We start from the raw sequence: 144,179 nt of genomic DNA on the forward strand, positions 1-144,179 counted from the left end.
CCTAACCTCCTTAAAAATTATATTCTTTAGGGGCACCTGGGTGGCTCAGTCAGTTAAGTGTCTGACTCTTGATTTTTTTGCTCTGGTCATGATCTCAGGATCCTGGGATCAAGTCCCACATTGAGCTCTGTGCTCAGTGGGGAGTCTGCTTGAGATTCTCTGTCTCCCTCTCCCTCTGCCCCTCCCCCCATGCTTTCTCTCTCAAATAAATAAATCTTTAAAAAAATATTTTCTTTATATGAATAATGGCAAAAACATTGGTGCCTACCCAAGTTGTGATGATCATTAATTTAGATTAGATGATGGTGGAAATTATTGTGACACAGTGTCTGGCACGTAGAAAATGCTCTGAAAATGGTAGCTATTATTATCATTCCCAATTTTGTAGCATTTAGGGGCACTGCACATAAAGGAAGTGCGGTGTCCTTGGTTTAAGGGAACAAGATGTCCCAGTTTAAGAATGTTATAAAACTATAGCAGAAATTCTATACTTAAATGTCTTTGAAGAAGCTTGTGATACATGTAATGACTAAATTTGTATTAAAATGAAATAAATGAAAAAGCTGATAACATATCACATAAAATGTATACAAAGTATGGCTCAAAATTTAATTTCTGAGTTTATAATGAATACATTCGTAACAGCTAATGGATCAACCTCATTTGCAATCACATTTAAAGAAGAGGATTCTTCTCGATTTCTCTTTTGTCTCTGAACTTGGGATAGTGTCATTTTGGTATCAGAGTCGAAAAAAACTTTGAGTTATCCTCTCTCCTCTCTTCATTCTTCCCCATCTCCTGCCACTGTCCAGGTCATACAAAATTGCTCTTAATAATCTAAGAGCAATTTCCTGTCTTTGTCCAAACTTGTTTTATGGGAACTCAAGTGATGTGGCTGCTTCCTATCCTTTGGAAGCCAGCTCCATGGCCCAGTAGCTTGCTCAGTCAGCAAAGATTATCCGACACTGTGCCTTCATTTTCTCTTTCGTAATACCATCCTATTACTCTTAGCTAACATCCTTTGCATTATCCAAAGTAATTCGCTTCTTTCCTTGATGTTTGCACCCTTCAGGTATTAGGGGACTGTTATCATGACCCCCCCTTTAATTGTCACTTAGTCAGGTTTTACATATTCATTTCTTTTCATCTTTCCCCATAAGTCCATCCCCCCAGGTTATAATCATTTTGTTACTCTTCTTTGAACCCTTTCCAGTTTGTCTGCCTCTCTCTGGAAATGAGGCTCCCAGAAATGACTGCATCATAACACATACATTCCGCACAGAGCTTTGTGGAGTCACAGAGCTGCTTGGTTGGAGAAATGATACCACGTTGAGCCAACCTCAAAATGACATGGTGTTGCATTCCACTTTACATTTGCTTGTGTACATGACTGATCTACTTGTCTAGAGAGAAGGAACTATGCACAGTGTACTTTTTTTATAGTGGGTAAGGACTGTCCACCTTAGCGGCACGTTGGAATCACTTGATGATCTATAAAAAAGGCTAATACCTGGCTCCCATCCCCAGGCATTCTGAGTTAATTAGTATGGGATGTGAGCTATCCATCAGAAGCTTTTAAAACTCCCCAGGTGATTCTAATGTGCAGCAAAGTTTGAGAACCACTGCCTTAAACAACAGGTGCTTAGTAAACATTTGACAGGTGAATGAATAAATCAACACTGTATTACTTATCTTTTCTTCAACTGATTTCTCAAAGTATCTCCAGGGGTAATTATCTTCCAGCTTTCTGCCACTACTGTTTGTGTTTTATATAGATACTTCAAACTTTTCCACTCGTTGATTTTTTTTTTTTTGGCCAGAATTTCCAGAGGCTTTAGAGGAATTGTATTACATGCTTGGCCTGTCAGTTTTCTTTTTCTTTTTTTTTTAAATTTAATTTTATTTAAATTCAATTAATTAACGTAGAGTAGACCTGTCAGTTTTTTGACAGGCTTCTTAGTTTAATGATGCCCTCATGTTTAAGTATCTCATTCCACATCCTTCCATGTGCTTAGGAATGAAATAAATCAGAATTTCCCTTCCCCTTTTGTTTCCATTCATGCATTTTTACAGCACTTGTCAACCCAATGAAGACCAACTTTATTTAAATGACGACAAGCTTTTACAATGATTTTTCCTGGCAAATTTTGAGTTCAAGAGCAGCATTTCTATTCAGATGAAATTACATAATTCATAGTAGAGAAAATTTCAAGATATAGTTTAGCATATTCATATATAACATGTCAGTTCAGTAGTAGATTTTTAAAGATGTTTTTTAGTAGATTTTAAGAGTAGTTTTAAGTTTATGAAAAAATGAATAGAGTACAGAATTCCTGTAGGTGTGTGTGTGTGTGTGTGTGTGTGTGTGTGTGTGTGTGTGTGTTTCATCTGGGATTGAGGCTCAAGTATCACATACAGGGAAATGTCTTTTGAATCTTTGTTTTGAATCTAATGTTTTAAAGAGTAAATGTTACATAGGGAATTATTAAACTTTACAATGATATGGAACTGCATTGTGCTGGGCTTTTAATTATAATGATAAAAAGTGGAGTTTATCTTGCATGGTTTGGAGTTTATTCTTATTTACATGGACCTTCAAATATTTTCACGTTTAGCACAATCTAAAGAGACACAGTCAAAATACAGCTCTCACAACAAGACCACATCAAACCCACATTCCCATCTTGAGAGGCCATGGACAAGTGTCTAGAATGTGAGGCAGAGAAAGTATCACCTAAGGGGCAGTTTGTTGGAGCAAACTCTTGACCTTCAGAGAGGATACATTGTCTTCAACCTGTAGAAATTCTTTACTTGAGGCTTGCATAAGATTGAAAAGCCCACAGGTAGTTCTAATTCATGATTTCTTTGTCTTCCTCATCCTGCTTTTACCAAACACTGACAGTCCGAAAATCGAAGAAAACAGTATACTTATCAATTGTCTCAGCCAGTTATGTTTGAGGTTGGAGGAAGGTCCAGGCTTTAATTAACCCCAGTAATGAAGAGAAAAGAGAGAATCAAGTCCAAAGAGATTCTTCTCAGTTGCCCATGGTATCAGATAAATTATTTTCAGAGGTTAAGTCTCCAAGTCAATTGTCCAATGACCTTCACTTTATTAAAGGGAAATAATATAGTATCTGGGAACGACATCTTTATTAAAACCTGTGAAGCCATATTCAGTAATGTCCTTGTGACTAAAATTCAATTTTTCTTACATTTCTTTTAGTCTCTCAGCTGCATTTTTAACATGATCCCTAGATGATTCTTACACACACTGGAATAAAGTTTATTTGCAGAGTACAGAGTAGGATGAGTCAGACAGTGTTTTTTTTTTTTTTTTCAAGATTTTATTTATTTATTTGAGAGAGAGAATGAGAGAGAGAGAGAGCATGAGAGGGAAGAGGGTCAGAGGGAGAAGCAGACTCCCTGCTGAGCAAGGAGCCCGATGCGGAACTCGATCCCGGGACTCCAGGATCATGACCTGAGCTGAAGGCAGTCGCTTAACCAACTGAGCCACCCAGGCGCCCGAGTCAGACAGTGTTGAGCACTGTATGCTTTCCTTATTTTGCTTTGCTAATCATATACTGAAACAGAAAGCATAGGCTAGAACTATAGAAATTCGGGTGGTGAGTTCGCCTATGCTATTAACTCACCTTTAAATAATTGCACACAGAAACATCCCAGATTCTTAGTTTAATATTTTATCTCTTGAACTAGCATGGATCCCAGACAATGAAAAGGCAGTACGAATTAAAGGAAAGTAATCTGAATATAATCAATTCCCTAATGGGAAACTGGAGTGAGATTATGGTCAGGTGGACATTGTAGTAAAAGTTGCTTTAATAATTGTAGTTTACTGTATATACTTAAGCTAACAGTCCAGTTCTGTCATTTTAGTTCAGTTCTTCTTATTTTATCTTGTCCACTTTCTTTTTTTAAAGGTCTGGTTAAAAAGTGTTTCAAGTATTGTTAAGAAGAGATATTGCCGTCAATTGGACTTAACTGATTTTTTTTTTTTTTCTCCAAAGTTTTAATTCCTAGAGTGGTCAGAACAAGAAAGTTGCAGTCCTATAGAACTTGTCTGAACAAGATCTATTCCTGCCTGACTGTGTCATACATTACACTAAAAATACAAAGAAAGTAGACAAAATTATAGAGGGTTATTTATTCTCATTGAAGAGACAAAAAAGTTCTAAAGCAACTCAAATGTATCAATTATAAGAGGGAATGTACTCATTTCAAACATCCTGCATTGATTAAAATAGTTCTGAAATTTCAAGTTTTGATTTTTTTCTTTTTCCTTTTTTTTTTTTTTTTGCTAAGACCAAGTTATATTCTTTGGAACAACCTCTGGATTGAAAATTTTCATAATTTGAGAGTGGCTTTGATTTTAGGGAATAACCTGATGATACAGTCATCTGTTTGGGCACTTTTTTTTTTTTTTTTAACTGATCAAAAGCTAAGTAGCAACTATAATATAATGAAATTGATTTTCCTCTGTGATTCATAAATAGGCTCCAGAGGTGATTCCAAAAGCAAAATTACAGTAATATTTTGAGCAAAGATACTATTACTACAATTGACAAGGTATTTGTTGTGGTCTAGATGAAATCATTTTGGGCTTGGGGTTGTTAAAAAACAAAATTTCAACTGAGTAAATTTAAAGATCAAATTGGCTTTGTCCAATGACTCATGAACTGGGCTGCATCCCATCTAGCAAATAGAAAGGAGTTCCAAGGAGTTGTGAAAAATGGAAGGCTTCTATGGGCAGAAGGGGGAAGAGATAAGGAAGGAGCAGATTACCTTATCTTCCTTGGGGGGGGGGAATGTGTGGCAGATTACCTCATTGGTGCTGATCAGAAAATTCCAAAATGCCTGGTTAAGATTATATTCCTGGAGAAGATTGAAACTGCAATTAGGTTAGGGATTAAGCCTTGGTTTGATGATGTGGATTTAGCCAAGTGACTCCATTTTGTATTTGTTGTTTCTTTTTAACTGAATGTAAGAACCTGTTTCAAGTCATAGCTCTGCAACTATTGTTTGTGAAACCTTAAGCAACTTGCTTGCTTGAAGTTTCATTTTTTTTATCTTTAAAATGAAGATTACATCAATCTATCACACAGGATTATAGTAAGAAATTAAGTAGTATGTGAAAAAATGCTTTGTAAATATGTTGTTATGGGTAAGCATTTCTATTTCTGTGCTGCTTTCAAGAATTCCTTTTGTATGAACAAGTTCAGTTTTTCTTTTTAAAAAAAATCATATTTTGGTGGTCTTATTAGTAATTCTATTTATTTAAATACTTTCTTTAAAACATATTTCCAAAAATTTGCATTTGTCAGGACATTGGTCTCTCCTAGAAGATGTTGAAAAACAATGAAATTATATTTTAAAATATAGAATCCTCACTCTTCCACTTTTTTTATACAAGTAAATTCAAATCATTGACAATTTCAATACTCTAGACTTTGAGGAGCCACTGCTTATAATATAGGAATTGAAAAGTTATTTAAATGAAAAATATGAATATGTTTGATGAAAATACTGGCCATATTTATCCCTTTATTCTAAATTTCAAAAAAATTTAATAAGAAATTTTAATGACCTTAACTTTTATTGATTATCATTTATTTTTGGAAAATGCCTTCCATGTGTGATAATAGAAAAGTGACATTATTAGTGATTGTAATCCATAGAAAGTCTTTAAAACTTTTCAATTTTCTTTTCCAATACATTTTTTTAATAAGTGGGGTAAAGTGGAATTGACTGATTAATATGGCTTTTTGCTTCTTTCTTTCTCCATCACATTAAAGTTTTCAAGTCCAATAAATGGGAAGAGGGAAGCCAAAAAAGAGATTTGTTTTCTCCCCAAGTAAAAGGCTTAGCCCTGAATCATTTCAGCTGCCTCTTTATGATATCAAAAAGATTTTGACCAAAAAAAAAAAAAAGATTTTGACAGTGTTAAATATAATTTTGAAAGCCTTAGTTTATTCTCTTAATTTTTCCATATTTCATTTTGACATAAAATGGTCAAACTTTGGGGTGAGAGGTCAAGTGATGGGGTTAATCTCTTAACCCCCATTAATAAGGGCTTTTCTAGAAAGATCCTTTTGCAAAATGGCAACAAGCTGTATACACTTGATTAAGGTAATGACAAAAAAATAGAGTGGGGGCAGAGAATCAGGCCATACGTAAGGATAATTAGTCATATAGATAACAATGTATTTCAAATTCTCACGAACACTCACCTTCTGACGATTAATTCTTTATTAAAATTTTTTTCAGCCTTGGCCATAAGGCCTCTCATTTTCCAGAATTTGTTTTCCTGGTAATACACTCTCCTATACTTATTTCACAAGAACCAAAGTAGTGGAATCTGTGCTTGTATTCCAAGTCAGCATAAAGTGTATCCAAAATATTATTATCTTTAAAGGAAGGAAATAAACATTTTGTACCAAACATTTAAAGAGATATATATTTTTTCTATACAATCAAAAACCAGGAATTAGAAAATAAAATTTTCTTGTTTAAGAAATCACTTCAAAAATAAGAAAATTGGCCAAAAAAGGCCTGCTATAAAAACATTAAGGCTTAAATTCTAAAATACATTTTTAGTTTTTCTCCAGATAGAAATTTGCTATATATTTTATATTCCCATTAATTTGTTTTCTTTTTAAGTTTTTTTTTTTAAAGAGAAGTCATCATATTATCTTTTTTTTCCTTGATGCCTAGCACAGTTCCTTGATCCAAACAGACATACAATAAATGCTTGTTCTTTATTTGAACACGCCTACATGGTATGCTTTGAGAAGGCACCGGGGAAATTTCCTGCCCCCCAGACTCAACCAAACATTTTATCAAACAGCATTTTCTCTCAACTCTGGGGTAGAAATTATTCCTTAGGGCTTTGTCAGACTACATTTTAGCTATCAGTTAAGAATTGTCTTGATAATAGCAGCAGATGAATATTCATTGAGTACTTAGTGTATGCCACTTCTATGCTAAGCTCCTCACACATATCATCTTCTTAATCCTCATTAACCCTTTGAAATATAAAGCACAATTGATACTCCCATTATTCAGAAGATAAAGGGAAGATCTGAATATCCTGTCCGAAGTTACTCAGTTAGGTAGTTGCAGAGCCTGGTGTTGTCTCTACAAACTTTGTTCCAACTGAGCTCTAACAGACATAGGATGTAAGTGAGAGCCCAGCTTGCTGATAGAGATAACAAGTGCCAAAGATATTAATCTTCACAGATTTGTTTAAGCTACCCCAAACCTTCCCCCACCGTATCCCATCCACATGATGAGAATTATTGGTGGAGATAATGACATCCTTCTCTCGAATTTCCTGTCCTCCCTCTGGAAGCCTCACCCTGCAGCTTCTCTCCTTCAGTGCTTTGCCCTGGACTTCTGCTCCAGGATCTTTGCTCAGCTGGTTTCATGAAGGCAGCTCCACGCCATAGCAAAGAGCCCTGCAATTGATGCTCTCCTGTGTAGTTACAGAACTCTAGAGCACTTGTATATATCAGACTGGGGCGACTTTGATCTTTGTGTAGGTCTAGTGAGTGGACTCTCCCACTCACTTCCTTCTCTTTTGCGGGTCTCCCTGCCGTTTTAAAACTCCTTTTACCTTAGCTCTCTCCCCTTTTCTCTGTAGACATTTCTCCCTGTTTTTATTCACATTTAAGAATGCCGCTAGCTACTTCTCTGAATGTGTTCCCCTATCATGGACATGTAGCTTCTCTTTCTCCCCATATTCTGATGGGCGATTTAATCCAGTAGCAATGTTCAGGCATGGAAGAGTTTAGATGATACCCAACGGGGGGGGGGGTGGTAGTACACAGCGTGCGGTGTTCACCTGCATCCTAAGGCTAAATTACCTGCAGTACAGTAACTGCTTTGTTTATGGAACAGTAGATACGATCTCTGCTTTCCTAGCAGTCTCTATCTGCCAGTGCTTTCCCCGGTATCTCAGAAGTACAAATTCCCACTAGACTGAACCCTTGGAAGGGAACCCAGATTTTCAAACCTGATTTTAAATGATTCTGTTTGACTGCTTGCACGGCACAGTTAAAACACAGACCTTTCAGGAAAATAAACTTCATGAATATTTACTTCCCTTTTGCTGATTAAATGCCTCATTGAGCTGCTATGCACTTCACTTTTAGAAAAACAAATGGAAATTGGTTGATACATTTTATCAAGTTAGACAAGTTCTTTTTCTTTTTCTTTTACTTCTTCTTCTTCTTCTTCTTCTTTTTTTTTTTTTTTTGGTTTAACTTCTTATCCTATGTTTCTAGCTCTCTTTATTTCTTTTTCACTCTGGCATTCTTCCTGGAATCAGAGGCAAATTTGAAATGGTTCTAAATTTAGGTTTTCATACTCAGCAATGCCAGATACTGTATTTTTGCATATATGAGGTAGAACAAGAGTCTCTAAAAGTCACCTGGGGAGTTAGCGCTATCCCATATAAAATCTGAGCGTCAGGTCCACATCAATAACATCTGTTACTGTCACATTGCCATGGAAGTTCCTCATGCCCCTAATTCCTCCAACATTTTTACCTGGAAGGAATAGGTTAAAAAGAATACCACATGTTATGCTTAGTGAAATAAGTCAATCAGAGAAAGACATGTATCATATGACCTCACTGATATGAGGAATTCTTAATCTCAGGAACAAACTGAGGGTTGCTGGAGTGGTCGGGGGTGTGAGGGATGGGGTGGCTGGGTGATAGACATTGGGGAGGGTATGTGCTATGGTGAGCGCTGTGAATTGTGCAAGACTGTTGAATCACAGATCTGTACTTCTGAAACAAATAACGCAACCTATTTTAAGAAAAAAGAAAAAGAAGAAGATAGCAGGAGAGGAAGAATGAAGGGGAGTAAGTCAGAGGGGGAGACGAACCAGGAGAGATGATGGACTCTGAAAAACAAACTGAGGGTTCTAGAGGGGAGGGGGGTGGGGGGATGGGTTAGCCTGGTGATGGGTATTAAAGAGGGCACATTCTGCATGGAGCACTGGGTGTTATGAACAAACAATGAATCATGGAACACTACACCAAAACAAATGATATAATATATGGTGATTAACATAACAATAAAAAATTTAAAAAAAAAAGAATACCACAAACAGGTCTGAAGAAATCAAGACATGGTTGGAAAGTGGGCACGTTGAAAATTCTCTTTTTACGTTGATAGCAGGAGGGCAGGTTGGGGGACTTAAGAGTTTACTGTGTGGTTGGAAGCCTCAGGATCTTTCTAGTACAGGTTTCCCTGAGTTACTGCCTGGTAGGAACGCTTTTGCTTACTGCACAGGGTGACAACCCTGTGTCCTTCACTTTGCCTTACAACTGCTCTTGCCATTCAGTGCCCCCCTGGGGCAGATACCCAAGTGCTAAGGGATTGATCTTGGCAAAGATTCCCAAATCAGGTTCTAGGGAACGCCTGTGACCTATAAGATGGGACTAGCAATGCCTCTAACACTGGGGTCTTGCAGTTTTTACTCTTGTCCCTCTACGGTCAATCTTCCCATAGGCCTGGGTGGTTCCACTTATAACTTCAATCAAATCATGTCACTGCCCAGATTTGAATATAATGTTGTTTCCCATATCCACAAAAGACCTTCATGCTCTGGTTCCTGGCTTTCTCTGTGACCCATTTCCCCCACTCTTCTGTTTGTTCCCTCAATTGCAGCCTCTTGGGCCCTCTTGCTAACTCTCAAGACTGCCAGCATGCTTTCAGCACAGTGCCTTTGAAACTGCCATCAGCTTGGCCTGGAAACACAACTTTCTCTCATTTCACTGAGGTCTTTACTCAAATGGCATCTCTTCAGAAAGGTTTCCCCTGGCCACTGTGTCTAAAATAAGACTTAACCTGTCACTCTTTGTTCTCTTACCCCAGTGGCTTTCAAACTCATCTGCCTATTACCCACGGTAAGAAATACGTTTTGCACCATGACCCCAGATGATGTATACAGATGACTGCAACAAAAATTCATAAAACAATACCTATATTTACTGTGGGAGATGCACTCCAATATAACTGAACCCATTCCATTCTACTCCTTTTCATCTCATTCCATTCTAATTATTTCATTAAACATCATTCTGACTATATCCCCTCAAGTTAATTTTACCACCAAGTGGTTACAACCTATTTCTGTGTTATAAAATACTGCCTTACTCTGCTTTAGCTTTTCATAGCAGTTATATTTTATATACTGTTTGTTATCTATCTTTTTTTCCTAGAGTGTAAGCTCTGTGAGGGACACAAAAAAAATGCAGACTTTGGTAGGTTTTATCACTGTTGTATCCACAGTGCTGAGGCACATATAATAGGCACTCAGTAACTATTTGTTGAATGTCTGAATGTGTTGCATTACAGAAAAAGGTTTCGTTTTCAAATAATTTGGGGAAAATTTTGTATATTCTGTATCCCTCTTGAAGATTCATAATATCCATTAGAATATTCAAAATTTTAAGATGTTCTCTAGTAAAGAAACTGTGGTTTTGCTAACCCCAGGATTCAGAAATTTAATGGATTTCCTCAGAGCTCTTCTTTATTATATACCTTTAACGCATCATGGGATATCAGTGATACTCAACTCACAGTTCAGAAAAAAAATCTAAGCAAAGACACCAGTAACGGGTTTGAGCACAGGCAATAGATAGTGGGTCCTGGAGTCATCACTTTCTCCCCCAAATGGAGGCATTAATAGTTCAATTAGTGGATGGTGGGTCGGCTCAAGGATCCTGAGGGAAGGGCTAAGTGGTTTGAGCTGTAGGGACGAGGCCCTTGGGTGAATTGGAATAGCGGTGGCAGTATTCTGGTCTGGAGGAAATGTTCAGATAATTTTACAACTGGGATGGTTGTTCTTGTCACTATCCCTGAATATGAAACCTGAGCAAAGAATTACTCTGCTTTATTTCTCTAACCTTTTAGTTATAGATCCATAGTTGGGGGTAATGATCCTCAGCGAGATGGCCAACGGATCAGGGGAGGGAGGAGACCAACGTCACTTCTTTCTTCTCTTGGTCTAGAGGATACCAGCGGAAAGAATTTCCTTGTGAAGCAGAAGGAGGAGTCAGGGAGTCATGAAAGGCTGCTTTGGCTGCTGTTTTTCGTAGCATTTGTCTTATAAGGGGCTATTTAGGGGCGCCTGGGTGGCTCAGTTAGTTGGGTGTCTGCCTTCGGCTCAAGTCAAGATCCTAGGGACCTGGGATTGAGCCCCACGTTGGGCTCTCTGCTCAGCAGGAGTCTGCTTCTCCCTCTGCTTGTACTCTCGCTCTGTGTCAAATCAATAAATAAAATCTTAAAAAAAGGGGGGGATATTTACGTGAGCCGAATCTTTTGGTGATAATAAATTAGGCCCTAAATCATTGTTAAATGCTATTATTATTATTTCTTTTCTTTTCTTTTTTTTTCATTTTAAAACCTGGGAGGCTCTCTCACTTATGTAAGAGGCACCTACATTTGGTACTTTAATTCTGGAAACAGCATCTCAACTTTTGTGATTGTGAATTCTTATGCTTTCTTAATCAATCCTTGATTCTACTTCCTTCCATTCCCTCCTCAAAGTTGTAAATCAATTAGCAGAGTTGTTTGTCCACCGTGACTCTTTGCCCAGTTCTGTGGGCCATGAGGTAGTGCTGCACTTCTTTTTGTCACTTGAGCCTGATGGGACACCTATTTTATTTGCTGTGTTACTATAAAAGCATGATCTCCCAGCTTATGCCCCTATCTGAGAGGGAGATTTGGGCAGCACCATAACACTGTAGATACCATTTTTAAGTCAGAAAAATGTTTCAACGCCACTGCTCCACAGTTCATCAGTTATTAAGAAAGATGATTACTGTGAATGTTCTAAAGTAATGACTTAATGTCTATTCACTTCATCTAATGTGAGATGAAAGGCACAGAGAGTGACAACTATAGGCAGAACTTTCCTTCAAAGATGACACAATCTTAAAAATGTGGGGTGCACATTGTCTTTATGGATGGGAATATTGGCCCTATGGTGACCCTAGTGAAGGGAAGTGGCTGAGGATGTCTAAAGAAATGCTGGAAGATTAATGCCTCAAACAAACCTAAGGAAAAAGGAACAATACTCAAAAGAGCAGTTGCAAACACTTGGATCCTTTCTCCGTGGAAAAATGTTGCGTGAGTCTCTAATGGAAAGTGCCTCAAAGGCATCCAGGAACCAGCAGGAATTCCTGCTATCATGAAGCCCAAAGATTAACACTGTGCATGGCATCAGTAAGACGAAGAACCAGAGTGAAAATGCAATTCTGACACTGTGCTGCCTCCTCTGGTGACTATCTCTGCGGTTTTCTCTTTGCTGAGAGAGCTCATTAGTTCAAAGGCACAGAGTTCTGTGGACAAAGACCCTTGCTTTTCCGGTACCTCTTGAAACTAGTCTTTGATAAGGGACAAATCTGAGCTCACTCTCATTTTGCCACTTGTTGGCTGTGCAGCTTTGAAAGAGTTACTTAACCTCTCTGTGCTATTGTTCCTACATTCATAAAATTAAAATAATGATTTCTATGTATCAAGGTTGCTGTGGTCACTAAATCACAAAACAGCAAGTCCTCAAGCTTAACATTCTGTGTTCAAATCCCAGTTGAGCTGCTTGTCAATGTGTTATGATGTTGGCTGTCAGTCTCCAACACTCTGCCCATATCTACATCATGGGGTTTTTGTGAGGATAAAATGTAAAAACTTCATGGATAGTTCTTAGCCCTGTAACTTTTCCAGAATTACAGGTCCACCATAAATATCAACCATTGTTAACAAAATTATTTATTTAGTTATTGCCTGCTAATGAAAACTATTCTGGCTAGGGATGTTCTTATGGATGTTAATTTTGCAATTTTCCCCTTGAAATTTTGTGAACCTTACTCTGTGGGAGACTCAGAGGTCAGAGTCATTTTGGGATAAGGGACCCTTTGTCTCAGATATTCTTGCACGAAAGAGAGGATGGGCCATGACTGATTTTGCCAGCAGTTAAAGATAATTGTCACAAACATTTGGGAGGTGTGACAGGAAGGAGCACAGACTGTGGGATCAGATGAGAGGGGTTGAATCCCAGTCCAAACACCCCTTTCCAGCTGTATCGGCCTTAGGCTAGTTTTTTTTTTTTTTTTAAACTATCCGGGGCTTCCTGGAGAATATAATGAAGATAATGCCTCTATGAAAGGCTGATTAAATGAGATCACTGATGTGAAAAGTGCCTGTGTTTTGCAAACTATAAAGCCCCATACAAAGAGATTTGAAGACATAAAAATCAAGGAATTATTTCTATTACTTTAAGTTCCCAGAATAGAATGATTTGGGAAATAAAAGAGGAAATTGACGGCATTGTTTTAATGCGTTGTGGTAGCACAGCAAATGTTTTGCTTGTTTAAAAGTTTTCCCCAGAAAATAAGGGCAAGGATCAGAAGAAATTAGAATTCAAATTGGTTATGTCTAAAACTGCTTCTTTATTTAAAATGTATATTATAATATATTGCATTTTAAAGACAGATCATGGGCAGGTATCTGGAATTTAGTGCAATTCCAACATTCCAATTAGGTCATAATATAAAACTTGAGGTACACAGAACCAGACGGTGAAGAATGACATTTGGCATGGATTATTCCCTGTTCTATGATTATATAATGATTATGGAAAAACATAGCTAGATACACCTCTGTGCTTAACATTTCATTTCTTAGGTTGAAGGTATATAGAATTTGTTAATACATGGGTTTCAGGAGTGAGGTAAACATTTTGACACTTGCCAAATATTTTCAGGATTCCATCTCCTGTGTACACTCTAAGATTGCCATTCCTGTTTCCTTTGCGTTTGCCCATGTGACTCCTTCTGGCCAATGAGATGTGACCGGAAGAGACATCTGTTCCTTCTGGGCTACAGCATTTGAATTGCTGCTTTGAGACCCTCAGACCTCCATTTTCTTTCATATAAAGTGACTGGGGATGTTAGAGATTTTTGGTTGCTCTGTAAATTGGGACCCTGAATGATCACGAAAAGCAGAGCCCCCCTGCTGAGGTGCGATGCACATCTAGCATAAGGGGAAAGACAGCTCTGTAATTTTAAGCTACTGGGAATTGGGAAGTCATAACCTTGCCTAGCCTGACACAGAGACAGACAAATCCATATTTTGGGTTTGATCTTGCCTCTGACACATACTGGGTGACTTTGGACACATTACTTAACCTTTCTAAGCCTCCATTTCCTTATCTGTATTATCATCTCATTGGGAGATTATACTAACGCTAAATTCATAGGGTTGTTTCGATAATTAAATAAAGCAACATAGATAAAGTACTTGGCATATGGCAGGCATTGAGGTATGTATTTATTATTATTACTGTTTTATTAGAATCCTAGGATCTTAGTGTTTGAATGCAGTTTAGATACCATCTACTCAAACACACTATTTTTCATCACTGACAGAGGATGACAGGGTCGTTGACTTCTAAAGCAAGGTTCTTAATATGTGTTACATGACTGCCACTGAAATTGCATGATAAACTTGTGCAAATAGGGTTCCTGGCTTCCATCAGATTCTCAGTGGAGTTCACCTCCACTGAGATGAACTGTTGAATATTGCTTCTAGACGGTCTCAGCTGATTCTAAAGTTTTGTAATTCTGAATGCCTTGCTTAAGTCAAGATTTGTCCATGTGATCCTTCTGGTATCCCTAATTAGAAAAGGAAAAAAAAAGTGAATTTGGCCTGACCTATTGCACATTGCCCATTCCCTTTCTTAATGGCCCTGAGTGTAATTTTTCTGGGTAAGGAGGCATCTCTCCCCTAGAGAGCAACTGTATGACTACTGCTGGGCATTGCCTCATAGGCATCTTCCAGCATGGACTTTCGTGAGGCAGTCAAGATTACAGCATGCTGGGAGAACTGGTATCTGGTCATAAACAGGAAGTGGAAACTGACCCTTCTAAAAAAGGGAGATCATTATGAGGCATGTTCTAGTGGGGGCTGCATAATTGTGGGTCAGTTCTGGACTGGTGTATAAGCCAAGATGGGAAAACTAGGAAGACTAACTAATGGTCCACCCACTTCAGGGAGTTGGGGCTGGAAGGAAAGAAGGTGCAGTAACTAGATAAGGTTTGTGATAGGTGCCCCCCCCCCCCCCGTGGCATGACAAGAGGCAAACAGACTGAAAACTTAGCCCTGTTGGTTTTAGAGGGCAATAGAATGGTCTTCAAGTCGTTGGATGAAGATTATGTATATTTAGAGATAGCTAGTGCTGGAGCATGTTTGGAGACCATCTCGTGTAAGCGTTCTCTTAATTAGGCTTGTCACCTTCTTATTCCAAAAATATTTACAAAACATGAATTAGATGCCAAGCACTATGCTAGTTGCTCTGGATCCAAAGGAGTGAACAAAGATTACCCTATGTTATCAAGGAACTCAGATTCTAGTTGGGGAATAGAAACAAATTTACAGGGCAGATGATGGGATTGAACAATTCTGTTTTCTGACTGGCATCAGATAACATTACCTGATTTGCTCCCAGAGAGCAGTGTTCCCTATTCCCTTACTCTCCATGCTCCGTGATAGCTGGTATCATACTTTCTGAAGCGTGTTTTCATGGGACTTCCTTTATTCTTCCCAGTCTGAGCCACTCTTTCGGGCCTGTGCTTGTTTATAGGCTCCTGCTCCCGTGACTCCCGTCTTTAAAAAAAAAATCATAAACTTATTAAATAAAACTAGAAAAAACACTGTTTTCTTTAGATGTCTCCACCTTCATTCACTTCTACTTGAAAACATAAGGGATTATGTTGACAGGATTTTCTCTCTTTTTTTTTTAAGAGCCTCTCATTTATCCCCCTTGGGCCTTCTTTCCTTTGAGAAAGTGAACCCAGGAAATTATACTCAAGTTTTCTCTGGACATTTTAAAAATCAACTCTCCTTAAAGCTAAGGCCCACACTGTTTGCCATTCGCATTTAAACACTCAATCAGAGTACTCTCATTCCTCCTTGTTCTTACAGGGTGCCTTATTGTTTTCCTGAGTTTTATCATTTTTTATGGCATCTTAGGTAGGCCATTCTACACAGGAAGAACTTGAGATCTAAGGTACTGTCTTGCTTTATTTCACTGGCAACAGTGTCATGTATTACAAGGAGATCAAAATATGTAGCTCCAGTGACCTGCCCCAATTTCTGGTTATCTGTGTTTATAAATATCTACTTCTCTTTGACACTATGGAGCATAATGTTTTTGAGAATGCATTCATAGGAGTCCAGCAGTGGCTATGCAAAAGGAAAAATGAAGGACCTATTCAATATGCGTTAGTGGCACCAACTTTGGTGATAGAAGTAAGGCGGGCAAGCTGGCGCCCATAGCAAGAACTTTTATTGCTCAAGTAAACAGTCACATCTAAATAATTAGTAACACATTTTCAATAACACTTCCCAAAAGGCCAAGGTATTTGGTTTTCTAATACAGGATTCTGAAGGCTTGGTTATATGTGCTCCGTGGCATATATTTGCGTATATTTCCTCTCTTCCTACCTTATCTTTGAACTTCTGTACACAGAAAATGGATCCATTTACTCTTTTTGTCTCTGTTTTTGCTGTTTGACTTATAGCCTCCTCTCATCTTTTCACCAACTTTGACATGACTCCTCTCTCATTCTGGGATTTTAATTATCTTTGTCTTGCAGTTTTTGCTTGTTAGACCTCCATCTTTGTGCAACCATGTGTCTCTTCAACAGAAGCCCTCAGATTTCTACAAAGAAGGAAGTCACATCAGGTTCAGTGAAGGACCACTGGAACCTTGTGGAGCTTGAAGTTTGAAGGGACCTCAAACCTTTTGGGGATTGTGTGTGTGTGTGTGTGTGTGTGTGTGTGTGTGTGTGACTTGCTGAAAGGTTTCTATTTCTAAGGGGAGAAAGCATTTCACAAAAGCTCAAAAGCCTGGGACATCAAATAACTCTTACAAAACATTTTGATGAGTTAAGTGTAAATGAATCAGAAACATATGGATTGAATTTCCCTTAAAATACACATGGGTTTAAAAATTAAGGGGAAAAGTGCTTGGCAAAATTCTCTTTGGGTTTGGCCAAGTCTGATTCCTTTGAAAACTAGTTCAAGACATGATGCCAATCTTGAAATGCTTCTGGGTCCACACATCTCTGGTTCAAAGTGCTCTCTTCTTCAGAATCCTCTATTTCCAGCTTTGTTTGCTGTTGTCAGGACTGTGTCACCTCAGTAGCCCTAATCAGAATGACATCTAAGAATAGCAAGTTCATATAAAAGTCTTCTCCCATGTAGGAACTGCTAATGAACAGATCTTTGCAGAGTGCATTGAATGGGCACATTATGATGCATTTATTTCCAATTTATTGAATATCTATTACATACTAGACACCTAGATAACAAAGATGAATCAAGTGTGATCTCCCTAGTCAGAAGACCCATAATCTGCAAGTAAACCACACATTCATTATGATGAGGCGATGAGATGAATGTTGTATGGGCTGGAGTCCTGCTGGGCCACAGAATTCATTCCAGATGGTTCATCTAGCTCTCTTTCCTTCTTATTGGCATTTTGATGGTTGCTTTCTAGTTCACATGCTTCTGAATTTAGTGAAGAGTCTGTTTACAGAGACACAGATAGGGTTAAGGAAAAATGAAAGGAAAACATTATCGGAACAGAGGGTAGCCATCGTCCCTGCAGGGCTGAAAGGACAAAGGGAAACTGGAGTCAGCAGAACCCAGGGGGGAGTTGGAATCATGAAGAGTGGCCACCATTTGGGAACTGTGACCATGGCTGGTTGCAGCTACTGCCAGAGACACAGCTTTAGAGCTGAAAGGGACAGGGAAAAACTATAAGAGACCCTGGGGGATACAGTCGGTGGTACAGTGACTGGGATACAGTCAGTGGGCAGAGAAAGGCAGAGAATCAGCCAGAAGGGATGATGGGGTGCAAACAGAAACTAAACTGTTGTTCATCTAAGGAGAAATAATTTATGCCTCTGTGACTGAAGATGACAGTGTAGATAGAGCTTGCGGCATCTTTGAAGACTAGGGTAGGATTTCAATAAGGGAACTTGGAGATGTGGGAGTAGAAGCATTTGTATGTACAGGGTATGACATGAAGAGAGTGCAAAGCACAAAGCATGTTAGCAAATGGTAACTGGTTCATATTTATAAAAGGACTGGTTTATATAGTACATTTGAATAATATGTTAAGGAGGTTGTATTAGTTTTCTCCAGATTTATGGGAATGAGTTGGCTCATATGATTATGGAAGTTGAGAAGACCCATGATCTGCTATCTGTAAGCTGGAGCTCCCAGCAAGCTGATGGTGTAGTTCCAGTCTGAGCCCGAAGGGCTGAGACCCAAAGGGTCTAAGTTACAGTCTAAGGGTGGGAGAAGACTGTTGTCCCAGCTGAATAGTTAGGCAGATAGAAAGAGAAAGAATGCTCTTTTCCTTTGCTTTTTGGTCTATTCATGCCTTCAGTGGATTGGGTAATGCCCAGCCACACTGGGGAGAGCAATTTGCTTTACTCAGTCTATAGTTTAAAATGTTAATCTTTTCTGGAAACATTCTGACAGATATACCTAGAAGTAACGTTTAGCCGTATATATGGGCAACCTGTGGCCTAGTCAAGTTGACACATAAAATAAACCATCACAGAGGTTGAGCTTTATTCACTAGACAAAATAAAGCCACTGAAGATGTTTGAGCAGGGGTGTAATAAAATCAAAGTAGTGTGTTAGGAAAGTTAGTCAAGTGATTTTGTATAAAATGGATCAGAAATGGGAATTTGGGGATCAGGTAACCAGGAGACACTTAGAAGGCTTGATTTCTATAGCTTGATGTCTTATTTATCTTGCACAATAGTTATTGATTTCCTGATGATAGATGACATTTTAGTTGTGTACCCCCCAATGCAGTTATATCTCTGTTTTTAGTTAAATCACAATTAGTGATTGTGTCATCATGATTTGTAAATATTGTTGACTGCTGAGCCAAATAGTGTATCAGGATTTCATCTTTTTCTTATAAAGCATTTGTTTTTCTTGGAGTTTCTAACTGGGTCAATTTTTTTTTAGTTGAATAATTTGCTAGCCACAAATTTTAATTATTTTCAAATGTTCATCATATCAATTTTCTATCAAATTTCCTTTTTAACTAGGGTCTTCTCTTCTAGACTCCCTCGTTGTCCTTCTCCAGTCTGGACTACTTCTGTTCTATGGCTTTATCCTGAGAATTTGGTTCTGATTCTTCTGCAATAGATTCTTGCTCTTTCTTGGAGTCATACTTCCCTCTTCCGCTTTATTTCATTGCTAGAGTACATTCCTTAATAGGCTTACTGAAAAAGAGAACATGTTTGAATAATTTTCTGTTTACTTGCATTTATTCATTCTAATCTACAACTGGCTGTTGGCTTGGTTGGCTTAGAATGCTTGGTTCATAATTTCCATTTCTCTAACCTGTGGAGTTGGGGTTTGAGATAGTTTTCTTTTTGATATTTAAGATCCATGAGATGCATAAAAAGAGGCACTGGCAGTATCTAAGGAAACACTTGCCTATGTCACAGTACCACCCCAGCGCGCGCGCACACACACACACACACACACACACACACACACACACACACACTCGGGGCTATTACTTCTGTACAATATTTGTAAAAACTGGAAAATATTTCAGAAATATAAAAAAGTACAATATGTAATACAGGAGACACCTATGCGCCCTTTACCCAATTTTAAATGATATTACCATTTTACCATTTTCTCTTCAGAATTTTCATAAGAGATAAAAATATTTTAGATATTCATAAACTTCTCCCTGCCTCATTAATGTCCCCCATTTCCTTTCCAGAAACAACTGTCCTCCAATGCTGGTGTCACATTTCCTGACATGTTTTAGTACTTTGCAATAAATGATTAAAGACATAAATAATATATCTATCTTTTTTTGAGTTCATATAAAATTTTTTATATAAAAATTTATATGAATACCATCATATTGTGAAATCTTCTGTCACTTGATTTTTTCACTTAACTTTGTTTTTGAATTTTATCCATAATAATATATAGAAATAGTTCATTCATCTTAATAGTTGTAAAACATTCTATAGAAACAATAAATCAGAGGTTATCCATTTCCCTCAGAGGACCATTGGGTAGGTTATACATTTTTGTGATTACATGCAATACTTTAATGAATCTTCTTGCATGTGTCTTCAGGAGCACAGATGTGGGGATTTCTCTAGTACAAATGATTCTCACACAGTAGTGTGCATTAGAACTAGCAAAGGTGGCTGTGGCAACAGAGATGTTTGGGCTCTACCCCCAGAGTTCCTGATTCAACAAGTACAGATGAGCCCAAGAATTTGGATTTGTAACAAACTTTCAGAACCACTGCTCTAGAGTTGATCTACAGGTGAAATTTTTGGCCATTGGGTATCTATATATTTTCCACTTTGCTAGAGATTTCCAAACTGCTGGGGATTTCTAAACATGCAGTGTTTGCATCAATATATACCTCCACTATCAATGTATGCATCCTTATTTCTCACTGTCTTGACAAAACTTGGTGTTTTAAGTCTTTAAAATTATTGTCAATACAAATGATATTTGTTCCATTTTATGTTTTTCTGATTAATAGGTTGAACCTAATTTCCTATGTTTAATGTCCATTGCTTTTTCTTTTCTATGAATTCTATATCCTTTGCCCCCCCCCGCCCCCCCCATTAGGTCAACTGATTTGTTTGTTTATTTCTTTATTTTATTGCTTTGTAGAAGTTCTTCATATATTCTGGCTCCTAATCCTTTATCTGATAACAGGCTGCAAATCTCTAACCTTCGTCTCCTACTCTGTGATATCTCTCATTTCATTTATAGTATTTTTGATGGAGAAAGGTTTGAAACGTCAATGGAGTCAATGTCAGTATTTCCTTTTGTGATTTGTACTTTTATAACATTTTGGTTAAGAAATCTTTCCTGGGGCGCCTGGGTTGCTCAGTTGGTTAAGCATCTGCCTTTGGCTCAGGTCATGTTCCCAGAGGCCTGGGATTGAGCCCCGCATCGGGCTCCCTGCTCAGCGGAGAGCCTGCTTCTCCCTCTCCCTTTGCCTGCTGCTCTGCCAACTTGTGTTCTCTCTATCTCTCTGTCAAATAAAGAAATAAAATCTTAAAAAAAAAAGAAATCTTTCCCTACCCTGGTGTTATAAAGATATATATATATATATATTTATAAGCTTAAAACTTATACTTTCATTTTTCACATTTAGTTTTTAATTTATTTGGAATTAATTATATGTATTGAATAAGGTAGGAAGCTAATTTTTTTCCCACAAGGGGAATCAGTCACTTTCTCTGTCATAACCAAATTTCTATTCATTTTTGCCTCTGTTTCCAAACTCTTTTGTCCATTCTATTAATCTTTTGTCTATTCCAGAGCCAATACTGTACTTTTTAATTACTTGAAATTTGAAATGTCTAGAAAATATAGGGAGTTTTTTCTCACCATACTCCTCATCTTTAAAATAAACTTCTCTCTTCTTAGTTCTTCTGACAAGGTTCAATTTGTCAAGTTGGGTGAAAAATTGGGTTTACATTCACCAGTTGGCTCTATCTGTTTATTTGGCATTGAACTATTTCTCTGTAATAACATGTGCTTATTTGAGCTTGATTTCTTTTTTACAAAAATTTGAGGTAGATTTTTTAAAAAAAGACCACAATACAATAGAAATAATTGTGTGTGTATGTATGTGTATGTGTACATGCTTGAAGGTAGAAACAAGAAGAGTGTGCCAACCATGAAGGTCATAAAATTATTGGATTCAACATAAAACCCTATTCAAACCTTTCTAGTGAGGATGAAGAAGGATGTGTGATAAATATTTGACTCCTCTGATAGAAGGAAACACACAAGTTTATGGTGGAAAAAAATTGTATCCTAATACCAAACACTGTCAGAAAGTTTTGCATAGAGCATTTCATAGGGAATAGTGAAAAACAATGTCCTTGATAATAATATATTAACAGGTACAGAAATACATTTCTTATGGTGGCAGTGAATAAAATTTTAATTTTATAAAAATTGATAGCAAACAGCTAATGTGACAACCACCCCTTCCCATGGTCCAACTTGATTCAGGAGTAGAAATGAAAATAAAGAGATCTTTAAAGATTTTTTTTATGTATCTTTTTTAATTAACATATAATGTATTATTTGTTTCAGAGGTACAGGTCTGTGAAATATTTTTATTTATTTATTTATTTGACAGAGAGAGAGACTCAGGGAGAGAGGGAACATAAGCAGGGGGAGTGGGAGAGGGCGAAGCAGGCTCCCAGCTGAGCAGGGAGCCCAACGTGGGGCTCAATCCCATGGGATCACGACCTGAGCCGAAGGCAGATGCTTAAGGTCTGAGCCACTCAGGCGCCCCTAAAGAGATCTTTAGGTAGACACAATTTTTCTCTAACTTTGTAGTTGGCAAACTTAGGGCTCTTGGGTCCAATCCACCCTGCCACCTGTTTTTGCAAATAAAGTTTTATTGGAACACAGCCAGACTCATTTGTCTGCATGTTATCTATGGCTGCTTTCCTGCTACCAGTGGCAGAGTTGAGTAGTTGTGATAAAGACCATATGGCCCGCAAAGCTGAAAGTATTTACTGTGTGGCCCTTTCTAGAAAATATTTGCCAACCCCTTCTCCAAATTATCATTCCTTAAATTACTAACTTTATATTTACTCTAGGCATATTTTTAAATCCCACCCCTTCCTTTTTTTATAGCACCTGCGAGTATAAGCCAAAGTTGTAATGGGCACAATGGTCAAGGTGAGGCATTTGGCCAAGATGATTCATTAATGTCCTTATTCAGGAAGAGAATGTAATCTCAGTCTGTACACTCTTCCTACCCAGGAATTTCATCACCCAAAGAAAAAACAACCTAAGAACACAAAGATACCCTGCATTCTGAATTAGGGAGATTTTCTGTTTGTCTCAGCAACATACTTCTTCCTTTTTGCTCTGCTCAGAAGGTGGTGCAACCTCTTGCCATCCACCCCCTCTTAGTCATTCAGTCTTGGCAGTGCTTCCTGGACTCTAAGTGAGCAGGCCTTAGGAATCCTGAGATGGCATCTTTCTCCTCATCTGGACCCAAGTCCTGGTCAGCTCTATAAGTTTTGCCACTTTGTTTCCGTGTAGACCCAGTACTGAATTCCTCTCAGCTCCCTGATGTGAAGTCATCTTTGTTAAAATTTTTTTCTTAAGGACTGGTTAACTGAACTGTCACAATTCCCAACTGGTAATATGTTCCAGTGGAAAAAGCACAGAATTTAGAACCAGAAGTCCTGTTTTTGAATTCCTAACCTTGATACTTACCAGATGAATGACCTTGGGCAGGTTGCTTAAACTCTGAGACTCAGTTTTCTCATCTGCAAGACAAAGATGCTAATAATAGTCCTCTCTACCTATTAGGATCAACGTTAGAAACAAATGAGCTATGTGAAAATAGTTTATAAATTACGAAGTAATACACACATGCTCATCATTATCACCAGTTCTCAAAGGTTCCCTCAATGGTTTTTCCTAATTATTAAAGGCTTTTCACTTGTGTTCAGGAACCAGTCCGTTAATGCTCCATTGTAGCCTCCTTGCCAAAGGGTCTCATTATTGCATTAGCATCTGTCTTCTCTGGGAATGTGCTGCCCCTCCAGGCACAGCCACCCTCTACAAATCACTGTTCTAGAACCTGAATGTCTCAAAGTGGAGCTGTGTATTTTGACAGTTTGAGGGTGGGCTCAGGGAGAGGATGTTCCTTTTGCTTTTCCGTAATTCCATGTTATCTCATGGCCCTGGCCCCTAAAGCAATCCTGATTATGCTCAGAGTCTCACATACTCTTCAATGAACACTTTCTTTAATTTCTTGCCCAGTTCTTTTCTCTGAGCTCAAAGCCAGAGTGTAGAGCAAAAGTGGGAAAGGGGATGCAAGTGCTCCTAAATAAATACTGCCCATTATCTTTGTCTCTCCCATCTCTCCTCTTAGGATCCAAATCTGTGCCCTGAATTCCTTCTTTCATGAGGCTTTCTTTCTCCACCCCTTTACTTTACCTTATTCCTCCCACCATCTAGGAGGAGGACTTGGCCATTGTATTCATCCCGTTTTAGGACACCGATAGGGTCACTCTTTATTAAAAAAAATATCGTTTGTGAGGTCCTTTATTCTTGTTTTTTCCTTCCTTAAGATACTCTTTCAAGCATGTGTTATTATTTTTTCTTCCATCTCCAGTATCATGGAGACGGCCTAAGAATGGTCAGATTGCAAGATTTGGATTGAGTTGGGGTGGTAGAGACCCTCATTAGCTGTTAGGGCAAGCTATCCATCTCATCCCAGCCATACTAGAACTCTGCACTGGACATTGGACTAAACTCAAAATTAGATTAAAAAGAAAAAAATGAAACTTTTTTGGTCTTTGCTATTGCTTCCTCTGTGGATATTTCCTCCAGAGCTCTCAAAGAGGAGGTGTAACTCAGATGTCTTTAGGCCATTAATAATTCACACAGTTTACATCTATGAACTCACAAATAAATTCCCAACATTGGTCCCTGGTTGGTCCACAGTTTTCTGAAAATGGCTAATCTCCGCGTCCTGGGTTAAGCTCAATTGGGACACAGTGTTATAAACTGTAATCTAAATTTTCTTCAATTTTGAACTAACTGCTTTTTACAGAAAGGAAAAATGAGGATTACAAAAAAAATGACCATGATATGTTTGCCAGATAAAACATAATTTGCTTTATTTTTCCCCTTTGCACCATTAAGAGATTTATTGTCTCCTATTTATTTTCAGCACTTTTCTTCATTTCTGGGAAGTCTGACCTGCCTAAATCATTATTGCATCTGAACAGAGTTTTGCAGACAGATTTCCAGTAATGGGCTCAAATAATGGGCTCTATTTGGCATTTCAATGGCCCTTTAATGGCACAGAGAAGGGCAGTGCTTCTTACATGTTTCCTGAGAAGCAAACATGAGTGGTCCCAGGGGCCTAGTGGCATAATCTGAAGCAGACCAGCACAAATTTAAAAATTCTTTATAGTTGTATATTATAGAAAATTTGCATTTCCCATCACAATATATTTGTGTTTCCTTATATATAAAAATGTCTAAATGCTTTAATTGATATTTCGGGCACATGTACCGTTTTTATCCTGCCACACTTCTGCTGATTATTGTTTGCTGTTAGTGAGTAGATGTACCCCCAGTCTGAGATCCGGAGGCAGGGAAACTGGATTTGAATCTTGATCCTGCCACTTCTAGACATCTAAACCTGGGCAAGGCACTTATCCTTTTGGAATATAGATCCTTATCTGTAAAACAGGCTGTTGTGATGTTTGAATCTGCAACTGGGGATTCCTTTCTGTTGAGTAATTGTCCAATGTTGAGAGGGAAGGGCTGATTAGAACCAATGGGGAGGTATGAATCCTAGACCATTTTGATGATGATTAAGTGCAGGCATTTTCATGAAATTTAACAGCTCTCATTTTGTAAAAGTTTCACTTAATCATATTAGTTCCTTGGGGATGTTTATAGTGTTTCTCCTCATAGGCATGCTGATGTTAGAAACAATTCTCATGGGAAATTTTACACAGCTGCCAGCTTCAGGCTCCCAGACTCACCCCTAGTGGACCTAAATTCAACAAATACTTCAAGGAACTTTTCTGTGCTCATCACTTGCCAGGTACTCTGGGTCAGATCGACAAATTGTGAGCTACAGTCTACACTCTCAAGGATTGGAAGTCTTTCTTATTAGAGGAAACCCGCAAAGCAGCTATAAGAATTTATCAGTAATAATATAAAAATATGTACAAGTATAATATATAAGACTAGTACACATTTGTCAAGGCCCCACTTAGCATGTTTCTTCTAATTTTCAAAACAACCTTGAAAGGTAGAAATCATTATTTCTGTTTTACTGATCTGGAAATCAAGCTTCTAGTTCAAGACCATATAACATGTGCCAAAAAGAAGTAGATCTAACAGTGTCATATGTCAGCCACCTGAGTTACTCTGTGTAAATGGACTTTTCCCACACTGATTCTTGACTTGGAATATTTTGGGTCAAGTGGAGGTTAAAAGTGATAACCTCTCAGTTTCCAGAAGCAAAGCTGATATAAGATTTATTCAGTACTTACTGCATTGATCAAAGAGGCTCCCTGCTTTAAAGAAAAAACCTTAAATTTCAACACCAGGCTTATATTCTTCATGGCACCCCCTCCCCATTTATAGCACAGTGCCTGATACACAGTCAGCTAGACCGAAGCATGAGTGCTCACTAGTATGTAGTGCTACTTTGCTTTCTTCATTTTCCTTTGCAATTAGATCAATCATGTGACTATTCAAGCCAATGGAAAGGCTCAGATGGTTTAGAATCTGAAGTGTCTTTTCCATTCTTTCAGTGTGTCAGCCTGATGATGCCAGAATGACCCTGGCACCACAAGATGGCGGAGCCACAAGATGGAAGACACCTGGGTCTCTGAGTCACTGCTTTGAGGAAAGCTTCCAGGAAAGCCCTCCCAGTATGGACATCCACATTGGATTTTGTAGAAGCAAAAAATATCCTTTTATTGTGTTTAGCCAGTAAGATTTTGAATTGTTTGTTATAGTAGCAAAACTGTATCACCAATACAGAAGGTACTGAATGACTGAATACTTGGTATGTGAGACATTCATGTTTTTCACATTAAAATCACTTGGGAATTTTTTTTTTTTTTTTTAAATCCTGAGTGCCCAGGTTACAGACCAATTTAATCAAAGTATCTATGGGGTAGTATTCAGGCATTGATTTTTTTTAACTTTTTTGGTGATTCCATTGTACAGCCAAATTTGAAAATCAATGTGTTGTATTAGTGCTACTCTAAAAAGAGTGGTCTGTGGATCTTGTTCGAAAGGCAAATTCTTATATCTCCAGATTTGTGGAATCTGATTTCCTTGGAGTTTGTGTTTTAGCAAGCTCTCTGGGGGGATTCCTGGGAATATTAAAGCTTGAGAAACACTGTGTTAGAACACCCTGCTCTAGTGATTCTCAAAGTATGGTTCTCTGACTATAATCAGAGTTATTTGGAAATGTTTTCTAAAGGTAAATTTCAGACACCAGTCCCAGGCCTACTAAATCCGAATCTTATGATGGAAGTGCCTGGATATCTACATCCTTACAGAATTTTCTAGATAATTCTTGGCTCACCAGAATTCATACTTATCAGTTACTGACACCACTGCCCTTCCTTAGAACCACCTGCTTTCTTTCCCACAGTTCCTCTTCATTGACCACCCAGTCTTTCAGAGTTCTGCCCATAAGATCTAGGATGGGAAGGATGATAATTTTCTATTTTTAACCTTATACGTAGTTTCCGCTTGTAGTTGCTTTAAATAGAGAACTCCTCCAGAGCTTTCAACTATTTGTTTACAGATCATTAATTATTAAACGTGGATGCTCTGGAGCAGAGAGCTTTTCAACTTAAATGATAAGAAGTGATGCTGGCTGAAGAAAGCCAAACCTGAAAATGAGGATTCCCTAAAATAAGTCAACATATGGTTCAGTTGATGGAGCTCTGATTTCTACTGATCTTTTCAGGAATCATATCTACTGTGTGAGGAAAGCTGCCTGGGGTACTGATCTAGATGATAAATGGAGAGACGTCGAAAGGGACAAGGGAAGGACTGTGCAGAAGCAAGAGGATGCCTGAAAAAGGACTGTAAGTCATGGAAGTATATTGGGCAAAGCCTGGGTGGGGAGTAGTCTTTAGTTCTGGCTGACGTCGTCACAAGTTTATGAAGAGAGAGATTGCATTATAGACTTCTTGATTAAAGAGAATCAATATCTCATTGTTTCCCAATTTCCTTTCTCTTTCTCTGGCTCTCTCAATACTTGGAGTTAAGTCTTCCGCTGGGTTTTGGAAGGGCATGATTTACATGGCTGCTAGCAGAAGCTGACTGTAAAAGCTACAGACAGCACAGCCTTTGTACCTGCTGGTTTTTGCCCCTATTTCATATTGCCCTTATTCCCTGAGCTGGAGAGCTAGAAGTGCAAGATGTGAATGGGAAGGTCTCTGGCCTGGCCCTAAGGAAGGTTGCTTTAAGTTTAAAGGAAATACAGTTGGCCTTTGAACAACATGGGCTTGAACTGTATAGGACCACTTCCATGTGGGTTTTTTTTTTGCGATAAATACAATACCATACCATCAATGTAGTTTTTATTCTGTATGATTTTCTTAACATTCTTTTCTCTACTATATAATACCTGTAACATACAAAATATGTGCTGATTGACTATTCATGTTATGGATAAGATTTCAGATCAACAGTAGGCTATTAGTAGTTAAGTTTTTGGTGAGTCAAAAGTTATATGTGGACTTTCAACTATGGGAAAGGGGGTTGGTGCCCCTAATCCCCATGTTGTTCAAGGGTCAACAGTTTATGTGCAGGTGCTCCAGGAGGAAGGGCTCTGTGCTTTGCAGGTAGGCAGCGGAGAGCCTGGGCTAAGGAGAGAGATGGGTGGATCCATTCCTCATTTCCCTGTAAACTGCAGGGCACAGAGGCAGCTCACTAATTCCATTAGAACTCTCCTTCTAAGTGGGAATGAGAGGTATGAGGAGTGAGAAATCCTGTATATTAGGAACAATCTGGGTATATCCAGACAAAACTGCATGGAGTAGAAGACCATAGTTTACCCTAAACCGTAGTTTACATGTTTGGTGGGACAGAGCCCTGGGCCTCAGTCCTACCTGCAGATACCCTAGTCTGCCATACAGAAGCACACTGCACCATGAGTAGGGTAACGGTGAGCTAAAATCCTGACACACACTTGGCCACGGGGCTCTACGTCGTAGGAGGTGGCCACAAATCTCAGAAGGTGACTGAAACACAACAGTTTATAATACTCAGGTGGTTAGGTAAAGTCACCATGTTAGAATTTAGAATTTCTAGTCCCTAGGAGGAGAAGTGTGAAGAAGGTAGCATGGTCACTGGAAGCTTGGAATTTGGAGGCAGGTGGACCTAAATTCATACCCTCACTCTATCTATGGGCAAATTATTTGATTTGTTTGAGCCTCTATTTCCTGCTTCCTGAAATGGTTATAATGCACACATGTGTACGTAATTTGTAAGGTGATTGTGAAACGTTAAATGAGATAATATCTTTAAAAGACCTTAGTAGAGTCCCTGCTGCAAGTTGAATAGACAGTAATCTATATTCTTCTTCATGGTAGTTGTAGTTCTTGGATAGGTAAAAATGGTAGGCAGTGGTATTGAGAAAATATGTCTGGGATACTCTGGTGGTTATAGGAAAAACGACAAAGGCAGAGGCCCAATTTCCCATAACTGATAGACCTACAACACACAAAAGAGACGGAAATTCAGTTACCCTACATAGGCACCCAACCAGGGAAAGGTGGCAGCTAGGGTAATTTGTTGGTGGTCTGTGGCAGTGTGTTTGGGGACACTGTCACATCCTTCTTCAGCGAAGTATTGAGTGCCAGTAGAGCCATCATGAAAAGTGCATAGGGTTTGGACTTAGGTTTAAAGCCAATCTCTATACTCTCCCAGCTGTGTGGTAGGTTCAAGTTGCTTAACTTGTAGAAAAAAAAGGGGGGGGTGCGTGGTGGGAGATGAAGAGCCTTATCTTTCAGAGCTAGAACAAAGATTAGAGACAGGAGCCTAGCAAGTGCCTGGTAAATGGTTGAAACTCAGAAAGTGGCAGTTGTCATTGAGCGCAGGTGGCACTGAGCCTACACAGAGCACTCAGTTGTTCAAACCTTAGGAAGAGAAGAGATACAGAAGCCTGAGAGGCAAGGAAGGCTGGCTTTGCTACTTAGGAGTAACTACAAATTAGGCATTGTTTTTGCACTTTCCAATGCTTTCCAGGGTTCTCAGTACATGTGGTAAAAATTGTCAATTACTATATAACTCTTCCTTGAATATGCAAACAGCTTGGATTCCACAGGATGGTAAAGGCTACTTGTACTTCTGATCATGCTTCCCTGTGCTTTCCACTGTGTACGTAGCTTCAAGGCCATTCTTCATCTGCACTGCCTCCCAAGTTCAGTTCCCAGTATATCCTATTAAGGGCACTCTACTAAAGAGCACTTTTCTTTTCTTTCTTTTTTTTTTTTCCCCCCAGCTGACACAGGGACTTAACAGATTAATTCATTAGTCCTTAATATCTTCTCCTTCTAAGGCCTGGTTCAAGTCAGTGCTCTTTGATTAGCACTATCTTTTCCAGTACTGTGCTGAGCTGTTTTGCATCTCAGTTCTGCTCACATCTGTTCCAGGGAGGGAGGTGAAAAGATTAAAGGAAAAAAAAGAAAAGACTTGTAAAGTTTGCAAGATCACATCATCTAGTGATAAACCTCTTCAAACGTGCCATGTTTTCTGACTGGGCAAATAGAAATGATCAATTTCCCACACAAGCAATTTATTTAAGAAGGGAAATATATATATATGTATGCATATAAATGCCACTGCTGGTGGGTGCTAAAGAATATGGTTGGGGCGCCTGGGTGGCTCAGTTGGTTAAGCGACTGCCTTCGGCTCAGGTCATGATCCTGGAGTCCCGGGATCGAGTCCCACATCGGGCTTCCTGCTCAGCAGGGAGTCTGCTTCTCCCTCTGACCCTCTTCCCTCTCGTGCTTTCTATCTCTCATTCTCTCTCTCTCTGTGAAATAAATAAATAAAATCCTAAAAAAAAGAATATGGTTTATTTCAGCAATAGGTTCTTAAAACTTAGTAGTTTTAAAGAATTATTGGTGCGGTAAACCCCATGGGTTTGTTACAGCATTAACTGCCCACTGTTTACTTCAAGCTGTTAATCAATACACCAGCCATTAGTTGCTGGCAATTTACAGTATTTTGAGGATTATTACTAATGTTTTTAGTTACAATTTCTTTCTTGCTTTTTTTTCCTTATTTTTTGGCTGTATTTAGCAGAGAGGTGGGAGTCTGTAGCTGATCAGATGTGCTCTCGCATGCAGAGTGCCACTGGGATTTAATAGGCGAGAGAAGATTTACCTAGAGAAAATATTTCTTTAAATCAACCAGCCAGAAAAATAATATCCTTAATATTGAAGAAGGAAAAATGAAATGTGAGTGTCTCATATGGTAGCTCTGCTTCATACATATGTTTTCTTCCTGGGTGCCTAGTTTGTAAATGCCACTGAGAATGGCAAATGGATGATAAAACCGGCCTTCCACGAATCTCTGATTCTCCATAGTTCAATTTGAAGGCATGCCATTTCTAGGAAGTATTCCCCAAAGATGTGATCCTCTGAACCATGGAAGTTTTTCTTGTTTTAATGGTTGCGTTTTTTTTTTTTTTTTTATATGTGAATATTTGGCTCTGTTTCTTTCCATGCACTTTGGCATGGTCTCCATTAGAATAACATGTAGTTGATGCTTAGCTTGGGGTCATGATGACTATCAAACTGCAAATCAACAGGGCAAGAAAAAAGGCTTTGCATCTGCTGCTTGCCAGAGAAGAGCGCCCGATCCTGGAATTCACAGCTGAGGGCAGCGAGTGTGAGGGCTGTTTCTAGTTGTGGGGAAATTTCTCCTTGAAGAAACCTTTGGTTTGTACACATGTGCTAGATCCGTGCAGTGGTGTTCTCTCTCTAGATCTAGTGGGTGATTAAGTACAGTTCTAGTTGCAGTGTATTCCTTGCCTCCTCTGCCTCTTTCTTTCAAAGCTAAAGTCACGATCGCTTAAGTGGAGGAAGTGCCACAGGACAATTCATTTCTTGCCATACTGGAGACTTAAGTGCTCCCTCTTTGACTAATAATAACATTAAGCAGTTGGTTTGGAAATGGCCCACTTGATATTTCTTGATATTGATGGCCTCCAGTTCAAGTGTGATTTAGGGAGCTACTGTAGTTAAAAAAAACCACACAACTCTATCATGCATTTGTGGACCCCAAAATTGAAACTAAAGATGGCCAAAATGATTGTTTTTATTGTTTCCTAAGTTGCCCTGTCTTTCTTCTTCATTTTTAGGTTCAGTGGCCCCAGAATAGCTATACTTAAGTTCTTTTAGAATACAAATTTTCATTTGTCTTAGTTGACCATTTAACTAAAAATATTAAATAAATATTAATAATAAAGTAATGATGAATAAGTCTTAAAAGGCAAAGCTAAATTGCTGCTAGAACATCCCCCCCCCCCCGGCTTTCCAATTTAGAGTTAATTTTGCCAATGGGAGATAAGATTAATAATAAAGGATGGATGCCAGGCACTTGAGGAACCTACAAAAACATGAAAAATAATGCTTATGAAAGTACAGGATATCCACAGCTGGGAGGGCAAAAGAATGGTAGAGGGAAGTGAAAATCAGTGTCTAATATCTTCAGTTTAGAGACTTAATACATTCTGAAGCCAGTGCTTCAGTGTTCTTCCCAAGGGAGGTGGACCCAATGTCAGAGGCCTAAAGGAAATGGCAGATTGTCAAGGAGGGGGTCAAGAGTTCTCAGAGCCGAGTTTCTCTGTGTTGCCAAAGTTTGTTTCTTCAAGAGATCACCGACCCACTACACTTTTTGCAACCTTTGGCGTGCTATGTCTCAGTTTCTCCATCTGTAAAAAGGATATATTTGACCTCACATGGACTCTTTGGGGGTGCTGAGTATGTTAACTAGATAGCTACAATCTATTATATGATCTTAGTTTCATGAATTAATTAGGAGCTGCCTAGTATTCACGTCATTCAATCCTAAAGACCAAGGCTAAGTTTCAGCCTTTCCAACCGTCACCTTACCCTATTATCATCCTTGAGTTCTTCTTTCCTTTCTCCTTTCCTTTCTGCATGTGTTTCCTTACAATGGTGGCATAATCCTTAACTGTCTCTTGGGAGTCCCGTAGATGGTATGTCCATGTAGCATCTCCTTTATCTTTTTCTGTTTTTGTTAACTGGTTAATCTAGACTCTATATTTAATTACACTTATATTTTGGACTCTGATGATCTGAGATAAACTTAGGTACATCCTCTTTAAATCAACCAGAGATATGATTAAAGTTGGCTGAGATCTTCAGCCTTTCAAAAGAGTTCTAAATGCATTCGAATAACTCTGCCAAAAAATGTGTTGTTAATTATCTATTCTGAGTATGTGAGGTTTACTTTCTCATGCAAATTTAAACAATAAGCAGACGTACAAAGTAGGTGTGTACACTGGAAGAGTATTTTCATTTAAAAGTCTATTTTGATCATTACCCATAATAGTTAATAGTAAGGACAACTTAAGGGAAGGTTTGGAAAAAATTTTTTATTCTTTCCTTAACCACACATACCACTGACTGATACGTTTGGTTGTGCTGCAGCCTGCTTTATTGTTTAGATTCTATTTTCACCTTTATTTATTTTTAATATCTAATCCTCTCTTCCTACTTGTTCAGTTTCAATCAAGGATTTTCTTTTTCTTGAAATAGTCTTCCAAACAGGAAAAGTCCTTTGACTTGATGAGCAAGAAATTAAAACAGTGCACTGAAATTAAATGTCTACTCTCAAATTTGAGTTTAATTAAATTTTCTTACTTACTCTTGGTTGACTCTGTTTTGGGTCTCCCACATGGAATTCTTATCAGTAAGATTATTTTTCCTTTTCTCCAGGGCCTGTGTTTTCACCTGTCTTGTGTGTGTGGAAGTGCTGTTGTTTCCTCTGCATCCATAGTATTTTATTTTCTTTGCTTGTGTTTCCCTCCGGCACCCTTCACTTTATCCCTCATAGTACATAAATCAACTTTTTACTCTATTTTCTATCAAGACCCTGCCAATGTTTTTTATTTCTACTCCTACCTGTGGCATGTATAATTTGACTGCTTGACATTTTTCCTTCTATCTCAAGTGGATTATACATATAAATGAAAGTCTGGATTTGAGTTTTCTTTTTTCATTAAAATACACATAAGCTTTATAAAAATTCTAGTATGTTTTAAATGTGCTTTCCAGCACTGTTAGAAATGAGCTTCTTTCAGCCTGTTCAGATTAATTAATTTTTCACTGACTGCTTGTTTCAGACTGACTTTGCTTTTAATAAAAGCATCAAATGAAACTAGAAATACAAACCAACTATACTCTGTAAGGGAAACAACAGAATCATTAAAGAAACAGTCATCAAGATGTCAGTTAGATATGTTTGGGGAGATTGGGAGCAAGTAGTAATAGTTTCCCTTATCCTGTAAAAAAGCTCAACCCCCCAAAAAAATCTTCTAACATGAAAAAATATTTTGAAAATGAATTTTAACAGGAAGTTACTGGAAATTGAGCATTCAAAACTAATTGAAAGGACATGGGTGGCTCAGTTGGTTAAGCATTTGCCTCTTGATTTTGACTCAGGTCATGATCTCAAGGTTGTGAGATCAAGCCCTGTGTCAGGCTCTGTGCTCAGTGTGGAGCCTGCTGATGATTCTCTCCTCTTTCTCTCCCTCTGCCCCTCACCCGGCTCTCTCTCTCTCTTTCTCAAAAAACAAACAAAACAAAACAAAACTAATTGAAAAGCTCAACAGTAGATTAGTTAGGTCTTTCCTTCCAAATATATAAATTCTGCTTTGGAATAATTTGTTTGCTACTCTTGGATTTTGAATCTGTTGAGTATGGACAAAGCGAATCCCTACTGTAGAGATTCAGTTGTCCATGTTTTTAATGCCAATAACATGAAACCGTAAGACTATCCGTAGAATCAGGGAAACATAAAGAACAGATGACCAAGTTATAAATGGTACACTATAAATATAGTCATATTCCTCCGAATGCTTTGAGGAATATTCTTTCAATTTTATAAACTGGCCCATTATAACTTGTTTTAGGATCCTCATAAGATTGAGAACAATGGTGAACTAAAATCAACATTTAATCAGAGCAAGCAGATACTCATCTCAATTAGGCTGCTTATCCAAATGGGACTCATTCCAAGTCTTTCAAAACAATTCATGATAGAAGTTACGAGTATCTCAAGATAAACTAATCTCCAGACCGACTCCTTTGTAGTCTTCTACATTTCAGAAAATGCCACCTCGGCTCCTTAGTTGTTCCTGCCAAAATTCTTGATGTTAATCCGGGACTCCACTCTTCCTTTTGCACCCCATATTCAATCTATTACCAAATCCTTTTTTTCTCTATCACAAACTATATTTGGCATCTTTATGTTTCACAACTTTCCTCACTACTTGGGAATTTTAGGCCACACCATCATCATTGTTTCCTTGGATATTTGCGACAGCTTCTTTACTGCTATGCCAACTTCTACACTTGCCCCCTTATTCTCAAACCAGAAATCAGAACACTGTGGCTAAAAATAATTCAGGTTATGTCTTTCTTCAGCTCAAATCATTAAAAGTGTTTCCCATCTTACTTAGAGTAAAAGTCAAAGTGGCCCTCACTGCCTCCTCTACCACTGCCTCTTTGATCTGTTTCCTGTGACTCTCTTTCCTCATTCCCTCCATTCCATTCACTCTGGCCTTCTTGTTATTCCTTTAAAATGCCCAGCGTGCTCTGCTTCAGGACCCATGCCATTGCTGTTCTGTTGGTAATACACTGCCATGGTTGAAAAAAATTAAAAACCCTGTTCTTTAGATTTCAAATTGAGAAATGGCTACCAGTTCTGTCAGTTAGCTGTAACAGTGTAACAAACTACCCCAAAACTCATTGGCTGAAGATATCAAGCATTTATTACTATGGTTCACAGCTCTGTGGGTCAGCTGGGTATCAACTAATTCAGGCTAATCTAGGCTGGGCGTGCAATTTATCTGCAGGTTGGGTGTAGTCTCTGCTTTAGACTGGGCTTATCTGGGTCAATTCTAGCCCTGGCTAGTCCTTCTCACACTGATGGCAAACATGTAAGAAGGCAAGTAGGGGTATTTTGTAAGACTATGTAAGTATTTGCTGTCAGCTCTTGGTATCCTCTTAGAGTAATGTTCTTTGGATTATTAGTAGATCTCATTTGGAAGAATGGCTCATTGAGAAAAATTAGCAAAATGGCAGCAAGCTGGGGCCTAAGTGAATGGTGGCCACTGATGCTTTTTCTTGTTGAATGACCAAAGCACTTTAAGAGGTTCTTTTCTCATCTGTGCTGCACTGAACTACCACTGGATATTTTTAAACCTTGAGCAAAAATTTTTATACAGAACAGCTTAGTGCTGTGATAATGCAGAAGTTTTAAGGAATGAAAGAAAAGTTGGTCTACAAAATGTGTGATATGGTACAGCAAAGAGGATGGCAAAGAAAGGACTCAAAACAGAAAGGGGAGATTAGTTAGATAGGGAGCGAAGTTTGGAATGAAACCGTAGAGAAATGTAAGCTGTCAGCTTTGTTTTTATACCTCCCTGGAATTCTCATAAATTTTAGAGATTACATTGGCCCTCTTGTCATATGAGTGGTGGGAGCCCTAGTCATGTTTTTGGGTGTCAAAGGAAGAGCTAATCCCAGAAGCTGTAGGGATTGGGGACTTCATATACAGCTTTAAAACATTGCCTCTTTTCAGAGATGAGATCGGAAAATTCCATGACTCTCCTAGGATCATATTTTTTCCTGATAACTTACTGTTCTTGTCTAACTTGGGGGAGGGTTTCTATTCAAATAAAACCTTTTTCTTAATATAACTATCCATATCTTTTCCTTGTTTGGTCTCTGGTTTTATTACTTGTATGATATTCATTTTTTGGCCTACATATCTTGAATTTAATGATGCATTTAATGAAGGGCCCAGTAATTCCTAGTGCTAGCAGTTTATTTATATTCATTTATAGTTGCTGCAGTTGTCCATTTAAGGTTGCTATTGACCCTGGATAAGGACACGCCACTGAGTTCTCTGGGTTCGGAACATACTCCTTCCTGTCCCAAATGGAGAGCAGCAACTTTAGCTCCTCATGGTAACTAGGGCCAATCACCTTGCCTGCGTGGTAGCTCTTTATTTATCAGCTTGTCTACCTACATGATGAGCCCAAAATGACCAGAGGGTACTCATAGCATCAGGTTAAGTGAAACCCCTGCTTTGTTCTCTGTTGAAAGGATTTCCCCCTGGGAATTTGGACTTCTAATGAATAGAACCTATAGAACCAGTAGAGCCCACAGAATCCAATATAACTATTCTGCAAATGAAGCCCTGGCAGTGATGGTGAGCAGAAACAATCCCACTTCCATTCTTTGGTTCTCATGCCCATGCTTTATTGCTCCTAGAATGCAGCACCATGTGTGGCCTGATTGGTTCCTATACCGCATCCTGCAGGATAGTTTCCCAAACTCACAGGTTGTGTGGCTCTTGAGCTGAACTTTTTATAGGTTGTTTATCTTACTATTAAGTTGCCTTCTTGCTGGATATTGTGCTAAACTGTAAGCATGACCTGGGCCCCTTGCTCTTATAAGAAAACCTGAGTTGGCAAACCAAGTATTCCATAAGCCCTCAAGTGGTCATGTTGCGAGAGGCACTTTGCAGTGTAGGTAAACTTACAAACAGAATACATATAAATTCTAATAAGTATGATTGCCGTCCCTTCTAGAGTGGAATGAGTCTGATATAATCAACATTCTACCAACTGTCTAGCTAATCTCCTTAAGGGATGCTGCCATAACGAATGTGCAGCTGTTGATCTCTTGAACATTTATCAACAGCAGTACCTAAGTTTGTTTTGGTACAGATTGTTGGGTCCAGATATAGTCTCCATTCTTGCCACCAGGAATATTCTGTTCATGGACTGGTCGCGTTAATATTTGAGTAGAAGCAGAGAGAGGTCCTCTGACTTCCACAGGTGTTCTGGTTATTGAGTGTTCCTTTATAGTGGGCATTCTATAGTGGTCATTGTCAGAAGACAAAAATATCCTCATTCTTTGTGCCTTTTAATATAGGTTCATCCACATGCTTTTCCCCCAAATTTCCTTTCCTCACAAATGATCAAATCTTATTCTTTCCAGGTGCCTTACAAATTAGCTAAGTGATTTGTCATCGCCCCAAATTCATACATACCTGAACATGTTAAGCCACTATTACTGTCATAGAAGGGGACTACTTGCAACTCTGCTAACTGAAAGGATTTCTCATCATTACTTTCTTCCAGGGCCACCCTAAAGGTTGTTGTAGTGCACTGACAGTCTGATTTAGTTCAGCATAAATACATTGTGATCCAGGCCTGAGTTTTTGTTCTTCCTGGGTTAGCTAGTTTTAGGGAATCACCCATGAAGCTATGGGTTTAAGTTAAGGGATGGGTTTCAGTGGAATGCCTGTAGGTGTTGTGGGAGTCTAGGCTATCTGGTTATGCTTGCTTAATTATACAACTTACTTATGCTTTCTGGATCTGCTCATGTCCTATTCCATTATACAATGGACTGCTGCTGTGCCCACCTGAACTTAAGACTCATTAGATTTGATGATACCCAGTTCGTGATAGCAACTCCAGTTAACACTGTCACATAGTAGTTAAAGGTCAGGTACTCAGTCCCCACTAGGGCCTAGAAAGATTCCAGGAGCTGCTTTTAAAATGGCAAGCAGCTCCCTACTGCTGATGGCATGGCCTTGTGGCAGAACCCTTGGTGTCTGTATGACACTTGCTTTGGGGCTTGTCAGAGATTCTGTACAGCATCCCACTCTACTATATATACCTCTAGCCCATCAGTTTTCTGGGTCAAATGTCTTCAGTGGCAAGATAGTTTCCATGATAGCTTGGACCTGTTGTACAGACCTCTCTTGCACTTGGTCATGTTCAGCCCTGAAAGCTTTTTGAGTTACCTGATAAATCACATTTTTCTTGGTTTTTCATATCATTATAGCTCCACTCCAGAGGTCAGGGAACCATCCTGAGGATTCTGCCAGGTGTTAAGGATATTCATTCCAATTTTGTACCCGGGGACCAGGCAGATAAATTTAGTTTCAATGACTCATTGCATTCTGATGCTAATGCTACCATGTAAGCCAGTGTTTTACCTTCTACACCTCTTCATTGGTGAACATCTTATAGTATTGATCCTACAGCATGCTGCAGTTTACTATCAAAGAGGCTCTATTGCTATGTGACCAGGGAGTGAAGCCTCATTTCTTCCTTTGATGCCCAATTTCTGAATTCTATTCTGATGTCTAATTTTCCTCATAACAATGATTTTAGCCTAAATTATCCAAAAAGCATAGCCAGAGAAAAGGTTTGTATGCAACTGTTTTTTTGGGGGGAAGGGATCCCTCAGAATGGAGTTGGTGAATGGGTTGATTGATGTGGGGAAGGAAGGAAAGGAGGGAGGGAGGGAGGAAGAGAGGAAAGAAGGAAGGAAGGAAGGAAGGAAGGAAGGAAGGAAGGAAGGAAAGAAAGAAAACCAATCTAACACTGTCCTACCAAGCTGATCACCCCTGTGTGTACTTGGGTATTGGTCTCATGAGCAATCTTCTGAGAAGCAGTGGAACACACTGAAGCATCATTTATCAGAAAGGCTGATAGGTTTTGGAAGTGATTCCTGTTTTGGAGAGAAAATTTTGTGGGCAATATGGAGAGATATGGATTGAATAGCAGTACCTGGGTGGACTTTATCTGAAAGACAGATTGATGTCAGTCCTGAAGAAGCCAATCAGTGTTTTAGGTTTTAACATTCTGTAGTCTCAAAAATTAAATTATATAGTTGAAAATATAATATGTATATTTATCCAAATTGGTTGATAAATTGGATAAATAACTGAATCCAGAATTGGGATCAAGAAAGTCCCACTTCACCAAATTTCTTGTTGTTTATATCTCTCTGCATATTCTTACATTTTAGAGCAATACTGTCCAATAGAAATATAATGCAACCTATGTAAGTAGTTTCACATTTTCTAGTAGTTATGTTAAAAAAAAGATTAGAAACTTAATTAAAAATTAATTATAATAATATGCTTTAATCCAAATATATCCAAAATGTGATAGCAACATAGAACCAATATAAAAATTATGAATGAGACATTTAACATTCTTTTGTTACTAAATCTTCAAAATTTATACTTAGAACACATTTCAACTTGTACAGGATAAATTTCAAGTGCTCAGTCGTCACATGGTTAGTGGATAATGTGTTGAACAGTATAATCTAGAATATTCTTTATCCGTTCTTAGCCTGGTTAATTTCTACTCAAGGCACACATTAAATATCACCTCTTTTGGGGAGTCTTCATAGTCTTGTCTTTTTATTTTTCTCCTTTACAGATTTCCATAATAACAGCAACAACAATGGCAAAAGTTTGTGCATCCCTTAAGTATGTTATCAGTGTACTATGCATTTATACCAACCACAGCACTTATCCTGTTTTATAATTTTTTATTAAATTATTCATCATTATCACCTGACTCTGAGTTCCTGAAGGGCAAAAACATTGTCTATCATCTCTGTAGCCCAGAATGTCACTAATTTTTAAAAATTAAACAATTAACTGGAGTTAATATAGCAAGGTGAAGTTAATATATTTAAATACAATGAGATTAGGTTCCTAAAACCAACCCCATAAATACAGGATGGGAGGATTGTGATATAGAAGCAGTCCACTTGAATAAGATTTAAAGGGCCTTAGATTTAGTGATTAGTTTAATAGGGGCAAATGTTAGTATTTTACTGCCTAAAACATGGATGCGCATTAAGTTTGTATTAGCAAATATAATGGATAAAGGGAAAGACAGGAGCTAGGCTTTCTTTTAACCGCTCAGATCACATTTAGAGCAATAATTTTGGTGATGCCGTTCTGGGAGGAGTATAAACAAACTAGAGTGGAGAAGCAGAAGACATAAAATCATGTCATATGAGTGGTGGATTCAGGAATTGGAGATGTTTAGGGCAGAAGTAAGACTGCCCAAGTAAGATGGCATTCCCTGAAAATACTCGAAGGGTGATATAGAGAGGATGGATTAGACTCATGAGCTTTGAGGAAGTATCAGTTTTCAACCTTACATAAGCAAATAACTTAGAGTCTAAACCTATTCTAACATCGAAGGTATACTTTAAAATGTTTGAATAACTGAACAAATGAAGTGAAGTGAGTGAGAATTGACCCCCTTGGCAGGTAGGAGATTTCTCTTTCGGCAAGGTTTTCAAGTACAAGCTGGATGGCAGCTAGGAAATGTTGTAATGGGGGTAGATGGTGAGAATAGATGTACTCTATGCTTCCTTCCAAGCCATGAATTCTTCTTTTCAATAATCCTATTCACTTTAAAGAAAAACAGCGTTGCTTTTACTCAAGTCAGTGTTGACAGTGTACATAGCTAGTTATATATCAGTCATAAGAAATTATCCAATCAAAACAATAATGTCATTTTCCCTTGAGTAATTCTCACCAGGTTTCTGCTTTTGGAAGACTCAGTTGGTTAAAGAAAGTTCATAATCAGTATTTTCATAATACATTTCAGGACATGAAGCAAACCTCACACCAACAATGCATTATTACTCATTTATTTTTAGCAATTAGTCATGGAACAACACAGGTGCCCAGAATTTCCTGGGCACATAAACATGAAACCTCTGCCTCTGAGAGCTTCCAGTCTAGATTGAGACAAATGCAAAACAGGAAACCTGAGCTTTACCACAAGAAGATGAATGAGCATCATTGATACCTTCATGTGTGACTTCTTCCAGACAGTAATGCTTTATTTATTCTGAAAGCTTTAACTAAAAAACAGCTCAGGGCATATTTTAGTCCTCTGGAAAATAGAATAATCAGTATCACTACAGTTGCATTCAATACATGGAATTTGCTTTGAGAATTATGAATGGTCCTTTTGCTTTCATCTTCATTATAATTTATCAAGAACTTTGTTCTGAGTGCTTTCTGTGTTCCAAGCACAGGGGATATGCAGATGATTAAGACGTGGTTCTTTCCCTAAATAGAGCTCATATCTAGGAAAAGCAAGCCATGCTTATACAAAAAGCTGATTAGACACCAGCCACCATGCTAGTGGAAAGAATATGAGCTTTGGTTTCAGACAGAGCTCAGCTTGAAACCTAGCTCCCACCAAGGCTATTTGACCTTGGTCTGTTTTCCTAAATTTTGAGCCTTTGTTCCGTTGGTGATGTAATACTACCTAACCAGCATGTTTGTTGTGAGAATTGAGTGCTTTCTGGTAGAGAAAACAAAATACAGAAATTCAACTATTGTTTTAGGTGCTAAATGTACCCATTTAGATCGGGGGTTGGCAAACTTTTTCTATATAGGGCCAGATAGTAAATATTTTAAGCATTGCAGGCTATATGGCCTATCAGAATTATTCAAGTTTGCTGTTATAGCATGAAAAAAAATCTATAGACAATATGTAAAGTTAAGACCATGACTACGTTCTAATAAAATTTTATTTGTGAAAACAGGAGTGTAGGTCTATAAATTTACTGACCCTAGATTAGATAGTAAGTGCTGTAAGAGAAGAGATCATGATTATCAAAGAACTGGGAGAGTGTCTTCTAATAGGAGAGGGAATGTTTAATTTTGTTTGTTTTGATTTTACTTTTTATCCAAGTTAAACCTGCACAAACTATAAAAAGTCAACTTATTCTGCAAGATTTACTATGAAAAAACTTCAGCTCCTCTATTCCCCTGTCTGAAAGCCAATCATTTTCATCTCCTTCAGTTGATTCTCTTAGTATTAACTTCAAAATCTCTAAATAACATGGATATATATTGCTCCTAATTGATTTTTAAATTCAGGTGCTACCAAAGGACGTCCTGTTGCAGATGATAGAGGTTCCATGTTTTCCTCCCACCCAACTGCCACACATAACAACCTGCCATGCCTCCCAGCATAGTTACATTGTAATTTTGTTTACATCAATATTTACCGTTTACATGATTATGGCTATGTGTGTGATTCACATCTGAATTATACAGTAAACCATGGTTACTTAACCATTGATGTATAACATTTTGTTTTCCCTGGATTGAAGGATTTCCTTTTGTTATCCTTTTCTTAATTTCCTTTACATTGTACTTATCTCTAATTCATCCTCAACGTCTTTAGCAATTGTCTGATTATCTCCATAAGTTGTTCACATGCATCAGATGTTCCATCGATTTTATCTCCCTAAGGAAGTATCACCCAGAGCAGTAGTTCTCAAGCTTGCACAGTCATCAGAATTACTTGGAGGACTCATTACAATACAGATTCCTTGGCCCCAACCTCAAAGATTCATGTATTCTGAGGTAGCACTGGAGAACTTTCATTTGGAACTAGTTCTCAGGTGGTGCTGATGTCCATCCCCATACCACGCTTTGATTAGCACTGGCAAGTACTAGCCAAGAGCCTTCTGCTTTGCTACAGTCAGGCCTGGATGCCTTCTACATCATGTGTGGCCACCAATCCTGACACTGCCATTCACCATCACCTTGGGGATTTTAATCACTTCTCTCCTGTGTTGCTATGGAAAAATCCAGAGCCAATCTGAATCCCAATCTCATGTATGTCATTTTCAGGTAACAGTGCCTAACATTGTCAGATCAACTTATCATATGTTGGTGTATTATTTTGCCTTCCCTCCTTGTGACCTAATTTTAGGAAACAGCAATGTCTTAATCATCTTCATATCTCACATGCCTAGAACATAGGGAGCACTCAAAACAAAGTGCTTGGCTGATGATTTTCTCCCCAGATTTTTATAAGAATTTCTCTTTGTTCTCAGTATTCTGAGGAAGCGGGTTGTTAACAAGTAGCTCCACCTACAGAAAACAGATTTACTTAATTTTTGCATCTTCCTTATGACTCATAAAGGCTTCCTTATTTACCCATGTGCATTTTTCTCTTTGAAACTTCCTTCTCTGTGTGTTAATTGTTGAGGATATAGGGAGTCGATATGTATTTATTGACTGCTTTGATTGATCTGCATTCTTTTGAGAGACCCTGGCACCATCCTTCTATAGGAGATTCCTATTAGACGATTGTTTTCTCCAAAGAGATGGGTTCAAGTTTGTTTGAAATTGATACAGGAAATCAAATCTCAGCCTTATTAATTATAGCACTCTAAATGCCACAGTTTCCCATGATAAAACATGGTTGTCTTCTGGGAACCATACAGTGAAGCGATTTGCATGTAGGGCAAAAATAAAATAAAAATGTTATTAAATAATTCTTTTTTTACTATAATGTAGTTAATGGCAAGATCCACAGGTACTACATGGATTACTATGAGTCTCATAAAGGAGTTCTGTCTTATATCCATTCACGTCAATCTCAAAATTCTTTGTCACATCCAAATCCATAATAATAATAAAAAAACACCAGCAGATTAATTGTATACAACATCAACGTTAAGATTCCATCCAGGTTACTATATTTGCTTTCCTTTTCATGTGCAGCTTATGGAGCATGTCAAACCCACTTTGCATATAGGATGATAACATCATACATACCTGGGAGTGAGGGAGTAGACCTGTGCATGGGAGGTAACTAGGGCAAGGCAAATGCTAAACATGGTGATAGAACTGATTACCTTCCTCAAATGGTAGATAAATCTATGGGTGCAAATGTCATATATTGAATAGATGAGCAATCATTCCATCATCCATCACTGCCAATTCCCTCCATTTTGTCTGGATTGTATCACAGTGCAGTACATCTTAGGAGTTATATAGCAGTTTCTTAAAGATGAAATTCTTTGTTGCAACAGGCCAAATGTGTTTGCTGTAGGCCCATCTGTCTCAGTAGTTCTCATTCACACAATCGCTATTTTTTCATATTGAAGGCTATTTATTGCATATAAATACCCAAAGCACAAATAACAGGCAGGAATGTTTTAGACAAAACCATGACATATATCAAAGTATTAAAAGAGAAGCAAATAAAGAGGCAAAACTCTCTGTTGAATGTCAGTAACGGGTCCTTCTGCATCACTTACCCAATTATTTGGTGGATGGCAATTCTCTCCTAAAGCAAGGATTAGTATGATGGAATGGAGATGAATCTGAATATGCTATTCTTTCCAATGGGGCAAGCTACTTTCCTTTAGAAAATGTGAAATCCAAACCTATCCAAATTTCATCTGGATAGGAACTGAAAACACAGAATCATAGAATACCAGGATTGGAAAGGACCTCCCAATTCATTGACTATAAATCTCTCTCTCTTTTTTAAGATTTTATTTATTTATTTGAGGGGGGGGAGAGAGCATGCACGATTAGGGGGAGGGGCAGCAGGAGGGGGAGAAGCAGACCTTCTGCAGAGCAGGCAGCCGGACCCCAAGATCATGACCTGAGCCAAAGCAGAGGCTTAACAGGCTGAGCCACCCAGGTGCCCCAATTGACTATAAATCTCTTATCGATGTTTGAGATCTCTTTAAAACATTGAGACTTAAAATTTTCCCAGCATTTGGCTGAGAATTTCTTGTGGTGGAGGGACCTTCTCAAGACTATGCTATACTGTTTACGCTCTGTTTGGAACATTTGATCACTCACACATTTATGTTGTTTAAACCATTTGATCATTCGTGCCATTCGTATTTATTAAGTGCTTACTGTGTTCCAGGGATTGTTCTAGGAACTGGGATCCATATGGTTCTTGTACTCTTCAGTATTCTTTTATTTACAAGTACAAAACTCAATCCAGCCAGCCCAAATGTATTATTTAAACAAAAGGAAGATAAATAAAATCTCATATTAGTGAAAAACCCAAGAATAGATCTGATTTTTGATGTGACTGGATTCAGGAGCTCAAATGACTTCATGAGGAGATTTTTTTCTTCATTTCTCTTCTCTTTTCCTCTCTGTTGACCCCACTCACAGGCAGGCTCTCCACCTTGTGATGGTAAAATTGCTGACACGGGTCCAGGAGCCTATGTTCTCAATCTTTCTGTAACTTCTCTCCAGTTTGCCATCTGAAACCAGAGGAAAGATAATGCTGCCTTTATGTGATAAACATCAACTGTGTCATCTCCCCTGAAGACTTGTTCTTCAAAGTGATTTCTCCATTCTTTCCACTTGGAGATTTTGTAGCCCTTTATGTCTAGTACTTACTAAAAGTTTCTTGAATGGACAAATGAATGAATGAATAAACAGAAATTTTTATATCATTCAGTGAATACTTAGCTGAGGAGCATGCCAGTATAGAGAAAGCAAAAATCAGCCATGGAGGGACAGGCAGAAAAATGATTGCATAATCGGAGGACCTGTATCAAGCTGTGCCTGCTGAAACAAGTTCAGTGTTTGGGATTTTTACGTATATAAGCCCATATACATTCCTTCTTATGCTTGAACCGGTGTGAGTAGGGTTACTGTCACATGTAACCAAAACATCCTGCTCAATACATTTGATTACTTTGGATGTGGTCTCCACCCAGTTAGTGTTCAGGAATACAACAATAATTAACACATTTTTGTTCTGTTAAATGAGAGAATATAGGTCTTAATGGAATTGGGCACTTCTTGAAGCCCAGGGTGTGGCTAGCTAGACTAAATAGAACAGTGGGAAGAGCCTGGTCTTCAGAGCTGGAGCAGGGGGATTTGAATCTCAGTTCCATCTCTTATTTTAGTATGACCTTGGGCAAATAATTTACTATCTCCAGATTTAATTTTGAGAAAGAGACACAGCTTTATGAATCATATTAATAATCCGAGTTCCCTGTGAATAATCTGTGAATATGATGAGATCGTATTATAGCATATTAATAGCACTGCCCTCTTGCATTCGTTCGCTTATCAAGAAGTTTCAGTACCCAGAAAGAAGCCCTGAAGAACTGCTGGAAGTCCTCTTGGGGCCCAGTGCATGACGTTACAGAGAAGTCCCTTTGTGGATTGTGAGACACCCCAAATGGACCGAAGATAAGAAGTGACCGGTGGTGGGATAAGCAAGAACCACAGATTATCTTTTGTATTACTGTCTGTTGAAGGAAAGCTCAGTCAATACAGGTTAGGCTGAGATACTTTACAGAAGTGTTAGTATGTCAGATCATTTAATCTTTATTATACCTCTCTTTCCTGAACAACAATAATTAGCTGGCCTTTACTGAGTACTTACCATGTGTCAAGCACTGTAAATTAGCCTTTTATGTCAATTCATTCATTCATTCTCCTGTCAATCTACATGGTATTATTATATACTATTAACCAAATTTCATAGATGAAGCCTCAGAAAGGTTGAGTAGCTTGTCCAAGTTTATATAGAGAATAAGTGGCAGAGCTGGAATGTAATCCAGGCACCTGATTCCAGAGTTTGTACTCTTAACTTTACCTTCTCCCCTTCCTGGGACATGTGATTTCGCGGGGTTTGTTTTGGCTGGATTTGATAGAAAGGTATTGTGGACATTAACACACACCATTTCCTTTCAAAGACTGAAGCTTTGTTTCTGGGTCAGGTTGGTCTGGTCAGACTCCTTTAGGACATACCCTTTTTCAGGAGAATCCTGGAGAGCACATGCAAAAAGTTTTTAGGGAAGGCGAGTATTGTGATCAGTCCTACCTGTTGATTACACATGATCTGGCATGTCTAAATCTCATCTCAGGATCCAGCCGGAGCCCTTGCTAAGTGATTTATTCAAAGTAGAGAAGACACATGTATCAGTTATCTACATTGTGCCCGGTTAAGCCTCTTGCCAAACCTGTGAATAAAAAGAATAAAGGAAGTATCTTCTTATGAATTGGGTTTATAAAAGTGTCACCCATTCACTTGTAATGCCAGTAATTTCTGGTTGTGATTGCTGTTTTTCTAAGTGTGAACATAGGCCAAACCTTTCTGACTAATGCTAGGATTAACCAGTTCATCTTGGTCTTTATCCGAACGGAAATGTAGAATGTGTAGATATTTCCCAGTGCATATAGAAACACAGCCAAAAGATGGGGGCGGCTTTGCTCCCCTCTCGGCATGCCATTCCACATCTATTTAAGTTATACCACCCTACAAAGTCTTACCATGTCAGCAAAGTCTGCTCTAACTCTTCTAGCTTCTGGGCATTTCTGTCTCTCACCTTAAAATGACTAATAGCCCTTGTAGGCTAAGCCAGCGTTTCTTAAGCTCTGTAGTAGTGTTGATATCTGGGCTGGATGATTCTTTGTTAAGGGGGCCTGTTGTGTCTTTGAAGGATGTTTAACTGCACCTCTGGCTTCTATCCACTAGATGCCAGTAGCACACCCCTTGCCCCGCCCCCACCCCCCCGCCCCCCGTGTGACAATCAAAATGTTCTGGGGTAGCAAAATGGCTGCCAGTTGAGACCACTGGTCTGTGCCAAACAATTTAATTTAAAATGTTTCCCCATGTAATTCTCTGGTTGTCCTTTTTGTTCATATTTCCTCAATAAGATGGCAGATCTCTGAGGCAGAAATCATGCATAATAATATGCCTTCTGTTCTTCCAAAGGTGAAGACAAAGATAAAAGGAAAGTCAACTAGTTATTTGTTGAGTGCCAGCATTGTGGCTGAACTTTTCCAGGTACTTTGCATATGCCATTTCATCAATGCATTCTACAAATATTTATTGAGTGTCTACTTCTTATATAATATTTGAGAGGCAGCATTCCAATCCTGGCTCATCTGTTTAGTGTGACTGTGGGTAATTTACTTAATCGTCTCTCAGTGCTTCAGTTTCCTTGCCTTTAAAATGGGACAATAATATTACCCGTCCCATGGGTTGTGAGGATTACATGGGTTGAAATGTGTAAAACATTTAGAACGGGATCTGGCACATACCAATGTCTGCTGAGTATCAGTTGTTACTATTACTACGTGTCAAGTCTGGTTCTTGGTGCTGAGGAATCAGCAATGGACAAGAGGTCTTGTTCTCCTGGAGCTTATATTCTAATATGGTCTCAGATAAGCCTCATTAAAGGGATAAGCAATATAATTGCCTTGGGGAAAGTGCAGTTCAGTGAGAAGGAGTAATTTGCCCAAGGTCACGTAACTGTTAGGTCTCGGGGCCAAGCTATGAACTCAGCTCTCTCTCTGGCAACAAAGCCATACTGAATACTTAATAGGTTCTCAGCGTACTTGTTGATGTCTAGACAGAAAAGGAAATTATTTTCTCTTTCTTTTTATTCTTTCCTACTTTGGTTTTTCTCTTTCTTTTCTAAAGACTAGTAAAACCTCTGTTTCAAGTTTTATAAACACACTTTGCTTCCCTTTTTATATTTGGGTATTTATTTTGCTTGTGAGCACTGTGCTATCTCTGCTGATGAACCAAATCCTAAGTTTTAGATACAGGAACTTTCATTGAAAATGAAATGTCCACAGTGATTCATCTTTGCAGCAAATGGGTAATGTGTACTTTGGGGTTTAAAAATAGAGATGAGTCAAGAAAATCATATGTTTCCTGCTTTAAAAAAAACTTTTCAAAGATTTGGGTGCCCCTCCACCCCTTACCATCATATTAAACACGATGACCATAATTGGGGTACACATCCAAAGAGAACCTAAAATAACTCGTTCCTTTACAGTTTTAACATTTAGAAATACTATTTATCAAAATAATAATTTCAGCTATTTCTAGCTACGTTTCATGTTAGCTCAGGGACTCCAGTGTGTGAACATACACCATGCAGAACCTTTCGCCACATGGAATGTAATGGGGGATTGGCTGATCCTGTAACACTCTACCTCTCTCTCTGTCTCTCTGGACATGGGTAACTGAGGCATGAGGGTCTTGGACAAGGGCTGCCTTCTTGCTAAATGACTCCTATGTTATGATTTTCTCAGGACCCTGCCTGTGTGTGTTTACATGTGCCACTTCATAGTGGGTGTGGCAGATGAACGGCAGGCAGGCTGGTCAGGCCGCAGTCTGGAAACTTGCAGGAAAAACCTTGTCTTTTGCACCTCCTAAATCAGTGCTTCAGCGGTTCGGCCATCCTGTCTGCTGTTACAAGCTCCGTGTCCTCGGCTCATGGTGACGGCAGTGACATGCTGATTTCCAGGTTGATTGGCAGTACTTTCCCCCTTTTGATGAAATCTCATCAAAGTTTATCCTGAAAGGACACACTGGGCAAAGACTTTGCTCTTTTTAGGTGAAGGGAAAAGAGATGAAGTTTTTAGAGAATTCCTTGAACTAAAAAATATGCTATGTATTTGTAATTGGATTCTTGTTTGAAAGAAGAGTCCATGCCCGGGGACCTTACATGTCTACTTCGTGAACAGAAACCATATCAAAACAAGTAAAGAAGGAAGGGGGTAAAGAAGGGCGAATGGATGAAAGTTGGCATGACTGAATGAATGGCCCTAAAGACAGACCAAACTGTAGGGGCTTCCCTAGGGGCGTCAGTCTCCTCTCAGGACTGACCTTCACTCACACTAGAGACTTTGACATGTCCTCTTGGTTCGGCGTGTGTCCCTGTCTCCTTCCCTCCTCACGTTCACTGCCAGGTTTTGCGAGTCATACCTCCACGTCGAGGTTCCCAGATCAGCTCCCTCTTCCATGCCAGGATCGATACCTGGCATATTCAAGCAGGTGTGTCTCACTGCAGGATGGCCGCTACCACACCATCCTGTGGTGCAGTCGCGCATTTGTTCTCATCCCATGATAAAAGTTCTTGAAGGTGGTCTGTCAGCTGCCAAAACTGTCTAGAGAAGAGACAGGCAGTTTTCTCTTCTCTGCTCCACCTCACATGGAGAAAACATAAGCTTGTCTCTGTCTTTACCCTGTTAAGTCTCTATATGTATTTGGCACATTTAATATGTTTACTATCAGTTAACAACATGAATGATCCTGGATTCCCTGCTTCACCCACATCACACTTAAATACACCAAGAAAACACCAAATTTTCAATTGTGAGCAGTCAGTTCTATGAGAAATACACTAATATTTAAGGATGCAGATACTTCAAAAGGCTGATTTAGAGATGACACAACCTTGCTTTGCTTCAGGAGAGGGTGACACTCCTGGAGAAGGTTCTAGAGATCAGCAGTGAGCAAGACACTCATAGCAGTTAATGTTTTCACCAGCAACAAGCATCTTGCATGACCCTGAATCTGCTGTTCATTTCCTATCACTGTGTCGCTCTCTCTTATCTTCACTTGCCCCTTAGTGACTGAGCAGATCTGATCCGTTTCCTCTGAGACGTTCTCCTCATAGTCATAGTCTTTCCCTTCTCTGATCCACCACTAAATTTTGGGCTTCTTCTGTGGTAACCATGATGCTCTTCTCTGGGTTTTTTGTGTACTTGACACATTTGCTTGATTTAAGGACTGGGTCTCACTTGCCTCTCACAGAATCACGTTGCCTAGCACAGCACCGAGAGTATTCACGGCTGCTCAATAAATGTTTATGGAACGAATGCAGTGAGTGACTTGACATTATTTTTTAAAGGCAATAGATCAGGATCGAGGTAAAGAACACAAATATGGACACTCAGAAGATTTGGGTTCAAGTTTATGCTCTGCCTTGTACCACCTCGGTAATTAGGGCAGGGGAAGTTCATTTAAATCTCTCCCCAGAAAAACTGAGGATAATAATGCTTACCTGTGACCTCCCTAGGATTATTATAAATCATAAGAGTTGATGCAGCCATTGGAGTTTTTGAATTGTACATGATGAAGAGATATTGGTTAATACTTGAGTATTAACCTACTTAGTAGGTCTCCTTGCATTCCAATTTTCTCTTTTTCCTTATTACTCTAATGCTAACAAGACTTTTGTCTTTGGTATAAGAAAGTACTGTGGGTCTCCCAACCAACAAGTGCATGGTGGATCTGTGAATAGATGGATCAATGCTTGCCTTCCTGCTCTGGCTCACAACTGCCCTGTGGCCACCGAGACATGAGTATCAGAGTAGAAGGTAGGTCTGTGGGTGCATGCAGTGACTCTGTGAAGGAATATTTTAAAAACTGATATGTGTAAATAGGACTAGAACTTGCAATGTTGGGCTTCAGACGTACTGCATTTTTGCACAAATGAATTAACGGTCATATAGTTCCATAATTCTACTGGGACCTCAGTATGGGTTAATCAATCTTTAAACCTATGGAATAATCCCTTTTTGCTATTGCTGAAGTATTGATGGTGTTTTCTGGTTTGGGAAAGGCCAGGTACAGCTTCTCCACAGGAAATTTTGAGAAGTAAGAGGAATAATTGAGTAAGTGCTAAAAATAATTGTTGAATGAATGAACTCCCAATTAGCCACAGCATCAGGGCCCTCTCTTCATCACTGGGAAGAATATTCTCTGGCATCTTTATTCAAGGGTAATACTGGGAATCTCTGAGTTGAAATGGGAAAGGGGAGAACTCAGAGGTAGACATCTTTACAAAATACACATACCCAGGATTTTTCAGTGTAGAGTAGGTCTTATCACTACTGTTATATTTTATGATATTTGCAGCAGTGATTTTTTTTTAAATTGAGTTTTAAAAATAGAAATCCAAATACAGAGGACAGAGAAAAACCTCTCCATTGCATCAGTATGAGCATTTTTATAAGATATTTTTTTTCTTTTGGCATCCTGATCTCTTTGAAAATGCTCTCTTCTCTACTTACGTAGGGGAAAAAATACACCTACTAACAGCCTGGAGGAATTATGCAATGTGCTTTTGCACAACTCTCCATGGCCTCAGGTAACAATGTAAATGAACCCTATTAGACAATATTTTTTTTCACTGTGCATGTGAGAAAATTATTTTTAAATGAGTTTTTTTTTTTTTTTTTGATTAAGTAAAACTGCTCTCCTTGAATGAAGAGGAGCCACATGAGAAGGAACTAGGGCATGTTACAATTCAGCTGTTTGAGTCAGATGTAAAAAGAAAAAAAAAAATTGGCATTTCTGAGGTGGAAAAAGCTAGGTCTTCCTTCTCAGGAATCACAAAAATAACTGCTGAAAACCCTCACACTTTCCAAGAGAAACTTCTTTAAAAGTTATGTGTAACTAAAAATAGGGGGATTATAATGGAAATCAGTGTGCATGCGTGAGAGTCCCAGAGCAGCAGAAGAGGCCTGGACTGGATGCTCAGGGTTTGTGATTTTCAGTCTGTCCACCCGATTTAAATCTTTTGCATGGAAGAGCGCTTAACCCTGGGGTTACCTGTGTTCTTCGCCTGTAAGTTGGAGATCTCAAAGAAGTCTCAGGGAAATGAACTTTAGGTTTATCTTTGGGTTTTGAAGAAAAACCCACTACCTACACAAAGGAACAGTGGTCATTGTTTTAAAGGCCTGACAAAAGCTTGGCTTCTGACTGTAGTGGCATGGAACAACATAATGCCTTCCTGGAGTGGTGGAGACATCAACTCTGAGAGCATTTGTTTCAAGACCCGAGATCTTAATTGTGATTGAATCTTGAGAAAGACCTTAACCCAGCATCACTGGTTTTCTAATGGGAATAGAAATACTTACTCTGCCACAACAAAGGATGTATGAACAAACATACACCACTGTATTCTAAAATACAGTGGTGCCAGGGGCTGGGGGAGTGTGGAGAGTAACAGTTTAATGGGGAGAGGGTTTCCTTTTGGGGTGATTAAAAACCTTTTGGAACTAGATAGAGGTGTGGTTGCACAATATTGTGAATGCACTAAATACCACTTTGAAATGGTTAATTTTATGTTACATGAATTTCACCTCAATAAAAGTAAAATACATTTGTAATTCGAGATAGAAGGTACTCGCTCACTCAGTGCAAGCATTATTGCATTATCGCTGGCAGATATGTGGAAGGGTTTTTTAACGATTTCGGATGGAATAGCTGCTATTTATAATTCCTTTCCTTTTTTTCAAAAAGAAGGCATTAACAGCTTTCATTGAAAAAGATACATGGCTGAAATAGAAGTGACATCTACACATTTAGAAGGAGTCATTATTTTGAAAAACCGAGGTTTTTTTTTTTAATAAACTAATACAATAATTATTTTCGGACTGATTTTCATTTGCAGAAATGGGACTTAGCAAAAAGAGGGCACAAATGGGTGAGTTACAGCATTATTGCACGGAGATTGAAACTGGACCTTCGTTGTACTGATGACACACAGTCCTTCTGAGGCATCTCGACTCATCCACATTTCAAAAAACACTCCGTGGAAAGGAATGTGGACTCAGGAAGAATTTAGCATGACTGAAAATTGATAAAAGAGAGCTCAAATCGGCTTGCCCTGCATGCCAGGACATAATCACCTTGCTCTAAAATGCCCCTTTCCTGGGGCAACACACAAGCCTTTTTCATTTTCCAGTTCCCCTCCTTTCTCAAGCCCACCCCGTGCCCTTAAGTAAAATTGCTAATCTCCCTCTTGAACCTCTTCCTTATTTCTTGCTTCCACCGTCCTTCCATGCTTCGGTGAAAGCATTCCAGACACAAGATGTCAGACCAGGTCAGGACCAGCGAAGGACCCAATTTCTGCAAGTGCATCACTTGTTTCTAATCTAATGATGCGGCTCACACCCAGAACACTCTCAGTTGTGTTTCTGTCCAGGTGGAGCTCCAGACTCTTGGGTGCCAGATGATTAAGCCCTGCTTCTAGCAGGGGTTGGAAGCAGCTGCTCCCATATCAACCTCTTTTTCTCTCAGCCAGTTGCGGCAGAGTCTACACCCAGCTGTGATTCGAGGTGCTCGCTGGCAGCTCTCATCTCCACCGACAACCTTTCATCTCGATTCTCTATAAACTTTTCTTAATATCTGCTTGTTAAACCTGACAGAATGGCATTAGAACAAAGCTAACCTGGCTGCTGAAATGCTGGCAGCATCATGTGTCAGGCCTTTTTGCTTCTTCCTTTGATAAAGTTTTGCCTGGCTATTATTGTGGAGGCCTTGTTGGATGGTTCTGAGGCCTCGGAGCAGAAAGGCATCCATCTGCTGCAGAAAGCTCAAAGGGTGATGTGGTCCTGGGGCGTACCTGGAGTTGAGTCATGTATTTCTTCCCCCAAATTATTCCCAGTGAATACCAAATCAAAACTCCTCATCTCGGCTTATGTAAGTACTTTTAAAACCTTTTGAAATAAAACTTTTAAACTTGGCTGGTCTACTTAAAAATCCCAGAAGCAAGGCAGTTCTAGGCAGTTTCATAAAATAATCTCGAGGACAGTTGCTTTTCTAGGGGTCTCAGAGTAAGTTGGTATTGGCGTGATGATGAGAAGTTAGGTTTTCTTATAAAGAAAAAAACAACCTTGTTTGTGGTATGATATGAAGTCTCTGTCCCTCCCTGAAACCCTGCTGGTGCTTGAACTGACACGATCAAAGATTAGAGTGCTGTCTGGACAGCTGGGAGAGCAAGGTTTACAAATACACATTGCTATGAAGAGGCCCCCTGTCTTTCAGACTGGTCAAGAACCCTTTCTAAGAATAGGGCATGCCCACTGCAGCTGAGTCCAGCTCCGAGGCTTTCTCTTTGGGAATGGCTTTCCACCTGAGGTCTTCATACAGATCCGGTGAGGGTTGGGTAAGAGCCATGGAAACTGCCCTCTAACACTTAACTAGTACAGTCCTTGCCACAAGAGTAGGTGCTCAACAAATGGATTTTGCCATTTGACTTGGAGGTACAGTTGACAAGGTGAGTTAGAGGGAATGATCAGTCAAAAGTGTTCTTTCCTGAAAAAAGTATCAATAATTTAATTTGCCAGATTTAGCCTTTAAACTCTGGAGCAGCTTCCACCCCCACCCACCCCAATCCCCACCACTGGCCAAGAAAGGACTACATGGTAGTGTTTATAGGATCTTCATTAGCATGGTCTCCTCTCTTTGCTTTATAGCTGAGTTTTTCATATTCATTTATTTTAACCAATGTGAAGGCAAATACTAGATTTGAAATATTCTTTGTGATCATCCCCCTGCCTTCCCCCATAGAACCTGACTGGTCTAGATCTCGGTGAAACCTCTGTGAATGCCGTTGGCATCACATCCCTGGCTGTGGGCATCATTTGAACCTAAAAACTCAGAACACTCTTTTTATCTCCTTAAGTGCTTCTTAATGTATGACCTATATTTGCAAGGAAGAAAAGGACGTTTTCTCAGAGCCATGGGTCAACACTTTGGGAACAATGCTATGGCATAATACTAGTTAAACTCAGTTAATGTCAGTTTCAAGTTCAAGAACAAACAAATGAGATGCCTGGTTCTTTGCTCCCCCACACCCATACTCTACTCCTTACAAGCTATGCCAGGGAGAATTCCCATCCCCAGACTTTTCTCCTTATAAGGTGTGGTTTCTGCCATTAAGAAGTCTGCTTGGACATGGAAGACTTCAAGCACTAAATTATGTGTCCTGCTCCCTGCTCACTGGCAGCAACTGTGCCAAGGTCCAAAAGGGAACTGGGTAGGTATGTCCTAATAGGAGGCAGTGCTCCTCCTTTAATTGCTGTAAAAGCTTTTGAAGCCATTGTCTGCTGGATCTAAGGAGATTGATCCTGGAGGTGTGAGCTCAGACTCCAAGTCAGGAGCTCAGCGTTGTAATTCTTGGGTTGGCAATGACTCACCGTAGGGCCTGCGGCAAACTCACTCATCTTCTTTATGCACCAATTTATTCATCTGCAAAACCTAGGGAAATTAACACACAATTTCCTGTTGGGATATTGTATGGTTTAGGCATTAATAATCATGGCAAATAAGTTTGATGGCAAGCCCCCCAGAGGTTTTACCTGCTAGAAGCCTCTATGAATTTTTAGTAGGCTTTATTGGTTTTGTTTCCAAGTCTGGACTTCCCTCTTTGGAGGTCTTTAAATCTACAGTGAGGAAACCCAAGTTCCCTTGAAGTTTTGTTCTAATCCTGGTAAGCACAGATGATTTCCTTTAGGATCGTGTCACATGGTAGTTTGCAAAAGAGGTCTTCTCACCTACCACAAAGACCCCCCACTGCTACCCCTCAGGACCAGATGCCATGCAGGATGGGAACCAACTTCTGTGGTGGGATCATGTTGTTTCAGAGACCATCTGTATGAAAGCCTCCTCATGGTCTTGGCAGGGCTATTGCGTCAACCAAGAAGCATCCTCAAGACATCCTCCTTTGTTGATAGTCTTCTTCCCTGTCTGATGAAACAGCCCTTTTGGGGATAAAAAAACTCAAAATGAAAAACAATGGGTCAATAAATGGAAATTAAATGAATGTGTTAGCATTAATTTGTTACATTCTACATGTGCTCCTCTGAAGAAGTGGTGTTTATATTCAGGACCAGATGCAGTCTTCCAGTACAGTAAAGTAAGAAAGGACCCAAGAGAAACGGATCCAGCAGCCCTCACATGGCGTCCATCTCAGCCGGATCCTCCTGTACTTCGCTTACTTACTTCTCTCCTTGGAAAGGAGTGCAATTACTAAGTGTTCCAGCCTCTGGGTGGACTGGCCTCTGGTCTTTGTCTTACATATTTCAGGTCTCTTGGGTCCTGAAGCATATTTCTGTCTCATCTACTTAACTCTGCTGTTAAATCTCTGCCACCATGCCTGTCCCTTCAGCTCACCAGATTTCACACTCATTTGCCAGTGGCTGTGAAAGGAAATGACAGCAGAATTTCTCACGGACTTGGCTCCCATCCAGCGTGGAAAACTTACTGAGTTGATGTCTCCCAGAGCCCGTCTTTAACTCAGGTGTCCCCGTTTCATTGGGCTCAGCAGATTTCCTACATCTGTGGCGTATGACATTGTAAAGAGTTCAATCTGGACTCTTTCCCCCCTTATGTGTCCCCATTCCGTGTTTAAGCCCAGGAGGCTCCCCATAGGTTTGAGACTGAAAAAGCGCAGATTGTATCTTTTAGCAGTGACCGGTGGAGTAAGACACCTCCTGCTCAATGTTCGCTCTACTACTTTTAAGGTGTGAACAGATGAGCAGGATCCATGAGCTGGCAACCATGCTGTGTGAGCACTAGAGTTGGTGAGCAGAGCTCTGGGCTTAGGGCCCAGGAAGAAAACAACAGAATGCAGGCATTTCATGCTCATTCATCCATTCACTCATTCTTTCATTTGCCCAGCGAATAGTTACTGGGCTCTCTTGTGCTGTGCACCAGGTTGGCCATTGAGATATGATAGCTAACACCTACTGAATGACTACTGTAGAGCGCGCCCTGTGCTAAGTGTGAGTCTTGCATAATGCTGAAGGACAGGGCTGTGGTTGGTTATCTCCCCTTTAAGGGGAGGAAATTGGCACTCAGAAGTGTTAAGTGATGACACACAGCCAGCAAGTGATGGAGTCAGCATTCAGATGCAGATAGTCTCACTCAAAGTTCTGAGTTCTTAACAGTCACACTGCACTGCTTGAAGGCAGGGCTCTGTACTAGACATTGTGGGGGAACCGGAATGAAGAGGACATAACGCCTGGTCTCTGGGAGTTTGTGGTAATAGAGGGAACAGATATTCATCGTGCTGCCACGTACACAGTTTGATCTTGGACACATTACTTGATCGTGCCTCAGTTTTCTCATCCTTCAGTGGGATAATGTTTCCTATTTCTTATAGTTATTTTGAGGATTAAATGTGTTAAGGTACGTATAACACTTAAGGTAATGCTTTGGTCACCCAAGAATTATTGGTTATTATATATATATATAATATATATATATAATTGGTTATTATATATATATAATATATATAACAGTATTCAATGTGCAACTACTCTATATCAGACACTACGTTAATCACTTAGTGATTCATCTATGGTGAATAGGATATATTGTCAATGTCCCCTTCCATTCTCTGATTGAAGTGAGGGTAGCCTAAAGAATAATTCTAACTGCAAGGAAATGAGAAAGCCTGGTAAGACAATAATCTTTCCTCCTTAAGACAAAGAACACGATGTTGAGATAAACCCTGACTCCACTCTCAGTCCCCCAAGAACAAAGAGTATCTCAGATACTGGCTTAAGGAGAAGGGGATTAGAAAAAACGCTATAGTTGATATCGGGGAAGTTGTTTGAGAGCATCCGAGGCAGGGAAGGGGAACAGAGATGAGCAAGTAGGCAGCTTATGTGCTCCCCGGGCCACTACATCTCCCCATTTCTCTGGTGGGTCACTCCAAAGATGTCCTGAAAGCTCACTGATGGGTTTTCCTGTCCTCTGTGTTTGGGAATAAGGACAGGGGAGAAGTTACTGGGGCTCTCAGGGAAGAGCAGCCCAGCCCTTCCATTTTGCACTGTGTATCAACTCAATTGACGAATGGGCAGACCTCAATTTTTGCTGGCCTTTCAACACAGAGAGTATGTATATGAACAGGGGGGAAACAATAGGACCTGTTTAGGAGGAAATGGGGACCTTCACATTTATTTGCTGTGTTCTAGGAACGTCCAGGGATATAAATGCCAGAAGAACCAGTTTCTGTTCTTAGGGAATTTGAATCCTTTCCTTCCCTACCATGTTCAGCCTAGAGAGGCACTTACTCAACTCGTTGGCCTTACAGATAATATTGCCATGGCATCTAGTTTCTGTCCCCTGCCCCCCCCCCCCAAATTCAATTACTTGAAAACCGAGAGGTATGTAACTGCTTTGATTGAGAAAGAAGAAGTGTTGTTGAGCAGGAGATAGGAGTAGGATTTGAAAACGCCTTTGAAGATCTTGTAACTGATTTTCCTGTTTTGCTGGTGGTGAGAAACCTGGAGTTGCCCAGAAATGATGAGATGACCACGTATTCTTATTATATCTCCACAGTGACATGGCCCTTTAGTTTCTGCAAAGAGCAACTGAAGATCCAGGGCCACACCAGAGGCTGAGGCAACACTGCCATCACAGGAATGTTCTGCCTCTTTCTCCTCACTTCCTATTCACCCTGAAAATGGGCTTCCTTTTAATATTGCAAAATAATAAGGTATACCCCCCTTTTTCATGCAAGAGCACCATTTCTACCTCCCACAGCTTTCTTTGTTTCAAATTGTTCATTCTTGGCAGTGATATTCTTAAACCAGGGAAGAAGGAGGAAATTTCACCGTCTTGGTGAAATTACCTCATTTAGGAATAATTGGTATTCACAGAAGAGATGCACATTTTCATCCACCTAGTAATGAACAAATTAACAAGACACCTACTGAGTTGTGTTGACAAAATTACCAAATGTAAAAGGAACTAATTACTATCCACTTCATCCAGACAAACTCAAAACTGCATTCATAATGGGCTTTGTGGCTGACTTGATGTAGACTGTGGAGAAAGGAAATGAGCAGGTGCCTGGTGATCAAAGACTCTGTGCTTGGTGATTGTTTTGGAAGTGGCCCCTGCTTCTCAAGGAGGCAGAGATTACTTCTAGAGACCTTACTTCGTTGCTGGTGAAGATATGTACAACATGCACACTTTCTTTTCAGAGATAACTGATTGTTATCCATAAAAGAGCAACCCAAACCTACAGAGATAAATTTTTAGAAATAGTAATCTTTTGTGAAGAGATGTAGCCAGCAAACTGTGTGTTTATGGGGTCAACTAGTCAAATTCACAAGGAACGCCTGGCCTGGTGCCTGAAAGAATTTAGGATTGGGGAAGATTTCTGATAAAAAAGAAAGTAGGACTCTCATATGTATAATGATATTTTGGTATTTACTCACATTGAATACTTCCTTTTTTTATTAATTTTATTTTATTATGTTATGTTAGTAACCATACATTACATCATTAGTTTTTGATGTAGTGTTCCATGATTCATTGTTTGCGTAGAACACCCAGTGCTCCACGCAGAACGTGCCCTCTTTAATACCCATCACCAGGCTAACCCATCCCCCCACGCTCCTCCCCTCTAGAACCCTCAGTTTGTTTCTCAGAGTCCATAGTCGCTCATGGTTCATCTCCCCCTCCAATTTCCCCCCCTTCATTCTTCCCCTCCTGCTATCTTCTTCTTTTTTTTTTTTAACATATAATGTATACTTCCTTTTTTGAGGTGTTCGAAATAAGCTGGTGGCAGTTTTACGGATTAGACAATTCAATTAATTAATGAATTAGGCTTAATTGCATATAATAAATATACATATATTTGGAATTTATAATTAGCACCAGAGGAATTTGAAGTAACTTTTGGACTATTTAGTTTCAACTAAATATCTCAGCAATTGAAGTAGGAAGCAAAAGAAAAAAATAGTTTATTAGAGATGTTAAGATGAGGTAGAGGAATAAAAGAGGGCTTTAGTTTCTTCATCCATTCATTCATCCATTCATCCATTCAATGAGTATTATTGATTGGCTACTATGTGCTAGTAAAGTTCTAAATGCTGGGGATAAAGCAAGAAATAAGACAAGTGAAATTTCTATACTAAAACAATATAAACTCTGGAGAATGAGAGATAAAAAGGAAACAAAGGAAAAAAAAGATGACTGAGGAGGAGAAATAATACAAAGTAAACAGATAATGTGATAGAGTAATAGGGTGGGGCATGGGACAACAATATGAGGTAGAGTGGTCAGGGAAGAATTGGAGATAGGTTCTTCTAGTCAATCTAGTGTTTGCTAGTGTAGATTTCAAATGGGAACCAGTTTGAAGAGCCAATTAACTAAAGTCCTTACCAAGCATAGATTTTTTGATTAGATTTCCTGCACTCTATCACATTTGCATGGCTCAGTTACATGTATGCAGGCACTGATTGCACTTACTTCTGTGCTCTGTAGCAAATTTCTCCCCCGCTCCCCTATGAGGGGAGGGCAGGGCACTCTGCATTTGCCTCGGGGAAGCCAGTGAGGTGACTTTACAGAGGGCTTCCCTGTTTGGCTAAATGACAACATATTGAGTGGATCTCAGCACTAAGACAAGCATACTTGAGCAGTTAGCTCAGAGTAACTGTAGAAACAGGATCTGGAGTTCTAGGAAGAAATCTCTCAGTTGGAGTTCCTACCACATAAACACACACACTCGGGGAAGGGATATGGTGGAGCCGCAGGCTGGGATCAAGCCCTCTGCACTGAGAGTTAGGGCTCAGTGAATTTTGGTTAGATGCATCAGTAAGTGAATGCATGATTGATTGAATAAATGGAATAAATCTATAGCTCTTGGAAATGATCTCAGACATCGGTATGTGGAGTCAAAATATGCCAATGGAAAAGCCACCACCACACACGCACACACACGTGCACATGTGCACACACATCTTATACTGATAAGTTCCCCAAAGCAAAGCTCTGAAGACACAGGGAGCCTTCCCTGGGTTGGTCTGTCATAGAAGGTTTTATATTAACATTTTTCATCAGAGGAAGATGCATTTGAGACTTATGTCGAAGAATTTAACATCCTACTTCTGAAAATATGTAATATGTCTTTTCTTTTATAGTTGGGGCCATCTCAAAGTAGGGCAAGTATGGGAACATTAGATTTTCTTTTTTGATAAAGCATAGAGACGAAAACAGGAGAAGGGGGGCTATCATCCAAAACAGAGAACCAGTTAGCAATTTGGTGACCATTTTGAGGCAATGAGAAGAACAACAGACCAAGATCAAAAGAGCTTGCTGGTGGCTTTGGACGAGTTACTTAACCTCCCTGAACTGCAGTTTTTAAAATATAGATAGTGTGTCATACCAATTTTCAAAGTATGGTCTGTTGAGAGTGGAATTATACTATATCTTCATACTTCTCTTGCAAACATTCATGATGACATTGGCATTTAATGAGTCTGAAAGTCTTCTTAGACTTTCAGAGACATCTGCTTCACTTTGTTTAAAAGAAAGTGTTCAAACCTTTTTCCTTTTGATCACTGTTGACGTATTATGGAATTGTTTTTCCAATAAATGTAATCTTAGGATGCTGCTCAAGACCCGCTGATATCTGCACACACACACACACACACACACACACACACACACACACGCGCGCGCGCGCACTACGTACAGGCGGCATATCCACATCTCCCTTCCAAGCAGAATAGGTCAATTTCTTCCCCATTCCTCCTACTTTATTGAATCATCATGATTGAAGCTCACTCTAAGGTCAAATCATCTCTTTTTTAAAGCTCTTGTAAGAGAAATTTACCCCCATTAAATCTCTTGGCAAGAGTCACAGCTTCCTAAATGTTCTAAAGAGCAGTTGTTTCCAAACACAAAATCAGGTTTTTAGGTAAAAGCCCCTGCATAGAGGCTCTTATTGCCCACAGGTCATTTTGCTTCTTTTTCTGAAATGGAGTTACCTTATCTTGGATTATTCCTTTTATACATATATAGAGGGATGTAAGTCTAAGGGATGTGTGTAAATAGGTGCCATCTGCTAATTGCAGAACCCAGCTGAGGATGGCGCAGCTTTTTGAGGCTCTCCTTGAGTTCCGTTGGCTTTATGATCTCTAAAGGAATGGAATCACTTTCACCTTCTTCCTCATCCTTTTCTGACTTGGTCACCACTGAATTTTCAGTTCTAAACACAGTTTCTGGCATAGAATTGATAGGTGTTCAATAAAACGACTGTGGAATAAATGAGTGAGGCTGGTGGGCGAGGAAAGGAAGAAAGAAAGGAAGGAAGGGGGCAGAGAGGAAGGAAAGAAGGATAAAAGAAAGACATGGTCTTTTGTATCCCCTACTGTTATAATCTGAGTGGTTCATGCCTGTTTTCCCCATTTTATATTGTGTTATGCTATACCCTGGAAGATTTCTAATATCACCCTAGTGAATGCTTATTTTACTTCCAATCATCCTATAGCATCTGCTTTTTAAGCTGATTGTGGCCACTTGTTACCAGAGACACTTTGGAAGTAGCTAAAGGCCAATCAATAACATGTTGATACTTGTGGAGAGATTCTGCTCCAAAAACGTAATTGTTGGAAATTTTATTCTCTCGTTTGGCTTGAAGCACAGCATGTAGTTGTCACAAGGGGACATTTGCTCTGGGGGTGAGTATGACATTGATAGGATCTAACTTCACACCCAATACAACAGGTTGAAGAGCATCACTACTACTTTGCAAACCTTGAGTTTTGTCTGCTGCTTGGTGCCTTTTTGTTGCCAGACTCTGTTTCCTAGTTTGCTCTGCCAAAACTGGCAAGCTAGCAGCTTTTCAAAAAAATTAGGCAGAAGATAGAATTTTCTGTAGCATATGATGAAAGATGGGGGAAAAAATAAAAGTACTGAAATGTCTTTATACAAATGCAAGGACTATAGGAGGTTGGCAAGAAGATAACTGTGCATCTGAGTGAAGGAGGCTATGACTACATTTAGATAAACAAAATCTGCTGAGATCATGTTCATTGCTAAGATGCCATCCTTAAAAGATAAATACCTGGAGGGATTGGATAAAGAAAAAAATAAAGTTGAAGAGCTGCCATCTACATCAAAGTGCTTTCACAAATATTAATGGGGCTCATACTTAGTGCTTAGCATTGAGATAAGCATTAAATTGAATTGTGGCTTATGAGGCAATAGTATATAAAAGCCTTACAATACAATTGTCTGCTTCCAAGATGCTTCCAGTTTTGTGGTAGATGCCACCTTCTTCAAAGAGTATCTAACACCAGGCTTTATTTATTGCATTTAAAATTATTTGAATGCATTTACATATCAAACATATCAATTGAGGATCCCAAAATGCAAAGAATAGGTGTAGTTTCAGTTGTAAGGGATTTTGTAAACTATTGGAAGATTCGTAGACAACCCTCACACAAGGCAGAAAGTACTACTTACCAAAAGAATTATACCAACAAACTTACTAGGAGTTCAGTGGAGGGAAGTATCACTTCTCCTTCATACAATCAAGGGAAGTCCTTTTGTAGAAGGCGGCATTTGAACTGGGCCTGGGACACTTGGCAGGATTTCAGGAAGAGGAGATATATCTGGAGAATTAATGGCAAAAGGAAGTGAATGAGCAAAAGTGAGAGAACAGAAAAGAATATCTTCTCGGCAAGTTTGCTTCTTTGCTTGTTCCTCTGTCTCAGCTGTTGGCCTCTTCATCCCTACCTGGACACCAAGCTGGGGATCTGTGAGTCACTGATGATTTCTAATTTTCTTTCACTCTCTAAATCTAAAGAGTCTTTGAGTCCTGCTGATTTCACTCCTTCTACTGGCAAAAACTTGACGCTCTTCCTCCATTGTCACTGAATTGGGCTTAGAGAGACGGTTATCACCTTGTTACTTAGATTGGTGTAGATGCCTTTCTTTATTCTTTTTGTTTCCAGATTGTACCAGCCCTTTATAGGGCTTCCTACCAGAGAGATGGCACTATAATTCTAATCCCATGATGTTACTCCTGCTTAAAATCTTTCAATGATGCTCCATTACCGACAGGATGAAGTCTAAACTCCTTAGCATGGCAAGTGTGTCCTCCTTGAATTGGTTCCTGACTACCTCTTCAGCCTCATCTGCCACCTTTCCCTTCACAATGGTCTTTTCTTAGTAGGTACTAGGAGATTATCATCATTCTTTTTAGAGGGAAATAACACAAGAAAAAAGAAAGATTAAGTTAGTTAATCTTTGCAGGAAAGATTAAAGGGTGTAATGATTATATACCTAATGTGAAGTCAATAGACCTGGATTTGGATTCTAGATTTGCCAACTAATGGTTGTGTGACTCTGGGTAATGTACATAACTGCCATAATCTTACACATTCCAAGTTAGGATTAAAATCAATGATGCAGGCAAAGTACTTAACAAAATTTCTGGGACATTGTACACTTATTCATGTCTAATAAGTGGTGGTTTATTGTCTTTATCTCTACTTTTCTCATTTCCCTCCTTCCGGTCTTAGCTTCCTCTCTTCCCTCCCTCTTCTCTTCCTTTCTTCTCACCCTTTTCTGACCTTCTACCCCTCCTTCCTTCCTTTCTTCCCATCCCCCTACCTTTCTTTCTTTCTCTTTCTTACTTTTTCCCCTTTTCTTGGATTTGGAGACTCTGCTTAGAGGAAATACGAGCCAGAATCAATGTGTGAAAATGGCTTTTTGAAATAGATTTCAGATCCATGTCCGAGTAGAAGGTATTACAGAACCTCAAGACATCATGGAAAAACAAAATCAAAAGTAAAACTGCATGAATGAAACACAACATGGATGCAAAAAGAATGGAAATATCTTTATGCCAGATATTTGTATATTATCACTCTAATGTATGATTAAATATAACTCTTCACTATGAGTGTTGAAGGTTGTTTCTGTTAAAATTAGCACACCAACAGGACATGTATTAAGATTCTAATATTTCCAACACAGAGTTCATGGGAGATCATGTTTATTGGACACAATATGTATAAAGCCTAGGGCCCATGCACTTTCCAAGTACTTGAAAAAAAGAGTTTATAATCTCAGAAATTAATATATCCACACAAGAAATAATTAAACTTCCAGTAAAACCTAATGCATGGAAAGTTAACATAACTGAAGCTCGGGGGGGGAGAACTGATATAAGAATTATGAAATTGTGGTGTTTTAGATATTTTCAACAGTGCCTAGACATAGTGTAAGAATCCAAAGAAATAAGGTCAAGATATAGGTAATGATTGAATGATTGACTATTCAGGCAGAATTGGTTTGGGGACTATGTATAGACCTAGACTTTTAAAAGGAGAGAGAGAGAGAGAGAGAGAGAGAGACAGAGAGTATAAATTCATTCTTATAACAGCTCTGCATGGCATATACCATTGTGCTTGTCCTAGTTTGTAGAGATCATTGTTTTGTCATTCTCTTTTATTTATATGCCTTTTAAAAACTTTTCTCGAAATATATATCCATTATAGTTTATTGCAACAGATACGCATTACTTTTTAAGTCTTAGAATGGAAATTTTATTTTTTTAAAGATTTTATTTATTTATTTGACAGAGAGAGAGTGAGAGCACAAGGCAGGAGACAGAGGGAGAGGGAGAAGCATGCTCCCTGCTGAGCAGGGAGCCCGGGGCTCTGTCCCAGGAACCTGGAATCATGACCTGAGCTGAAGGCAGCCACTTAACTGACTGAGCCACTCAGGTGCCCCTAATAGATTAAAAAAATCTGAGCCATGCAAAAAGTGGAAAAACTTAATCTAAGTATTAGGAGATAGCTACTTTGGTTAAATAAAATAGTTGTAATTTCTCTAGAAATGAATGAAGGAAAATGTAAGTCGTCTTAGATGAAGAATTGTTTAAAATTATCTTTAGCTAAAAAAATTATCTGAATAGGATAAAAGGTACATATTTAAAGTAAATAGGGAAAAGATGCAAGGACTGAATGAGTGAATTTTAGTAAAATTAGGTTAAAAGTTATTAAGGAGGAAGAAATTCTCTAAGAAAATATATTCTTAAAGTCAAAGAAGAAAGACCATGGCAATATGATCAATATAAAATGGCAAAATTCCTGAACATTTATATTTCTAATTTTATTTAAACAAGAAAAGTGCAGATAAGAAAGTCTACAATTAGAAACTAATGAAGACCTTTTGGGAAAAGGAAAAAGTAATTGGCAGAAATTCTCAGCCAAGCCTTGAAATATGGAGAGTTAAGAAACCACATGAATCTAAGGGTGGAAGGGAATTGGTATCACTTACAAAGCTACCTATAATTACTTGTGAAACATGCCAGAGGATTAGAAGCTTTCTAAGATGAGTGGGTAATGCAAAAGTAGCTCTATTAATATTGGTCTTTCCCAGTAGGTGTGACATCAGTGCTTAGTAAAATGGAGAGATGGTCACATCTTGAAATAGGTGCAAATCCTTTAGGAGTCAGCATGATGGAAACCACCCTTTGGAAGTAAATAAGGCATTTGTTGAAGAGGACTGTACTGATTAGCTTTTGTAAGTCTTTAGAGTCTTATGGTAAATAATAATCAAAATAATAATGATAGCCAACATTTATTGACTGTGTACTGTGTGCCAGGTACTGTCTTCTAAACACAACTCATTTACACATTTATTTAATTTTCAAATAGTCCTTTGAGGCATAATAAGTGTCACTACATGAGGCAAAAGAGTTCATTTACTTATTCAGCAACTGTTTAGCTCCCACCTTGTTTGTGTTTGGCACCATGTTTAGTAATGGACATATCCTGGTATTGATGAAAGAAGACAAAACTTCTGCTCTTTTGAGACTGGAAAGTGCTTCCAAATATTAGGGCTAGTGTTATTAGAGCCTAATGTAATGGCCAGCTGCACATTGCTTAGAATGTACCCCTGACATGCCACAGACATCTGTCAGGCATCTGTTTCAGTCATTAAGTCTTATTATCTGATGGGAGGCCATTGCTGGTCTCCGAGTTTAAACATTCTCCAATGAGCTTAAGAATCTTAAAGCCAGAAAATTAAGATGAGATCCAAGATGTGGATGTAACTATCTTATTTCCTTATGGATCTTGGAGGACACACTAAGAAGAGCCCTTCAGGGGTATAATATACCGAAACGGCCAGTTTTGGAGTCAGCCTGTTTAGGTTTGAATCCCAGCTCTGCCAGTTACTATCTAGGTGACTTTGAACAAGTTACTTAATCTCTCTGTAAGTGAGGGAAAATAATAAGCACCATTGTAGAGAGTTGTGATAAAAATTACATGAGATGTTGCAGGTGCAGAGCAAGTGTGGCATGAGTGTTAGTGTTGACATAATGATGTCATTAATGGTGATGATAATGATGGTGACAATGATAGAAAACAAGGAATATAGAATGGAGAAGTTTGTTGTTAGCTCACTCATTCTCTCTCTTCTTCCTTCCCTAAAGCCAACTGCTTGATATTTGTGGTCTCTATACTACACAGTTTTTCTATCATCTTTAAGTAGAGGTGATAACATGTTAAAAAGCAGTAAGAATCACTACTATCCATCAAGTCCATTATGGTCCAGCCACCGCCCTCAGCCCAAGTCATTCATTAAATGTGTTTAATCCTCTCAACAACCCTACCAAAGAACCAAGATTCAGACAATTTAAGAAGCATCTAGAAACAGATGAGAGCAAGAATTTGAAATCTTGTCTGACTCAAACTCCATGCGTTTTCACTTTACTCTGCAGTAGAATGCTGAAAAGATGTAACTACATAATAATTTATTAAGTGCACAGTGGGTACTAGAGGTGATAAATCAGAATATTATAGACTCCATTGTCCCTGTCTTCAGGAACAGAGTGACAGAAGATATGAATGCACCAATGAGTAAAAATGTAAAATTCCTATACATGCAAAATAATCTTTTCCCTTTTTCTTTTGAGATGTTATTCATTTTTTAAAAAATGAAACTAAATTTAAAGGTCTGGTATACTGCTTCTTAATTATTAATCCTTAAAGTGCCTAGATTTCCACTTTTTATTAATTTATATATTCCCTGTCTCCTCCATGGGAAAATTTCTATCTGAAGTATCTTATTCTTAAATTGGTAGAATCTGTTGAGTATCTTATTCCCAAGTTAGTGGAATCTAGAGAACCATAAAGAAAGATAGGAAAGATCAAGATGCTTCCTTGGATGTTTCCACATTAAATGTGGATTACAACTACATATTCAGTTTGAGAGAACATCTGTAAGAATTCTCAAGTATCATTCCTATTTTTCACCACAGCCAGGGGAAGAGAACTATAAATAAAACACTGAAAAATGATCTGAAATAAGAAAATAAACAATTTATTTTGAAAAACTTCAAATTTATATCTTGTGGTATTTGCATTTTCTTGATGACTAGTGATGTTGAGCATCTTTTTATGTGTCTGTTGGCCATTTGTATGTTTTCTTTGGAAAAATGTCTATTCAGGTCCTATGCCCATTTTTTAATTAGATTGTTTTTTTTTTTTTTTTTGGTGTTGAGTTGTATAGTTCTTTACATATTTTGGATAATAACCCTTTATCAGGTAATTATTTGCAAATATTGTCTCCTACTCAGTAGTTTGCCTTTTTGTTTTGTTGATGGTTTCCTTTTCTGTGCAAAAGATTTTTGTTTTGGTGTAGTCTCAATAGTTCAATTTTTCTTTTGTTTCCCTTGCCTGTGGAGACATACCTAGAAAAATGTTTCTACAGCTGATCTCAAAGAAATTATGCCTATGTTTTCTTCTAGGAGTTTTATGGTTTCAAGTATCATATTTAGGTCTTTAAATCATTTTGAGTTTATTTTTAGGTATGGTGTAAGAAAGTGGTTCAGTTTTACTTCACACCTGTCACAATGGTTAAAATAAAAAACACAAGAAATAACAAGTGTTGGCGAGGATGTGGAGAAAAAGGAAACCTCATGCACTGTTGGTGGGAATGCACACCGGTGCACCTACTGTGGAAAACAGTATGGAGTTTTCTCAAAAAATTAAAAATAGAATTATCATATGATCCAGCAATTCTACTACTGGATATTTATCCAAAGAAAATGAAAACACTCAATCAAAAAGGTATATGCACCCCTATGTTTATTGCAGCATTACTTACAATAGCCAAGATATGGAAGCAGTCTGTGTCCATCCATGGATAAATGGATAAAGAAGATGTGAGATATATATATATATCTCACAATGATATGTATATATATATACACAATAGAATTGTACTCAGCCATAAACAAGAATTAAGTCTTGCCATTTGCAACATGGGTGGACCTAGAAGGTAGAATGCTAAGTGAAATAAGTCAGAGAAAGACAAGTACCATATGATTTCACCCATATGTGGAACTTAAGAAACAAAACAAATGAACAAACAAAAAAAAAGACAGACCAAAAACCACAGACTCTTAAATACAGAGAACAAACAAAGGGTTACCAGAGGGGAGGTGGATGAGAGGATGGGCGAAAGAGATGATGAGGATTAAGAATATACTTACCCTGATGAGCACAAAGTAATGTATAGAATTGCTGAATCATAGTATATACCCAAACTAATATAACACTATGTTAATTATACTTAAAAAAAAGAAATAATAATTTCAAATTTATAGAAGAGTTAAAAGAAAATTACAAAAATTTCCACATTCCCTTTACCCAGATTCCCCAACTGTTATTTAAGCATTTGCTCCATCATCTTTGTCTCTGTCACTGTCACTCTCTCCCCAGGACAACCACACATGCACATGGAGTATATCTACCCATTAACATTGATATTCTAAATCATCTGAGAGCATATTGAAAACACAAAGTCCTAATAATTCTAAAAACTCTGGTGTGTATTTCCCAAAGTCAAGGATGCTCTGCTACATAAGCATCATACAAACCTCCAAATCAGGAAATCAACTGATATGACACTACCATCCAATCAACAGATTCAATCAAATTTGGCAATTGTCCCATAAAATTCTGCCTTTCTGGTCCAGGATCCCATCCAGGAACACTCACTGCATTGAGTTGTCATATCTCTTTGTTCTCCTCCAAACTGGAAAAATTCTGTGGTCTTTCCCTCTTTTATATCCTTGATCAATTCTTCAAGAGTACAATTCTTAACATTCTTCAGTTGTTTCCTCATGACCAGACTCAGGTCACACTCTCTTAGCAAAAACACTACAGGAAAGATGCTGTGTTCTTTGCAGTACATCATATCAGGGGCACATAATACCGATCCATCACATCTCTGGTGATGTTAAACTTGAGCATCTGGCCATAGTGCTATCTGGCAGATTTCCCCATTGTAATGTCAACATCCTCCTTTGTAATTGACTAGCATTTTTCAGGAAAATATTCTGAGAGTACACACTAGTCTGGCCTCAACAATCCTCCACCCCTGCCTGAATAAATGCCATTGTGAGATTTATCTAACGGTAAATTTCTATCTCCATCATTTCTTCTACATTTATTAGTTGGTGTTTTATTTTAAGAAACAACTTTTGCCTTTCTTGCACTTACTTATATTAGTATGGACTCGTAGATTCCAAGTTAATTTAATTGGTTGTATTTCATTATTATCATTATTTATTTTGATGCTCAACCTCTTCCTCATATGGCCAGTGGCAGTCCCTTTTTGTGTCTTTTTGACCTCCATCATTCTTTGAGCATCTCTTCACTTTCTGATCACTGGGTGTTTCAGGTTCATTTTGTCCTTTCCCTGCCTTATCTCTGAAATCATTCATTTCCCAAAGAACCGAGGTTCCTTTTTGTGGAGAGGTATATTTAGAAACTAAGAAGTGGGTATTTAGTGTGATCAGTGTTACCAGAGTGTTGTTAATTCCTGGCTCTCTCAATGGATAGAGCTAGAAATAAATTTTTTTATGTGTACACAGAAATATACACCCATATAAGTCACACGCATACTTAAGCCTGTAAATGTTTATAGATATGGAGATATATGTACATGTGTATTAGAGAATGGGGAAGCAAAGAAAGGCAAAGAGAAGAAAGGGAAAGGAAAAAATGTTAAACAGGATTTTAAAATATAAATAATAACCAATTTGTATATTTTTGTCACATGTGAAATTTGAATTGCACAGAGGGAAAAACATTCAGAAAGTAATAGGAACAAAAAAAAAACACATGATTTTTAGTGTAAGGGCTGTAATGGCAATGAAATATCAGGAAGAAGACTTGCTATAGAGAAAAAAATTCTTTTGGATAAAACCTAAGACGGAATATACACTTTAGACCAAATTCTTCAAAGGGATGAGAATTTTGTCTGTTAATTTGGAAATTCCAAATCTTGAAAATAGTCATGTGCCCAGTTTGAGTAACCTCTTAGAAAGAATTCACAGTTTTTTAATTGGATACAATTGATGTGCACATTTTCTGGGAGAGATATATAAAATCTCCGTGAAATATGGTGGCAGTGTTAATCCTCAGCAGAAGTCAGTGCTTTCTAGGGTCCTTATCTAGGTGACACAGGTCTAGCAAGTTAGAAAGGGCTACAAGATGAATTCTTAGGGTATAAAGGTAAAGCCATGCAGAGGAAGCCATATGGACTGCCAGGAAAAGGCCCCATAACAAAAATATTAATAATAACACAACAACAACTGTTTTGTGTATGCATGTGTTTTAGAAAGATGTATGCAAATGTAAACAAAACACATTAATTTATTTTCTCTAAAGCATAAACAAACATTGCCTTGTTTGGCAGAATCTGCAAAATGCATATTGCTCCCTTTGGCTTTTTTTCTTTGCTACAATAGAAGTATGTTTTGCATTAAATGCATTGTTACTAGGAAATTAATCCCAAAATATGCCAGTGTGGCTTTCCATAGTATTGAGAATCCCTATTTCTTATGAAAAAATGCAGCCTCAGCTAAACACAGCAGTCCCAGAAATAATAAAAAAAAAAAAAAAGATAAAGTTTTCCCTTAAAGTTGAACGCAATGGACATGTAAGGAGATGCTGGAGGGGGAGAGTTCTTTGAGCATCATAACCATAACCTCGTTGGTTAACGAGGGTATCAAACCACATGTGTATCTAGGAGACATACAATGAGGCATCACAAGAAGGATAGTTTGCCTTCAAAGTTGTAGGAAGAAGAAACGTGGGGATGCTGAGGTTATCTACTAAAGTCTCTAAAAATACATCCTCCTAGACACACCTTTTTTCCCCCTTTTATTAAAAAGAGTAAATGAATCAGTAGATAAAGGGAGTGTGGATGATATAATCATTCTTGACTTCAGCCGAAGAGTTGATGAAGTGTTTACAAGAACTAGAGTAGTCATTAAGTCTGAATGTGCCAAGGTAGTCACCTGCTGAATGGCCTTGGTGGCAGAGTTATGAAGACACAGTGAAGAAACACAGGCTCTGAGGGAGGGTCTTCAAGTGCCTGGGCCATGACATGCTTTCTGTGAACTTCATACCCAAGTGCTGTAAGAGCTTCTATCTTTAGGCGTCCTTGGGCAGAGTTTCAACAGACATGTTTTTGGATGCTTCTCTATTAGAACAGTGAGGCTGCGATGAAAGTCAAGGAGAATTACAGCTATTGTCTGGAGAACAAAGGCTGAAACACCCAGACTTTTATTATTGAGACGTTGCAGTGCATTTGGCCTAAATTGTTTGGAAACTGGCCAGTTGTGCTTACAGCGTTCTGAGGACACTTCTCGTCCTTTCCCCATGCAAGACTGTAAGTTGCACAAGGGCAGGGGCTTTCTTTATTTTTCTTGCTGAAGTACCCTCGTTTTGAGAAAGGTACATAGTAGGGACTCAATGAGATTTGTTGACTCACTGGCTCAATCATCACAAACATCAGTTGAATGCTGATTACTTATTTGGTACCAACCCATGTTCCACTTTCCTTTTCTGTATGACAAGGGCAGAGGTAAAAAGCGTCGTGAAAATTCAGCTCATTGTGGTGGTGCCTTCTTGGGCAAGCACACACAATTTCTGCCTGTTCTCCATAGTGAGCAGTGGGTAGGACAAAAACCCTTCTGCTCTCATACGCTCCACTCATGTAGGGCCAAAGCTCCTTGCATGGTAAGGCCTGACACTAGCCTTAGCGTATTTAACTTGGTGGAATTATTGATGGTTGCAACCTTAGCCTGTATATTACCCCTCATGCTATGCATACTCCTAGAATCCTGTAATGGGAAATAGGAATTTCAGTGACTCAGGACCAGAAATTGATGGACCTTACAAATAATGCTGGGCTGCATAACACAGAGCCAAAATGATTGGAAATCATGCAACAAGTCATGCAATCGTCCAAACGGAACTGAAGGCTCACAAGAAGGATTTCAGAGGTTATGGCTGCAGACATCTTCCAAATGAATGAAAAGAGAAACTCATCTCTCATCGATGATGTGGAAAATAGGAAGAACAGTCAAAACTGAAAATGAGCTAGTGTCCCTGTGAGAGCAAAGCAGAAGATAGATTTTTCTTTTTTTAACCTACCAGACTGCTGTGAGATTCTTGGGTTGTTTGTTTGCCTTTGAACAAAAACATTCCCTCAAATGAGAAAAGCTGTAAAGAAAATACTATAGTTCTGGGGTACTGTGTTAATTATGCCCTAATAGGAATATAATACCAACAGCAAGCCAGAAAGAAACCAGATCACAAACATCAGAATTCCATTGTCCAAGAATTTCTAGACAGTATCTTGGCATTAACCAAATTCTGAATTTTGGTTAGAATTAAGGGAAAAAATTAATAGAAGGAGGTCTCCCTTTGGAGTCCCCTCTGTTAAGATACTTGATTTGATTCTTCTTTAGCACCTTTTATGTGAACATCTTGAAGGATTTTGCAAATGCTGCTTTAACTAATTCTTCACAATAGTCCTGTGAGTTAGTAATATGGCCTTCAAAATCTCAGATTGAATGAGTTGAGGAATCAAGTAGAGATGCATCTTATTACCTGAGAGTGAACCTTTTGTGTTACCAATTCCCTAAGAAAGTATTTGAAAACAAAAACAAAAAAATACGATGAGGAAATCCCTAATATTTTGTCATCAGATTGGAAGAAAAAGTTGATATCATTCTTGTCATTGTGTTTAAACCTGTAAGAGAATAAGCTTGGGACATAATTTTTACAAATATTAGAACTCTCCTTCTGTTCTTGATAAACTCATCTGTGAATCTCTTTTTTATATTAGCTTTGCTTCTCCTGATCATTTATTTACATGTCTTTGACCAAAAAGAAAAAAAAAGTCTGGTAATTTAATACATTCTGTTGTGTGGCCACATCTGATGCCACAGGGTTAAAATCTGGACTTAACTTCTTGAAGAAGGAAAAGTTGTGTTCACTGGGCTGGGCTCCAATCAGGACTTTTTTTTTTTTCTCTTTCTGTGGCCATGTGTGCTTTGTCCATCTACAGGATTTTAGACCCAAGTAAGTAAACATAGTTTGGAATAATTTATGTGGAGCATGTTTGGTAAATGACTGAAATTCACTCCAGATTGGAGAGATTTCTTAGGAAGACAACAGCCACTCCGTGCCTCCAGTCACTGCAGTGAGTCCTGCATACGGTAAAACCCTTTTGCCATCACACATTCCACTGATCTGGGGCCAAAGTCCCTGGTGTAGTGGTGGGGGCTGGTTCAGTAAGGCTGCTGAAGCCTGCTAAGGGAATTTAAAACTGACCAGGGTATGGATTTTTTCTTAGAATCCTCAGGCCCTCACTCTGTGGGCATGTGCAAGTTCTTGAATACGCAGGGGTCATTGATTGGCCTATGCTCGACACCTGTCGCATGAAGTGGTAGCTTTGAAAATGTAGTCAAATGCTCTAAGTCTGAGAAATAATGGTTGTCGTGTAGTCCTCAACACTAGTTCCCAAGAGGAATTTTCTTGGGAAAAAATGATATTTAAATGGTATTTCTGCTGTGTTCTCTGTCTCCTCTCTCCTTCCTTCGGTCTCTGTGTCTCTGACACACACACACACACACACACACACACACACGTGTACATATGCACACACATACACATTCTCATTTAGGCACCAGCCTTGAGATGCTGCAAGATCCCATCAGAATGAATCCCTTTCATGAAGATGGAAACCCAGCAGACCTGCCTTAGAAACCAGCCTTTGGTTTTGGTTGCCTCCTTCCGATCTTAGCAATTCTTTGAAAACCTACAGCTCTGCCTCTCCATCTCAAACACTACCTTCATTGGGATCTCCAGGAAATCAGGCAGAAGCCCGGAGGACTGTTATAGAATTTGAAAGCCTTGATTATAGAACAAAGTGAGAGGACTTTCATGACCCAAATTTTATAATTATCTACATGTTTGTGCTTTTGTTAAAATTCTCGAAGGCTACCTTTGTACTTATACGGAGCCAGTGCTTAAATATTTCAACCCTACCCGGGAAAGATTAAAGAGTTAAATATATGATCACACTACAGATATTTTAATTCAAACTCACTAATGTGAGTGGGATAAGCTCTTTATATTTAGAAGAATTTCTCTCAAAGTTTCTGGTTCTCTGGGTAGCATGCTAGAATTTATCCACCAAAGCCTTCTTGTATCAGTTTTAACCTTTGTACTTTGGCAATTATTGTAAGAGAGTATGAGAAGGAAAACTCACAAAGACAGTCGTCTTAGTTAAATTCATTTGCATTTTATTTATTCTATTTTGTTTGTTCTTTCATATGAACTGTTTTATTTTCACTCCGATGTGTACAGTTAATTCCATTGTCCAAATTTCTTTGAGCAAGACCAGCCAAATTGCATTATTATGCTATACAAAAGCATTTGTCACTGGCCCCAAAATATCGTTTTTCTCCAAGACAACATAGATAGCAAATATGTCTTTCCCCCAGTCAGTAGTAATTCTTTAAAATGCCCAAACTGAGGCTGCCTGTGGGTCTGACATGTTTTTGAAGGTGTAGAAGCCAGCTCTGCTAAAACTGGTAAAACAAAAAACTATCCCCAAAGACCCAATCAGCTCAGTTCTTCTCTTCTAACTCCAAAGGGTGAAACCGAACACATTCTGAAACCAGGGACGCAAGAATATACTTCTTCCATGACTCCCCCAGCAGGGAGCACGGGCGTTCTGTCATCAAAATCCACAAAGGGAAGGCACAGATCAGAGACTAGAATATATTTCTACTTTCACTGGACTTGTGTGTGGGAAATAAAGGACCCCAGCCCTTCCACAGTAAGAAGAACTGCAGTGTCAAGCATCCAGACTTGGAGAGAAAAATTACTTGGTTCAAATTGTAGTCCTGGCACTTCTTATCTTGTATCATGAGTGAGTTACTTAATCCCTCTGTCTCTCAGTTTCCCCATTAATAAAGTGAGGATAATTATAGGACCTCCTCCACACCGTGGTTCTGAGGATCAAATGAATTAAGTGGGTACAGAACATAGAATGGGGCCTGGCATTCACTTTTTTAAAAAATATAATATAAAGTGATATAGACGTGTGAGTATTCACTAGCATCTTTCCAGATAGTTAGAGAATTTTGTCCAAGGTTTGATTTTGATAAACATTCAGATTGTGTGATGCTTAATAGGTCTGTTAATTCTCATGTCACTCAGTTTGTCTTACAGTCCTTACAGTATCTTCTAGCAGTATTTTTTACCTGCCTCATTTGTAATTCAGCTAAAATTTAACAGAAACACATACTAATAGAAGAGTCTCATATTATAGTGTATTAGAGATTGCTAGAACATTTTCAGATTTGCTCCCTTTCAAGTCTGATAAAAGATTTTATTGTAGTCACTGACTATAAATATACAACATTTTGCATTCTGCGGGGTCAATGCATAAAGCACAGACATTGATACTAACAATAAAGGAGAATGTTCCTATTTCCTTTTATGTTAAAAAAAATTCCTCAATACCCTTCCCAAGTTACCTTGACAACTGCTACATATTATTATTTAAAATGCCTAGTTCTGAATCTCTCAATTATGCAATTCACCATGAAGCTTCAAACACATACTAAAACAAAATGAAGGGAAAACACAGGTTCCCCTGACACTGTCTGAATAAAGAACAGTTTCTGATTGCTTTCCTTTTACAGTTGGATTTTATTTTAGTGACCAACTGGAAATATATCATGCTTTGCATTAATTTTTAGGGTCAACATAAACACAAAAGATATCAGAAATGTTCCTTAAAAACTTTATTTCCTCGCAACAAAGTCTGAATTTTAGCACAGAGTCCTCAGTAATTAGGAACCAAAGTAGTGACAGTCACTTAAATTCTAAATTTGAAATTGGCCACAGTTGAGAGGGTAGTAACAATAGTGGGCACTGAGTGTTCAGAAAGGTTATAGCCAGTATTCATAGTCAAACTGCTTCTGGAAAAAAAGAAAGAAAATTCATTGGAACATAAATATAACATAAGTTTTGTTCTAGAAATGACATTTGTTACTTTATCAATATGACAGAACAAAACAAAACAAATTTCCCCTATGTCTTATGCCTTTTCCTCATCGAAAAGATCATGGGCTAGAATCCCCACCCCCAACACACACATACACTTAAATAAAAGACAAAAATCCTGATGATTTACTGATCCTATTCTAAATGAATATCCTATTTAGATATTTAGAATAGGATCAGTAAATAAATATCACTTAGAATAGGATCAGTAAAATGCTGAACACATTTCATACCTCGAGAGCCCATTTTTTTGAGGGGGTGAATTCTTTCTTACCAAATTTTAAATTAATTGCTTTTTCCCCCTATTTTTCTATGGAAAGAAGAAAATTGGTTTACTTATTAAATTATGATGATAACAATAGCATAATAATAATAGCACGAGCTACTACTGAGTGCTTATTGTATATTAAACATGATAGTAAGCTGTTTATTCATCAACAAACTTGATTCTCAGATTAATCCTATAATGAAATACTATTATTCCAGTTTTACAGAAGTGAAACTGAGACTTGGGGGTTATTTAGTGACTTAGAAGATTAGAGGGTTAGACATCTGACAATGCTAGAATCCAGATTTGACTGGCTCCAGAGACTCTTCATCTTAAATTCTCTCTCTCTCTCTCTCTCCACACACATGCTTAAGAGATATTAAACTATCATGTATATATGCATGCTTAAGAGGTGTTAAACTCACATCCCCTTGATTTTTTTCTTTAATAAAATTTAATTATACTCAGACCACATTTTATCCATACTTACATTTCATAAGATATACCTTGAGAAAGAGCAAAAAGTGGATTCTGGATGCAAAAAGTGCATTCATCCATCATGGTTTATTCTCCAAGTGGAGTTTAAAATGCCCATACAACTGGCCAGATTTAACATGTGTTGGAACTTGAAACTAATCGCTAAACATACCTCTATCTCCTCCAGATGTTGAACCAGCTGATAAATATACATGGAATTTGATAGGGATCAACTTATTAGATTTATTTCAGATAGCTTAGAACCAAGGCCAAATCCTGGTTTCTGATTTTCCTTGAGTGGAACTTACTCACAGAGCAGCAGGGCAGTGACAATCCTGCCAGGCAGAGGCCAAGCACACTGGGTAGGGGATCATATAGAGGAGGTAGGGCTGCGTTATCAACAGCCCGGTCTACACCGCAATTCCTCAGCCTCACCAACCCAGTGAATCTTCCTTCCTTCCTCACAAAGGAAGGGAGAGGTGAACCCCTGAGCTGCAGTTTTTTTCAAACCTCAAAGAGCTCAGAGAAAGCCTCTGCAAGGGATAAGCAGTATCCTTGGGGGAGTGAAAACATCTTCCCTAGTAGAAAACAGATTAAAAAGTTGTAATCTTACTAGATTCAGAAGCTTGCAATTGTTTGTTTCACTAGGAAATAGTTTGCATTACAATTCATTGTAAAATTTCTGGAGTCAGACGGTAAGAGTTTAAATGCTGTCTCTTCTATTTCCTAGTTCAGGCAAATAAATACCACAAAGTCTCAGTTTCTTCATTGCTACCCTTCAGAATTGCTGTGGATCTGAAGATTAATGAGCACATTCGTGCAATACAGTATTTTTTATATTGATGCACAGTCAATATTAATACATATGTGCTATTATTATTAATAAATAAAAGATTGTTTTGGAAACATGAGTCATGCCGAATCAAATTCAACTTATTCTAACTTATTTTGAATTCCTACTTTATAAAAGTCTTAATATTATTTTATGTAATCTTTCTCAAACCCTGAGTGCCACGTTTTGTTATTTCTAATCTCAGTACATGAACTGGAAGTTCAAAGAAACTAAATACCTCATTTATGTTCACCTGGCTAATAAGCAGAGCTGGGATTTAAACTCATTTCTTCGAACACCATCTAGTTGCACTGACCAATCCCATCCAACTGAGATCATGTTTCAGCTTCTCAGTCCTTGAGTCAATCTTATAAAAGAAATAAGATGTACGGTAAGTGCTTATAAAAATCCTTGTTACTTAGGAACATATTTCTAAATAAGAAGCACAAATTCAAAGTATTTTGTTCTACTCAGGATACATCTATGATCCTGTATCAACAACTTTATTGCTTCCAGGGGACAGAGGTGATTAAGATAGTCTTTATTCATGATGACCTTTAAGTTTAGTAGATTTAATGGGCAATAATAAATATTCTACACTTGCCACAAAACCCATCATAATTGCCACTCTTTCTCCAAGATTTTCCTAATTCTGCAAAATAGGTATTTTCAAGGGAAACCTTAAATCTCCTAAGATTTTACTTATATACAAATACATGAGTCTTTCTCTCCAGATTTGAAATCTATAGGGTCAAGGGATTGGTGCTATTATCTCTAGCTTTGTTATAACACTATCTCATAGAGTGGTTTCACTGTGTCTCTCTAATGAAACCTTCTAAAATACTTGTTGAATTGAATTCGGTATAAGAGACTTCATTCATAACATAATTTTAGAACCAAGAAAACAACTATAAAAAGATAAAACAGTAATTCAACACAAATTTGGGTTAACACAGTTTAAATTAACTTATCAAACTCGGGAGGAAGTGACTACAACAAATAAAATGTTTCATCTGAGATAAAATATTCAACAAATGAAAATTATTACAGTTTGGGGAATTAACTATGACTTTCTTTTCTTCTAAGGTCTTAGTCTGAAGCCATCTCAATTTTGTATCTGGTGCAGGGAGTGCATTTATCATGAAACTGTTGATAGGTTTAGCTATGGGGAATGGGATGGTGATCTCAGTCACTCCCATTGGGAATGAGATTGCTTCATGAAAGCTAAAGTGAAAATGGGATGATGCTGGATTGTGAGGGAGAGCAGCCAATAGGGAAAGTCAAGAGTATTGCTCCCCAGGTTCCATGAGGTCCAGCTGCTTTGATAACACCAGGGCAAAGCTGTAACCCTCAGACTTGATGGGGAATTCAGGTGGAAGTGGCAACTCCTGGGATCATGAATAAGTTTTTGAAATGGGAAGATTTATTTATGCTCTAATGATTCATGCTTTCTGAGTGGTGAAAATATATGCTGTAGCATTCATTTTCATTGTGGCTATCAAAGGAATGCTCACATATAGAGTTGTTATGTAGATCATCATGTGTACCTCTTACTGCAAGAGAATTGTAAGGCGCATCCCAAGCACTCATTTTAAAATGATAGATGGGATTATCCTTTAATTGGGTGAGCAATTACCTCTCAAGTATCTTTGTAGCCATGGTGACTAGTCCCTGTACATGAGTATTACGTAAATGTTTCTTCATGATATTTATATTAATTAATTGATTTGTTCATTTGTTCATATATTTGCACAATCACTGTAATACCAGCCTGAATTTTTTTTTAAGTTTTTTATTTGAGTATTAGTTGACACACAATGTTACATTAGTTTCAGGTGTAGGACATAGTGATTCGATACCTCTATAATGTTATGTTACGTTCACCACAAGTGTAGCTACCATCTGTCACCATACAACACTATTGCAATATCATTGACTATATTCTCTATGTACCTTTTGTTCTCATGACTTATTTCATAACTGGAAGCCTATATCTCCCTTTCTCCTTCATTCATTTTACCCATCCCTTCACCCTTCTTCCTTCTGGCAATCCTCAGTTTGTTCTCTGTATTTATAGATCAGATTCTGCTTTTTGTTTGTTTATGCATTTGTTTTGTTTTTTTAAATTCCACATATGAGTGAAATCATATGGTATTTGTCTTTTTCAATCTGACTTATTTCACTTAGCATATATACCTATAGGCCTATCCATGTTGTCACAAATGGCAAGATCTCATCCTTTTCAATAGCTGCGCAATACTCCATTGTGTATGTACATACCACATCTTCTTTATCCATTCATCTATCAGTAATACTTAGGTTGCTTCCAAATCTTGGCTATTGTAAATAATGCTACAGTAAACATAGGGGTACATTTACTTTTTCAAATTAGTGTTTTCAGTTTCTTTGGGTAAATTCCCAGTAATGGAATTATTGGATCCTATGGTACTTCTATTTTTAATTTTTTGAGAAACTGCTGTTCTGTTTTCCACAGTGACTATACCAATTTGCGTTACCGCCAACAGTGCATGAGGGTTCCTTTTTCTCTACAGCCTTGTCAACACTTGCTGTTTCTTATCTTTTTGACTTTAGCCATTCTGACAAATATGAGGTGGTATCTCATTATAGTTTTGATTTTGTATTTCCCTGATGATAAGAGATGTTGAGCATCTTTCCATACATCTGTTGGCTGTCAGGGTGCCTGGGTGGTGCAGTTGGCTAAGCACCCGACCCTTGGTCTTGGCTTGGGTCATGATCTCAGGGTTGTGAGATCGAGCTCAGCACTGGTCTCCATGCTCAGCACAGAGTGGGCTTCAGATTCTCTCTCCCTCTCCCTCCACCCCTCCCATTCATGCTCTCTCTTTCTCTCTCAAATAAATAAATAAATCTAAAAAGAAAAAAAAGGTCTATTTATGGCTTCTGCCCATTTTTTTAAGTGTAATATTTCTTCTGGGGGGTATTGAGTTTTATAAGCTCCTTATAGATTTTGGATACTAACCCTTTATCAGATATGTCATTTGCAAATATCTTCTCCCATTCTGTAGTTTGCCTTTTAGTTTTGCTGATTGTTTCCTTCCTGTGCAGGAGCTTTTTATTCTGATGTAGTCCCAATAGTTACTTTTGCTTTTGTTTCCCTTGCCTCAGGAGACATATCTACAGAAACGTGGCTGTGGTTGGTGTCAGAGAAATTACTGCCTGGGTTCTCTTCTAGGATATTTATGGCTTCGGTTCTCACATTTCGATCTTTAATTCATTTTGATTTTATGTTTGTGTATGTTAGAAAGTGGTGCAGTTTCATTCTTTTGCATGTTGCTGTCCAGTTTTCCTGACACAATTTATTAAAGATACTGTCTTGCCCATTGTATATAGAATATGTATATGTATATGTATATGTATATGTATATGTATATGTATATGTATATGTGGTGTGTGTGTATATATTCTAGCTTCCAGTTAGATACAACAGATTGTATATCTACACTAGGGAGCAGATGGGATGGGATGGGATGCAACGTAATTCTCTGTTTCTCATTGGGCCTAGTTCAAATGGATTCATCAACTGCATTTTCCAATCCATTCCATTGACCATGTAATCCATGATAATTTGTCCAAGAAGTTATGGCAACAGATTTGCTGACAGTCTTAGTTTTAAGTTCTTTTTTCCTCTTTTTATGTTTTGCCCTTTTTTGAACTATAACAATTATATTATTGAGAAATCTGGAGATGTTTCAATGGACTGCTAGTAGATGGCATTTTAAAATCAGAAATATCTTGTGAGATTTCAAAAAATAACTGGGGTCTCCCTTCCCCAGCAAGTTCAAAGCAAATAACCCAGTCCCATGTATGTATGTACATTTCATTTTAAAATATATATTATAACATAATAATAGTATAATATACTTTTGTGACTCTTCCTGCAAATTTAGAATCCCACTTGACTTAAAACATGTAGTACCAGGGCGGTTTTTAAATGTTTGTCATGTCCTTTTAAAATGTTTTAAAATTTATATGCTGGTACCAGTTAAGATGACTCTTAAAAGTCTTTCAACAAACAATCTGTATCAGATTTTCTAAAGATAATTGAATGAAAATATATACTGGTCTTTTTCTTCTATTCCTCTAAAAGAACATTGGTTACATGATTGGACTACAACCAAGGAAACCACCAGTCATACGGCAGTCACAAATTGTAACAGTAGACTTAATATCTAGGAGGAAATAAATGTACAAAGTGAAAGTGTGCAAAGAGAAAATATGTGCCAAAAGAGGACATAAATGTACACACGGAGTATCTAGAAGGAAAAGAAAGAAATTGACAGGGTGTAAGGAGCTCTAGCTTTGGGGTCTGAAGACCTGAACTCTTATATTTGTGTCTCTTTGTAATTAGGTACACTGAATGAGCCATTTAATCTCCCTGACCCTCACTTTCTCAATCCTTGAAATGAGTTCATTACAATATTTATCCCTACCAGTTATCACAATGAAAATATATAATAAAATGACTTATAATGAAATGTTATAAAAATAATGTCAAAATGAAATATAATACAACAATATGGAAGAACCTTGAAATTGGAATAAACCAGACACAGAAGGACAAATGTATCATTCAAATTTTTTTAAGTTTTTATTTAAATTCAAGTTAGTTAAGGGTGCTTGCGTGGCTCGGTTGGTTAAGCAACTGCCTTCGGCTCAGGTCATGATCCTGGAGTCCCAGGATTGAGTCCCGCATCGGGCTCCCTGCTCAGCAGGGAGTCTGCTTCTCCCTCTGACCCTCCCCCCTCTCATGTGCTCTCTCTCTCTCTCTCACTCTCTCTCTCAAATAAATAAAAATAAAATCTTTAAAAAAATAAATAAATTCAAGTTAGTTAACATACAGTGTAATATTAGTTTCAGGTGGACAATATAGTGATTCAGCAATTTCATACATCACCCATTGCTCATCACAAGTGCACTCCTTAAACCCCATCATCTATTTCACCCCTCCCCCTACCCACCTCCCCTCTGGTATCCATCAGTTGGTTCTCTATAGATAAAGAGTCCATTTCTTGGTTTGCTTCTCCCCCTTTCTCTTTTTCCCTTATGCTCATTTGTTTTGTTTCTTAAATTCCGCACAGGAGTGAAATCATATGGTATTTGTCTTTCTCTGACTGACTTATTTTGCTTAGCATAATACTCTCTAGATCCATTCATGGTTGCAAATGGTAAGATTTCATTTTTTTATGGCTGAGTAATATTTCATTTTGTGTATATATACCACATCTTTTTTTAATCCATTCATCAGTCAATGGATACTTGGGTACATTTCCATAATTTGGCTATTGTAGATAATGCTATTGTAAATATTGGGGTACATGTATCTCTTTGAATTAGTATTTTCGTATTCTTTGGGTAAATATCTAGTAGTGCACTTACTGGATCATAGGGTAATTCTATTGTTAACTTTTGAGGAATCTCCATTGGCTGCACCAGTTTGCCTTCCCAGCAACAGTGCAAGAGGGTTCCCCTTTCTCCACATCCTCACCAGCACCTATTATTTCTTGTGTTGTTGATTTTAGCCATTATGACAGGTGTGAGGTGATATCTTGTAGTTTTGTTTTGCATTTCCCTGATGATAAGCTATGTTGAGCATCTTTTCACAGGTCTGTTGGCCATCTGTATGTTGTCTTTGGAAAAATGTCTATTCATGTCCTCTGCCCTTTTTTTTCTTTTTAGATTTATTTATTTATTTGAGAGAGAAAGAGAGAGCATGAATGGGAGGGGTGGAGGGAGAGGGAGAGAGAATCTGAAGCCCACTCTGTGCTGAGCATGGAGACCAGTGCTGAGCTCGATCTCACAACCCTGAGATCATGACCCAAGCCAAGACCAAGGGTCGGGTGCTTAGCCAACTGCACCACCCAGGCACCCTGACCATTTTGTAATTGTAATATTTCTTGGGGGGTGTTGAGTTTTATAAGTTCTTTATAGATTTTGGATACTAATCCTTTATCAGATATGTCATTTGCAAATATATTCTCCTATTCTGTAGGTTGCCTTTTAGTTTTGTTGCTTGTTTCTCTCACTGTGCAGAAGCTTTTTATTTTGATGTAGTCCTAATAGTTTATTTTTACTTTTGTTTCCCTCACCTCTGGAGACATATCTAGAAAGAAGTTGCTATGGCCAATGTTGGAGAAATTACTGCCTGCATTTTCTTTTAGGATTTTGATGGTTTCCTTTCTCATATTTAGGTTTTTCATCCATTTTGAATTTATTTTTTGTTTGTTTGCTTTTTTTTCTTTTTCTTTAAAATTTTTTAATTGTTATGTTAATCACCATACATTACATCATTAGTTTTTGATGTAGTGTTCCATGATTCATTGTTTCTGTGTAACACCCAGTGCTCCATGCAGAATGTGCCCTCTCTAATACCCATCACCAGGCTAACACATCCCCCTACCCCCTTCCCCTCTAGAACCCTCCGTTTGTTTTTCAGAGTCCATCGTCTGTCATGGTTTGTCTCCCGCTCTGGTTTCCCCCCTTCATTCTTCCCCTCCTGCTATCTTCTTCTTCTTCTTTTTCTTTTCTTAACATATATTGCATTATTTGTTTCAGAGGTACAGATCTGTGATTCAGCAGTCTTGCACAATTCACAGCGCTCACCATAGCACATACCCTCCCCCATGTCTATCACCCAGCCACCCCATCCCTCCCAACCCCCCACCACTCCAGCAACCCTCAGTTTGTTTCCTGAGATTAAGAATTCCTCTATCACTGAGGTCATATGATACATGTCTTTCTCTGATTGACTTATTTCACTCAGCATAACACCCTCCAGTTCCATCCATATCATTGCAAAAGGCAAGATCTTATTCCTTTTGATGGCTGCATAATATTCCATTGTGTATATATACCACCGCTTCTTTATCCATTCATCTGTCGATGGACATCTTGGCTCTTTCCTCAGTTTGGCTATTGTGGACATTGCTGCTATAAACATCGGGGTGCATGTACCCCTTCGGATCCCTACATTTGTATCTTTGGGGTAAATACCCAGTAGTGCAATTGCTAGATCGTATGGTAGCTCTATTTTCAAATGTTTGAGGAACCTCCACACTGTTTTCCAGAGGGGTTGCACCAGCTTGCATTCCCACCAACAGTGTAGGAGGGTTCCCCTTTCTCCACATCCCCGCCAACATCTGTCGTTTCCTGACTTGTTAATTTCAGCCATTCTGACTGATGTGAGGTGGTATCTCATTGAGGTTTTTGATTTGGATTTCCCTGATGCCAAGCGATGTTGAGCACTTTTTCATGTGTCTGTTGGCCATTTGGATGTCTTCTTTGGAAAAATGTCTGTTCATGTCTTCTGCCCATTTCTTGATTGGATTATTTGTTCTTTGGGTGTTGAGTTTGATAAGTTCTTTATAGATTTTGGATACTAGCCCTTTATCTGATATGTCATTTGCAAATATCATCTCCCATTCTGTCGGTTGTCTTTTCATTTTGTGGACTGTTTCTTTGGCTGTGCAAAAGCTTTTTATCTTGATGAAGTCCCAATAGTTCATTTTTACCCTTGCTTCCCTTGCCTTTGGCGATGTTTCTAGGAAGAAGTTGCTGCGGCTGAGGTCGAAGAGGTTGCTGCCTGTGTTCTCCTTTAGGATTTTGATGGACTCCTGTCTCACGTTTAGGTCTTTCAACCATGTTGAGTCTATCTTTGTGTGTGGTGTAAGGAAATGGTCCAGTTTCATTCTTCTGCATGTGGCTGTCCAATTTTCCCAACACCATTTCTTGAAGAGACTGTCTTGTTTCCATTGGACATTCTTTCCTGCTTTGTCAAAGATGAGTTGACCATAGAGCTGAGGGTCCATTTCTGGGCTCTCTATTCTGTTCCATTGATATATGTGTCTGTTTTTGTGCCAGTACCATACTGTCTTGATGATGACAGCTTTGTAATAGAGCTGGAAGTCCGGAATTGTGATGCTGCCAGCTTTGCTTTTCTTTTTCAATATTCCTCTGGCTATTCAGGGTCTTTTCTGGTTCCATACAAATTTTAGGATTATTTGTTCCATTTCTTTGAAAAAAGTTGATGGTATTTTGATGGGGATTGCGTTGAATGTGTAGCTTGCTCTAGGTAGCATTGAGATCTTCACAATATTTGTTCTTCCAATCCATGAGCATGGAACATTTTTCCATTTCTTTGTGTCTTCCTCAATTTCTTTCATGACTATTTTATAGTTTTCTGAGTACAGATCCTTTGCCTCTTTGGTTAGATTTATTCCTAGGTATCTTATGGTTTGGGGTGCAATTGTAAATGGGAATGACTCCTTAATTTCTCTCTCTTCTGTCTTGTTGTTGGTGTATAGGAATGCGACTGATTTCTGTGCATTGATTTTATATCCTGCCACTTGACTGAATTCCTGTATGAGTTCTAGCAGTTTTGGGGTGGGGTCTTTTGGGTTTTGCACAAGTATCATATCCGCTGCAAACAGTAAGAGTTTGACTTCTTCTTTGCCAATTTGGATGCCTTTGATTTCTTTTTCTTGACTGCTGTGGCTAGGACTTCTAATACTATGTTAAATAGCAGTGGTGATAGTGGACATCCCTGCCACGTTCCTGACCTTAGGGGAAAAGTTCTCAGTTTTTCCCCATTGAGAATGATATTCACTGTCGGTTTTTCATAGATGGCTTTTATGATATTGAGGTGTGTACCCTCTATCCCTATACTCTGAAGAGTTTTGATCAATAAAGGATGCTGTACTTTGTTGAATGCTTTTTCTGCATCTGTTGAGAGGATCATATGATTCTTGTTCTTTCTTTTGTTAATGTATTGTGTCACGTTGATTGATTTGCGGATGTTGAACCAACCTTGCAGCCTAGGGATAAATCCCACTTGGTCGTGGTGAATAATCCTTTTAATATACTGTTGGATCCTATTGGCTAGTATTTTGGTGAGAATTTTTGCATCCATGTTCATCAAGGATATTGGTCTGTAATTCTCCTTTTTGATGGGGTCTTTGTCTGGTTTTGGGATCAAGGTAATGGTGGCCTCATAAAACGAGTTTGGAAGTTTTCCTTCCATTTCTATTTTTTGGAACACTTTCAGAAGAATCGGTATTAATTCTTCTTGAAATGTTTGGTAGAATTCCCCTGGGAGGCCATCTGGCTCTGGGCTCTTGTTTGTTGGGAGATTTTTGATGACTGCTTCAATTTCCTTTGTGGTTATAGGTCTGTTCAGGTTTTCTATTTCTTCCTGGTTCAGTTTTGGTAGTTGATACATCTCTAGGAATGCATCCATTTCTTCCAGGTTATCTAATTTGCTGGCATAGAATTGCTCTTACTATGTTCTTATAATTGTTTGTATTTCTTTGGTGTTGGTTGTGATCTCTCCTCTTTCATTCATGATTTTGTTGATTTGGGACATTTCTCTTTTCTTTTTGATAAGTCTGGCCAGGGGTTTATCAATCTTATTAATTCTTTCAAAGAACCAGCTCCTAGTTTCGTTGATCTGTTCTACTGTTCTTTTGGTTTCTATTTCATTGATTTCTGCTCTGATCTTTATTGTTTCTCTTCTCCTGCTGGGTTTAGGCTTTATTTGCTGTTCTTTCTCCAACTCCTTTAGGTGTAGGGGTAGGTTGTGTATTTGAGACCTTCCTTGTTTCTTGAGAAAGGCTTGTATTGCTATATACTTTCCTCTCAGGACTGCCTTTGCTGCATCCCAAAGATTTTGAACAGTTGTGTTTTCATTTTCATTGGCTTCCATGAATTTTTAAAATTCTTCTTTAATTTCCTGCTTGACCCATTCATTCTTCAGTACGATGCTCTTTAGCCTCCATGTATTTGAGTTCTTTCCGACTTTCCTCTTGTGATTGAGTTCTAGTTTCAAAGCACTGTGGTCTGAATATATGCAGGGAATGATCCCAATCTTTTGGTACCGGTTGAGACCTGATTTGTGACCTAGGATGTGATCTATTCTGGAGAATGTTCCATGGGCACTAGAGAAGAATGCTTTGGGATGGAATGTTCTGAATATGTCCGTGAAGTCCATTTGGTCCAGTGTGTCATTTAAAGTCTTTATTTCCTGGTTGATCTTTTGCTTAGATGATCTGTCCATTTCAGTCAGGGGGGTGTTAAAGTCCCCCACTATTATTATATTGTTGTCAATGTGTTTCTTTCCTTTTGTTATCAATTGCCTTATATAATTGGCTGCTCCCATGTTAGGGGTATAGATATTTACAATTGTTAGATCTTCTTATTGGATAGAGCCTTTAAGTAGGGTATAGTGTCCTTCCTCATCTCTTATTACAGTCTTTGGTTTAAAATCTAATTTGTCTGATATAAGGATTGCCACCCCAGCTTTCTTTTGGTGTCCATGAGCATGGTAAATGGTTTTCCACCCCCTCACTTTCAATCTGGAGGTGTCTTTGGGTCTAAAATGAGTCTCTTGCAGACAGCATATCAATGGGTCTTGTTTTTTAATCCAATCTGATAGCCTGTGTCTTTTGATTGGGGCATTTAGCCCATTTACATTCAGGGTAACTATTAAAGATATGAATTTAGTGCCATTGTATTGCCTGTAAGGTGACTGTTACTGTATATTGTCTGTGTTCTTTTCTGATCTATGCTGCTTTTAGGCTCTCTCTTTGCTTAGAGGACTCCTTTCAATATTTCTTGTATGGCTGGTTTCGTGTTTGCAAATTCCTTTAGTTTTTGTTTGTCCTGGACGATTTTTATCTCTCCTTCTATTTTCAATGACAGCCTAGCTGGATATAGTATTCTTGCCTGCATATTTTTCTCGTTTAGTGCTCTAAATATATCATGCCAGTCCTTTCTGGCCTGCCAGGTCTCTGTGGATAGGTCTGTTGCCAATCTAATGTTTCTACCATTGTAGGTTACATATCTCTTCTCTCGAGCTGCTTTAAGGATTTTCTCTTTGTCTCTGAGACTTGTAAGTTCTACTATTAGGTGTCGGGGTGTTGACCTATTTTTATTGATTTTGAGAGGGGTTCTCTTTGCCTTCTGGATTTTGATGCCTGTTTCCTTCCCACATTAGGGAAGTTCTCTGTTATAATTTTGCTCCAATATACCTTCTGCCCCTCTCTCTCTTTCTTCTTCTTCTGGGATCTCAATTATTCTAATGTTGTTTCATCTTATCGTATCACTTATCTCTCGAATTCTGCCCTCGTGATCCAGTAGTTGTTTATCTCTGTTTTTCTCAGCTTCTTTATTTTCCATCATTTGGTCTTCTATATTGCTGATTCTCTCTTCTGCCTCATTTATCCTAGCAGTTAGTGCCCCCATTTTTGATTGCACCTCATCAATAGCCTTTTTGATTTCGACTTGGTTAGATTTTAGTTCTTTTATTTCTCCAGAAAGGGTTTCTCTAATAACTTCCATGCTTTCTTCAAGCCCAGCTAATATCTTTAAAATCATGATTCTGAACTCTAGGTCTGACATCATACTCGTGTCCGTATTGAGTAGGTCCCTGGCAGAGGGTACTACCTCTTGTTCTTTTTGTTGAGGTGATTTTTTCCATCTTGTCATTTTGTCCAGAGGAGAATAGATGAATGAGAGACAAAATGCTAACAGGGTAACAACATCCCCAGAAAATACACTCTAAACAAATCAGAAAAGACCTGAAACCAAGTGAAAAGAAAGGGAAAGAATGAAAAAAGAAAGAGAAAAAAAGAAAAAAGAAAAAGAAAAAGATAAACAAAAACAGAACAAAACAACAAAAACCAGAATATGATCAAATATGATCAGGCCGGTGCATAGATCAGTGCCACACACTAGATTTTGGGTGTATTTTGGTCTGTTAGAAGAAAGTGCCTCCCAAAATCTTAAGGAAAGAAAGACTGATATATGTACAAAATAAGGGTTGATACGATGAAGGGATGGAATATGCCTGTAAAGATGAAAATTATAAAAAATTTTATAAAAGGAATTGATAAGAAGTTGTTTGAAAAAAGAAAGAAGATGATTTAAAAAAAAAGAAAGAAAAAAGAAAAAAAAAAGGGGAGAGAATGTGATCAGGCAGGAGACTAGAACAACACCATACACTAGAGATTTAGGGTATATTTTGATCTGTTAGAAGAAACTGTATCTCAAAATTTTAAAGAGAGAACAACTGATATATATATGCCAAAAATAAGGGTAACTACTATGAAGGGATAAGAATATGACTCTACAAATGAAAAATGAAAAATTTTTTTTATAAAAGGGATTGATAGGATGATGGTTGAAAAAGGGAAAAAGAAAAATTCAAAAAAAAAAGACAGTTAAAAAAAATAACTTTGAAATACTAAAGAATCATGGTAAAAAAGCCATGAATTCTATGTGCAGTATTCCCCTAGCGCTGGAGTTCTGCCATTCTCATTGATTGGTAAACTTGGTCTTGGCTGGCTTTTCGTGCTGATCTTCTGGGGGAAGGGCCTGTTGCCGTGGTTCCCAAATGTCTTTGCTGGAGGCAGAATTGCCCCGCCCTTGCTGGGTCCTGACTAAGCAATCTGCTCGGGTTTGCTCTTGGCAGCTTTTGTTCCCTGCAAGCTTTCCATACAGTTTTGGAGGACGAGAGTGAAAATGGCAGCCTCCCAATCTCCACCCCGGAGGAGCCGAGAACTCGGGGCCCCACTCCTCAGTGCACCCCCAGAGAAAAGCAGTCAATCACTCCTGTCTCCCGGTCTCTGGCCACACTCTGTGCTCACCGGGCCTGTGACTAAGCATTTCTATCTCTGGCACCCAACTCGGTGTGGAGTCTCCAAACCCAGCAGATCCCTGCGGTGCACTCCCAGGGTGCACTCCCGTGCTGCTTCTCCCAGGGGAGCAAGGGGAGTCTCCCCGGATCTGCCACTTGTTGGGTCCCTGCTGGAGGAGCAGTGGCCCGACTGTGTCACTGATCACAGTTTATGGCAACCCCGAACTGAGAGCCCGCACCTTGTCTCCATCTCTGCAGCTGGCTTCCCCGCTCCGATACCTGGGAGCTCTGCCGCACTCAGGCACCCCCGGTCTTCCTGTGACCCCGAGGGTCCTGAGACCACACTGTCCCATGAGGGTACCACCCCCCGCTTAGCCACTGGAGTGATGTCTCTCAGTGGAGCCAACTTCTAAAAGTTCCGATTTTGTGCTCCGTTGCTCTATCACTTGCCAGAAGTGGCCAACGGAGGCCCCCTCCCCCACCGTCTATCCTCCCGAATATCTCCTCGGATTCACTTCTCCGCACATCCTACCTTCCAGAAAGTGGTCGCTTTTCTCTTCAGAGAGTTGTTGCTCTTCTTTTCTTCAATCTCCTGTTGAGTTCGTAGGTGTTCAGAATGGTTTGATCCCTATCCAGCTGAATTCCTGAGACCAGACGAAATCCAGGTCTCCTACTCTTCCGCCATCTTGCTCCGCCCCCCCATTTTGAATTTATTTTTATGTATGGTGTTAGAAGGTGGTGCAATTTCATTCTTTTGCATGTTGCTGTCCAGTTTTCCCAACACCATTTGTTGAAGACATTCTTTTTCCCATAGGGTATTCTTTCCTGCTTTGTCGAAGATGAATTGACCATATAATTGTGGATTCATTTTTGGGTTTTCTATTCCATTCTGTCGACTGATGTGTCTATATTTGTGGCAGTACCATACTGTTTTGATTACTACAGCTTTGAAATATAACTTAAGGTCTGGAATTGTGATGCCTGCAGTTTTGTTTTTCTTTTTGAAGGTTGCTTTGGCTATTCGGGGTCTTCTCTGGTTCCATTTTAGGATTTGTTTTTTCTAGCTCTGTGAAAAATGCCGTTGGTATTTTGATAGGGATTATATTAAATGTGTAGATTGCTTTGGATGATATAGACATTTTAACAGTGTTTGTTCTTCCAATCCATGAGTATGAAATGTCTTTCCATTTATTTGTGTCACCTTCAATTTATTTCATGTTTTATAGTTTTCAGAGTACATGGCTTTCGCTTCTTTGGTTAGGTTTATTCCTAGGTATCTTATTGTTTTTGGTGAATTTGTAAATGGGATTGTTTTCTTAATTTCATTATTAGTGCATAGAAATGCAACATATTTCTGTACATTGATTTTGGTATCCTGAAACTTTACTGAATTCATTTATCTGTTCTAGCAGTTTTTTGGTGGAGTCTTTCAGGCTTTCCCTATATAGTATCCTGTCATCTACAAATAGTGAAAGTTTTACTTCTTCCTTACCAATTTGGATACCTTTTATTTCTTTTTGTTGTCTGATTGCTGTAGTTAAGACTTTCAGTACTATATTGAATAAAAGTGGTGAGAGTGGACATCCCTGTCTTATTCCTGATTATAGAGGATAAGCTCTGTTTTTCCCCATTTAGGATGAGATTAGCTGTGGGATTTTCATGTATGGCCTCTAATATGTTGAGGTATGTTCTCTCTCAACCTGCTTTGTTGAGGGTTTTTAATCATGAATGGATGCTGTACTTTGCCAAATGCTTTTTTTGCATCTATTGGAATGATCATATTGTTCTTATCCTTTGTTTTATTAATGTGGTGTATCATGTTGATTGATTTGTGAAAACTGAACCACAATTGCAACCCCAGAATAATCCCACTTGATCATGGTGAATGATTTTTTTAATGTATTGTTGGATTTGGTTTGTTAGTGTTTTATTGAGAATTTTTGTATCAGGGATATTGGCCTGTGGTTCTCTTTTTTAGTGGTGTCTTTATCTGGTTTTGGTATCAGGGTAATGCTGGCCTCATAGAATGAATTTGGAAGTTTTCCTTCTTTTTCTATATTTTGTAATAGTTTGAGAAGAATAGGTATTAACTCTTCTTTAAATGTTTGGTAGAATTCACCTGTGAAGCCATCTGGTGCTGGACTTCTGGGACCTCTTGGGAGTTTTTTGATTATTGATTCAGTTTACTTGCTGGTTATTGGTCTGTTCAAGTTTTATCTTTCTTCCTGTTTCAGTTTTGGTAATTTATATGTTTCTAGGAATTTATCCATTTCATCTAGGTTGTCAAATTTGTTGGCATACAGTTTTTTATAATGTTCTCTTATAATTATTTGTATTTCTGTGGTGTTGGTTGTTATTTCTCCTCTCTCATTTGTGATTTTATTTATTTGGGTCCTTTCTCTTTTCTTTTGATAAGTCTATCAAATTTGATAAGTTTATCAATTTTATTAATTAAAAAAACCAACCAGCTCCTGGTTTCATTGATCTGTTCTATTGTTTTTTTTGTTTGTTTGTTTATTTGTTTGTTTGTTTCTCTATGTATGATTCTACTTGTTTGAAATGTCTAGAATAGGCAAAATCATAGGGACAGAAAGTAGACTAGGGTTTACTAGGTCTTGGGGGAGAAGGAAAGAGAGAGCAATAGCTTAATGTTTACAAAGCCTCTGGTGTGATTGAAAAAAAATGGAAATAGAAACTGGTGATGGTTACACAACACTGAATGTAGTTAATGTCATTCATTGGTATACTTAAAAATAGTTAAAATGGATATTTTTATATCTATTTTAACATAATTTTTAACTGTTAGGTTTAATTTTGTTATTTTATATGTACTCTTCAAAGATTTTTTTTAAATTTTATTTATTTGACATAGAGACAGAGAGAGAGGGAACACAAGCAGGAGTAGGAGAGGGAGAAGCAGGCTTCCAGCTGAGCAGGAAGCCTGATGTGGGGTTCGATCTCAGGACGCTGGGATCATGACCTGAGCTGAAGGCAGACGCTTAACCGTCTGAGCCACCCAGGCGCCCTATATGTACTCTTTAAACCAACTGTGATACAACCTTGTTTAAAAACTAATTGTTAGGGGTGCCCCCTCCCTCCAGCTCTTGTTCTCTTTCTCTCTCTCAAATAAATAAGTAAAATATTTTAAAAAACCCTAATTGTTAAATTTAGACTGGCATTACAAAGATTGTGTGACTTGTTCCACTTAGCATAGTGCCTCCAAAATTAGTACCTCCATTTCTACATCCAATTGGTGATTGTAACTCCTTAAAAATAGGTATAAACTGAATGTACATTTGCTGGGTGGGGCTCTTGGGGCAAGTGTTGCTGGTGATGACTAATTGCATCATGAAATTCAAGGAAAAAGAAGAGTCAGGAAAAGCAATGGGAACACTAATCTGTGATTCTAGCTTTCATATATTCCATCTGTTCAGAGACTTAAAGAGGCAGTGGAGGCTCTAAGCTTCTCTAGATCAAGCCTGCTAGGCATCAACAATTACACATACTACCTCCTAATAGAATTTAAGAAAGCTGGATCTCTCTATGAAAAACACAGAGAAATGTATATGTATATGTATATATGTATACATACACACATATATAACAACAGATGGAAATGAAGATATGATAAGCCACAAAGGAAAGGGATATAGCAATATAAGGAAGCTTATCAAGAACACTTAAAATGTGGTAACAATATTTACATCCTGATAGATGCAGTAAAGAGCAGAATTGACATTGTGGAAAATGAATCAGTGATGCAGAGAACAAACTTGAGAATTTCTCCCAAAGAGCAGAAGAGATAATAAAGTGATAAGAATGCTGAGTTAGGAAAAAAAAAAAATGGTGACTTAAAACAGTATAGATTGGCAAACAAAAGGTAGACTCAATCTAAAGATTTAGTTTCCCTAAAGGAAGATAGTAGAACAATTGTAATGGTAACATAAGAAATCTTATAACCAAATAATATTTCCAGGAACTGAAATAATTCCTAATTATGGAGTTCAACAAATCTCATTTTATTTTGGATGAAATAAAAGAAAAGAAAGCACATCAAGATACATCCAGATAAAAATTTTTTGAACTATCTTGATAAGGGAAATTTGCTATAATAATATACATGGAAGGGAAGAAATTCAGTCTGATTTTGAACATTTCCTCCATAACACTAAGTCCTAAGATACAAAGCAAAGATTATATAAATTTAAGGAAAAATAGTTGTGCTTTAAAATTGAAAACGCAAAATGAGATAATTTATTTGTAGTGTAAATAGAAGGACTCTTTCAATTGTGTGAGGTTGAGAGTTTAGATATTACTTAGGCACTCTGATTTAAAACGTTATTTGATATTGTAGTTCAGATGACTGAGAAAGAATCAAAACAAAAAATCCAATAAAAAGGAAGTCAGGGTATAAAGGCATTAAGGAACATTAAATTAGTTAAAATACAGATTTCTGGATATTTTTTATACACTTAACTTGTACATGAATAAAAACAATTATTATCAAAAGAGAAACTTTATAATGTAAATATTAAATATTAGAAGTTGAAGTCTAAAATCTTAGGTTATATTTAAAAAGTTGAGAGACAGGGTAGTTAGTGTATAAGATGGGCAGTAAAAGATGTGTAGGGAAGAATTACTCAGGACTCTTTACATCTGATTTTGCTCATTCAGGAAATACATGTTGAAGAATGGTTTCAGAAAATTCAAAAAGAATTATTAGTAAAACCAAAAAAGAAATAATTATGTTCCAACACACCAGAAAATATTAGAAAAAACACAAGATGATCACACTTTGTACTAAGAAATAAGTTCACAAGGAGAAAGACACATATCAAATATTAAGAGCAGTTGTCTCTGTCTGTGAGCCTGTTATCTTTACTTTCCTTTTATTTAAACTTTTCATATTTTCTATATTTTATTCAAGAGCATTTATTATGTTTGTAATTAGAAAAGTCAATAAACAATATTTGAAATGTTTTTAAAAGGCAACCAGAGAGAAAGGAAGAACTTTCTAAGCAGAGGGCATGAGTCAAGAAGAGCTTGGTCTATTCAAGAATCTGCACAAAAGCTGGTGTGTTCCAGAAGAAAGCTGGAGAGAGTGTCCCCAGAAGAGGCCATGGGGCCACAATCAGATCACACAAGGCCTCGAAGGCCGCACTGAAGATTTTGCTTTTGATGTTAAAAAAAAAAAAAGCCATTGAAAATACACAATGAGATTTGTGTTTTAAAAAGATCATTATTCCATTGTTTGCCCTTGGTTCAGAAACACCAGGTTTGTGTCAATCAGGGTGCTAATCATTTCTTTCTTGACCATGTAGATCCATCTTTAAAAAGCAGCCAAAGGGGTACTATGGTGACTCTGATCCCCAGAAAATAAAGGACTTAGTAATATGTGTGTGTGTGTGTGTGTGTGTGTGTGTGTGTGTGTGCACGTGCGCACATGTGTGGTGAAGCATGTGGGAGGGGAGGTAGTATTGAACGTTTAAAAGATAAGACTTGAAAAGTATTTGTAAAATATTTGATAGCAAACTTACTTTTTCTACAGAATGTTCATATTCCCTAACTGTAAATTCCAAAGCCATTATTTCACCTCCCTCCTCCTATCGTTTTTTTTTCTTTAAATGACTATTTGCATCAGAGTTATGTAGATTACAATCCTATGTCCTGATCATTTGGAGTGGTTTATTTATTTCTGTAATGACAACGTTTTTGTGGGCTCATCATCTTCAGAACCACAAATAGTGGGATGACTTGGATGAGCAAACTGAAATGGAACAGAGAAAGCAACAGAAAAGCACAGCTCTTACATGTCTTCTGGGCACCTTGTTTTCACTCTGGTATGCTTGGGGTTCTGGGATGTTATCCTCAGAGGTGAATAATTTATAAGATCAAAATGGATTACTTTCTATGTCTTACTCTCTTTGGTTTCATTTTCTCTTGTATTCCAAAAATAGTTTGTAGGCAGATCATCATTTCCGTGGCTAAAGAATAGCAAATTGCCACCAAGGCCCATTCCTACCACTGGCAGCATAGCCCCAGGGTTTCACAACTCAATCAGCTATCTCTAAATCAACAGAACTCAGCTCCAGAGGAGAGTGATCTGGGAAGCTTTTCTTTTCAATTCTCTCATATGTTTTGTTTTAGCTTAATGTGTTTGTCTGGATACTTAGACACCATGGTGATAGGCGTCATAGAAATAAATAGAAATAGACAGAAAAGAGCTAAAAAATAAAATGAAAACTTGGGAAGACTAGAAATGACACTTGTATCTGAGCACTCTTTTTTTTTTTTTCAAAACTCAGTGAGGGGGAAATTAAAAAGGGACTTTGTGTCAGACAGACGAGTTAGTGAATAATTTTTCTAACAGTGTTATTTTGCTGACACTAGACTAAAGGAGCTCATTAGCATGCTGAGACTATTTAACTCTAAAAAATAGTCCTTTAGCTTTTGCTTTGCTGCATATTCCTTCTATCGCAGCTCAGCTCAGCACTAAAATAGTGGTAAGCCAGTAAAAATTGGGCAGTGTGATATGGTGGAAACAGAAGAGTCTTTGGAGTTAGAAAGAGAGTAGTGTTTGAATTTTGGCACCAACCTTTATTACCTAGGTTATTAATCTTCCATTAGGCTTAACCTTCTTATCTCTAAAATGTTCATATTATATCCTACCTCAAACATTTGTGGCAGGTCAAAACAACCAAATTAAAGCTTGTATCGTAGTTCTGGGTACATAAAAGTTGCTTAATAAGTGTTCATTCTGTTTCCCATTGTCTACATTCTTATAAGTTGTTTGGTTTTGTTTAGTAAAATGAGTGTCCAGGAAGAAGGAATAAGACACCCTACCTACTTTGTGTCTGCTGAATGATGGTTGCCTTACAAATGTAAGAATTACTTTTGTTTGTCACCCTGTCCACTGTCTCTCCAAGGCCAAAACCAAGGACAGGCCAGTTTCCATGCTAAGAGGCCGAAGTGAGAATCTTTCTATTTGATTTTCACAGATGCAGCCTGGCATGTCTGTATGTAATACATAATTAGAACTCAGGCATTGGATCAGTTAGCTTGGGGAAAAGCACCATTCAAGAGCTCAGAAATAAAAGAGCCACACTATGCGCTCCAGTAAAACAAAAATAATAGATATGCCTGGAGAGGATCCAGTTGAAGGTTTAGACCTGACATTTGAGGCAGGGGGTGGGTATGTGTTTCCCCTTCATGTTAAACATGAGTCCAGAACTGTATGGCATTGCCTGGTTTTGTGGTTGTAGGGACAACCAATAAAATATTAAACTATTTTCATTATTCTAGTTCTAAGTGACACTGAATTCCTGCAGAATGGTGAGTAATAAACTTATTTCTTTTTTCTTATTAGTCTACGAGTGCTCTCACTGGCCATGGTGGGAGAGTTTCTAAGGAAGGTTCAGAAAGCCGACAGCAATATAGCTCTGTCTCTCTCCCTAGCCAGTACACCAGAAAGAGTTTCATTTTGTGTCAGTGTCTTTTGACTGCTGTGATTTACTCAAAAAATATGGGAGAGGGTTTGTTTTTCCTGACATTATTACAAATGATTTAAATTGATAAAACTCTAGATTTCTTGCAGGCAATATGATAAATGGATCTTGAACCCCCTTGTAGATGCTAAGCTTATTCCCAAGAAACTAGAATCAATTCAAAATCCAGCATGGTATAGAAGTAGTTTTCATTGCTTTTTTTTTCCTTTATACTTCTTACATCTCTTGAGCATCCTGTATCACTGCATTTCCTAATATTTTTGTTGAGAAAGCAAATAAATTTAGATGTCCTATTTTAGCTTTGTACATAAACTTAAATCTTAATCCTCAAATATCATGTCTTCTTATTCCCAATCAAAATAAAGCTCTGGGAGTAATTGGTGGGAACAACATGCAAGCAAATGGAATGTCAGAAAAGTCTTTTCTGTAAGCTTGGGCTGATGCCGTTAGCCCCAGGGAAGAAGTAGCCTATTCCAGAATGAGAAGGCATGTGGCCATACAGATTCCTGGTACTGATGTCCAAAACCAAACTGAATGCATAATGACAACAGTTTGCATCTTTGGATGAGCTAAGGCTGCTTTCTAAACATTAGGCAAATTCTCTTGGTTGAAAAGGAAGAATCCAACTTGGGAGAACTCCATCAGTCAACTTACATGTACCGACTGCCTACAATGCAATTTTTTGTGCTGTTCTCAGAATGTGGAGGTTGTCAAAGGAAAATAGCATGGTTTTGCCCAAAGCAACTTACACTAGTTAGGAAAACAGAACAAATATCCATGAAAAATTAGAGAATAATCAAATGCTAATGTATGTGCTGCTGACTTTAAGTGTAATAGGAATTCTTAGAAGGGGAGGATCAATGTGTGCAGAAAGAATTGGAAAAATTTTTCTTGGAAAAGATTGGAGCTGAGATTTTAAGAAGGGGTATGGAAGAGGAAACACATCACAGACCTAGGAAACAGTATGTACTCCCACTGGGCTATAATGCATGTGGCAGAGAGGGGCCAGTGAAATGTATGGCAGGAAGGAGTTGAAATAAAGGTGAAAATGTAAGATGGGATCAGACTATCTGGATTTGATGTGTCAAGAGAAATAAAGCTACTAAGCGGTTTTGAGCTGAGGAGTGACCTGATGAAAATTGTACTCTTTTGAAAATATATTCTAGTAACTGAGTCTAGAATGAAGTTAAGTTGATGTTGATCTCTAAGAGACTTTTAATAAAGATGAAACTAGTCCTCTAAAAATAAGCAAACTGGGGCGCCTGGGTGGCTCAGTCGGTTAAGTGTCTGCCTTCCACTCAGGTCATGATCCCAGGGTCCTGGGATTGAGCCCCACATTGGGCTCCCTGCTCAGTGGGGAGTCTGCTTCTCCCTGCCTCTGCCTCTTCCCCGGCTTGTGCACTCTTGTTCACTCTCTCTCAAATAAATAAATAAAATCTTTAAAAAAAAAAAAAAGTAAGTGAACTGGTGGGAAGGGGTAAAGATTCATATATTTGAACTTGATTATCAAAGCCGTGGTTCCTCTGGGGTCAGAAAAACATCATAGTGGTTAGTATCAGAAGCTCTGAATAGTTTAGGCTTAGTTTTGATCCCTGGCTCTGCACTTCATATATGTTTGGCCTTGTCTGAGTAACATAACTTCTCTAACCAGGTTCCTTACTAGTTGTGGTAGGTAGAATTAGAAGATGCCCCTCAATGACCCTTACCCTTCTATAGTTTCTTCCTGTTGAGTGTAGACAGAACCTGTGAATAGAATGAGGAATCATTCCCTTGATTATGTTACATTGCATGGCAAAGGAAATTTTACTGATGTAATTAAGGTTATTGATCAGTTGACCTTGAGTTAATCAAAAGTGAAATTATGCAGATGGACTAGACCTAATCATCTTAACTCTTTAAGTATGGAGTTAGAGGTCAGAGACAGAGAAATCAGAGAGATTGAAAGTGCCAGAGGGTTTCTCTTGCTGGCCTCCATGAGTTCTACAGTTTCAAGGACATGAGCTTGGAAGAGGACCTTGAGCCTCAGATGAGACCACAGTTCATGCTGATAACTCGATTGCAGCCTTAGAAGACACTGAGAACAGAATTCAGCCACACTCTGCCCAGAATTCTGACTTTTATACAGTAGATGTTTTTTAAGCCACTGAGTTTGTGGCAATTTGTTGTACAGCAATAGAACATCAATGCACTGGTGAACAAGGATAATGAGACTACTCAGCCATGTTGAGAGAATTCAATGAAATAATAGTGATACTGAATGTAAAATGTTTAGTGCTGTGCCTGGCATGTAGTAGGTGTACATTAAATATTAGTTATTATTATTAGTCTTATTTTTATCATTAACTTATGAGTATCATTGGGATTAGCAGAAATAAGTTCTAAAATTAATAGTTATCTTAAAGAAATGAGTGACAGTCAGTATGTAGATAGTAATGATAGTGTTTCTGAGCTCCTTGAGTGCATCTCCTGGTCAGATTGATTAACCAGTTCTCTTCCTCATGCTAACAACATGTTAATTATTCCACTTGGTAAACTCTAGCTGATTGTTATAGTTGAAATAATAGAGCACAATCCTGACTGCATAAAAATCACACATCCATAGGCCTAATGTGTTTGGCATCATCAAGAATCAATCACTGGAACTAGCTATTAATACAAGTTGTTAATACATGGCATTAGCAATCCTGCATGTCAAACAACATGTACAGGGGTACTATCCATGTACTAAGGAGTGCTATTCAAAATATTTAGCAACTGGTGTAACACAGGCATTGTGGACAACCAGCATGGCTACATTGCAAAACTAAATATCAACTCTGAATGCAGCATAAAAACATAATTTGTTGCATTCAGCATTCAGTGACAATGAGTCTCCCTTCTGGATCAGCCACCATGCTGGATGATGGGTGCTCAAGATGGACTCCCACTATTAAGGAGTTTACAGTCTGTTAGAAGAAGGAGAAAGGAAAAAAAGTCATTGATGACAATACAGTGATAAGTCATACAGTACAAGTGCACGCTGGAAGTTCCAGGCTCAGACAGCAAAGGTCCAGAAAAGAAGCCCCTTAGCTCAGCCTTAGCTGGAGACATAAAACAAAGTGCTGCTTGGAACTTGAATTCAGTCTTGCATCTAGATGAGTGAGAATTACTCAGACTTTGTTGGAGGGAAGGGTATTCCATACAGAGGGGATGGCCTGGGTTAGTTGGCATCAGTGAGAGTGGTATACTTGGAAAACTTTTGTAGAGGATGGCTGGAGTGAACATCATGGAGGCCGCATTAAGGAGTATGTTTTTATCTGATGATGTGGGGAATATTTTAAATACGGTTTAGACAAGTGAAGATTTTTATTTTCCAAAACAAAGGTAGCAGTAATGTGGATAGTAGTTTAGAGATAGGCAAAATCGAAAGCAGAAATGCCAGTTAGGGTGACACTGTGGTGACACACAGGGGAGTAATGATGGCTTGAATCAAGAAAATCCTTGTGGGAATGTAAAAAAAAAAAAAAAAAGTTCAAAGAATTACTTGGAAATAGAACCACATGGAGTTAGTGATTTCTTAGATGTAGAGGTAGAAGGCATGCAGAAATTAGGATGGCTTTCATTTTTGGATGTTGGTTATTTGTGTGGACAGTTGTACTATTTACCAAGAGAGACAACTCAGAAAAAGGGAGCGACTTAGGAGGGGCATACCAAATTTCAGGTGCCAATGGGTCAGCCAGGTGGAGATGTCCATGGAGTAACTGTAAGTATTGGCCTGGAATGCAAGTGTAGTCAGGGGTATAGATTCAGGAGTGCAAAAGACATTTGATAATTACCTACCCAACGTTAATTGCCCCTTCCTCCCTTTGTAGCAATACTCAAGCTTTATTTCAGGTGGCCACCCCTTCTTCATTCAGTCCATATTTTTGGAGGAAGGTGACACTCCTTCATTCTCTAGGAGTGGGACCTGATTAATCTAAACCAATCTGGCACATTCTATGAAGACTGTTCTACTCCTCTCTTCCCCTTCCTCCCTCCTTCCCTCTCTCCCTTCCTTCCTTCCTTCCTTCCTCCTTGCCTCTCTCCTTCTCCTTCTCAAGTCTTTAGTTCTTTCATCCCTTCTTTCTTCTCACAATCCTTGATATTCTAACTGGTACAAAGAGTTGTTAAGAATTGTGAAGGGTCTGATATTTTATTCTACTTTCAAATTAACCAATTAGCTTGCCACAGTTTCATGGATCATAGATGATGATAAGAAGATATGAAACTCTTGGATCCAAATGAAGGACAGTTCATTACTCACAGCAATAGCAGTAGCCAGAGTATCATCATGGTTTGTACTGCTTCCCATAGTTCCAATTTCCACAGGGTGACTTGAAGATGGCACCTATTTCTCCAGATGCTGCATTATAGGAGTGGAAATCTGAGCTTAGGAAACCCCAATCTTTTGTAACAAGCAATAAGCATGGCTGCCATTTTTCAGGAGGAGACACTATGCGTATGTTTCAAGGCTGTTCTCCATTAAGGTGATAGTTTCAGACAAAGGATAGTCAGTGCCTTACTTCACAGGACATGAAAGAATGAGAGACCCATGGAGAATGTTCTTTCAATGGGAATCATCAGCACTGCGATGATATCACAGGTTGTGTACAGAGCATGTACATGGTCTAGGAAATGAAACCCAAGAACCAGTAGCATTTTAGGAGTAGATAGATAAAGAGGTGCCTATTAGGAAAACTGAGAAGGGGCAGCCAGAGAGGAAGGAGGAAAGCCAGAAACCAATGGAGAAACCAGTGGTTTCATGAGGCAGGAATGGGTGTCAGTGCCAAATGTTACAGAGAGGCCAAGTAAGATGTACCAGTTGGTTTTGGCAATTAGAAAAATGACTTCAGCAAGTGGGGGTAGAGTTCAGATTGCAAGGAGTTGAGAAATGAGGAGGTGGAGGCAGCGAGAAGAGAAGCTACTTTCAATAAGTTTGGCTTATTGAGAAGCTGACACTGCCAGGCACATTAAAGGAAGGATGACAACATAGGGGTTAGTTTTTCCCCAAGGTTTTCATTTCCCTTTAAGAAAGAAAACACATCATGACTCTGTACATATGGCTGTGTCATCTATATGGATGCATAACACAACACTGCATCAAGGCAAACACATGTTTCCCACTCCTCAGCATTCAGGTACAGAATGACAGTATGAGGCAGAACACAGAAATTATTTCCTATCATTTGGATACAGTCTCGGTTGTGGAAAGTGTGTGGGGCTGTGGGGTCTAACTGACTTACGTTCAAATATAGATTCCATGCATTATTAGCTGTGGGATTGTTAGCCTGGACCTAAATTTCTTCATCGCTAGAATAGAGCTAGTAATAAATAAATGTGGGGTTGTTAAGATCATGTAAAGCACTGAGCCTGCCACATTCGTAGTAATTATTTTTAAAAAGTGGAACCCCTTAAACTACTTTGAGGACAAGGACTAACTGCACTAGAATTAGTTATAGGAGCTGTTGTAGAAGCAGTAGTGGTAGTTTGGGACTTGAGATTTCACTCTCGTGCTGCCGTTTTCCCCCACGCAGAACATAAGGGAGGGCAAAACAAATCTCCTTCCCACTGGCCTTCTCTGTATCCTTACCGCCCTCAGGCAAGCTTGTGAGCCAGTCCTGCCGGGGCTTGGTGATCAATTACTTAAGCTTTAGCCTTTACAATAAAATTATTTCATGTTTTATTTATTTATTTAAGATTTTATTTATTTATTTGACAGAGAGAGACACATCGAGAGAGGGAACACAAGCAGGGGGAGTGGGAGACGGAGAAGCAGGCTTCCCACGGAAGGGAGCCCGATGCGGGACTCGATCCCAGAACCCTGGTTCCATGACCTGAGCTGAAGGCAGACGCTTAATGACTGAGCCACCCAGGCGCCCCAAATTATTTCATCTCTTAAATTCATTAGACAAACTCTAGTCCTTTTTTTTTTCACCTTGGATAAATCATCCTTCATTCAGAGAAGACATCTGTAGCTCTATTACTTGAAGTAAAATAGTTATGCTTGCTCTGCTAGTTTTATATTCCTGCAATGTATTTTTTTTTTCCCCCCTCAGACAGTGCGAGGATGGGAGCCAAATTGACAATTTAGAGGACTTATGTAGGCACTGGATTCATTTTTTACTATTTAACATATAAAAGTGATTTTATTAAATTGACATTAAATGCATTGTTATGGGGCATTTATGACATCTCATTTAAAGAATTGCTGTGAATCCTTTAGAGAGTGATGATTTGCAACCACCAGGCTGTGTCATGAATGCGGCCTCCAGTATGGTACTTAGCAACTAATTAAACTAAAAAGACAAATATGAGGCTTCTACATTTTTAATTCAAAAGCTTAATTAATAATTGTTGCTACAGTGCTATCAAAGTGCGGTACAACAGTCTGCATTTTAAACCTCTAAATTTAATTGTCATAATTAATTTTGTAAATAAAAAGGTCTGTGCTGGGGGTAGGACATACATTATTTGTTTGTTTTTTAACACAAGAATGGTACTGGTTGTCTCTGCAATTCAGTAATGTTTTAGTGTGATTTTTCAGATGAATTATTAATTTACTTATGTCAGTAATTTTGTCCAAATATGATTTAGACTTTAAAAAGTTTAATTGGGAGCACTTTGCCAGCTATAATTTAAAATCCCTTTTTATTTCTGCCTTATAATCTTTAAAGATGATAAAATTGGAATTTGTGCAGGCCTGAGTCTTACTGAGTTATTTGTGGATGCTCTGTTACTCATCAATTTGAATGCATCATTTCTTTCAGGCCACTATTTCATTCGAGAGGAATCATGAGTTAGATATTAGCAATCATGTCTTCAAAGCCTGGCTGCTTCCTCAGGTTGTATATGCTCTTGCTAGTCCCTTAGACTCTGAGCTATGAAAAGGGGGCTATGGTTCCATCTCTACCTACTAGAAGTGCTATGGTTAGTATCAGAACCAAGGACTGCTGTAACAGAGAGGAAGGAGGGTGAACACCTAATCCAATGGCTTAGTCTGTTTTACAGATTGGTAAACTGGCGTCCAGAAGCGATGAATCACCCATGCCCTCCCTTAGGGCAGAAAAAAGATTTGCTAATGTATTTGGACTCCAAATTCAGTGCAAATGCTCTTATACTAAAGATATCTATGTAATATCTAAAGGTATACTGAAATCACAGCACAGTATGTCTTTGAAAAACAGCGGGAGAGTAATTAAATCATCTAGAATTTTTGTCATCTTCTTTGCTCTAACATTGGGTATTTAGAAACACTAGGTTTTTAATTTATTCTTCATTTGGATGTTTCCTGTCACTTAGAATCAGTGTATGGTGTGTAAAGGGACAAATAATAAAGTGTTTAATAAACTAATAACCAGAGCAAGTAAATCAGGATGACGTCTTTATTGGGTTTAAAAAAAAATCCCATTAACATGATCGAAGTTTTAAATAACCCTCTTAAAACTTAGTTCATTTCTTAACACTAAGGCTATTTTTGAAGAAAAGAAATTCCCTCAACTTCTCCACAACATATACTGCAGAGATCTTTTAAGACCGATCAGGAGTTGATGAAGTAACATGTCCCGGATTCCAAGCCTTCCAATGCCTGAGGTTCACATATTTTTCCTGAGAAAGCCCAACGTCAACATGACTGCATTTACAGACCCCATGATGTCTGTACTATTTAGGAATTACTTATTTTAACACAGTGAATGGGCAATAGCAAGTTAAATATTAAACAATATTTAAATTAGAACATAAATATAACATGCATTATTCAGCACTAAGATAAGCTGATATTCAGATCAGACAGAAGGTCACTGCCCCTTGGTGATCCTCCTCTCAAATTCAGGCAGAACAGTTCTTTATAATGAAGTCAACTCTTTGCAGAAGCAATTTGCATCCGGATAGGGAAAAGGGACACATCATCTGTTTTCAGCACAAGCACTTTGTGCTGGTTTGATCCCTTTCAGTGTGCAAGGTGATGATTAACCATGCTGCCTCTACATATGCATATTCAGAATTGGGTTTTTTTCTGGGAATTTCCCTCATCAAGGGGACCACAGAGGCGTCTCCCACTTGGCTCCCAAATCATGACCCCTCCAGGGTGCCAGTGCAAATAGATCAGGAATTTGCTTCCTCTTATCTGACCTCTCATACTCTGCTTTGCCCCTGCTTGACTGGGAGTCAGAGCCCTAATGAAAATTAACAGCTTGTCCTAAAGTTGGGCATGTTGACACTGTTCAGCAGAGGTGGGAGCCCGGGAGGTACAATCTTCATGGCTTGCTGCTCACACGGTTTTCAATCAGTTTCTAAACATACCCCAGGTGCACAGTAGTTCCCCTCAGCTCTGATTGATTGAGTGCCATGCATTTGTTTGCAGCTCGCAGTGCCCTACTTTGTAACAATGCTAGCTGGAATGATTAAGGTGATTATTGCCAGTCTTTGTGCTTTTAGTAGTTAGATTAACTTTAAGACATGGAATTAAGTTATTTTTCCTCAAGGGTGCTTAGGTAGATGGATTTAAAAAAATAAATTATAGGCTGCAGAACTTTTGCTCTATAGCATGATATACTCAGTGAATTTGAATATTAGAGCCCAGGAGGGCCACCCCTAAAAATTGCAATACTTGCAGGAATCCCCAAAAGAAGTTGATATCGTACGGCCAGTCTCATGTCTTTGGAATTGTTTTTTCTCTCTCTTTCCTCCTACAGGAGCAATTATGTGAATTGCTTGTCCCCCAGGGCTAATATGAGAGGTGAATCACTTCTCTCTCTCCTTCTTCCCCACAGAGATGATGAAGCATTTGCCAACAGCCAGCTCTATTAAGCCCAGAAACTTTGGGGATCTTGCCAGTCTGACAGTATCTGCACTATCACTTCCTCTTAATTTGAATATTGATTGAAAAGATAAAGGCCAATAGATCACGAAGAGCTTACATTTATAAAGCATTTCTTTTCCAGTTTACAAGACTTTCATTTTGGTATTTTTTTTTTTTTTTTTTTTGGTCAACTCACAATATCCCTATGGAATGGTTTGTTTATTTTTTTATCAACAAATATTTACTTATTGAGCTACTGAGCAGGAAGGTGCTAGCAGTATAGTCAATACCCTTATAGTATTTCAGTCTGGTAGGGAATAATGGTATTTATCAAAGAATTACACTTAAAAAATAATGTGAGCTGACTGTGAAGGGAACAGTCAGAAAATTGCACATCATATGGTAAGGGGGGATCACATATAACCTGGAGGGAGCATATCAAGGAAGAGAGAGAATACCAGATCCAAAGAGATTAAATATTGGGTAGAACATCACCATGGACTCCCTTTATTGATTTGTAACCAGACTTCCCACACATGAAAAGCAAATAGAGAATATGACATGGTGATGGAGTTTCTTTCTTTTATGGTAATATTTTTAATTGGTACAAATTGCTGAAGAAAAAAAGCATACCAGTTCACAAAATAATCTGTAATGATGAATTTGTTGTAATGAGATTGCATCTTCCGAGTTTTCCTTAGAAACTCAGAATGATGATTCAGAGAGGTAGTTTCATTTGGGTTGTGATTTAAGTGGAATTTTTTTAAAGTATAGTGAAGTGTCTTGAGATACAGTGATATAATATGCAATTACATTTAGTGATAATGCTATTGTAGAAAATTTTCTCATAGTACTTTTTGTGTGTTTAGACCAATTCCAAAATGCACACTGCAAATGACTGTGTACACAACCATTTCATAGTGAACTCATGAGGAAAATTTGAGAATTTAAAATTGTCTCAAGTGGAAGACCCAGAGGCCACGCAGTTCCTTGATTTGTTCCCCTGATACTGGCAGCCAACGTGTGTGTGTGCGTCTGTGTGTGTGTGTGTGTGTGTGTGTGTGTGTGTGTGTGTGTGTGTGTGTGTGTTGAAGTCTTTTCTGTCTGAAGCAGAAAGAATCTAACGAACAAGAGTATAGGAACCCGACTGAGTGTATCTAAGTCCTAGTCTCAGAGCTCTGGCTTTGTGAATCTGGACAAGTTTATTTATCTCTTTGATTCTGCATCTGTAAAAGTGTTAATCATTGGTTATTACAATGATTAAGTAATAGATGCATTAAAAAGCTTAGTTTATCCTCTGTCTCAGTGATTTAAAGATCAAAAGAGAAGGCATTTCCCCATACCATATCAGCTATATAGTAACCCATTATGAATTTAGCATTCATTAATTTATCTAAACTATTTTTCATCAAGTCATTGGCTGAAATACCCTGGGACTAATGAGTCATATAAAATCACCACTAGATGTGGCTTTTTTTCTGCCAGGCAACATTTTAAGAATAAAATTGTGTGCCAAGATAGATGAGGAGACAGTGGAGGGGTTAGGTTGAGGAAGATGTAAGATCAAGTAAGGCTCTTGGTCAGGGTCTTTCCTCCACCCTTGGAAGTCCTCGGGGCAGTTGTGATGGATCCTCTCCTTTGTCTCTCTCACTAAGAGACAATAGGAATCTACGGAAAGAAGATAAGAGACTTTAAATGGTATTCTTATGAAAGACTAACCACCAGACCTTTTTCTGTTCACCTAAAGTGAGCCCTGTCTCCATTATTTGCTCTGTCTCACACTGTATAAGTTAACTGATTATACCTTGCTTCGAAACCAAAGAAGTCACGTGTCCAAGGAATGGGATCCTGAGGCCATTCTCATCTTGAATTCCAATCTGTTAGAATTCTAATGTCCCTTGATTTTCCTTTATTGCTGATGTTTAGCATCTTGGCCTTTTTAGCCCCAGAGTTGAAATGGTATAATGCAAGGGGCATTGGGTTTAGACCCAGAAGACAGTTTTGCCGGAATTACGCTATGGGAAAATTATTTTACTTTGCTGCGTCCAGCTTTTTTTCTTCTCAGTTTTAATGTCTTTTTTTTTAAGTAAGCCCTATGACGTCATAGGGGTTTGAACTCATGACCTTGAGATCAAGAGTTGCATGCTCTCCTGACTGAGCCAGCCAGGCACCCCCTTCTTTTCAGCTTTAATATGGAGATAATATTACGGAGCTCCTAAGACTGTCTTGAGGATTAAATGAGTGAGAGCTGTGCATGTGGAGGAAAACAGTAGACACTCCTGAGCATTTAACTGAATTTGAAATTTAAGTGACCTCCCAATAAACAGTCAGACTTTCCCAGGCTGACTACTCTGTATTCTCTCCTCTTATGAAATTTTGTGTTATTTCCCCTTAAAATCATCTTCTTAACCCTTATTAAATAATATTTTAAAATAACCTAAGTAAAAATGTTTTTAAAAGTCAATCCAGAGGTGATTTTACTGAATTTCTTCCTCATTTCCTCATAATTCTAATTATTTTTTCCCCAATCAAACATCTTTTTTTGGTAGCAGATTTTCAAGGCCATAAGTATTCCATACAGAAACTAACCAATTATTTTTTTACCATAACCTTTCATAATAAATAAGGAGCTGGTAGAATTTCCCTTGGTGTGTAATGGGAAACAGTGAGCTGTCAAGATTTGTAGTGGTAGATTGTTCCTTTATGAAAGATGCTTATTTAAAAGTGGGATAATTCAGCAAGAATTTATACATCCACAAAAAAGTTGTCATATTTAAAATAGCTGCTTTATAGAATTCTAACCTTATTCCAAACCGTATTGCTTTTAGATCTCTTCTGGATTTTTTTTTCTTTTCAAAAAGAAAAGTTTTTAACCTGCACAAAAAAATTATAATGCTTTATGGTCACATGCCAGGTTTATTAAAACAAATGAGTAAGTGAGCAGTGTTACTCTGACAAACCATTTACTACCATTGACAGCCCTTGTTATGATTCTGACTATTCTAAAAGATCAAATTCAATTTTAAAAGACAATGGTTTGCCAATATTGACAGAATCTAAAAGGACACGTAAGGGACAATACTAAAATGAACATTCTAAAACTATTTTGAGCAATGCCATCATTTGTGGAGTAAGTGCCTAGTTTCCAAATTAGACTACCCTGAAGTGGACAGCACTCATGGGATTATTTGAATCATGATGTTCTTGTTGTTTCATAAAAATTAATCACTTCAAAGTTACAGCTCACATAACAGTTGATTTCTAATTTCACAAAAAAACTCAATCAATCATGTAATTGATCATTTTGGAGAACTGAGTTCCAAGGAGTCCTGAAGAATCCATCAAGCCTTATTCTCCAGAGTGGTTGGAGGTAGTGATGGGGAACTTGGTATTGCGGAGGGCCTGTGGCATCTTCCCAATCAGATTTCACCAAAGCAGTTCCACTTTTACTTACTACTTAGTTTGACTTTTGGGGCCTCAATAAGAAAATTTTCTGTTAATATAAAGTTTCATGCTGTAAAATTTGAAAAACGAAAGAGTTTTATCATGACCCTATTTAAACAGTTCCTAAAGTCATTGAATGCCTGAATGAGAATCTTTACAGAAATCACTTTAAATTGGTTGTTTCTCCTTCACCTGGAAGAAAAATGAGCATTATTTCATATCCCCAAATAAATACAATGTAATAATAACACAGATGAAAATCTACTTATTTACTAGCATCTCAATGGATTAGAATAAGATAGTCAACTATGCGATTTTCAGTTTGACTACCAAGAACTGTTGACAGATTGGCAACCAAGGGGCAAATGACTACTAACTAAATACAAATAGTGATAATGGCTTTATATTGGACCTATAATCGGATATCTTTTAGATGAGATTTCCCCATTGCCAGATATTGGCGTATCTCTCAGCTTTTCATACGGTGTTTGGTTGTTTTGTTTGTTTCTGTTTTTGGTCATCTTTGTCAGAAAGTGGAGAAACATCATCTTACAGCCATTGCTTACCAACAGTAAGAGCTGCCATTTCTGGGGCTACCACGTGTGAAATGCTGGCTCCATCTGACCTTGGTCTGTGCTCTGTATGTTTCTAAGAAAACCCACCATATCGGGCATAATGGCAGCAGTGCTGGGCATAGTGGCAGAAGTATATTTGATGTTTACGGCAAAGAGAAAGTCAGGGTTTGTTTGTTCAGCATTCCCTTCATTGCCCCAGAAATTGAAATACTTGGTTATCGTCAGAATCCATCTTACACAAGTAGCCATAGTTCAGTCTCCTCCCACCTTTTCCTTCCTGGGTGAGCGAGTCTTAACTCTAACATGAAAGGCATGAGGACAATAAGCCGTATGTATTCTTATCCAGCTATCAGTGGCTTAGACATCATTGCACTTAGTGAAAAGAATGAAAGATTTGGGGAGAGAAAGATCTGGGTTCAAATCTTATAGAGTTAGCGTGAGGATTAAATATCATTGAGGACAGACTAAAACAAATGGCTGCTGACATTATTATTTTGTTAGTAAAAAATCCTCTCAAACACTCGGGAGGATGACATAATATGTGTGAAATCTAAGTAAATGTAGCCCTATTTGTAGCTTTTAAATAAGCTCTTTTAATGTCATGCTGACAAAACCTATGATTCCTAGTAGTTGTTTTAGTTACTAGACTATTTTGCTGCTTGTGACTTGTACAGAAAGTCCTTGGAGGCGGAGGGTGAATGGACGCTATGAAGGGCCAACGCTGGAATAACTTCTCACTGTCTCACAACATTTTGTAGTTCCCTTTTTGCCTGAAACAACAGATTACTTAACAAAGTCATTTATGAAAACTCAGTTGATAGCTGCCCTCTCCCTAATTTGACAATTTTAAACATAATCTTGTTCTTACTTTACCAACAACTGTTAGGTTCATCAACAAAAGCAAATAGGCCTGAATGCACGACGTCATCCTGCTGGGTTTATTTAATGCAAGTATAGATCCATTTATAAGTAAATTTTATCTAAACCTGTGCCTAGTATCAATCTGGTCTTATAAAAGATCAACGATGTGAGACACATTTCTAATATCTTGTGTTTATCTGATGTTCTGAAGATATACCCCAGTGCTGAAATAGAAAAACATTTCATCACCTTTGGTTGGTGGTTTCTTTTCCCTACTCTGTGATGCTTCAGTTTTAAGGCTTACTTTATAAGTTCTGTTTGGACACTACGTTAACCCTCAGGCCACAGAGTATTGGCAAACGGTTGATTTCGTTTTTCCCATTGGCATAGCTGCCGTTCACAGCAGCTCTCCCTCCCTCTCTTTTGTTTAAATTGGCTGCAGTGTTTCTTGCTTAAGGGATTTACCAGAATGTGGCCATACCTGGGACCGAGCTAAACTCAGGATAAAGAACTGGAATGGGAAGGCTATAAACTGACCACTGCATGGGTAACATCATTCTTTCAACTATTCAGAAAAACACATGCACACCACGAGCCCTGACTTTCAAAGGTGGAAAACGAACTGAACATATGGTAAAGTTAAAAATTAATATTAATAAATGGAAAAGCGATTTCCCCAACAGACATTTCATTTTAAGATTGTCCTCTACTGGAATGATTTATTTGACTCTCTAATCTACTTGGAATGGGCAACAGGCAGAAAATGGTAAAGAACACTCAAAGCAGAAGCAAGAAAGCAATGACTATTGTAGCTAAGAAGTATATAGATTCAGATTCTTCCATGAAGGGTATTTACAGTTTGCTAAAACAAAACAAAACAAAACAAAACAAAAAACTTGATTTCTCCCTCTTCTGAGTTTCAGATTAAATAACGTAAGAAAAATGCTTAGCAATTCAAGGCTTTATTATAGCTTATTTATGGCTTTATTAGCATATTTATTAGTCAAAACGAACTTGAGATGGAAAAGGAAACAGACGTGGCTTGTGGAAAAACTAGGTAAACCAAGACAATTCTGCAAGTATCTAAGAGTTTTGTGGACTGTGTCAAATGCAGCACTTGTAAACTTAACAATAAATACTATAACTAGACCAATGTAGACTCTTTTCTATATCTGGATGACATCTCATAATAGTATAAATCTGAAAACAGTAATGGAATTGTTAATTCAGTGGTTGTTAAATTGTATAATTTCAGCCTTTACCAAATCCACCAAAAGTGCCCCCCTCTCTCCTGCTTTCCATCTGTCTCCTTTACATCATTATAAACAAAGATTTTAAACAAGGCTGATAATTGTCCTTCAGTAACATATTAATTTTTTGTCCTAGGGTTTCCGATTTGATAGTCTATTGGCTGGAAACCAAAACTGATTGATTGATATGGCGATAAAACTGCAAAAGCAAGCAGACTCTGATCATGAGTCAGTAAAGATAGTTGTGTAAATGTAACACTAGCAGTAAATACTGGCTATAAACTGACGCTATCACTAATTAATTTAAATAACAAACTTGTTTATTTGAACCTTATTAGCTATGTCAGCAGTACACAAAGGATGGTCCAGGGGACCCTAGAAGTCCCCAAGATCCTTTTAGGGGATCTGCTATTTTGAAACTACCTTCATAATAATACTAAAAGTGATGTTCATTTTTTGCTCTCCCACAAGTGTACAGTGGAGTTTTTCCAGAGACTGCCCAAGATTCGATGGCATCATCTTTCTGATGGCTAATAACAATATGTGTGCTTGTGGATTCTTGTGTTTAAAATTTCTGTTTTGGGGGGCACCTGGGTGGCTCAGTCATTAAGCGTCTGCCTTCAGCTCAGGTCATGATCCCAGGGTCCTGGGATCGAGCCCCGCATCGGGCTCCCTGCTCCGCAGGAAGCCTGCTTCTCCCTCTCCCACTCCCCCTGCTTGTGTTCCCTCTCTCTGTCAAATAAATAAATAAAATCTTTAAAAAAAAAATAAAATAAATAAAATTTCTGTTTTGGGGTGCCTGGGTGTTTTCTGTTTTGGGGCACCACGGTTAAGCATCTGCCTTTGGCTCAGGTCATGATCCCAGGGTTCTGGGATCGAGCCCCGTTTCAGGCTCCCTGTTCAGCGGGGAGCCTGTTCTCCCTCTGCCTCTCCCCTGACTCGTGCTTGCCCTCTCTCTCTTTCTCTCTCCCAAATAAATAAATAAAATCTTAAAAAAAATTTTCCGTTTTAATTTTGGGTAAAGTAAATAGTTACGGATACCTGTAATCCATATAAACAAAATCCCTTCAGAGTTCCTCAATAATTTAAAACATGTACTGGGGTTCTGAAATCAAATACTTTGAGAATTTGTATTAAGCAACATAATGGTAAAAATGGGTAAGATGTAGATGTTACCTAGGCTCTGTCTTAGTGTTTTTCTAGATAGTACCTGAGACAGGAAGAAATTCTTAAGTCTATTATTTCTAGTGATCGATTCAGTCCATTCTTCATCGTTTGGGTTTTATGGCTGTGTTTTTAGAGCTAAGTTCTCTCTGTGCTCAGTGCTTTAGAACCAACAGTTCTGTGTAAGTGAAAGTGCTGGCCCTGGGATGCATTATGCCAAATTTGTATCTCTCAAGAGTTGTGTGAAGAGGAAGTGTCCACATTTGCATTTATGAGAATATGCCACTTGATGGTGTTGATAATTGGCCTGTTGGAGGTGGTGAGGTAACATTCTTACTCCTGTGGCATGTACTCTGATCGAAGACTAGCAGAGGGGGGCGCCTGGGTGACTCAGTCATTAAGCATCTGCCTTCGGCTCAGGTCATGATCCCGGGGTCCTGGGTTCGAGCCCCGCGTTGGGCTCCCTGCTCTGCAGGAAGCCTGCTTCTCCCTCTCCCTCTCCCCCTGCTTGTGTTCCCTCTCTGGCTGTCTCTCTCTCTGTCAAAAAAAAAAAAAAAAAAAAAAAGAAAACTAGCAGAGGAATCAAGGAAATATAGAGATTACCACTTCATAATATGTATTTATGTAACTTGGTTGTGGAATTTAAAAACTGGCGATCTCAGAAGAGAGGACATAAAAATATAGTCCTAATGATGGAATTGTTTTTTTTTTTTTTTAAGCATTGGGGTTTTAACTACATTTCATAAATGGAACTTAAATCTTTCACTTAAGGCCTCAGTTATATCTTGCTTTCAACAAACATTTATCAACATCTACTGTATATGCTCGACATTTCAAATGCATAGATAAATACTATATGGGCCATCAGAGAACACATAATTTACAACCCCAGATGCAAAGTGACATAGAAGCAGAGATGAGAGTCTTTTATTCTGCTCAGAATTACTAAAGAAGGTATCACAGAGAATGTATAATAGGTGTGGAAGATGAGAACTGTGTTTCAAGTGAGGGAACATCATCCATGAAGACATAGATGTATTAGAATTCTTGGTATATACAGGGACCAACAGCCAATTTAAGTAGGTTATATGGGTAGTGGAAAGAATTGGATTGGAAATTTAGGTTGGGATCAGACTGTGAAGAGATTTGTAGGTTATTTTAAGTGGTTTGAATTTTATTTGATCATCCACAAGAATTGCACACCCAAAGGTCTTGCATGGGCCAGGCAAATAAAGTGATAGTAGGGTAGGATATTATCCCTGTCTTTTTGGAGTTTTGTCTTCTAATTTTGAAACATGTTGTTTTCTTGTCTTTATTACAGTGATGGGCTGGAGCAGGTATGAAATGCAATTGTTGATTCTCAACCTCGAGTTCAGTGATTTTTATTGGTATCTTCAAATCTAGCACAGTGCAAGTATTTATACCATCGAAATTGGCAAATGTGACAAATCAGAGTATTTTCTTTTCTCTCTCTCTCTCTTTTTGTTTTTTGCTGTCTACCAGCACACCGTTGTTTTCCATTTGATGAATGTAGAAAGGAGTACTTACTTTTCTACCTTTCTAAAATTGAATAAGTAGCCCAGTAATGTTAACTGATAAGTGCAAATTTGAGACGACCATGTGGACTGTGGTGAACAGCAGTGTGAATATCCTACCTTAAATAGAATAACAACCTCTCCGCCCCAGTCTAGATACAGAAAAGGGCCCAGTATTTTCAGACATCTCAATTTAACGGGTAAAGACGGAAATCTACATATATTGAAATAAACACTCTCAATTTTTCAATATTAGAAACTAATTCAATAACAGTAGTAATAATTACCAATAAGCTAAATTTCAGTCTGCCTTTGCTGGAGGTAATGAGAAGTCATTAAAGGTTTTTAAGTGGCATGACAACACGATGGATTTTCATTTCAGAAAAGCAAGTCTGGAGGATATGTGGAGGACAGAGTGAAAAGAATAGAGGCTAACAACAGGAACTCCAGTCATGGGGATGGTGAAGATGGATTCCATAGCATCAGGGAGAACCATCCTGGGGGCAAAGTCAAGGGTTCCATCTCTCCATAAACCAGTTACATTGTTGTTTTCCAGCAATGGCCTGTACATTTCATCCCGACAAGCTTTTACCACAGGCACACTGAGATTTAGTCAACAGAGTGACTGAGGACCAGTTTTCTGCAGGGAAACTCTCAAAGCAGACACCCAAATGGTGGTGGGTCAGTAGATTTATATTCATAAAGAACAGTATTAATATTGATTCCATTGCTTGGGTACCTTTGGAAACAGCAGAGCAGATGCTAGTGTGAAAGCTGTTAACTAGATCAACTTCACTGACATATTTACTTTTCAGATTTAAGCCGGGATATTGGCAGATGAGTTTATCTGTGCTGCATACCTGATGACTGTATTTCAACAGAATGAAAGATTTAAAACAAAACAAAAGTGCTTTTGAGTGCTCTGCAAAGTCAGTGAAAATGGGGCTTTGGCAAGGATTTCCTCCAAAAGATGCCCAAATTCCCCCTCATTTCTACTTTCCTTACTGGTTTGGGTAAATAAAATATTTATGATTTAGTCATAAACCTCCCAAATACTAAGCTCTTTCATATGTCCACAAGGTGTGGGAGTCTTCAGAAGGACTGAAAATACCAAGACTTAACCAAGGCCCTTAAATGGGATTCTGCTACTCTTGAGTTCCCTCCTGATGTCCTCAGTTTCCAAGAAGCCTAAATTATTACCTGATTGGAACAGCTCAGCTAAGGACATATACGGTCTTTTGTTGAGTTTTTCCTTTGGGGAAATACCTAGACCGTGTCCTTGCAAAGAAAATCTCCATATTAAAAAATTATCTGGTGTTTTGTTTCCAAATTTATAATGACTGGATTCTGTTGACTACATGGTCAATTTAATTAGCTATATTGGTTTTTTTAAATTATACATATATATGGCAGCTGCATTTGCCACTACTAACATTCTTCGTCATTACTGTTAATTCTGGTCCTAACTCTTTCTCAGCTGAACACAAGGAGCATCATACCAACTGCAGGGCACCTCATGCTTCTCTGGACTCCAGCTGCCCCCAGGCTTTCAGGGTCTCAAGCGCTTATTTCCATGCCTTCGTTTTTTGCTATGTAAATTGGGGCAACATAGTAGATGCCTGATGCTGCTATTGCGAAAATTAGTTGAGATAATGCACATAAAATGGTTGGCAAAGTGTCTGGTACACAGAAAATATTCTAAAATATTGACTATGTCAGTATTCCCTGAGAGCATCATACTCAAGATTGCACTTTTGTTATAGGGGATACCCATAGGACAAGGTCTGGAAGGGTCCTGGCCACAAAGCGTCCATGCCTCCTCCATACCCTCTTCCTGTGCAGTCAGAACAAGTCACCCTCTTAGGATATCAGTTTGTTCACCAACCAGGAAGCTCTTCCAAGCCTTAATGTTGAGAGTTTTTATTACATATGCAAGATTGATTTAATCATTGGCCATGTGAGTGAATTCAGTCTCCAGCCCATCACCTCCTTGGAGATCAGAGATTGGTGAGGTCCAAAGTTCCAACCGTTTAATTACATGGTTGGTCTTTCTGGTGACCAGTCTCCCATTTTGAGGATATTTAGGGGCCCACCATGTGTCACCTCGTTAATATAACAAAGATACTCCTATCACTCTGGAAATTCCAAGGGTTTTTTGAAACTCTGTGCCAGGAACCAGGGATAAAGACCAGATATATTCTTTATTATATAGAGAGAACATTTAAATTGTATTATTCAATTGTACTTTCAGCCTAAATAAACATACTGAACCATTTTGCCACTATGGAGCCCAAGCAATACTTTGCTTCTCTTCTAACTTTAGGTGAGTTCCCAGCCCCAAAATGTGTATCCTGATCTGCCTCCTCTACTCAAGATTGTTAAGCTCAGTTTTCCAGGATACCAACCATCAGTCCCCAAATTCTTGTTCACTGATTCTTCTGTGAGGACTGTTGGATTCTCTTGGGACTAGGACATATGGTGGACTGTTTAGATAGCTTATGGTTCTTCAAACACAGGTAGATTAGGATCCTTTTAGGGAGCCTCGCTACACAGGCAGGACTTCTATTTGGAGCAGACCAGTTCAATTCTATGCCAAGCCATCTTACAGAGCTTCTAGGTAAGACACTGTTGTTGTTTAGAGGAGCAAGGAGGCCACTAGGTACATATCAAGATGCCTGCCAGCGAAAACTGACTCAAATCTTATGGGCTTAGGTGGACTGCTATATACTCATGTGTTCATCCAGTTATACTATTACAGGATAACAGTCATTCCTGATCACTTTTCAAAATGTCTTTTGTCTTATTTCTCCCATGGAGCTAGAAAAAAAATCCATTTGCAATTTTTAATATCATGTGCTAATTTCACTAATCCTGGAAAAACTGGCCACATTTTTAGAAAATTAGCATCCCAAAGAAATTTTGATTTCTTTGGAATTTGGGATCTAGCTGCAAATTCTTTTATTCATTTGCACCAATTCATATCTAGTGACATGTGTGAATTTTCCAAGTACATCAGATGCCATTTGCTAAATAAACGGTATTCTCTAACTCCAGAAAAATCAATAGTCTCATCTGTTTGAGTACTTAACTTCAGAAACCCTTTGTTTACTCTGACCTTCCATAGGATCAGGTTGACACGTGGATGCTTAATCAAGTACTTAAAACAAGCATAAATAACAGAGACTTCACATGTGTAATATTCATAAACTTTCAGATTTGTTTTTCAAGTTTTTTACACTAGAACATCTAACAAAGGTCATTTAGGACATACTTTAAATTTTAACACTTCAGTTTTAGTTCTTGAAATGGTTTTGGGAAATCATACAAAGGGCATTATGTAACTCTGGGGTGATGTAAGCAGATGTTTTATATATTTGCATAATTCTATCATATATTTGTATAACTCTAGAGTTAAGTAGAATTACCCTGTTGAATTTCAGAAACATTTGTGCAATTCTTTTCTTTCTTTCTGTTTTTTCTTCTTGCTTCTTAAAAGTCAAAAATTTTAGTGCTTAAGAAAACTGGATTTTCAACACTGAGATCATAGTTGTATAACACCAAACACAAATGGAGACATAAAATATATTAGGAATGAACACTTAAAAAATTTCCTGGAGTGGCTAAATCACAGAACTATAAAATTTCTGTATTGGAATAATCTCCTGAGCCTTTCACTAAAATACAGAAACTTCTTCTATAGCAAGATCAAACCAAGCTCAAACTTCTATTTGCCTCTGGTAAGAAGGATGGCAACTGAACACATTGGAATATATTTTAAAATCTCATTTAGGGTAGAAGTGTATTATTGATTCTAGTTTTGTGTAGTCGATCAGCCCTTTATTCATAGACTAGAAAATTTTTATTAATATATGTTTTTAAATAACAATTTTTGTTTGAAGAAAGGGTGCTTGTCCTATTTGTTTCTGTTTTTATTTTGTTTTTGCATGTAAGGTGGCTGCCTTTATCCAATATGGCTCTGGCGAGTTTTGAAACTAAAGTTTTAAAGAAAAATGATACTTGTAATCACTCACTATTTATTCCTATATAGAAAGAATCAAGTTTGCACAAAATTTTGAAATCTGACATTTTTTAGGACATAACACGAATTCAAAATAAAGGCAATAGATGAATTTCATGCTAAGAATAAAATAGTACTTTTATCCAGACTGCTATTTATATATACTTTTTAAGAAACACTATAAAGGGGTGCCTGGGTGGCTCAGTCGTTAAGCGTCTGCCTTCGGCTCAGGTCATGATCCCAGGGTCCTGGGATCGAGTCCTACACTGGGCTCCCTGCTCTGCGGGAAGCCTGCTTCTCCCTCTCCCACTCCCTTGCTTGTGTTCCCTCTCTCGCTATGTCTCTGTCAAATAAATAAAATCTTTAAAAAAAGAAAGAAACACTATAAAAATGTCATAAATGTAGGGCAAATTTATCTAATCATAAAACATGAACATAGAGATTTGGAAGCCTCTGTACAGTGATCACAGTGATGTGTATATAGGGAAAAAAGTGACCCCCATCAGTGTAATTTCACCCCATTTCATTTAATATATGATTATTTTATTTTATTATGTGCTTAGAATGTTGTTGGGTGCTGTGGAAATTAAAATATAACTCCAGTGATAGGCACTAGCAGCTATTTGCCATCTACTGTGAACCAATAAACGGCTAGGTGCATCACATAAATGTCTTATTTTTCCTACTTTAGGCAATTGAGAACCAGTGAGATTAAACCACATGACTGGGGCACACAGTTGTGACACATCATGTTTTTAGCCCAGGTCTGTCAGATTGTGAAGCACTCTTTGCATATTGTTGTATAAGGTACTGTCCCTGTTCAAAAGGGGCTCATAGTCCTATTGGTGACATTGCAATCACACATGAAGCCATCAGAAGTGCATTCAGATCAGGTACCAATTTAAATGGTATTGATGAGCATACTAATTCACCGAAGAGTTCTCTCTTCAATGAAGATTTCTTATGTTTAATTTCCATTTATGTCTCAAATTCTCTTTTTTAAAATTATATGCTCTTCATAACATTTTCAATTAAAACTCTCAGTGTAGAATATTTGACGTTACAGAATGGCACACGTGTTTTGTGGCTATTTTATAATCTTCTGATTTTACTTCCCTCCCAGTATGTTTATGGAACAACGTGGAGCCGTTTATCTACAGGAAGTTTTGCAGGAGAAAAGTAGTCAAAGCAACAGAATAATTGTATTTATCAAGGCAACAAAGAGTCCTGGGGTGACAGGTTCTTCTTAGGGTGACATGGATAGCTTGGAGGATGAGAGAGGAAAGTCTGGAAATTACTTCTGGCTAGGAAGTTGAGTGGCAGGGCGAAGGTGAGGTGAAGAAAATGAACAGGGAAGGAAGATGAGAGACAGCTTGGGGATATGGAGAAACAAGGGTTTGCCTTAGCTCCTACCCTGCCTGGGAGCTGTGGGCAAACGGATAAGTGTCTGAAGAGGAATATTAGTTAACTCTGCTGCACCACAAGTGAGCAACACATCTGTATTAGTCAGCATTCTCCAGAAAAACAGGACCAGTAATGTGTGTGTGTGTGTGTGTGTGTGTGTGTGTGTGTGTGTGTGTGTGTGTGTGTAAGAGAGATTTATTTTAAGGAATTGGCTCACACCATTGTGGGGGCTGGCAGTCTGAAGGGCAGGCTAGCAGATGGAGACTCAGGTAAGAGTGGATGTTGTGGTCCTGAGTCCAAAGGCAGTCTGGAGGCAGAATTCCCTCTTCTTTGGGGGACCTTAGTCTTTATCTCCTACGGCCTTCAACAGATTGGATGAGGCTCACCCATATTATGGAGAGTACAGCTTTACTCAGAGTCTGCTGATGTAAATGTTAATCTCATTTAAAAAGATACCTTCACAGCCACACCTAGACTGGCATTTCACCAAGTATCTTGCAACTGTGGCCGAGTCAGGTGGACACATAAAATTAACCATGACATCTTCTTCCAGATAGTCTCTGAGTGAAAGTTCCTTTAGAATTTGATTTATGTTAGGCAGCATTCTTCTTCTTTTTTTTTTTTTTTTTTAATTTGAGGGAGAGAGAGAGAGAACATGAGCAGGGGGAAGGGGCAGAGGGAAAGGGAGAAGCAGGGTCCCCGCTGAGCAGGGAGCCCGATACGGGGCTCGATCCCAGGACCCTGGGATCATGACCTGAGCCGAAGGCAGATGCTTAACTGACTGAGCCACCCAGGCGCCCCTTCTAGGCACAGTTCTAGGTGCTGGGGATAAGGAAATGTATAAAAGAGATGAGACCTGCTTTTAAGGTGCTTACATTCCCAAAAAACAGGTTGACGCAAATAAGCCAGATTTCAGGTTGTGAGAAGGACAATGAAGGAAACAGCCAAGGCGACATGATGGAATTTATGGACATGCTATAAGGGGCTGGAACCTTAGTCACTTATCTGATTGTAACCTGGAAGACATGCATTTTATATTCCAGTTCAGTAGGACACTGGTAGTTCACTGAAGCAAAAGTGTCATTAAATTATTTTTTTCTTCGTGTGTGTGTGTGTGTGTGTGTGTGTGTGTGTGTGTGTGTGTGACGCACTCCAGTTGTGATTGTTAATTTATTTCCCCCCGGATGGGTCAGCATATTCAGTGCTTTATTTGGAGTCATGAGACATCTCTCTGAGGAGGTGACATCTGAGGTGAGATTTAAGCCTAAGGATACAATGTAAGCAGGACAGTCTGGGTGGCTGGAGCATATTGACAGGGAGAGAAGCCAGTGAAGTAAGGTTGGAGGCTGGACTGGAGCTGGATTGCGAAGATTCACTTTTATTCTAAGTACAGTGAGAAGCAATAATATGCTATTGAAAGGTTTTATATGGGTAAGTGACATCATTTAATTTATTTTTTAAAAATGATTGTTCTGGCTGCTATTTGGAGAAGGGCTTGTAGCAGGACAAGGATGGACGCTGAGAGGCAGGGTCCAAGTGAGAGGCTGATGTTAGGGGTGATCATGAGAAGTGAACAAATGCAAACACCGTAGTAAATTAAATGGTTTTACGTGAGAGACTTTGGGAAGGGGAAGAAAAGGAGGTTTTTAAGATATTGGATTATATCTCTTAATTCAGTTATGTCTTTTGTCACAAGTGCCAATTGAGGTTAAAATACAAATGAGCTACTACTCTTCAAAGACTTTTTCCCTTAAACCCCAAGTCCTAAATCATAAAAGAAAAGACCTTAATACTTTTTTAGAAATAAAGTAAATTAAGGCTTTTTAGGATAATTCAAATTAGCAAGTGAAGGGAGATGTTTGGATTGGCAGAAATTTCGAGACTTCTTGTCAAATCTATGACCATGTACTCTCTCTCTCTCTCTCTCTCTCTATATATATATATATATATATATATATATAATGCTGGCATTGCTGATGATGTTTCATTGAGGAAATGGGAAAAAGTAACTTTCCTTTATATAAATATTTTTGACTATTTTGTATTTGGGAGGTCTTGATTTTCTCCTTTTCTCTTAAAAAGTCATTACACTACATGGCATTACTGATCGGTTTCTCAGTATCAATGGAGAAAAACAAAAACCTACTGGAAAATCATTCTTGTGTTGAAATGGTTATCCAGAAAGAAGCATTTCTGCTTACATGATCATTAAGCTAGTGTTTAGTATAGATGACTGGATGTGTATGTCTGTGAGTGCATAGACATTACATTGGGAAATCAGAGAGAAATTCGAGTTTTCAGCAAATAACTGCAAAATGAGCTTTTCTTATTGTTTAAAAGGCCAAGTGTTGTAAAATGATTTGGAAAATGTGAAATGTAAGGATCACTATAATTATTCTCCCCAGCCCACTGCCTTCCATCCTTCACTAGATCATTGGAACAGCTTCCTAGCTGACTTCTCCACCATAAGTGTCTCTAAATCCGTTCTTTGCACTACTATCAAAGTTTTCTTCCAAGAAAACAAAACACCTGGTCCTTGCCTTCAGGATAAATTCCAAACATCTTAGGAGAAGAGAACCAATGTCTGTTAAACACTGAGTGGGGGACAGGCTTAGGCCTAAATGGTTTATATATATTATTGGCCTTTTAGAATGAACCCTGAACCCCATCTCCCAAGACTTCCATACACATTTACCTCTGGTCTCTAATTACAAGACCGAATCACACTGCATTGACAATTACATCTTTCCAGACCTCTAGACTCAGAGCTCTTTGAGTAAAAGGATGATGCTTACTTGTTTTTGTTTTCCACTGTGATTAGCAGAGTAGCTGGGAGATAGTAGGAACTCAATAAATGAAAGAAGTTTATACTATGTTTTATAGACTCCACCTTATGTCTAAGAATGGCCTTTCTGGAAACTTCAAAAGTAATAGTTGCTAACTGCTTGTTCTCTGCTCAGCGTTCTAGATGTTTTTCTTCAGCTTACTAGCTGTGTGGATATGAACAAGTGTTCTTAAATCAAGTAACTTGCCCAAATTTTGTCTAGTTTCTGTGTCCATGAAATGGGTAACAATCAAGGTAAACTTGCAGAGATCTTGCAAATATTGAATTAGGTAGTGTATATAAATCATCCAGTACTGTGTGTCACCAATATCAATGTGCCTAATACTTGGTAGATAATATTGTGATTGTTACTTTTTAAAGGATAAATCAATATTTTAATGCTTCATAAATTTATTAAATACTTAGGTGATTCTGGCACAAAGACATTCAAAACTGTCTTTAAAGAAATTAGAATATAGTTACAATTAGTATCCCTGAATGTATTCCAAGTCTGAAAGAAATTAGGTTGGACTTTAGAAAAATCAGGGGGTTAAGAAAAGAAAATAATATTTTAAACGTAATTTGCAAACAGGGCAGAATCCAACCGTTACTATTCATGGTTGTTGCGTTGGAAAATCTGGAAATTTTTTTTCAACTGATAGATTTTTCTAAATTTATATGTAAGGTTGCCTCTGAGATCGCATTATTTTAATGGTTGTCATTATTATTAGCCATTTAAATACAGTGGAATTTAGTTTGAAGAGAAGCTATAACCTTTCTTTATTTTAATTCACATTCTGTACAGGAAAACCATGACTTGCAGGTTCAAAGGAGAAAGCCTTGAAAAGGGCTTGTAAAAGTCCTCATAGTCTTCTTGGACATCAAATAGCTCAGCAAAACAGCATTATGATGATTTAAATGTAAATGAATTAGAAACATATGGATCACATTCTCTTGGAAATACACATGGGTCTGGAAATTAGGGGGGAACTGCCTGACAAAATGCACTACACTTCACTTAGCACAAAATGTTTGAATAATGGGTTGCATTTTTTGCCAAATCCTGAGGCCATGGGTTCGTCCTATGGATATTTTCACAAACCCTGTGGGTCTTGAGGTTCCTTGCCTTTGAGAATTTTGTGCCCCATCAAGATCAACTCCTGTCGCTATGGCTTCTGTCCCCTGTTCCTCACCATACACAGGAGTGTGCAGTTATAAGAGATCAGTTTCGAGAGCATGGAAGGAATGGGGTGCAGGGGGGCGGTGTAGTTGGAGTTTCTCGCTTCCCTTTCTTCCTTTCTGTTTCCTCTTTTTTTTCTCCAGCACTTTCCCTTCTCTCTTTCCATCCTTCATTTCTTCCTTATTTTGTTATCTCTTTCCCCCACCCCACTTTTTCTTCTTTCTCTCTTATGCAGAAGAATGGGTAAAAACAGGCTGCTTCTAAGGGGAAGCTTGCAGTAACATGGAGGGATGAATTATCCATTGTCTTATCATTTCTTTTCTTCAGGATTACTCCCTGTAAGATCCATGAGAGAACAGAAAAGTCTGAAAGTCTTCCTCAGTGGATCACTTAGCTTTTACTGTGGCATAAGCAGAAATGTTTGTACTTACTATGTTGTGTTTTAAACATTTTAGCATCCCATGAAAGTAGTGTCACCCTGATTTAGCTTATTTTAGAAAGCATTTTATCATTATTAATATCAATTCCAGGGATAGTTAATTAATTTCTATAATATGAGTTGACACATGAAATATCAGAGACCTAAAGCTAATGCATTGCTGCCCAGCCTGGGTGAAAGCAGGTGTCACAGTAACAGGATCCGGCTTTTGTGTGTGTGTTACAAAATATACTGCCTCTTGATAAGCAGCTACAGAATTGATAGTTAAATCTATCCGCATGGATTTGCTTCCCATATGGAACTAATTGCCTCTGGAATAGCTAAAGCCAAAAGATCTCTGTGATTTCAAAAGCTTCTCTTATCTTCCCTCTCGTATGGCTGTTGACAGGAGCGAAACACATCTATCCTCATTTATTATATTGGTCTCATCAAGTGAGGACGTGTTGATGGGGGACGTTACAGAACCAGATGGTCCAAGTTGGTCTTTTATGTTTCAAGCATTTCCCCTCGTCAGTTTTAAAAGTCCAAACAAAGGCCGTCCTGCCCTTGGGCTGATCCCCTAGAATCTCTCTTCTTAAAGGACCCAGTCCAGTCCCCCTCTTGCTGGTGCTGAACAGGCATGCCTGAAGACCAGAGCACTGGGTTTCTGTGTCCTTTAATCCTGTCACATAAGGCCTCACTCACTTTATCTCCTTCAGTGTGATTGGACACTAACTGAGGGATAATGAGCTTTTCTGACTGTCTGGACCCTGACAAAATGTCCTTGCCTCTCGCTTCTCAAGTGGCCACCATAGTACTACCTCCCCCTTTCTCCCCAAACGCATAGGTCGGAGATCTCTACATTGGAAATCATGACAGCCAGCAGTATGTTATTCTCTCTCTCTTTGATTATGCTAAGAAGGGCAGGGCTTGACCTGGCATTTCTTCTCGAAACCACTGGGGAAAGTCGTGTAAAGATAAATAGGTAAGCCATCATCACCGTCTTGTCATCTTAGTTCACATTTCTAGAACTCGTACCTGTGCCAGGAATAAGTACTTTAGATGTATGAACCCATTTAATCCTCGCAACCATCTTAGGAAGCAAGGGCTGTTATCATCCCCTACTGTAGAGAAGGAAAACAAAGCACAGGGAGATGAACTATCCCACAGAATCTTCAAGTCAAGAACAAGTGTACCAAATTTTATAAAGGCCAGAGGGGCAGGAAATACGTAATGCAGCATGCCCTCACCTACACCTGAATCTCCAACCCTTTTTTCCCTTTTCCCAGAACAGGTGGAAAAACTTTCAGAAATGGAATGACAGCCATAAAAGCCCCAAATCACAGACGTGGGAAATGCTGCCTGAGGTGGGGAGGTGAGAGTTTGTCTCTGGCGCTCCTCTGACTGGGCTGCGCTGGGAAAGTGACTTACACTCTCTATGCTGCAGTGTTCTCATCTATGAAATGGAAAAATAGGGTACCTTCATTTAGGATTGTTGTAGAGATTAATACATGATCATTAGAAGTATCTGTCACCAAATCATCCCTATAAAAATATGCGAATTATGATATTATTATTCCAGCAAGGAATGTCCTCAAATGTCCCCCCGATGCACTGTTCACATGTAAGAAAGAAATGGGCTAGTGGATCACTCTAGGACTGTGTATTACATTGTCTAATGGGTTCTTCCCCCTTAGTAGCCCACCTTATACTCAATGCATCCAAGCCAATTATTTTTTTCATCACATCTACCAATTCTTCTGCTTTTCCTGTTTTGGTTGGTGGCACCAGCATATTCCAGTATAGTGGTCAAAGTGAGAAACACTGGAGTGGGCTTTTATTCTCCTATAAGACCATATTTTTCTCACCAGACCAGTCATTAAATCCTCTTGATTCTACTTTCAGAATGTCTTTCAAATCCATCCCCGTTTGTCAATAGCCACCACCCAGATTGAGATCATTTCAGTAGCCATCAAGCAGTTTTTCCTATTCCCCTTCTCCCCTCCATTCCATTCAGAGTACCACCAGAACATTTAAATATATGTATAAAACTCCAATGATGTTATTCTCATGAATGGCTCCCCATTTCTAGAGAATGACTCTCAAGCCCTTGGTGTGTACAATATTTTTATTTGCCTCAAATATGCCATGCGTGTATTTCCATACCACTGGGTCAACCGTCATACTTTGCCTTCTAGTTGAAAGATCTTTCTGAGAGGAGACTAAATCTCTCTAAGCTTTAGGTCCTTAACCTTCTCAGCCTCCCACCCTGAAATACATAGTCGATCAGAAAAATGTTGGGAGAATAAAGTGAGGAACACTTAGTGTAGCGTTTGACCTTGCAATGTGACCTTGGGCAATTTATTTAACTTCTCTGTGCCTTATTTCCACTTTCATAAAGTAAAGAGAGTACCTACAGCCCAGAAATATCATGAGAATTGAATTAGCCAGTATGTGTAAAATGCTTAGGGCAGTGTTTATTATTCCTGTCTTATTTTTCTTATTATTCCTTTAACTCAGTTATAAAATGCCATTGATGCTAATTTGTGTTACAGACTGAGAAGGGTTTTGGGGGGATTTATTATAGTTTATAATGTACATTTTATACATTCCAAGAATACTACTGCATTAAAATAGCATATGTTAAGGCAGAGCCCAAATGTCATCACTTCATGAAGACATTCCCCATGTTCTCTGTCTTCTAGTACACTGACCTATTCTTATCTCCTGCTTCCTTAGCAGTTTGCTCATATTTCTATCATAGCACTTGGCTGGATGATACAGGAATCATCTGAATATGTGTTTGCATCTTCCACTAGAATGTGAGACAGGAGTTGGTGCCTTGTTCACTTTTTATTTCTTCTCCGACACCCCTATTATCCTCCCTGCCACCCTAAGATGCCACCTCTGTGCCTAGCAACCAGTAGGCATTCAATAAACGTTGACTGAATGCATTCTGAACTGGGTAATGAGCCATTGTCCCACCTTTGTGGCTGCCTTCATAAATACCTAGGGTTTAATTTGGGTCTGCTGCCATGTTGGATGAGCTTCAGAGACCAGAGTGTTGTCACAGCAGTGGGGACTCCACACATTTGGCTCCTAGAACATTTTGACAAGAAAAATGTCTGCATTTCAAGATACCTGAGGGCTTATTCCTGTTTTTCTCAAACACAGCCAGGCTTTCATGTGGTCTTACACTTGCTTATTGATACCCAGTATTTTTCTTATTGGGCCAAATGTGGCAACACGTTGTTTATTTGACACTGTGGTAATCCATTCAATTGGATGGAAAAGAACATATTAGTCAAATGAAACTGATGCCTGGTAGCCATGCACACTCACCCAAATAATCTGCCCCTGGACCCGGTTCTCCAGCTGCTTGACGCCAAGCCATATTCTCGCTCAGGGATTTATTTTCCCTGGCCCTGCTGGGATACTAAAACCAACTTTCCGATTCAGCCTCAGCCTCAGCCTCCAGCCCCTGGACAATAGCAATACTGTGTGATGGCTCCCGAGGACAGACTAAGAGGGATGACTGTTTTAACAGCACTTTATGACTCCTCAAGCTGGACTGGAAACATCACCACAAGGAGAAAAAGGTATTCGCCAAGGAGAGGGGATGTCTCTGTAGTCAGAATCTGAGCTGGAATCAAAACCACAGACAGAAATAGGGCTGAGGTCCTACAGCGTCAATTCCAGGAACTGGGAAGGAAGCTTGAGGACATGGCCATCGGGCTTTCAGAAATGTGCTAATTGTGCAATATGCACAATGAACCAGAGAGAATGGTAAAATAACAATAAAGATGAGTGACTAAATCTGTGAGCTAATGATTTGGGGAACAATCCTCAAAAACTGTGGTAAGAAAGGGGAAAAAAGAAAGCATTCAGCAGCATCATGATGTCTCACTAGCTTTCTGTTTTTCTATGTTCTCCCTTCTCAGTCCCTCTTTCTCTCCCTCCTGGTTAGAGTAGCAAAGCACAGAAAGTCTGCAGAGTGTTTATGGGAGCCATGTGTGCTTTGTGATATCCTTATCCTTGACTGAAATACAAAAGGTTGGCCTATATACCTAGAAATTCATTGATCTAATTTAGCTTTCAAATTGAATGTCCAAAAAGGTCAACTCCACTTTTGAGTCTTGCTTCTGAACTACAAGTAGCATCTGAAAATCGTTTCTAAAATGGCCAGTGAAAGGAACAGGATCTTGGTAGAAAAATTCTCACTTCTTATGAGCCAACAAGAAATATCTACTCATTAGCTAAGGGTCAGCAAGTGGCTTTTTCAACCTGTGTTTGGCAGGAATGTTAATATTTAGGATTTCTTGCTTAGTCAGGTCAAGTCCAAGAGGATGTCCTAACGAATATGTGTGGGGAGTTCTGCCATGCCAGGGCAGGCTGCCAAAAGTTTTGTATTCATGCAAACCCAAAGGACCTCCTGGAAGAAGCACTGTCAGACTTACCATTATTTCCCAGAACCAAGACTCCTGAACAATGAGAACAAAGGCTGCCTTAATCCTTGGAGCTTTTAACCTTATATGGCAAGGAACTCATTGGAGGGGATGTGGAAGGGCGGATATACCATATATATTTTATGCCACATATCAAAGACAATAAATTGGCTGTTACTTTTTAGAGTTGTGTTAAGGAGGATTCAGAGGCTCTATGAAGACCCAGAGAAGAAGAGTGCCATAGTCAATAAGCAACATCTGTCACTTCTGGTGTGGGTGCTTGGGTTTCATATTGCTCCAGTTGGGGAAAGAAAAGGACTTTGGGATGTGATGCTATGTGGTGCCACTTCATTAGGATCTGCTCAGTCTGAGAAACTCCAACTTTTGTAGGAGAGTAGTCTATAAAAAACAGCAAATTTCATCATGTTTATACTAATAATAGAATAGTAGTGTAGTAATACATAGCATAGTATGTACTAGTATATATATGTATATTATAGTAACGTGTTAGTATGTATATAAATAGTGCATATGTAATATAATGTACAATCTATCATCTATATATAACTTATATGATAGTAATGTAGAAAAATTGAAAGAAGAATACCTTTTTGGGAGCCTGCTAAGAAAGTATAAAACCAGTGGGGAGAGAACTCTGCCCATTTTTGTAGGAACACTATCCTAAGAGAAACCTAAGCAGGTCCATTCTTGGCTTAAATAAGAGGGAACTGAGCTGCAATTTAGAATCAGACATAACAGCAGAAATAGAAATAAGTCACCCAAAAGATGCAGCAGAGGCCACCACTCAAAACTTCAAGTTAAAATGATAAAGTCAGCTCAGGAGATTATTTGAACTACCTGAGTTTGCTTGGATCACTATAGTATTTATCCCCTAACATATTTCTGTTTGTTCCTGACATTTAGACCTGTACTGTCTAAATGCAATGGACTTTACCTATATGCAGCTTTTTAAATTTAAACCTCTTAAAGTTAAATAAAATTAGAACTTCAGTTCCTCAGTAATACTACCCACACTGCAAGGGTTTAATAGACGACCCATGTGGCTGATGGCTGCCATATTGGACAGCACAGATACAGAAAGTTTCCATCATCTGGACAATTCTATTGGACGGTGTTAATCTAGACCATCAGAAAGAAAGGGAGTCCTGGTTTATGGAACTACCTTCATAGGACTAAGAAGAGAATAGTTTGCCCTTATTCAGAATCATTCCTCCTTTCTGCTGTTGCTTTGTTGGCCATTTCTTGCCCAGTCTCAATGCTGGAAAGATGTAATTAATACTGAGTTGATGTGGACCTGTTGCTGCTATGTTAAGGTGTTTGAGGAGGAGGTTCAGATTACTATCGGAAAGGTGATTTGGGGGATTGTTTACGGTTTTCTTAGATGTCAGTAGCATTAAATCTGCAGGAATTTGTGATTGGATATGATTCTAGGTGTTGATCTCTCTTAGATCTAGTCTTCATAAGAACCCTTCAAGGTGGGCAATTTGATTCACTTTTAACAAATGGGCATGTTAAAATGTTAAGAAACTTAACAAAGACACACAACTAGGAAGTGATGTGAACACAAATCCGTCTGACTGTAATTATGGATACTTTCTGTTATAGCACATGGCTTACTAGGGAGATAAAACATGTATGTACAGAGATCATTATAATAAAATGTAGAAATGCTAAGTGTCACAAGGACAGATTCCTTGATGAGGGTTCCAATTTTTTTCCTACTGACACTTACACCTGACTTTGTAGATGGGACGTATGTTCTGTTACTTGTTTAAAATATGCCATTTTGCCACCCAGTTATTTGGTAGGTAAATAATCTTCCAAAGTGTTCTATTTATACTCAGGAGCCCCTCATCCTACATTAACAGTGATATTGATGGTAAGGAATCTTCTGAATAGGTGGGCTCTGAATTGCATGAAAACTGTTCCTCGTAATTGTCAGGAGATTTGCAGATTTTAAAATCTGCCATGATCCAGCATCGACACCAGGATGTTGAAAAACCAGTGAACCTATCCAGTGTTGTTGGACAGGAAGCACTGTTCCAAAGAAAGCAGTGGATTTCCTATGCTTCTTAGAGATTTTCTAGTCGTCTTAATTTCTTGCTTTGCCCGGCCAGACCTTCTCATTTTCCTGTGGCAGGACCCCAAGCTACTCTGACAGCAAAGCTGTTTGCTGATCAAAGAATAGGTTGATTGCCTTGAGAAACTCCTTTTTTCATCTCACTTTCCATGTTGCTTTCCAGGTGTGTGAGAGCTTATATATATGAACATTGACAGTCTTGCAGAGAAGTCCCTCATGTGCCTGATAACATAAAATCCTAAACAAACTCTGTTTCTCTGTGATTTTTTTTCTTTTTGAGAGAGAGAGAGAGAGAGAGAGAGAGAATGTGTGCGCATGGGCAGGGGGTGTGGTGGGGGGTGCAGAGGGAGAGGGAGAGAGAGAATCTTGAGCAGGCTCCACACCCAGCACAGAGCCAGACCTGAGGCTCATTCTCACCACCCTGAGATCATGACCTAAGAGGAAATCAAGAGTTGGATGCTTAACTGACTGAGCCACCCAGGTGGCCCTATTTCTCTATGATTTGTAATGTCACCTAGAGTTAGTTGGGATAAGGGGTGTAGAGAAGAGGAGAAAATTCTTGAGTTTACACCGAGACTTGAATTTACTCTTGAATTTACACTGACTCTTACCAAGAATTTCAAAATTAATTCACCGGATTTGAGCCACTCACCTAAGCCACTGTGGCTTCAGAGTTTCTGTCTTGAAAGCTGCTGAAGTCACATTGTGCTGTATCCCTTTGAAAACATGAATGATCCAATGTCATTGTTTTGTGAGATTACAGGCTCTTAACTTCGAATTTAATTTATTTGTTTACTTTGCCTTTAATCTAAAAACATTCTTCCCATCTGTATTGCCACGCTGGAAAATGTGCTTGAAAAGTTCTTTTCTAAAAATTACACAAGCAAAGAAGGGATTATTTCATTTCGAAAAACAGATTTGCCTTATTTTGGTTATGGTTCCCCCTTTTATTTTCTCCCATCTTTGAAAACCTGATCAAGCATCGAGGTGGTATTAGCTTCCTAAATGGTGTCACCGGAATTTTGCGTTTATAGTAGTGATGTCCAAGAAGCAAGAACAGGAGAAAAAAGAATGAATGAGATTGCCTGTGCCAGGCTAACTGAAATCCAGTAGTGTTTTACCATTCAGGTAATAGGAATTCTTGCCTATCCAGTACTTTTACTATGAATGCATTCATCATTTCCCATTTGCCGACAAACACCAAACATCAAGTATTAAAGAATAATAGTTGTTGAAATAGTAGTAGCTTTTCCATTTTGCCTATATAGGTAATAATCTTTCCTCTATTTTAATACATTACTAATGAAATCTTTAAACAAAGTTTCACAGTTCATCTGCTTGTCTAAGGACAGGCTGGGAAGCAGTATTTAAAAACGTCTTTCTTTTTGCAGCTCCTTCATGTGTTATCAATCAAATCGAGAATAAAATTTAAAAATATTAGAATATAATCTCTCCCATATAGCGTATTTTCAGGGAGGGTTTTATTTTTTTTCTTGACTTATAGATGTTAAACTTTGATCCATCAGAGAAAGACTATACCTCTCTTAACTTCAATGATACATGTGCAATAATAACCATAAACGACACTTTGAATATTTCTTATTTTGTGTTGTAAGTAAATTCTCAGAGTAATTATTTGAATGAAATAACTTGTTCTTAGGTATCAATGTCCCTGTTAAATTATTCTCTATATTTAAAAAATTCCACATTTACCATGTACTATATACATCCTCAGGATTTGGGACATTTTCAAAAACCTCTGTTTTTATTTATAAAACATTTGTTCATAATATTGTAATTAGAAGCATACACACTGGAGCCTTTCTTTTAAAACCCTTTCCTTTTTTTTTTTTTTTTTTTTTAATTCTTTCAGCACAGAGAAAACTTTCCATCACCTCTTTTTCTTTAAACTGGACAATTTAAAGGACTGCCTTTTCCAGGTGATCCATATTGCTTATCCCAGAGAAAAATGTTTGTGTTTCTTTTATTTACCAACTACACAGAGTTGGCTTTTCCATGTGATTTTTCACATCTCGCAGTGAGTGTTCGTGCAGAGAAGTACACATGCCTATGCAGCTCTTTCTGAGGAGTTTCGTTTTTAATCTCTAGCCCATCTCTTCCCCAGTGTGCCCCACTGTTTCCATTTAGATCAAAACAAAAAAGCATGTTATTGTACAAAGGAGGGCATCAGTGTGTTCAACTGGTTCTCCACTGTCACTCAATTTGAAGACAAGTCTATGTTAAAAAAAAATCTATGGGTTTCTAAAGGTCGTTTCTATGTGTGCATTTTGATGTCATTGCTATGTATAGCCATAAAAACTGAAACCTCCATTTTCCTTCTCAATCTTTCTCTCATCCTAACTTCACAGTTTCTATTACTACTGCCAACATTCTCAGTTTCCAAGCTGTAAACTAAACCGTCAACTTTGATTTACAAGTCTGATTCTTGCCATGTCCAGATAGTCTTTATTTTTACCTTTTGATTGTCTTCTTGTTTTGATTTCTAACTCCACACACCAGTGCTATCCAGGTACTTAACAATATCAAGCAAGTACCTTCCTATCAACTTGCTCTGCCTCTGATTCACTTTTCACCCCACCCCAGTCCATTCCACCAATCATTTGCATGCAAAGCTATCTGATGCATCTTTCTAAAATATCACTCTCCTGTTTCTCCTCTCTTGTTCAGAGCGCTTTGGTAATAATTTCAAGGCCGCATCTCTTAATAACACCTTGGTGGGGGTTAAGATTTCAACGTATGAATTTAGGGGTGGGGCACACAAACATTCAGACAATAGCAGTATTGCTTATAAAAGACTTCTGAACCTCTTCAGTCTGCCAGGTAATGAGTTACATGCTTTAGCAACATAATCTAATTTAATCCTTTCCACAACTAAGTGGGTATTATGTCCATTTTTCACACAAGGAAATAGAAACTTGGGTAGATTTGAATAGCTCCCACAAGGTTACATGGTGATAGAGATAGGGCTTAACCAAAGCTATATTTGTAACCAAAATTCATAATGCCTCCCACAGATCTTTGCCATGAAGCAAATTATTGCACTACATTTTTTTAACTGTGTCTTGAAGGCTTTTTTACCATTGTCCTTTTTTTTTTTTACACCGTTGTACCTAGAATGCCCTTCCTCTGTCCAATGAAATGTCATGTATTTTTCAAAGCCTATCACAAACCTCACTTCCTTTTGATTTTTTTGGTATTTTTTAAATTTAATTTTTAATATTATTTTATTTAATTTTTTACAGTGTTATGTTTCAGATGTACAATATAGTGATTCAAAATTCCATACAACACCCAGTGCTCATCACAAGTGTACTCCTTAATTGCCATCACCTATTTCACCCATCCCCCCACCCCTCTCCCCTCTGGTAACCATCAGTTTGTTCTATATAATTAAGAGTCTACTTTTGGGTTTTTTTCTTCTCTCTCTCTCCCTTTTCTCTCTTCCCTTTATTCATTTGTTTTGTGTCTTGAATTCCACACATGAATGAAATGATATGGCATTTGTCTTTCTCTGACTGACTTATTTCACTTAGCATTATACTCTCAAGCTCAATCCATGTCATTGCAAATGGCAAGATCTTTTTCCTCTTTATGGCTGAATAATAATCTATGATATATATATTAGGTATAGATATCATATCTTCTTTATCCATTCATCCATTGATGGACACTTGGGCTGCTTCCATAATTTGGCTATTGTAGATAATACTGCTATAAACATCGGGGTGCATGTATCCCTTTCCATTTCCTTTTTGAAGTCTAACCTAACTCCCCTATTCTAAAGGTAGATGTGAAATTCCTGGACATATGAGTCAATTTGCTGATTAATTTTCAACTTCCCCATAGCAGATTTATTGTTGTCTTGTGCTAGTATTGATACTTTTTTGTTTGAATTTATTTTTTGCATGCTCTTATGTTGTAGTATTTATCCAGGCATATCATCAGTGGCTTGGCCTCCCTATAGTTTCTTAAGCATAGTAAGTGATAAATAAATATTGATGATTTGATGGTTTAAGAAATTCAGTCAGATTGGTTGCCCAAACTGGTTGATCTGACTATATTGATTAATTCAGTCATGGTGATAAAGTCAGTTGTTTATATAAAAAACATCATGGCCTTGACATACTGTGACTTCAGATGCAATTTAGACATTCATGCAACAGAAAAATTATATTGGGTAATAAAATTTGGGGCATAAAAGTGAATTCTAAAATTCATAGTTTTATGGTAATATTAGGTTTGTTATAAGTCAATGAGAATAAAATTATATATAGAAAAAAGTTTTCAAAAAAATATCTCTTATGAAGAGGAAGTTAACAAATATTAAACAATACTTGGCAGATCAAAGAGAAATTTTCTGTGTATTGCTCATAGTCTGTGTTTAATATGTAATTCACAGTAAATCCAAATTGTAAGAAGAAAGCTGATACCTCCTCCCACTCCCCCCCCAACATATTCAGCTATTAAATCTCTACACTACTCTCAGATTCCTTAAAGATTCTGCATCCAACCCATCACCCAATGGAGAAAACTGCGAAACATCCTTGCCATGTTGTGATCCTTTCATACTATCATTCAGTTTTTGTTTGAACACCTCCAGTAACAGGAAACTCAGCACTTTTGAGTAAGTCCAGCCCTGTGTTAGGCATTTATAATTGCTAAACAGTTCTTTCTGATCATAAGCTTCAATCTTCCTCTCTATAACATTGCCCCAATCTTCCTTATTCTGAACAATGATGTTTTATATTAGATTAGATAAAATAAAACATACTTTCTGGATTTTTCCCAATGCAACTCCTCTATTTGAAGAGACCTATTCTGTCTCTTCCTAATTGCCCCCTCTTTTTTCCCCTCCCCTCAAGGCAAAAATCTCTAGTTCGTTCAACTAGTAGTCATTTGACTTAGTTTCCAGATGTGTCCCCATCCTGGACTTTCTCCTCTGGATATTCTCCTCCATCGAAAGAATACAATAAGCCAGATGTGGCCTGAGGAGGGCAGAAAACCCAGAAACTATAACTTTTCATGCTTTAGAAATGGTATTTCTGTCATTGCAGCCTAAGTTTGCATTAGCTTTTAAAACAGTAGCGTTATACTCATGGCTTTTATTGAACTTGTGGTCTAAAGCCTCAGGCCTTTTATTTTTCCTTAGGAAGTGTAGTAAAGCCATGTATTTCTCATCCTGTCCTTATGTAATTGATTTTTTTTAAAACTATGTGTAAGGATTTTCCTTTATGCTTTTTTGACTTTTATCATGTTGGTCCCCCAGAAGTGCATGATGGGACAACTGAGAGAAAACCACAAGATTCTTGGCTGCTCTAGATGCTGAGAATCTGGAAAGGCTCTAGTGAATTACAATAGGAGTTCCACTCAATAAACCCCAAGCCCTATGGATATTAAAAACATAAAAACAAGCAAACCCAAAAGAAAGCCCCAAAAGCCTCTTGCTGCTGGGAGCTGCATTTTACCTTCAGTCATACCAAAATGAGAAGACAAGGAGGGAAAATACCTAAATCCTCAGTAATTGAGACCTCCTACTAGGACATTGCTTTTTAGTCCCAGAAACTTCCTGCCTTCATGCACTTAGTAAGAGACCTAGTAGATGGTGACTGACGTATTTAAAATATGATGTTTCCGTGTTTTCTCTTCTTGGGGCCAATTAGTACATATTCAACAGTTTCCCCTTTCCTCCATTAGCACATAAATTACCTTTTGCCCCCAAGCTCTCTGGAACTTCAACAACTTCCACTACTTGTACAATCAAAGCTCTTGTCTCCTAGAAGTAATTCTCTCTCCTTGGAGGAAGGGAAAAAAAACAAAAAACAAAAAAATTCTCTCTCTTCCAGATGTCCAGATCATTGATAAAAGTAGCCTTTCCCCCAACAATTATGTGAGTTTCCATATCCACAGCCCCTTATTCCTTCCCTACATTTCCCTCTCTTCTATTCATGATTTTATGGCTTGCTTCACTCATTCAAGATTTAATAGGAACGCTGAATGCTACTAAGCGTTGCACTTAGGTGATGAGGCCTGTCTAGCATGGGGATGCCAGGAAAGTTGAGAAGCTCTCCTTCCAACTTTGATAATCAATTTTATCAGATGATAGGTGGCTGGAGGGAGTACAACATCTAAGTTCCCTTGCATCTGGGCAAGATAACCTTTATGGTACAATTCTTGCTCCAGAGTTCCCCATGGGATCACGCTGAGGCTAAAATTCTGTAAACATCTCTGTCTAGCTTCATCCCCTGCCATCTAGCTTTTCTCCCTGAGAGTACTCCCACTTTAAATCATTTGCACACAATTTCCATCTCAGTCTGTGCTTTCTTTTTTTTAAAGATTTTATTTATTTATTTGAGAGAGAGAGAGAGCACATGAGAGGGGGAAGAGTCAGAGGGAGAAGCAGACTCCCCGCTGAGCGGGGAGCCCGATGCGGGACTCGATCCTGGGACTCCAGGATCATGACCTGAGCTGAAGGCAGTCACTTAACCAACTGAGCCACCCAGGCGCCCATCAGTCTGTGCTTCTTGGTAGAACAGAAGCTTTGGAATCATAGCACTTCTTTAAAAATTAAACACTGGAAGAGCAAATTCAATTTAATTCAACAAACATTTGCAGAGGATGTTCTAAAAGGCTGAATTTCTTCATTAGACTAGAAGCTTTTTGAGGCCAGGGATGAGGTCTAATTGACCCTTTCTCCCCAGCAGCTAGCCTTGTGCCACACTCAACATATATAACAGAATATATATATTCTCTTATGGAGGCACTATGATGAGCAAGATGTGGCCGCAATAAAAATTAAGTTTACAATTTTAGTGGGAAACAAATATGCGCCAACTCATTATAAAATAGGTTTGAATGTAGAAAGCACATAAAACCCAAATGCAAAATCTTATGGGGCATGGAGGAGCAAAAGAAAAATTTCAATTGAAAGTAAGGTACAGATTGGGGAATGAAGCTGAATGAAAGATGCAAATGATTTTAATAGAAGAGAAAATAATTATTGATAGCAACTATCAGGTAACTCCTAGATGCTACACCTTGTGCTAAGTTCTTTACATGTATTATTTTATTTTATGTTTACAGAGTATCTATGGTATAGAAATTATTTTTAGCTGTGTTTTACCAAGGAGATTTTGAGACATGAAGTAATGTCCAGAGCCTCGATTTAAGCCCATTCCCTTAGGGAAAGATATTGCAAGAAGAGGGAATATGAAATATAGGTAAAGAATCAGACAAGTTTTCTTCCAAAATGGGCTTAAGTAGATACAATAGAAAAAAAGCCTAGAAATTGGGATAAGATTATAGGAGACTTGGAATACCATGGCTAAGAAATTAGACTTTATTCTACAAACAATGGGAGAGCATCGGAAGGAGATTTAATAGGAACGTTGAAAGATAATACTTAAGAAAATGAGTTCAGAAGGAGGAGAAAAGTTGAACAAGTGCCTTACGTTCTTCAAAGGAATGTGGCTACATCAGCAAATTTAATTGTATGCATATTCTTTTCTGGCCCCTTTCTGCCTGGTTTTTACTGGATCTGGTCAAGTGGTTCTTAAATTTATAAATAATTTTGTTAGGAGGCTTGATTTCCCACAATTTTGATATTATGATACTCTCTATTTTCTGTGCAACTTTGTCTTCACCTTCTTCTAAAAATCCATATGGCATCTACTCATTTATTTTGGTAACCAGTATGAAGCTCTCTTGAAAAATGGCAAGTGAGTAATGCAGTGCACCACACTAAGCAAAACATTTTACTGAGTATCTTCCCCTGATCTCCCTGGAAAGATCATTCGAAATAACCTAGCAGTTGTACCTTGTTTCTGATCTGACCTTTTCTAAAGTCTTTCAAATAGCTCTGTAACTCTGGTTTTCTTTCCTCTTCCTTCTCTTTCCAGTCTTTTCATTCTAGTGTTTTCTGGCTCTTTTTGTTTTCCTCTTCATTCATTATCTAGAATCTTGGAGAAAAATACTGAAGTAGGAAGGTGAAGAAGTCTCAAAAAGTCGTGAGCTTCCTCTATTTCTGCCTCTCTCCATTTTCCTTGCTTTTATTTATTTTGCAATAAGTATTGCAGTATTTATAACCCACCTCTTCTTTCAATTGGAGAGATTGGCATTTGGAGAGATTTGCCTTTGTGGAAGGTACAGTTTCTGTTGAGCTCCATGTGACAGGGTCAAAAGTTGAAGGACACTGTGATTTTTTTTTTTTTTTTTTTTTGCTCCTTATTGAGGCTTCACCATAGATGCAGTCATTTAGAACCACTATATTCTTAAATTTCTTATTTTAGAAATTAAATATTGTTAATTTAAAAGGAGCTAAAAACGTCCCAAGACTTGCTTCCTGCCATAAATACCTCCAAAGAAGTACCTGCTTCCAATTTCCATGTATGGGAAGGACTTGCACTGCATCTCAGATGGTTGGGATAGTGTCAATGACTGTGATAAGCCCTTCTGTTCTGCCAGCTGAGAAGACTTAAATTGTAACGGGGCAGCCCATTCCTGTGATGAGGAGGCCTACGGGGACATTTTTATTCATTTTCTGTGTCTTGCATTCTTTAGCCAGCCACCTGATGTTCCTGTCATGTAGTAAATCCAGAAAATTACTGTTTGCTGAAATTTCCATTTCTTCAATTTATGTAGAGGCATAAGACAGTTGTTTCCTGAGTCTGGAGTATTTCTGATTACAAGAGACAGAGTCTGCCTATGTTTGATTTCAAGTCCATCTGGTGACATTTCTAACCTACTTTTTTTTTTTCCTTCAATTTTGTCACTTAATGTATTGACCCAACTTTATGAGTCAGGAAAATAAATAAAGCCACAGTTAGAGAAATGGAGTCTGATGATCCAAATGGTGTGTGTGAGGCTAGAGAAGAAAGTAGAGTCAGATCTTGGAAGACAATGCAAATAATCTTCTTGCCTGGTATTGAATTTGCTGTTACTTATTGCCTCATGACTTTAGATCTTATTATTAATTTTGCCTTATGAATTAGAAAGAATTGCACAGACTAATTTTCTGTAAGTTTTTTGCTTTATAGCTAATCAGCCTTAAACATGATTTTGTTTGTTCAGACAATTGTCCCTTGATTGAGTTAATCTAACTCTAATCCACATGTAGCTAGTGTTATAGCAAACCAAAATGAGCAGAACTCTCTAACTCTGGTATTTTTTTAAATTTGTAATTCCCAGAGTACATTGTTAGTGTTTTCATTTTATTATTATTGGTTTGATTTTGTTAATATTATTATGGCCACACACACACAATACAAGACACCCAGTTGAATTTAAATTTCAAATAAGCCATGAATAAATTTGTAAGTATGTCCCAAAAATTGTAAAGGAGATACTAATACTGGAAAATTGCTCATGTTTTACCCAAAATTCTAATTTTGGTGTTCTGTATTTTTATTTGCTAAATATAACAAGCCTATTTACTGGAAGAATTATAATTTCATGTAATTTTGTTCTTTTCAATAAGTTCATTTTAATAAATATATACATTTAGCTGTTTTGTAAGTTTTTATACAAATAATTAACAAGTTAGGGGAAAGTCATATTTTAAACTATATATTCTAGCTTGTGATTCTGATAATATAGTCAGTATGGTTAAAGGTCCTTTAGAAACATACTGCAGTTATCTACTTACCTGTCTGTGACCTCCATTAATCTGTGACATCAAAAAGAGAGGGACCATACGTCATTGTTTTGTATTATATAATGTTGGCACATAGAAGGACCTCAGTGAATATTTCTCTAATAGGCTGCATGATTACAAAATAGTAGGCTGGCACACACAAAAGTGTGTGTGTGTGTGTGTGTCTATGTGTGTGCCTGTGTGTGTGCATGTGCATGCATGTGTGTGAGATTCAAGAGTGCCTAACATGTAATGGATACTGACTTTGTATAGCACTCCACTGAGAGCACAGTGCCAAAATCTTAGTTGCTATCTTCTTTTTATAGAGAAGCCTTTCACTGGAGTGTGGTTCAAAACCAATCAAAGTCTACCTGTAAGAGTACATCAATCAATTTATGTGTCAGCTAGATTCTACATCCTCTCTTTAGAGACTCCG

Source organism: Eumetopias jubatus, unplaced genomic scaffold, assembly GCF_037043125.1.
Source record: "Eumetopias jubatus isolate StellerSeaLion01/CBP00866 unplaced genomic scaffold, mEumJub1_p1.0 scaffold_4, whole genome shotgun sequence".
Lineage (NCBI taxonomy): Eukaryota > Metazoa > Chordata > Mammalia > Carnivora > Otariidae > Eumetopias > Eumetopias jubatus.